The 121,568-nt window shown below is 45.1% G+C and overlaps 2 protein-coding genes and 1 long non-coding RNA gene across 6 annotated transcripts; 2 read left to right on the plus strand and 1 right to left on the minus strand.

Moving 5' to 3' along the window:
- The first annotated feature begins 20,294 nt into the window (after positions 1 to 20,294).
- Positions 20,295 to 50,652, plus strand: B3GAT1 (beta-1,3-glucuronyltransferase 1). 2 transcript variants are annotated; one of them, XM_019421472.2, is made up of 7 exons: positions 20,295 to 20,435; positions 41,442 to 41,554; positions 41,703 to 41,849; positions 45,231 to 45,739; positions 46,381 to 46,677; positions 47,417 to 47,517; positions 48,709 to 50,652. In XM_019421472.2, exons 3-6 carry the CDS (start codon positions 41,738 to 41,740, stop codon positions 47,501 to 47,503), a joined length of 1,005 nt encoding a protein of 334 aa, XP_019277017.1. In that variant the 5' UTR covers positions 20,295 to 20,435; positions 41,442 to 41,554; positions 41,703 to 41,737; the 3' UTR covers positions 47,504 to 47,517; positions 48,709 to 50,652. The 2 variants fall into 2 exon arrangements, with proteins under 2 accessions (XP_019277017.1, XP_019277016.1); XM_019421471.2 differs by lacking the exon at positions 20,295 to 20,435 and having other exon boundaries at positions 41,442 to 41,537.
- Positions 50,653 to 52,951: 2,299 nt separating this feature from the next.
- Positions 52,952 to 104,171, minus strand: LOC109250411 (beta-galactosidase-1-like protein 2). 3 transcript variants are annotated; one of them, XM_019421470.2, is made up of 21 exons: positions 104,010 to 104,123; positions 97,104 to 97,290; positions 84,292 to 84,339; positions 83,681 to 83,878; positions 81,938 to 82,006; positions 81,256 to 81,351; positions 79,367 to 79,475; positions 74,579 to 74,671; positions 71,670 to 71,751; positions 65,253 to 65,323; positions 62,084 to 62,168; positions 60,126 to 60,263; positions 59,484 to 59,564; positions 58,977 to 59,083; positions 58,182 to 58,322; positions 57,815 to 57,886; positions 57,473 to 57,551; positions 55,204 to 55,291; positions 54,811 to 54,922; positions 54,256 to 54,372; positions 52,952 to 53,980 (listed from the first exon to the last, which is right to left on the minus strand). In XM_019421470.2, the coding sequence occupies exons 4-21, from the start codon at positions 83,800 to 83,802 to the stop codon at positions 53,894 to 53,896; spliced, it is 1,749 nt and encodes a 582-aa protein (XP_019277015.2). In that variant the 5' UTR covers positions 83,803 to 83,878; positions 84,292 to 84,339; positions 97,104 to 97,290; positions 104,010 to 104,123; the 3' UTR covers positions 52,952 to 53,893. The 3 variants fall into 3 exon arrangements, with proteins under 3 accessions (XP_019277015.2, XP_019277013.2, XP_019277014.2); XM_019421468.2 differs by lacking the exon at positions 97,104 to 97,290 and having other exon boundaries at positions 104,010 to 104,171; XM_019421469.2 differs by lacking the exons at positions 84,292 to 84,339; positions 97,104 to 97,290 and having other exon boundaries at positions 104,010 to 104,171.
- LOC109250415 (uncharacterized) lies at positions 68,904 to 86,035 on the plus strand. Its single transcript, XR_002073025.2, has 3 exons — positions 68,904 to 69,483; positions 79,323 to 79,432; positions 84,568 to 86,035. It is a non-coding gene; the product is annotated as an uncharacterized LOC109250415 (long non-coding RNA).
- Positions 104,172 to 121,568: the final 17,397 nt, after the last annotated feature.

The following is a 121,568-nucleotide window of genomic DNA, read 5'->3' on the forward strand; positions in this document are numbered from 1 at the left end:
TAGTGCCCAAATCACACACAGGTGCAATGAATAAGGAAGGGCCAGAAGAATCTGGGAACATCATAGGAAGAGGAAAGACACAGTGAAGTTGGATCTGAAGCCAATTCCCAGCTAACCTCTTAGCAACAGTGCAGCACTGGGTACATTGTTTAGTTTCTTTGAGCCTCTGTCTCTTCACCTATAAAATGGGTATTGTTCATAAATGAGTTAGCATTGGTAAAGTGCCTCACACATGAAAGGTAATCAATAAATGTTACTCTCTTCCTTTCCTCATCCCCAACCCAGAAGCACAGATTAATTAGAAAGAAATATGGTGAAAACTATGTCAATTCACATCTCCCGCTTATTAACAATGTAAATTGGACCCTCCCTTCAACCTTTCCTTCCTCACCAGTTACATGATAATGACGGCGCACACAGCAGACAGGAAATCAGTAGACAGGTGTGAAAGTTCGTTATCCACCAATAAGTGCCACGAAAAGGTAAGGTAAGACTCTGGTTTTTAAAGAATGGAGAAGGGCACCTCTCTGACGACCCCATGGAGTGTGCAGTCACTGTGTGACTGCATGCAGGGTGGCTTCATGGTAATTAGTGCCCAATTCCCATCATTAGATCCAGCAGGCAGCCGGCATCTCAGAAAGGAGCCTTCTAACTGCTGAAGCTAATGATGATGTTGCCGTGTTAACCTTCCCCGGGGGTGTTCTCCATTGCTGGGCAGCCAGAAGATGAGCTATTTTCTGGCTTGGCTTTGCTCTCACAGCTGGACAGCTGCCTCTGGGCTGGAACCACAGGACTCTCCTACAGTGGTTTTCCTTCACTGCAATGTTATTTTCCAAGTGACTTCTAGTGGCTTCTAAGGGAAGGACCCATTCTCTCTTATCCTGCTTTAGGATAAGAGTATTCAGGTACACTCCCTGACTTTCTGAGAAAAATTAATGTAGATGACATGTCCCTCAGGTCTCTGGGCAACAGCAGCTCTCCATGTGTGAGATACCTACTCCTGGTCCCTCTCCCATATGGCCCCTTGTCCCCCTTCAAGGCTCAGTGTGAACCTCCCACACCATACTGTTTACCTGTTCTCATTCCCAAGAGTGTAAGCTTCTCCAGGGCAGACTGTATCTTATTCATGTTTGTGTCTCCAGTGCCTGGCTCATAATAGGCACTCAACAAAAGACAAATTTAAATAGTCTTGAACTGCACCAAAGACCCATGTACTGAGGACCTAGAGCTGCCCAAGGGTTAACTTCAGGGGTATGGGGAGCTGTGGGCAGGAGTGGAGCTCATGGATGCTAAGAAGGAGATGGACAGGCAGGAAAGTGGGTGCTTTGGAAGTGAGACATCCCCCTGACCTGGGAATACCATCCTGCAGTGGAAGCAGAGGGCCTGCTTTTTCCAGGAGACTCCTAAATTTTGAGTTCTACCCATAGTGACCATATTTTCTAAACCAAAATCTAGAAAATTAAGATAAAAATTAAATATTATATGGTGACCCACTTAAGTTGTCCATTTAATGAAATGAATACAATCATTAGAAGTCAACAGTTATAAAGCCCAGTACCCAGAACTACCAGTGGAAAACTTCCTAGGGGAGGGGTGAATTAACTTCATTATACTTTAGGTTGTATTGTGAAGAACCAATCCTAAGTAAAGCTGATAAAGTACTTGGCAGGTTAATGCACTGACAGCTGGTTCTGGCTCCCAGGCAACCCTGCCACATGTAACTCATGGAGAGTTACAGACTCACCTTCCAAACACCCAAGAAGCAATTTCCCTGCAGAAAGAAGAAATTTCTTCAGATCCCATCTCAGTTGGCCAGACATATTAGTTTGACCCCACTGAAGGACAGATAAACCTGGGTTTTATTCAGAGCTCTCAAGATATTCTGTGATCTTGAGCAAATCACCTGGAGCCTCAGTTTCCAAATCTGCAAAAGGGTGCATTGGGCCAATCGATGCTTTCCAACATCTTCTCGAGCTCCCCTGAGGTACTTGGATCACCATGTGGAGGTTGTCCAAGCCCTGCACCCACCCCACCCCACCTCACTGCCCCAGCTCCCATGGCAGCACTCCCAAGAACAGAAACAACAACTCTTTTACCTGTTTTAAATACTGGAGCATATTATACAGTTTTGTTTGGAAAAATCAAGTATGCAAACCACTGGACTGGATGATCTCTAACAATCTTTCTGGCTCTTGTTCCAGGTATGGTCTTCTCAGTGGAACTGCAGAACAGAGCAAAGCCTGACTAAAGTCAATATCCTGGGCAGCCCCATGAGGGGACATCTTTGTAGCAGGAGGTGGAACGAAAGGACAAGGATGTGAGGTAATGTTTTCCCCATCAACCCAGATAGCTTGGGCCAGAAAGACATGGACCCCATCACCCTCCTAATATACCTGTGTGCCCTAGAGCAAATGCTTTAGCTTCTCTGATATTTGGTTTCTTCATCTGTTAAATAATAAGAAAATGTCTCCCTGAACAGTCAACCTGACACATGGAAACACAGGAGAGAGCCTTTCTGGGTGCAGATCTCTTTCCTTTCCTGCTAGAAGGAAAGAACACTGACTTGCTGCTTCTAAAAAATAGCATTCCTTTTTTCAGAATTGTTTTTGGTGTCTTTCTTTATAGAGGCTTAATTGGGAAGAAAAAATATATAATCTTCTCACATTATTATTAAAAGCATCAGTTAATCCTGCTGTGAAGAGCCGCAATTTACTTGGGAGTGGCTGAGGAACAGTGAGTCCTCCGGAACAGAGCCATCACTGGTTTACAAGCCCTCCAGGCAACTGGCTTCTTGCTGGACACTCCACTGTCCCTACTGATATGTGAGGTATAGGGGAGGGCAGGGAGTAATATGACCCCATCCTGCTTCACCCAGCAGGACTGACAGACATCCAGGGAAGGGAAGGTGAGCTTGGTCTGACCCTCACTTGGAGTGTGTGAGGTCCTGCAGCTAAAGACACTTATACCCCATGAGCCAGCTTAGGTGGGGGTATGTTAGTACCTGTGGGCCCTGTGCCTTGTATGCTCAGTTCAAGCCTCAGTCTCCTGTGTCCCTGTCTGTTCCCTGATCAGCACTTGCTTTTCTCTAGAGCTGATACCCCAACCCTTGCACCAACTAGAAACTTCAGTATATCCAGAAAGTCCCCTTCTATAGCCACTAGACTTTTCTGCATCAGCACTTATTAGTCTGACCTTCTCCTGGGCTCCTCCTTGCCAAGCTCCCCTACCTGCCAGACTTTTAGCCTACCTCAACTTTGCATGACCTCTGTGATCCATCTGGCTGGCTTCCCTGCTGCTAAAACCTGTTATATGGGCTGCCCTAGACTGCCTTGTGCTGCACCGTCTCTTGACCTCACCATCCCCAGATGTACTTGCTGCCAAGTAAAAGCCTCAGGTCCAGGACACCTCAGTTCCAGAATCTGTCCCATTCCTTTTGAACATTGCCAAGCCTATCACCATGCCTAATTTACCTGAGAATCAAGTTTTTTGTTATTGTGATGCTAAACTGACTATGCTAGACTAATTTGCTCCAGCATTACTAAGAAGTAACTAAGTTTAGATATAGCCATACATGCAAATCAAAGACATTTAGAATTAACAAGAATCTTAGACCCAGCTCATCTGGCCCAATCACCTCATTTCAGGGTTAAAAAGACTCAAGCTCCAAAAGGGGAAGTGACTGCAGAAGTCACACAGCAAGCCAATCACTTATAAAGGTAATTCCTCTGGACACAGCAGCCTGATGGAGACAGGTTGGGTGTCTCCTGCTTGGAGACAGGAGCAAGACTAAATGGCAGGGGTGGAAGCCAGGGCTCAACAGCAGGAAAACAGAAGTGACATTTGCCTAATGGTAAGCTTCTCCCACCCCTTCAAGGTCAGTGTTGATAGAACATGGGTCCCAAGTGATAAAAGGAAGGTTTTGAAAAACATTTGGTCCAATGACACTGCCTCCAGCCATCTCTGTGTACTCACAGGCTCTCTTGCAAGCAAATTTGTTTCCATTCTCTTTCCCTTGCACTCAACTCAGCTAACATGGGCCAACTAATTGTACCCAATGGACCCATAAACAAAGGTAAATCAGCTCTGGGTTCCTGCATTCCTGAATAGTCACAGAATGTGGGCAGGACAAATGTGGGAGAGAGAATATACTCCTCTGGGTGACCTCAGCTTTCCACCTGGTCCTTTCATCTACAGCTGCACTCCCAAGGAGGTAAGATGAGGGAGAACATCTGGCTTGACCAAAGGAACTGCTTGTTCTTCTGTGTGTGTGTGTGTGTGTGTGTGTGTGTGTGTGTGTGTGCATGTGTGTGTGCGTGTGTGTGTGTGTGTGTGTGTGTGTGTGTGAGGGGCCTCAGAGCCTGAGTCCCTGATGGCTGTGTTAGTCTAATTGGGTTGTAAGACAGACTAGGAATTTGAAGCCCCACACGCAGAAGGATCCAGCTCACTTTGCAGCTTGCACTCAAGAGCTAAATGACACGTAATTCAGTTAAAGGAGAAGGAAGCAAACCTCATCACAACAGTTGAAAACATGAAAACAACAAATAAACAGCTGCTTTGAGCCTGCTACAAGGAGGCCAATTTGATCTTTGCAGAAAGAAAAGTGCCATCTTGCGTGTGCGTGCCTGTGTGTGCTTGTGTGTGTAGGGAGGGGCAGCTCTCTTCAAGAAGCTGCAGCTGTGAGCAGTTCAGAGCACAGCATTAACCAAGTTCCTGGAACAATTTGCTAGATTAGAACTACAGCATTCACAGCACACAGAGTAGGGTCCCAGATGGCAGTACTAGTGGGGTACACTCACATATGTGCCCCCACCACACATGCACACACATAATCCCCTGCTATAGTTGGGCTAAAAGGGGCAATATCTGGAGTCTGAGAACTGGTAGTCCTGGTCCTGAAAATGCATTCCAACACTCCTATCCCCAGCCACTGGTGAACTCAGACAAATAGCATCACTTTACCCAGTGTGTATGAGACAAACAGCCTGTCACAGAACCACAAGAACCCAACTTAAAAGGCAGATTCCTGGGCCCCCTCCTAAATTAGTAAATCAGAATTTCCTAGTAAATCAGAATCCCCTAGGAGAACCTCAGTGGGGGCACAGGAACCTCAGTGATTCTTTTGTGCACAAAAGTTGAAGCTGTACTAAGTGACATATTGTCTCTACGAGTATCAGTTAGCTATTGCTATAATAATTCTGCATAGTGAAAACAGGGGCACCTGGGTGGCTCAGTCAGTTAAGCCTCTGACTTCAGCTCAGGTCGTGATCTCATGGTTTGTGGATTCAAGCACTGCATCAGGCCCTGTGCTGACAGCTCAGAGCCTGGAGCCTACTTCAGATTCTGTGTCTCTCTCACTCTGTCCCTCCCCCCGCCTCAAAGCCTGTCTCCCTCTCTCTCTCAAAAATGAATAAACAATAAATAATAATAATAATAATAATTCTGCCTAGTCTAAACAAAACCACAAAACCTCAGTGGCTTAAAACAAGAGTCATTTGTCCTTACAGATTAGCAGGCCAACAGAGGCAATTTAGCTTCAAGCTATAGGTTTGCAAGTGCTGGGGTCTAGACATACAGTCATTCTGGAGTGAGGCTGAGGGGGAAGCAACTCCTCTCATAGCTATGGCAAAGGTGGAAAAAAGGCAAAGATCTGCAAGACCTCTTGAGGCCTGGTCTCAGAATGGCTTGCTGCCACTTCCACCCTGTTCCAATGTTTGGATTTAGTTATATGGACAGACCCAGAGTCAAATAGGAAACTACACGCTGCCAACAATAAGTCTATAACAATGGTATAGATTCAGGGATGGGTGAAGAATTGGGGCCAACTGATTCTCACAGTTTCTTATTTTCTTCATCTACAAAAGAACTTTAATTCTCAATTATCCTGTCTGTAAAATGTGTACATGATAATCCCTGCTCCTACCCTATCCCATGGAAGCATCACAAGGATATAACATAATCATGCTAAGGAGGTAACATGTCTGACAATGATTTGTACTGCGTGAGATGATATGTACATTAGCTAACATGACTGTTATGGCTAACCATGAGTCCAGGAAGGGGGAGGAGAGTGGCACACGAGACAACCTCCATGTCCTCCAGATTCTCCAAATCTATATGCCATGAGACTGGTTGTACAGCACTACCTGTGCTCATTCATCTATTCCCCCCTGCCTGCTGTCATGCTCTCTGCATAGTAAGGAACACAACAAGAAATCATTGTTTGGGAGACTCAGGCCACAAAGCATAGGCTTGAACCCAGACACTAGTTCCTAGCCCACCTTCTTCATTGTGCATCTAGGATTTGGCTCCTTATATGTTTTTCCATGGGTTCATGACTATCACAGCAGGAATGTGGCGGAAAGCCACTCCCTTTCCCCTCATCCCTTCAATGAAATGTTGTAATGTGGGACCTGTTGAATCTCTCCCAAAGCTCCTCTCAGGGTAATTGTTAAGGGCATCAACATCCTTAGAGATACTCGTCTCCCTAGAACTGAGGGAGATATAGTGAAGATGAAGACACACATTTTACACTTTTCCCAGTAGGTACCCGGGTGGGAGATTTTTGTCAGTCACACCTAGAACTCAGTAAGTTTTCAATCTCCAGGCTCAAGTGTTTTGACAAACCAAGAAAATTTTTTTGTATTATTTCTTTATTTATTGCTTCTCCATCTGTTCCTTTTTCTCCTTATGGAACTCCTGCTATTTACATGTGAAGTCTCCAGAATCTGTCCTCCAAATATCTTCTTTATTGTCTCCTCATATTTTCCAACTCTTTATTTTTTGCTTCATATGTGAAATATTTCTTCCACTTGATCTTCTAAACCACTAATTTACCTCTTAGGAGTTTCCATCTTCTTCTTTAATTTAGCTACTGAATTTTTCAACTTGGAAAACCTGAGTTTTAGTTTTGGAAAGTGTCCATTATGCTACGATTTAATATCACTCATTACTCTGGTTTTATAGTGTTGCTAGATTTCCTCTGTGTTCTCTAGTAGAGCCACCTACTCTGGACATTTCTGATTGTTCTGTCCCAGGCTGAAGGGTCCCACTCAGTGTGCTTCAATTTTCCATTGCTACCCCATATTTACTTTGTGGGCCCTTCCCAGCCAGCTGAGCTTCCCTGAGCTGCTGCAAACCAGGATTCCTGTGAGTCCCCATGGCAAGCTGTCAGTCTTCCATCGATGATCCAGAAGGAAAGCTCTCTGCTTCTACCCCCATGGCAGCTGGAGTAGCACTCTCACACCTTCATGGCTGGGGAGGGACTCAGACCACCCCTAGACCTTCGGCAGTTTCTCTGAATCCAGGGATACTAGCGGTATCTAAAGGACTATTCAGAATCCTCCTTAAAGTATCTAATATTCATCTCATGGGGCACCTGGGTGGCTCAGTTGGTTGAGCATCTGATTTCGGCTCAGGTCATGATTTCGCAGTTCACAAGTTCAAGCCCCGGGTCGGGCTTTGTGCTGACAGCTCAGAGCCTGGAGCCTGCTTCAGATTTGGTGTCTCCCTCTCTCTCTGCCCCTTCCCTGCCCATGCTCTTTCCCTCTCTGTCTCAAAAACAATTAAACATTAAAAAAAAAAATCTTAAAGTATCTAATATTCATCTCAAACTTAATGGCCAAAACAGAGTTCTTGGTTTTTCCTAAGAAATCTGATTCCTGCTTTTTGATTCACAAACCTAGGAGTTATCTTTAATTTCTCCATTTCCTTCATCGTGCATTTCCAAAACCTATCAAGTCTTATTGGTTATCCTAGGTCTAATTACCAAACTGACCTATCAAGATATTTTTCATGTGTCTACAGTAATCAGATTTTCTTATTAGGACATACAGTCCTAGATTTTGACCTCCTGCTTCCAGTTTGTTATTCTAGCACTATGCATTCAAAACAAAAATATATTAGGCTCACATGTGCTATCTTGCTATCTCTCAAAATAAATAAATAAACTTTTAAAAAATATATACATATTTAATACATACTGTATGCCAGGCCCTAGGTTAGGTGCTGAAAAGTAATGGTGAACCAATCATGGTTCTCACCTCCAAGATGCTTATTGTATATAGGTAGGGAAATGTATCTGTGAACAGGAAATACTGCACAAAGGGCTAAGTTCCATATAGGGGTAAGGGAGAAGTACTATAGGAATGAGAAGGATGAGTACCCATTTTTTGATATATGTTAAGGAATCCAAGCCTTTAATTCTTCCTTTGCCTTCAATATTTCTTCCTATTTAATAGGAGTCCCTAAGAGCCATGCATTCTTTCTGTTTCTACTCTCCATGGTGTTTTCCCCCACCTCTCTTGACCATTGCCTTCTTCCTCCCACATATCTCTCCTGCTACATCCTCTTTCCCCTGGAAGGAGCACCTAAATCCAACTATTCTTACCCCAATAGAACGTCACTGAGAAGACCACCTCTTCTGTGCTTTTGCCTCCCACATCAGCTCAGGGAACAAAGTTTATCAACCTCTTTTATCTGTTATTCTTACTTGTACTATCTGAAGGCAGTGCAAATTAAGAGAAAAATATGTTGGCTCAGAAAAATTTAACTCTAGTACTCTTGGCTCTGCCAAGCCTTATGATTTTAGGCAAATCGCTGAACCTTATGGGCCTCAGTTTCCTCATTTATAAAATGCAAAAATTAAATAAGATATTTTATGGAGGACAAGGCCTCTTCTAGACTTGGCATTCTATGAGTTTATAAAACTTGTTTACTGTGATTTTAATGGAATGTAGGACTTTTATCTTGGTGAAAAGAAATCAAAATATGAACATTATCACTGCCTTCACACTTTTATCCTGTCTTGTATCCATGAGCCTTCAATACTCAAAGTGAGCTTAGTGGAACCATGGTAACAGTATCAGTATCTGAATCAGAATCCATATTCCAATCAGATTCCAATCCGAATCAGGAGATTCCTATGTATTTTAAAGTCTGAGAGACACTGCCCTAAGGACATGGCCCAAAGAGTAAAAAAAAGGGAGATTTCAGTTTGAGTAGGAATAATTTTCTAATTTAGGAAGCAGACTAAAGATGGACTGAGATGCCTTAAAAGGCAGTGGGGCCTCTGGCATTGGGTTAAAGCAGAAATAAGAAAGGCACCTATCTGGAGTGTTGTACAGGGGAATGGAGTATCCTATAGAGGTTTGGATGGATGGCCTGTGATTTCTTCTGAGGTATAAGGTTTTTAAATTCGACCTTTGCCCACTGCCTTGATTCTATCCAGAAGGCCAGTTGAGCCTGAATTCAAGCTCACTATTCTACTTAACTGGTTTTGAAATACAATTACTAAATACAGATGTAATGGTAGAAGACAGCAGAATGTGGCATAGGAAAGTGACAAGGGCCCATCCTGATTGTACATCATTTCCTTCCCTCCAAGAAACCCTTTCTTGGGATGCTGCTGGGTCTATTGCAGGCCTAAAAACATTATTAGTGCCTGAACTGTGTAAGACCCTTTTCTCCCTTCCTGGTCAAGGGCTTAGATTCCCAATTTAGAAGCTAATTCTTGTTCAAATTAGTCCATCTCATAGATAGAATTAGAAGCTGGGTGATGATTTGGAAAATACAATCAATTTAGTCCAATTGTTCTTGTATGTCAGCTTCATCCAATAATGAAGAATTTGCTTCTCAGGCTCTAAGGCTGATAGTGAGCCATTATCCATAGAAGTGAAGTTAGTCAGTCTGATAGAACACAGGAGACAAATGGGTTAAGGGCTGCCTTCTTTCCCCAACATAGGCTCTCAGCCAGGGCCAGAAGGGAAGCTGGCATAGGGAGGCTAGTGATCATATTCTACCCAAGGAAGAAAACTTGAGCAAAGCAGGACAATTACCTCTAAGAGGTCAGATCTCAAGATAGGGCCAGGTCAAGGCAAGGCACCCATCTGTGCCTCAGTTTCCTTATATCTAATTTGAGGGTAATGAGACTTACCCTATCTACCTCATGGTATTATATTTAGGAACAAACAACATAATTTATATGAAACCTCATTTATTCATTCATTTATTTTTAATAAACATTTATAACATCTGATATTTCTTAGGCCTCTAGCATGTACCAAAAACTTTTAGGTAAAAGAGATGATTTAATGAATAAGTCACAGTTCCAACTTCTGTGGAACTCATGTGAAATTATACACTTACCTAATAAATAGTAGGGATGGTGGTGATGATAATGGTGGTGGTGATGATGGTGGTGATGATGATGATGATGATGATGACAATGATGATTAGGAATTCACTCCAGAAGATACTGCTAACCAGTGTCTGATTTTAATACACAGTGAAAGATTGTTCCTTCCATTGCTCATCTTGGCTATGAGCTAAGAGAGATTAAAATGCTTTTATACAAAGCAAACAATATGCATATTTTATGAAATACATTTCTCGCCTGTTTAATTGTGGGATCTTCAAGAGAGCAGAAAGATTCACCATTCACCACTGAGATGAATGGATTGGGTTTTAGCTTTCAGTCTTAGGAGGGCCCCTGTCCATTGTAATTTCTTAGTTCTGCAGGCCTGCTGGGACTCTGAGAACACAGAAGGATTGGTGGCCATGCAATGTGGCCTGGGCAGCTTTCTTTCATTCCTAGGCCTCAGTGTGCCCAGTTGTAAAGCCACAATGTCCACTTTCCCTTTGCTTATGTTTTCTTAACCCTGATTGATCACAAATAAATCTGCTGAAACTCACAAAGATGATAATAGTTTACCAGAGGACAAAGAGAAAGTTCATTATAAATGGCCTGTCTTAGCATCTCTGGTAGTCTTCCCAATTCCTTTCAATGACAAGACACTACTATCCTTCCCCTTAATCCTTAATAAATACATTCCAGTATCTCCCTCCCCTCTAAAATTTAGGAGCTTTAAATGTGGTTTCAAATTGGGGATATGCTGAGCCTTCTTGTATAGCAACTGTGGAGTTCTACTAGGTAGTCTGTGGCTGAACATAGCTAGGTTAGGCCTATGAGAGGACTCTCTGATTGCCCTAGCTACATCAATAGGCAAATGTCACTTAACAAGGGTGGGTCTACCGACAAACTGATGACCCAGAGTTTGGGACCTCTTTTCTCAACCTCAGAGCTAAGTAACAGGAAGCCTGCTTTCAAGTTCTGCCAGTTGGGCCACCAATGTGCTGAGAGTTGTAATTTGAATTTGGGGACCCATTGTGCTGGAACTTCATCCTACCTTCACTACACCAAAATCATGTCATCAATTCCATAGAACACTGTCTTTTCCCACTGTGCTGCATCTCCTTGGTTGTTTTTTCTCTGTTAGACTACAAGCTTACTGAGGGTAAGTAAAATGTTACAAGCACCTAGCAGGCCCTCAACCAAAGTTAAATGGGTGAATAAATGGGTGGGATTTTTTTTAAGGAAGAACTAAAAGAAGAGAACATATAGAAACTGATTTTTTAAAACATATAATACTATAAGTTAAAAGGATTTTAGACATCACCTAATTAGCAGAAATGGCCATCCTTATCCTACCACCCACTCAATGCAAAATTACTAATAGGTCATGGCACTCTGTCCTGCTTACCACAGATGTAGCTTCAGACAACACTTCACACAACACTTCACACATCTACAATGAATTCACTGAAATTGGCATGCAAAATAAAATTGATTTGCCATCATGATCTAGGTCAGCCCCCTCATTTGGAAAATGGGCCCTCTTGACCTTTTCCAATCCTTTCCTGAATACGTTGTTTCTATTCTATGTCTTATCTAGTTGTCATTTTAAAGAAGACTCTATCTTGGGGTGCCCGGGTGGCTCAGTAGGTCAAACGGCCAACTTCAGCTCAGGTCATGATCTCACAGTTCATGATTTCAAGCCCCACGTTAGGCTCTGTGCTGACGGCTCAGATCCTGGAGCCTGCTTTGGATTCTGCGTCTCCCTCTCTCTCTGACCCTCCCCACTCGCACTCTGTCTCTCTCTCTCAAAAATAAATAAACATTAAAAAAAATTTTTTTAAAGATTCTGTCTTTTCAAAGAAACACAGCTACAGGGCCTAGAAACAGGGTTCTATGTGGATATCAGCCTGGCTTCCACAATGTGATGCCCTCCTGCCAAGCCCAAGTTGGGCTTCCAGAGTCCTAATATTGCTTATGTCCAGATGCAAGAACATATGCTGCTCATGAGTGGTGCTGGCCTCGGTGCTGAAACAGATATATATATATATATATATATATATATATATATATATATATGAGACAGTAAAACCTACATTATTGAGGATTTAGGGTGTTTGCTTTGCTGAATGAGGGATTAGAGACCAGAAAGCCCAAGATGACCATCTATTTGCAGAAAATGGAGCTGGAGAATTAGAACTATCAGATGTGTGCTCTAACCCAGAGGGCTATTAGAGCTCTCCCTAACTCCTTAGCCCCTTTATCCATCAGTAGTCTATCTGAGGACAGATCACCAGCTCCCCTACACAGACCCTGAATGCATGCAGTGAGGAAGTAGCAATCAGGTGAAGGGGAGTTTTCCCAGTTATAGGCCTGGCTGCAGTCATTTGTGTGTGGGCTACCTGGTGAGCAGCCACAGTGGCCTGAGGGCTAATTGTCTGAGCTGGAAGTTCAAGACTTCAATCTTTGGGATCTCACTGAACAGTCGACTGCTGAATAGTTTCCAGGCTTTCAACTGGCCTTGCCTCCATCATTTCTTCCCAGTCTGAGGAAAAGTTTGATTCTCGATATTCAGCACCCTTTCCATTCATATGTCCTCGCTGCCCAGAAATCCTGACAGACTCTTGCTTGTTTCACAAAGCCAGAAAGAACATGTTCCTCAGTCCCCTAAGCTTCCCATTATCAATGAGGCTGTCAGAGAGCATTTAGTGTGAGTTCTCTCTTTTTCTGTCTTCCATAACACATAGATCAGGCCACATGCAGGTTTGGCAAAGAGCATCAATGCTCACTGATTCTGAGTATCCCCTCCTCACTTCTGCCATTCTCATGTCTCCAGGAGAAAAAAAAAAGAAGAGAAAAATGGAAGGAAGGAAGGAAGGAAGGAAGGAAGGAAGGAAGGAAGAATGGAAATTCACAGGTCTAAGGAATCTTGAGAGGGAGGAGAGAGGTCTGCTTCTGATACACTGAGCACAAAAAAAAAAATTCTCAAATTTTTTAATATCAAATTTTCTTCCAGAATATGCTTGATCAAAAATTAATACTTTAAGGGGCATCTAGGTGGCTCAGTCAGTTAAGCATCCAACTTGGGCTCAGGTCATGATCTTGCAGTTCATGAGTTCAAGCCCTGCATCTGACTCTGTGCTGATAGTTTGGAGCCTGATTCAGATTCTGTCTCTCTCTCTCTTTCTCTCTCTCTCTCTCTCTCTCAAAAAATGAATAAACATTAAAAATTTTTAAATAAATAAAATTTTTAAAAATCACTAATTTAAGTCTAAAATTTGCCTGCAACTGTTATAGACTCCTTTTCTTCCTTTCCTATCCAAAAGAAGTCATGACACCCAGCATCTTGGGCAATAAGGAAAAAGTTGGAGGTCATTGCCCAATGCTTCCTCTCTCTTCCCCTCCTACATTTTGCCCTCTACAGAAGCCTCACCCCAGTCTCTACCTGCCTCCCAGATGACTCATCCCTCTTCTTGCCTTCAGAAGAATCCAGTGGTAGGGCACATGGGGAAAAGCAGATGGCAAATGGAAACACAGAAACCTCAGGCTTGAGAGGACTGCCAGACTGAAAGCAGGAGCCATATCTTTCATTTCTCTATTTTCAGCACCTAGTATAAGTCCTGGCACAGAGCAGGCTCCCAGAAATTGGGTGGAATAAATAAATGAATTAATGAATGAATGAATGAGAGAAATCAAAGCACCCATAAGGAAAGACTCTTAGTCCTTCTTTATGTCTTCCAAATTCAAAAAGGAAGGTGAGAGAGGCTCAGGAGAAAGGAGTCACTTCTGCAGAAGCTCTGCTCACACTGGAGGTCTAAGATGTCTGCCCATCACCCTGGAGTCTAGGCAGGAAATTAAGCAACTACATCCATCATATTTATTGAACAGCTCTTCTCTAGAAGACACTTGTGCAGGAGGTCGGTCATGCACATGAATTCTCAAACTCTGAAAGAGAATGTTCTTCTCACTTCACAGCACTTTGTCCTTGCTCTCCACACTCCAGCCTCACTTGCCTTGTTTTTGTTTCTCAAACACACTGAGCCTTTTCTTGCCTCCCAACTTTGTCTATTGCTGTTCTCTAGGGCTGGGACTCTTTTCCCCAGCTCTTCATGCAACTGGCCCTACCATTCTGCAGGATGCAGCTCAACTGTGAACTCTTGATGGAGACTTTCCCTGATCTTCTCATGTAAAAAGCCCCTCTCAGGATTTTCCCTAGTTCTTGATCCTGTGATTTCCTTCTTATATCTCATTCAATATTTGTATTTATTCAGCGTGTTTGCTTGTCTATTATACCCCTAGCATATAAGCTCCTGAGGTATACTGGGATGATGAAGAGCATGAGTTCTAGAATTAGACTGCCTGCATGAAATGCCAACTTTCTCACTTACTAAACATGTGACCTTGATTATATTACCTAAATACTATGCCCTGGATTCCTGACCTATAAAATGGAATTTATAATAGAACCTTGTCATAAACAGTGCCTCATAAACAAACATCATGAAATTTGTTAATGCATGTGAAGACTTAGAACATTACCTGGTACATATAAAGGGACTCATGAAAATTAACTTTGCTCATTGTTGTTATTTACTGCTACATCTGTTATTACTGCTCTATCCTGATGCTTAGCACAGAGTCTGGCATAAGAGTATCTTATAATAGGCACAGAATATCAGCTAAACAAATGAAAGCATGCATGCATCAATAAGAGCCTTCAGAAAAGCCCAGAGAAGATGTGATGGCACTGAGAGGAAGGCAGTTTACTTCCTGAGGTGCCTCAGTCAGGAGAGGTTGCAGGGGGAGAGCAGCAGGGCCAGAGAAGGCTCTTGAAGGAACTGAGGGAGTCCCTAGGGCTCACACTGTGACTGACCCAGACCTGGGCCATAAGGAGTTCCAGAGGGACTTGGGAGGAATGGGTTCTGGGGAATAGTTAGGGAGTAGTTGAAGAGGTCAAGGGGCAACCTCGGGTTGTTTTCACCGCCCCAAGAGGACAGAGACTGGTCCCAAGTTTGCCTCAGAGGGATGCACCTCCAACTCACAGGGCTCTCCTCCCATAGCCTCTCACGCCTCCCTCAGCCACAAGAAAAAGAAAGCAAAACAAAAATGAGATCATTTTATGTTGGCGAGGATGTAGAGAAAAAGGAACCCTTGTGCACTGTTGTGGGAATGCAAGCTGGTGCAGCCACTCTGGAAAACAGTATGGAGGTTCCTCAAAAAGTTAAAATTTGAAGTACCCTACAATCCAGTAACTGTACTACTTGGTATTTACCCAAAGAACACGAAAACACCAATTCAAAAAGACATATGCACCTCTGTGTTTATTGCAACATTATTTACAATAGTCAAACTCCATAGTTTGGCACACTGAGCAGCCCAAGTGTTCATCTATTGAGGAATGGATAAAGAAGATGTGGTATACATATAGCGGAATATTACTTGCCAATAAAAAGAATGAAATCTTGCCATTTGCAGCAACATGGATGGATCTACAGTCTCTAATGGTAAGTGAAATAAGTCAATCAGAGAGAGATGAATTCCATGATTTAATTCATGTGTGAAAATTAAGAAAACAAACAAAGAAAAAAAGAGACAAACCAAGTAACAGACTCTTAAGTACAGAGAACAAACTGATGCTTACCAGAGGGGAGGTGAGTGGGCAGGTGGCTGAAATAGGTGAAGGGGATTAAGAGTACATTTATCACGATAAACACTGAGTAATGTATAGAATTGTTGAATCACTGTATTGTACACCTGAAACTAATATAACACTGTATGTTAACTATACTGGAATTTTAGAAACTGAGATAATTTGGGGGGTCTAAAGCCATGCAACTGCACCCTCCCCATGGATGCAGGGATTTGAGAAGGGCAAGTTCAGCCTCCTTGCTGTAGTTCAGGAAGGATCCTGGACCTGCTAAAGAGAGAAAGAGGGAGACAGTGGGAGGTCTGAGAGTCCTGAGAACCCAAGGACCATTTCTAATTTGTTATGGGGAAGCAATAATGTTCAAAATCCAAAGCTCTGACCAGAGAACTGCTGATGAAAGAGAACAGCTAAAAGGTTTCCTCTCCATTCTCTCTCTGGGCCATGAGCTCAACCACCCAAAACAACACATACATACACATCCAGCGAGAGCCACTGAGGAGCAGGTCATGCATGCCTGCCAGATGCTGTGAGGTGTGCCAGGGCCCTGGGGAACTCACCCTGACTGCCCTGCCCAGCCTGAGTGCAGCTGTCCTTCCTCTCAACTCCCACCACTCTGGTGAGGTAGGGGCTACAATAATGGGTGAGCACATGCAGCATGTGGGGGCCCGGGGGAGTCTTCGTGGACCAGTACATTCACATCAGCAAAATCACTGCTGTAGATTCCAGGGTGGGGGGTGGCTCCCTAGAAATGGGGGCCCCAACAGAGAGCAAAGACTAGCACTGGATCCCAGATAGGCAGAGAGCAGCTCAGCTGTTTTCTGTTATCTCTCTGGACTTTTTGGTTAGCTGAGGAGGAAGGGTGGTCAGAAAAGGAAGTTTCATTACAAATCAGGAGAAGGCCAAAGCTCCTGCTGAAAGAGAGGCCAGCAGAGTCAGAGGGAACTTACAAGGGGAACAATTAACTGATAAGAGTAAACTGTTATTTATATTAAATTAGGGGACAGGTGATTTGGAGAAAACCTACAGACCTCCCAGATGGTTTTTGGGGTTTTGCACTGCAGATGATGGTTTTATGGAACCCTTCTGGGAGTCAGATTGTAGGAGCTGTGCCAGGACCCGAGCAGGGACAGGACTCCCTTCCTATTTAACTACACAATAAACACATAATAGCTTGTCCCAGAGGACAGACCCAGGCTTTGCATACTAAACATTTTGGTGGCAGGCTTTGGGGGCCTCTGAGAAGAGGGGCTCACTCTTGGCAGGGAAGAGGGGGAATGGGAAGATCAATCATTCAAGGAGATTCAGGAACTGCTCCAGGTGTTTGGAGCAAGGGCTAAATTATAGGGGAAGCACTAAATCCAGATGTGGAAGAGAAGGGTTTCCAGAGACCTGAAGAGGCAAGCAGGAAAACAGAAAAAGGAGTAGAAGGCAATCATTATGGCCCAACCACCTTATGGGGACTGGTGTGTATATGTGTGTGCACATATACATCTACATGTGTGGGCGGGTTCAGGTATGCATAGGTGTATGCATGCATGCATGAGCGCACTGGAGGAATACAAGAGTTGTGTGTGTTTGTATGTGTATCTGCCTCTGTGTGCACATTTTGTGTCTATATAGCTGTTTGTGTATTTATATGTGTTCACGCACTTGGGGTGTTGCCAAAACTTCCCACCGAAACTAATGGCAGGCTGTTCTCTCTTCACTGAGGCTTATCATGCTAATTTTAATCCCACATTATTGTTTTAAGTTGGCTCTAAAAATTAATATTAAAAAATTCTATAAACAGAGCCTGGGGCTAAACTGCAAGAAAGGTCCCTAGAAAGGAGTTTTATTATCACTATTGTTCTCATAAGAATGTTGAGGGTAAAGCTTGTCACCCTTCCTGTTCCATCTGGCTAGCCTCCCATTAGTGCAAGGCACAGCACCAGAGAACACCTGCAGAAGGTATCCAACTGGCCACAGCCTGTCAGGACCAGAGAGGACTGGTGACTGTTTAGTCAGACCCCTGGTTTTCTTACTGAAAACACTGTCTGTGAAAAGACTAACTACCTAGTCACTCAGGTAGTATCTTCAGAATCAGCCTGAAGCTCTCCATTGCCTGAGCTTACCATATGAAGGTTATGTCCTGTCCTGGGACAATGGATGGAAAATGAGTGTAATCTCTGGCACACCCTCACGCACATAGTTCACACATTGCTGATGATGACATCCTTTGTGGCTCCAGTTCCCTTGTTCATAAAATCAGGGGTTAGAACTAACAACTCTTGTAAGCCATTTCTATTCTACCATTTGGTGAGTGTGTGAACAGGACCAGCTGGTTTAGTTGGGGAGAGAGGCAGTTTGTATTCCATGCAAACCCATGGCCTGGCCCCTCCACTGTGCTCTCCTGATCTGCCCTCTCTTGTTCCAGCATCTGCCCTTCCCCTGCTCCAGTTGGTGTGGAGCAGGGAGCAGAATGTAGAGACAAGGAAAACATAGTCTCCGGAAAGATTCTCTTAGCAGAGTAAAAGGAACAAGGGTTATTCAATAGGGAAGGAAAAAGTAGAGTATAGGGATTGCTGTAATTCATGCTTCATTAAGAGAATGAGGAAATGATCCTGTGCTGCAGCAGAAGGTACTCAGGTTAGATTTGGAAGAACTTCCTTGCTGGTGAAGAGGGCTGTTAAATACAGTAAAGGAAGAGGGAATGAGAGGGAGGGACAGCTGTCACCAGAAGCAGTAATTAATTATATTTTCAAATATCTGTGAGATGGTATGGACGATGAGGCCCCTTCCACATCTCAAGATCTTGATCAAAGTAGCTGATTCTGAAGCCCCTGACCCTGCCCCTACCCCATCCTCCACCTACCACACATATTCAGGGAAGGAGCAGGGCAGAGCCTGGCTGGGTACTGACCAGGAGAGGGAAGGTGGTGGGGAAAGAGGTCCCTTGCTTCTCACCATCAGTCCATGGTACATAGAAACACATTGACTGGTGGTACAACTTTAATTCAGCAATGCCTGACAGTGGGTCTAGAGTTGGTGGAGGTAAGAAGACATCAGACCTTGAGCAAGAATTTGAGCTTCTAAAAAACACTGACATTCTCTGGCCCTGCTATGGCCAGAACCCCAGCGATAGGAGCTGGCCTCTCCCGGGGCTGTGAAGAGGACACACGGTGGCCTTGACTACAGGTGTCCGGGAGGAAGACCAGCCTGTGGGTGCAAACCCTTAAAACAGGTATAAGGATAGCTTCTAAGTCTCTGGCAACCTGACACAAGAGCATTTGGAAGTATCTCCATAGATAGCTACATGCCATGGCTATATCTACACCCCATATATACATGTACACACATATGCATACACAAGGACTCCCTGGTCATACACTCCCCTGGCCCTCCTGGCACACACAGGCAGGAAATATACTGGGGTTTCTTTGCCCAAGGAACCCTGGGAAATTACTAGATAGCCTGCTGGCCCCCTTCTCTCCATCTCTGCTCCTCCTTGTTCCTTCCCAGTCCATCTCTACCCCACGCATTGCCCCCCTGCTTTCTCTTTGGAATGTCCAGGGCACTGTGGGAGAGGGAGTTGAAGATGACACTCGGCAGCTGGACATGCCCTTCGACAAGGCAGCAGTACCCACAGGTGGGGCCGCTCTGTTGGCCGGCGCCCAGGGACCCCCGTCTTCACCCTACATAGGTAGCTCCGTATCCCAGCAGGTAACCCTGCCCCCACCAGCTATCTCCCACTCCGGGGTGCCTGAAACCGAGGAGGGAGCCGCACCCTCCCCGCTCCCCAGCTCTGCCTCCCAGTCCCAGAGAACCGCCCCCCAACTGCCCAGCCCGGAAACAATCACCCTTTGAGAAAGGCTGCCAAGCTGGGCGCCAGGAACAGCCAGGATGGAGGCGGGGTGGGATGGGGGTGCAGGCAGCGGGTCTGGCGAGCTTTAACTCTAGAGAGCCGAGGTCGGGCTTGTCTCGGCCCCCGCCCGCAGCCCCTGCTCCAGCTCCTCAAGCTGGTGCTGTTGGGGCTGGGAAGGGCGAGTGTGTAGGGGGGCGAGGGGTGATACCAATCCCGGGAGGGGGGGTCGCCTCCTCCTCCTCGCGCCCCCCGCCTCAGCTGGCGAGGTTGGTACCGCCCATTAGCGGCGCGGGTCCCGCCAGCAGCTTGCGCGCTCTCGGGGGCGGGGGCGGGGGGAGTGGGGGTGGGGAACGAAGGGGTGGGGGCGGGGCGGCAGGCGCTGTCAGAGCCGCGGCTGCACCGGCGCATCCGCTGCCGCCGAGGGGACTCCGCGCTGGCCCTGTCGGCTCGGCTCCGGCCGCTCCGCGCCTCCCCCTCGCTGTCCCCAGGGCCTGGCTCCCTCGCCTCACCCCCTCTCCGGTACCCCGTGCCTCCCCCTCCCCGGCTCCCCCGCCCCTGTCTCCCTGCCTGCGCCCTCCCGCGCGCTCCCAGGCTCCGGCCGCCGCCTCGTTGAGCCCAGAAGGAGCCGGGCCGGGGCGGCGGGTGGGTGCGCGGACCTCGCGGCTATGAAGTGGCCCCCGGGGGCCCGGAGCCCGAGAGCCCCCGGGGAGGGAGGTGCGCGCGGCCCAGGGCAGCAGCCAAGGGGCGCCGGAGTCGGCGCGTAGGGGCCGCCGCCCGCCATGGACCGCGCCGGGGACGATCCGGACTCGCCGCCGCAGGTCAGTGCCCCCGCGCCCGCGAGAGCCACCGCCGCGCACAGAGCCCTTTAATGCGTCCCCATCAGTACCCATGCCATGTCCTCCTTGGGTGCGAGTGTGTCTGTGTGGGGTGTGTGTGTGTGTGTGTGTGTGTGTGTGTGTCTGTGTGTGCGCGCGTGTGTGTGCGTGCGCGAGCGCGCGCAGCGGGGGCAGCTGGAAAGCGGCCGGGAACGGGCCGGGGCTGGGAGGCACTGCTACCGAGGGGGCTGCGAAACAAAACCCGGGCGATGCCTGCACTCCTCCGGTCGGCCTTAAGGGGAGAGTTGGTTCTCGTCAGCTTCTCACAACTGGCGCAGGCTTTTAGCTCTTGGGTCCCTTTCCACCTCAGCAGGTGGTTCCTGGTGGCCCGGAGGAGTCAGGGGCCCGCACACCTGTCGCACCCCTGCTCCCCAAAGCCATCCCCAGTCGCTCTGAGGCTGCAGGCGCTGTCAAGTTAACTCTCTTCAGGGGACCCAGGCTCTGCAACTCTGCTGGGGAGACTGAAAGGTTGTGAGGTGGCAAGGATGACAAAGGGTCCTTGGGACCCTCAGCGTAGCCAGGAGGAAGGAGGCATGACCAGCTTCACCACCCAGCCTCCTGCATCTGGGCTTAGGCCTGAGGTCCTGATCCCTCCAAAGGGAGGGATACAACTTCTGAAAAGGAGGCTGAGAGGTGAGGCAGGAAAGAATAGAGGAAGCCACAGGATCTAACAGTGCCAGGGAAAGGAGGTGACAGCCTGGTACCAAGCAACTAAGGTCAAGAGACACCCCCTCCCCCCCCACACATATAATACATCAATCAACAAACAGTCCTGACTACCTCCCCTTCCCCTGCCTCCACCCAGCCAGGCCTAGTGTCACCCATGCACTATTTTTAAAAAGTTTTTTTTAATGTTTATATTTATTTTTGAAACAGAGAGACAGAGCATCAGTGGGGGAGGGGCAGAGAGAGAGGGAAACACAGAATCCCAAGCAGGCTCCAGGCTCTGAGCTGTCAGCACAGAGCCTGATGCTGGGCTCTAACTCATCAACCTCAAGATCATGATCTGAGTTGAAGTCGGAAGCTCAACCAGCTGAGCCACCCAGACTCCCCAGCCATGTACTATTTAGATGAATTCTAGTAGAAGCTGGAGCTAAGGGATTCCAGGGATTTCCAATTCACAGGACTCCAAAGGGGACCTCTGCTGACAGTTGCTAGCCCTATGCTGGTGGGGCAGCTCTGCCTGCATGGTTACCAGTCTGGATGGAGGACCCGTTGGGACCTGGTTGGGTTCTGTGGCATGCTCTGTAAAAGGATCAGGTGTGAGTGTCCTGTGCATAGCACTGTGAAGTTATTATGTTTGTGTAGAAACAGGAGGCACATAGCTTCTTAAGTTACTGGGGTTATGGGGGCAGGTGGCTTCACAAGACTGATGCTGTAGGGTTTTCTAAGATTTGTCTTTCTGTGCCTCATGTCTCCCTACCTCTGCCAATAGCCACCACAGAGATTGAGACATTTGCTCCCAGAACCTGCTTAACTGGTGACCATTATTGCCCTTACTGGACCAAATGACAAGACCCCCCTTCTTTCATATGGAATGAAGACCCTTCCCATGAGACCCTCAAAGAGACTGTCTACTCTGCCAAGTCCATCCCCAGCACCCCCAAAGGTTCTAGAGTTGCGCGCCATTTACCGCTTCCCCTTTTGGTGCGAGCAAGATGGCTTGCCAGCATTAATGGAAGAAGGAGGGTTAATGAATGTGTGCCCCATTCAGCACAGGAGCCAAGTGGTTTGCTGTGCCCATTTCTCTACCTGTTCCTACATACTTGGAAATTACTCTATTTTTAGGCATGTTGGAAGCTTACATGTGCTGGATTGAATATGTGCATATAGGTTTCTGGATGAGCAGACACTAACTGGTCCACCTGAAGGATGGGGCAGGTAAATCACTGAGGTGGGACAGCTCCAGTGACAGGATTGGAGCCTGCAGTAGAGACCAGGGGTTGTAGAGGAAGATGCCAGTGGGGCTAGCCCAGTCCCCTGCCCCAGGCCTCTGGATAGACCTGGATTTTCCCATAGTAGTTTTTGAGCGGTGAGGGAAGCAAGTCGGCTTTACTTCTTGTTGTGAAGCATAGGGTGAGGAGACAAGGCAGGAGCTTTGCAAGTGTGAGAAATGCAGTAGGGTGAGCTGCCTGGGAGTCAGGCTTAAGGGTAGGGGAACATGCTGGTTAAGTCTGGCTAGAAAAGAGGAATAGAAATGCCTGAGAGCTCCCATCTGCTGACACTGAAGGAGAAGCAAAGGCAGGGCTCAGGAAGAGAAGGAATCTGAGAGTCTGAGGCAGGCAGAGGAGTTAGCCTGAGACAACAGACAAAGACACAGAAGCACGCTCACAGAACAACAGGGCAGGGGGCCCAGAGGCAGAGGTCTGGCTTGCCTGGCAGTGCAGTTGGGGTTTGTCCAGTGCTCTTCCAAGCTCCAATGTATCAGCACTCATTTGCCTGGGCAGGGGACTCCTTAGGGAATCAGGAGGACAGTCTCCTGAGGAATGCTCTTTCCATGGCTCTGATGAATGCAGGGGTGGTTCAGAGGGAGACCCAAAGGCAGAAAGGGGACTGGCTATTGGATCAAGAGTCTTCTGGAAGACCTTCTTGCTCAGGCCCATCCCCCAGTGCTGAGGGTTTCTCCCATCTTCTGGACCCTGCCCCTCCGCCCCTCCTGGTCCTGGGATGAAGTGGGGTAGGGAAGGGTGTCGACTCTGGGGAGACTGGCTCTGGGGAGAAGGAAAAAGAAAAACCTCTTTCATGACCCCCCAGGCTGCCAGACAAGAACTTTGGAGACCCTGCTGAAGAGCATTATGGGGAAAGGAATTAGTACAATGCAGAGCACAGGCTCTCAGCCAGGCCTGGGGGGCCCAGCTCTGTTCCCTCTATGACTAGTTGAGTGGACTTTGGGAAAAACTGAGCCCTCTAAGCCCTGGTTTCCTAAAAATCTGTAAATTGAGGAAGCCTCATCTCACCAGGCTGTCTTTAAGTGAAGTGCTAGATGGATATTAATTTATGTACTTATTTTATATAACCTCCCCCCCCTATTCTTCCAGGATCTGGATGGCTCTAGGATTTGGAGTAGCAGTTCTCTGGCCAGTTCTGAAACCAGTCACATTGGGATGGTTGTAGTCTCTCCACCCCCCATGCTGTTCCACCCCATCTGCTTTGCCACACCTCCAGACTCTGGGCCTTCCCCTGGCCCACCTGGGGCATGCCTGTGTTGCAAGGACACTCTAGGTGTCTCCTTGAAACAGCATCAACAATGTTTCAATGTCTCATTAGTAGTCAGTGTAATTGTTCCAATTTATCAGCCAATGCTCCCCTAAAACAATTTGTGTAACTTAGAAGAACTCTGGCTCTGTGACCTCCTATTATCCATGATGAAAGATGACAAGGTGGACAGAGATCACTCAAAATTCCATTCACTTCCACACACATTGACTGAGCACCTACTGTGTTCCAGGCTCTGGGCCAGTGCTGAGAACATAAGGCATCAAATAATCCAAAATCAGGGGTTTTTATTTAGCTTTTGGAAGGGTTATGTGGGTTGCTTTTTTTTTTTTTTTTTTTTTTTTTTTTTTTGCAGCTACAGCAAATTTACTTTTCTAATGAGGTTCAGCCCCAGCCAATATTAAAATGAGTCTGTGCTCCCTGTGCGTACCAGCTGACAGCAGGGCAGGCAGCCTCCCAGCAAAGTGCCTGGCAGGGATTAGGGCTTTGCCACCGATAAGCCCAAAAGTGGAGAGTCTCAGTCTGGATCACCAAGAGTTGACTGGATTTAGGGATAAGCCTTGCCCACAGGGCTGCGGGTCTCACAGCTAAGTATTAGAGCCATGGGCAGGGCTTCTTTCTTCTTGTATGTGGGAAGTGTGAGCTCTTATTATCTCTTTATGAAGGGAAGAAGCATGGAGGGAGCAGAGACAAGAAAGCAATATTGTGTATTAGGAGTGGAACTATAGTACCAGACCTGAGGTTGGGTACCTGGTTCTGCCAGTCCTCTCTGGCTGGGCTCATGCCTTCTCCTCTCTCCTTCACTTCTGTCTTGCTTCCTTCCTTATGAGGCAGGTGGCCAATCTGGCCTCTGAGGCCACACGTCTCTTTAGGCTCAAGACTCTGTACTATTCATTTGACCGTTATTCAGAAACCTGCATAGCCCAACACTAGATGTAGGATGGGCTGCTTTCCTTCCCATAGTGGGCAGTTCCTCATTCATAGCAGCCACATTTCAAGAGTTCAGTAGCCACATGTGGCTAGTGGCTACCATACTGGACAGCACAGATACAGAACATTCCCAGCATCACAGAAAGTTCTACTGAAAGTGCCATTCTAGACTTGACATAGATGGTTTAGTGTGATGGCTAAGAGCATGGACTCTGGAGCCTGACTGGCTAAATTCAAATATTGCTCTGCTACTTAATAACTGTGTTTCCTTGGGATGTTACTTAACCTCTCTGTGCCTCAGATTTATCATCTCAAAAATGGGAATAATACTAGGAGATTTATGAGGACAGAGCAAGTCATTACAGTTAATCATGGTGATCACCCAGAACATGCAATAGTAAGTGCTTTGCCTAGCAATTTCTATTATTCATTTATTTAACAATTCACTTAATAAACACTGAACAGCTTACTTTATGCCTGGCATGATGCCAGGTGCTGGGTCTGTCAGTCGTCAGCATGTGACCTTGCTTCCTAAGCCTCAGTCTCCTCACCTGTGATGGGAATGTAGCCCAATAATAGCCCCTGCACCACGCCCCTGATGAGATACAATGAGATGAGGAATATGTCTTCCTTTGTCCGTGACACTTCCAGATAAACAGGAGCTAACATTTTTGGAAGTGGATGCACCTGAAATTCTCTTTTTATTGGAACCACTCTCACCAAAAAGCATTTCCTAAGCCCCCAGAGGTTCAAAATGAGCAAATGAGGCCCCAGCTGCCTCCAGCATCATGCTGAGTGAGGATGGAGCAGGAGACTTAAGGGGCTCTTGCCTGGGCTCAACCCCACCCTCATCCTGAGGGAAAGAAAGCTAGGAGGCCACTGTCCTGAGCTCAACAGAGGGAAGCAGCAAGGAGGGAGAAGGGCCCTTGGCCTGACAGGATGAGGTGATCAGCTGGCTAACCCAGGGACACAGCTATGTCAGCAGCTCACTATGTAATAGAATCTCATGGAACCTCATCTTCCTCATCTAAAATATGAGGAGTGGGAGCCATATGAACGTTGCCCTACCTGAATTATACCATTTACCTTGGTAGAGGAAATGGGTCTGAGAATCAAGAATTTGCCATCCATAGCCACAAAGTATCAGATAAACACTGAAAACTATCTAGCCTGCAGGGCAAAGCCCAGAATTTGGATTCTGTGATTCTTGGTTGCTTCCTTCTTTTTATAGATAAGGAAACTAATGCCCAGAGAGGTTCCTGGCTTATCTCAGGTCACACAGCATGGTAGTGCCTTATCCTAGACCATGACCTAAGTCTCCCAGCTCCCTGCTTCTCCCTCTCTGTCAGCCGCCTGCCCTCTTATCAAGACAGAGATGCACATCAGGGCAGCAGGAACTGCCTCACTCAGGCTGGGGCTAAAAGGCCAGCACTTGAGACACCAAGGCCCCTTTCACACAGGCTGGGATGAGTCTTCTCTCTCCTCCTCTGACACATGGCCCGGGAAGACTAACCAAACTATCTCTGACAGACCCCAGGGAAGGTCAGATCTTTCAGACCACAGGCAACACATTAAAAATACATACAAAACTTTAATTAAATCACTGAACCATTATCCTGGTATTGTGTCCATGCACACTCTAACCAAAGGAATAAGGTCAGCCTGGAAATCATCAGGCTGAGTGAGCCACCAGGGGCCCTTGATATCTTGAGACTGAGGTTGTCTCAGCCCAGACCTAAAGCACTCAGTGTCCCCAGTGGTTGATTGAGGATTTCCTCAGGGATGTCTTCTGAAGCCTGAGGAGATCTGGGCATGCTCCTCAGCCCACCTCCCCCATCACCAGCATCCTGATGCCCTTGGAAATAGGTACGTGCAGACTCCCAGAGATGTTAGTGACCTGTCCCCTGGGAGGCAAAGTTAATGGAATAATGCATCCAGGCCAAATAGGCTTCATGATGGACTTCAAGGAGGTGCCTCTTCCCTTTGGCCATCCTGGGCATATGTTTCTTTCCCCCACTCAGTACCCTGTACTCTCTTCTCTACCCTCTTAGTGCATGGAGCACAGACCAAGGACAATCCCTTGTTCCAAAAGAGTGACTGGCCAGAACTCACACCAGGATCCAGGAGCCTCATTTCTGGGCAGCAGGTTGTCCATGCCACCAGCCTGTTTAGGTTGACGTACAGCCTCTGGACATGTTATTTTCTTTTTCCACCAGAGTTTCTGAACTTAAGCTGAAGTATTACTAGCCTAACTCATCACTTGTTGATACTAACTTCTTCTCCCACTCATAAATCTCTCTCTGGAAACAAATGCCCCAACTGCTCCATCTCTGTCCCTTCCCAAGCCCCATGACTGGGTGACACAGCAAGCTTCCATGAGTGTGCATGTATGAGGATGTGTGTGTGTGTGTGTGCATGCATGTATGAGCATGTGTGTGCATTCGTGTGTGTCCGTGTATGTGTGCACACACTCTTCCACCACATCTTTCTCACTCCTAGCAGCACATCTGGAACTCTGGGGGGTGCCCTGTGTATGTGTACACACAGCAGTGCTCCCCAGTGACAGCCAGCAGGAAGGTGTACCCAGAAGCCCCACTTGGTACTACACACAGGTGCCCACTCCAGCCCTGATGCCATGAAAGCCCCCAGCCCCGTCATTCCCTCACCCTGCCTAGTGTGCAGGCCCTAAGGGACGTGTCATTGTTGACAGATCTAACCAGACCTCTGGATAACCAGTTCTTTTTTGTGTGTGTACTACACACACACACACACACACACACACACACACACACACACCATCTACCATCTTAACCATTTCTCAGAGTTCAGTGGTATTAAGTACATTCACATTGTCATGCAACCATCTATCTCCAGAACTTTTTCATCTTGAAAATTGGAAACTATATTCATTAAACAATATCTTTCCACTTCTCCTTCCCTTGGCCCAGGTAACCACTGCTCTGCCTTCTGTTTCTGAGTCCGACTACTCTAGATACCTAATGTAAGTGGTGTCATCCAGTATTTGTCCTTCTGTGCCTGGCATCTTTCACTTAGCATGATGTCCTCAAGGTTCATCCATATTGCAGCATGGGTCAGGATTTCCTTCCTTTCTTAGGATGAATAATATTCCATTGTATATGTCAACTGCATTTTATTCAGTCATCCAGTTGACAGGTTCTTTGATGCCAGGCCATGGAGCAAAAAGTTCTCAGTAATGGTGGTTCTCCCCACTTGACCTTCTCATTTAGGGGGTGTCTCAGTATAAGGGTCCAGCAGAGACCTCTATGCTCTGAGTTAACCTACATGCCAGGTAGCATAGGAGCACAGAAAAGAAGCCTCATTTTATTTGAAGAGAATGGTATCTTTTTGGGATCTCTGGTTGCTCCCTTCACTGCCCAGTGACAACTGAGCATCCTTGATGCCTACCCCTGTGTGGCATTCCCCAGGAGAAGTGCACCTGGCCCAGTCCTTGAAGGTTAAACAGGAGCTCAGTGCACTGAGGAATAATGAGGAGAAAAACATTCTAGGCAGAGGTACCTGCCAGTGAAGGGATGCCAAAATCCTGTCCCAAACCCCTCCCTACATGCCACCTTCTCAGGACCCTGAGAGAGAAATCTTCCCTGTACTCCCAGAGCTCTTCCCTGGGGGCAGGAGCCCTTGGTGACCTCAGAGAGCTCCTGTGTATGTGGCAAGCCTACCTTAGCACATGGCTTTGCGCTGTTAAGGCTCCATCTTTATGATCCATAGCCACCCTGCTGCTAGCTATATAATACACAGTCGGTAAAACATATAGATACTGTCAGCATAATCTACCATCTGGGGGACTGAGATTTAGGGATCCTCCATTCATCACATTCACGCCTGCGTGCTCACGGGGGGAGCACACACTGTCCACTCTGGACTCCCAGGCCTTCTGAGGCTGGGCTCCCCGTACCCAACCACCTTCAACACCTTTCCTTAACTATTCCTCATCCAGTCAACAGGGTTAGCTGATACCAGGAGGGATCTAAAGGATAAGGTACAAGTAAGAGAGAAAGTTGGGCAGCCTCCGAGGTGGAAGATGAAGCTTTCCAGGCACCCGGCCTGCTTCCAGGGGAGAAAAGCCAGGGAATGAGGGGGCCCATAGGTGCATGGCCCTAGACCCCTGCTGATGGCCAACTGTCAGCCCCAATGCTGTGAGAGTCTCCATGCTCTGAGAGCTCTGGAAGCAGGAAAAGAGAAGAGGGGGCACCTGACCTTCCAACATCCCCAGTCCTTGCCTAAGTGTGTGTCTCAGGGGATTGGGCAGAAACATGGAACTGATGTTGGGAGGCAGCACCAGGAGGTGTCCCAACACCAGGACAGGCCCTGGCCATCTACCCATAGCACAGCCTCTCAGTTCTGAGCTTAGCTTCCAAATCTGTGAAAGAGGAGCAAGGAAAGAAGTGCCTTCCCAAGGGAGCTGTGCAGAAAGGCAGCCATGGGCAACTGTATGTGAAAGAGCTTATAAACTCTGTAGTGGGCTGGAGGTGACCTGGAGGTCAGCACAGGGCTAGAGGGGCCAGGGCCAGGGCACCAGGTTTCCAGGATATGGCCTCCCTGTGTGTGTGGCAAGTCTGCCTTCTCCAGGCCACTGCACACGTGCACCTTTGTTTATCACACTGCTGCATGCCAATGTGCCTGCTTATTGTGGAGTCCAGTCTCAGCACAGCCTTGTCCATGGAGGGAGGAATCTGCTAGAAAAGCTGCCCCAGAGGCTGGTCAGTGCTCACCTCTCTCTTCCCCTTCTTTTTCAGGCTCTTGAATTCAGCTGAATCTTAAAACAAGGTGGTGGTGGTGGTTATAATTACTATTTTACTTTACATTATCTGACATTTTTAGTGTTAATTGTATGTAGGCCCCATGCTAGATTTTTCCATGGATTCCTTCATCTGATCCCAAAAATAGCCCAGTAAGAGTTACAGATAAGAAAACTGAGTCACAGGGGTATTGGTGCAGCTTCTGCTTTGTGTCAGGGCCTGGATTCTGTGGTGGGATCCAGAGGTACTTAAGTAAGACCTGGTGCCCCAGGGGAACCCATGGCCTAGAAGCTGGAGACAAACATGAAAAACAACAAGTGCACAGAAGGTTACAAGGCTGAACCTTCACTGCATGGACACTGAGTGCTCAGGCCTGGAGAAGAGCATGGCTGGGGAAGGCTTCAAAGAAGGAAGGGCAGCCTGAGGGCATAGAGCTCAGGATGGTCTCACCTAGTCAGCACCCTCACCCAGAACTACGTAGACATCAGCTCCAAGAGAAACTGAGACAGACAGCAGCCTGAACGACATGAGGGTGGGAAAGATGGTGCTATGGGGACAGACTAGCATTGGCTGCTTACACCCTCCCTGGAAGGTGTCTGAATGCCAGCATCACCCACAGTCTGAGAGGCTCTGCATGGCTATCCCAGTCCACCCTCACCATCAACCCTCAGGTTACCTGGCCTGCTTGGTTCCAGTCCCCAGGCCCTGGTCACATGCCCTGCCTGCTGGTCTGCAGGGATCTAATGGATGCCAAGTCAGTCACCATGTCCTGTGCCAGGCTCCATAATGTGGACCCTCATTGCAACAAGTGCTTGGCATCCACTGAGGCCAGCATTGGGCTTGTTTCATCCTCCCTGGGCCACCTCTGTAATTGAGGGCCAATGAGATGAGAGCTGTGCCCTCCCAGCTCCCAAAGCCCAGGATGCTAGGGTACCATGGTCTTTCTGGGTTCCAGACTGTTCTCTAACCTCAGCCTCAGCAGGGAGCAGACCATCCCCACTGCTGCTGCTAGGCTGGCAGAAAAGGAGGGTCATACCTGTGTGGTTCTTGACCGCTGTTCCACTAGCAACTGATGATTTGCTTGTCTTGTCCCACTAGCCCCTACTGTTCATCTTGTATTGGAATCTGCTGAGCCCTCCACTCCTATTCCCCTCATCCCCACTCAGGCAGGTACCTGTGGTGGCCTGACCCTATGAGTGTGTGCCACTTGGAGGCAAGGCCCCACCACACGTCCTGAGCTTCTCTGCACCTCTCACAGAGCTCACTAAGTATTGCGGCAAGCTGGGCAGGAAAGGCTCACCAGCATTTTTCTGTAACCATACGTGGAATCCAAGGCCGGACAGTATCCTGGTGCAACCTCGACCTGTACCAGGGTGATATGCATTGCCAGTTCTGCATCCCTGTCTCCAAGAGGGTGAGGTGAGGCCAGGGCAGGCAGAGGATATGGGGAGGTGTCCTAGCAACCGTGAGTGAGAACTCCAGTGCTCCCACAGCTCATGATGCAGAGGACAGAGGAGCTGTTCTGGATTTGCTCACAGCACAAACCAAGTATGTTGATTTGTGCTTCATGCAGGAGCAAAGATCCAATTCTGGGAGTTGGCAGAATCGGGAGAAGCACTGGGTCCAAACTTGGCACTCATATGCATAGCTGGGCACCACATACTGAGTGTCAGCAGGCTCCAGTTAAGGGGACCACTGCCCACTGTGCCCAGAACAGTCCCTGAGCATGTCTATTCCTGATGCATTGACTCCTGTTGTTTTATCACTTCAGCATGGTCTGGAGGGCCCTGTTTTTGGTAATAAAATACATGGTCACACCTACTCTTATGGACAGGGTCAAGGGAGGTGACTTAAGCACAGATGCCCAGTATAGGCATGCAGGCCAGGAGGAGGAGCCCTAGTTTCCACTGAGCCCAGTGAAGAGGTGGGAGCATGTCCCTGGAAGGCAGCCAGCAGTGAGCTTGGACCAGGAGAGGTGTCACAGCTGCGCTGCCTGGCCCCTGTGAGGGTCATTTCCACCTAGGGAGCAGGTCTCAGACAGACATGAGGCTGAGCTGCTGTCTCACTGGACCCAGGATGCCTGGACACTCAATGCCCTGTGCCTCAGTTTTCTTCATCTGTAAAACATCAATAAAACTTTGGAATTACAAGGGTTTATTGATTAAATGAGATCACCAGTATGAAATCATTTGGGAAGTTACAGATCCCTATCGGGATGAGTCATTTTATCAGTAGTTTTTAGGGGAGGCTGCCCCCTACCCACAGCACCACAGAGAAGGTAAATTGGCCTGTCCACCTCTATGTTCTAGGATCTGGGGCCATTGGATGCCAAGGGCACACAAGGTAATCCTTCCTTTGAACAGAGACCCAATCATGGGATTCTCCAGAAGGACTCAGAAGCAATAACCAAACCCAGCCAAGGGTGTGTGTACATGTGCCCATGAACACATGTGCATTCATTCAGATGGTGTGCTGGCCATGAGCACAGATCTGCATTCAGGTGTGTGTGTGTGAAATAACTTGCTGCCCTGTTAAATCACTCTGAAGGGGTGCTGTATAGTTAGCTGACACAGCCTTGGTGACTTGTCAGAATGGAAGACTCAGTCCGGCCATTCTCCTGAGTGAAATTACAAATTCAGGAGGATGGGGAGCAGGGTATCTCAGTCACCTTTACCAGGCTGACATCTTCCCCAGTCAGTTTACAGAGGGTGGTAAGAGGTGAGAGGCCACAAACACCAAATTGATACTCAGACTATCACAGGATAAGGAGCTGTGACAGCCAGCAGGGTCAGGTACACACGTACCATGCTGGGTGATGGCAGAGGTCTGGCAAAGAGGGACAGCAGGGGTCAGAGGCCAAGGTGAAGAAGCAAGGCTGCAGGTGGAAGGAAAAATAAGGGAGATGCTAGCTTGTGAGAGCCAGGCCTTGCTTGCTCTTTGGGCATCTTGACTCTAAATTGAGACCTCTTCTCTTGGGGCTGGCTCAGACACTGGCCCTAGATGGGAATGGGCAATTACCATCTGAATGAACCAAGTAGGTCTTCTAGCTACCAGAACTTCCCCAAGTAGTGCAGGGAGAGGAGAAGGCTCTGGATGGTGGAGGTCAGAGACTGCTGTGGACAGAAAGTGGATAGGAAACAGAAGAGGGTGCAGCTTGAACAGTGGGCTGGGCCACATGGCAAAGAGCCTTGAATGCCAAGCTAAGTAAGTTACAGTCAGCAGGAGATACAAAAGGTTTTGAGTGTGAGCAAGTCAGTATGGGGGTGAGGGTCAGGCAGTGGGCTGGAATCTGAAGAAAGATCACAATGGGTGGCTGTGGGAGCAAAGATATGACCCAGACCTGTATTGGAGGGATGCAGCTCAAGGCCTAGGGGCAGGCCAGGCCAAAGGAGCTGAGGCCCACCTTACGTGAAGAGGGGGAGGGATCCAGGGCATTTCTGGGATTTTTATATTGGCTGAAGATGGATGACAGAAAGAAGGAAGGGATGGGGAGCTGCTCTAGGAAGAAAGATGATACTTGAATCTTAGTCATGTTGTATTTAAGGTCACAGTGGAATATGCTGGACAATAAAAGAGGCATAACAACTCCACACTGGAGATGGGGAAACTGAGGCTAAGAGAAATCAAAGGTAGTTATCAATGTCCTCACACTGTGTAAGGCCAATGTTAGCACTTGAGGAAGGGAGGTGTCCGTTCTGACTATCCCAGCCACCTTCCTCACTGCCTCCTCCTTCAGGGGTGATATGGGGCTTTCAGGATCTGTGGCTCCCACCCTGCCTTCCAGCAGCCAGTTCAGCTGGAGGGAGTTGGAGAGAAGCAAGGCCAAGCAGATCCATCTCATGCCCCCTTCTGGGCTGTAAGTAAGTTTGGCAGTTGCAAATAGCTGCTTTTATTGGCACCAATCATGGGTCAGATAGTTTAAACTTATTTTGCCTAATTACCCTAACAACCCTAGTGAGGGATGCACTATTTTTATTCCCATTTTACAGATGGAAAACCAAGGCCCAGAGAGATTACCTTGCCCAAGTCACACAGCAGAGGATGAAAGCCTCTAGTATTGTGCCCAGGGCTGTTGGCTCCAGGGCACAGGCTCTTAACTATTTGTCCAATTGTGTGCCACTCTTCTGGGCAGAAAAGAGCAAAGAAAGATGGGAGGGAGGCAACAGAAGGCTGTGACTATGGTTAGAACCTGCTGTTACCCTCGGGAGCTACAGGGGCCAAACAGGAGCTGAGGGTCCAGAGTGGAGACCAGGCCTCCTTGTTTTGGTGGACAGACTCTAAGGTGTCCTCCCTCCACTACATCTCCTGACTGCTACTGTTTGTCCTTTGTGTAACTTCTTCCCCTTTGGTGTGGATGGCACCTGTGACCACCCTCTAACCAGTAGTATGTGGCAGAAGTGATGGGATGTCACTCCCATATTTTGTTATGTAGGACTCTGTCCCATTGGCAGACTTGCTCTAGATCCCACCCCCCTCCCTTGCTGGCCTGATGGAGTAAGTATTTATATTGGAGAAACCTATATGGCAAGGAACTTTGGGCAGCCTCTAGGCATTGAGGGCAGTCCCAGACAACAGCCAGCAGGGAGAGTGGCCCTGAGTCCTATGCCCGAAAGGCAGAGGATTCTGCCAATAGCTTGAGCCTAGAAGCAGGTTCCTCCCCAGTGAGCCCCCCAAGGAGAGTACAGCCCAGACAGTACACTGCAACCTTGTGAGCCCCTGAGCCATGTCTGTGCTCCTGAGCCACAGAAACTGAAGAGAATAGACGTGTGTCATTTTAAGCAGCTAAGTGTATGAAGACTTGCTAGGCAGCAGTTGACCTTCCCTTCAAAATGCTGGCATGGCTGCCAGAACAGGCCTGGGGCGAGGATGGAAAGATGACATGGAAGGGAAGGTAAAGGAGGTGAGGGTGGTGGCACTTTGCAGACCCAGAGCCCTCCCTGGGCCCCAAGGCCCCAGCCAAATGCAGAATGCTGTGCTGGAAGCTGGGCCACAGGGCTCTTCGGACTGCTCCCCAAAGTCCCACACTCCAAAGTGTGACCCTTACTGCAGGGCTCTGTGGCCATGTGCAGCAGTTTGCCTGACTTGTACTCTCCATTGCCCTGCCAGTGATTAGCACACACCTGCGGAATGCCTTGCCCACCAGCCCCCTACAGTCAGCACTCACAACTTGCCACATGCTAGCTCTTCAGGGGGGTGCCCATGGGCCTGGCCGGCCACTACCCAACTCTCCACAACCCTCCGTCAGGCATATGTCCTCCAACTAGCTGTCTCCCTGGCCACTGCACCCTCCCTGCTGTCCCCACTCTTGAAGGACCAAGCTGGGGTCATCTGTGTGTTTGGGCCCCAGCCTAGGCCAGCACCAACTGATAGTAGCAACTAATGTCCCCACAAAATGAAGCATTTGATTTTTTTCTCTAAGAGCCTCCTGCCTGGAGGCTCTGGGATGAGTGGATGCCTCTCTGCCTGAAGCCCACAAGCTACATGATTCAGGGAACTTCAATGAAACCAGCTGGGGCCAATCTCTTGTTCTGTTTAACTTCCTGCAGTGAACCAGAATGGACTTTACCTTGCAGAATACCACACACAAAACCAAACCCCAATTTTCATTTCTTACGGATTCATAATCCAAATTGAGTTGAAAGGCTGTTTCAGAAAAAACAAAAAAAGAAACAAAGGAGCTACCTAAAACAAACAAACCATGAGTTGCATTTTCTGACACTGTTGGGCTGGAAGAAAACCAAAGCATAAAAGTGTGCTTTACGCCAAGCCTGAACTGAACTAATACTTCCTCTGCCCAAGCCCTTGGCTTGGTTTTCCTAGCTAGAAAGGAACAAGATGGTGCAAGATCTGGAATCTATGCCACTCTTCCTATTGGAAGTATCCAGGAGTGAGAGCCAGCAGTGGCCAGGCCCTGAGGCAGGACACACCTCCCCAGAGCCTGGGTCTTCCTCTCCTCAGCACCACACCATGAAAGCAGGGTGAGGGAGCACCTTCCTGGGACACTCAACCTGACCACGAGGAGGGCAGGCCAGGACTGGGCCCCCACAAGCTCAGGAAGCTCTGTCCCTGGGGCAGAAGTGCCAGATGGGTAAGCCAGGAGGCAGCACCAGGCCTGCAGGAAGGGAGGCAGCGTGGGCATGCGGGGCACACTGATTGAGAGTCCAAAGGCTTGAGCATGAACTCTGCCAGAGGCTGACTCTGGCGGCGACCTTTGGCCAATCACACAGCCTTGGTTTCCTCATATGTAAAGTGAGTTTTCCTGCCTGCTTCATAGAGCTATTGTGAAGATCAAAGGAAAATGAATCCTGTTGGCCCAGCATAGGGCTGTTACTGGGAAGGCTTGCAGTTCCAACCAGGTGTCCCACAGTACCTTCACTTCTTCTGAGTGGAATGAGTGGTGGAACTCCCATCCCTCCCTCCAAGTCATGGGGGAAAGGGAGGAGGAAAAGGATCAGGAGGCCTGGACAAAGACGCTACTTGGATACCTCCACCATGAGTGTTCTGGGGGATGGTGGGTGGAGAGAGGCCAGTGCCTGTGTCCTGTTCCCCAGCAGGAGCTGGTGGCTGGAAGCCAGGGCCAGGTTTGGGGATGGAACATGGGGGTGGCCAGGGGTGGCAGAAGACTGAGGCTGGGTTAATGAAGTATGGATTGACTGACCCAGGCAATGATTAGCTCTGGCATTGGGCTTTTCCTGAGCAATGGCAGCAGAATCAATACTAATCCCTTGATCCCATTAGGGGCTCTTGCAGGTCTCTGGGACAAAGTCTGTGCCCCTCTAAGAGAGGCACTGTCTGGGGCTAGAGGGTAAAGCTGGAGCCTTGACCAGCATCCTTCCCACTATCTTCTTGTAAAACTTCCCCACTTTCTGCCTCCTATTACCACATCCCTGCTCCCATGCTCAAAGGTCTGGTGCCTTCCCTAGCCATCCTAGCTTCCCCATCCCCCTCTGACTACCCCAACCTCCTTCTGGGCCCCCAACCAGTGGAGCTGGTTATGCTTCTGCATGGGGAGGCTTCAGCATCTGCCTCATCAGCCCCAGGGGGACTCAGGCTTCCAGATGACAGAGGATGGCTTCACACATACAGCAGAAGCTCTCCTAACCAAGCCTTTCCTCAATTGGCTTAGCATACTACTGATGCTAACATCCATTTGTAAAGCACACTAACAGATGCGTGTGCAAGCATAATGCTGGACCTCCCCTCTGGTGTCCCCCCTCCCTGTGCTTATACTAGCCAAGCTGCATACTTGCTGAGAGTCCATAGTGTTCCCAAACAGTTTACAATGGGCATGCTTGTTGTCACCATCGTGGGATATTATACAAACCATGAAACATGAACTGGAAAGAAATAAATATGCTGTTTCTATGAAAACTTAAGTTGAATGCTCTCAAAGGACTCCATAAGATGCATCTAGGGAAAAATTCTCAAAATTAGGTGAGGATTGGTTGGAAAAGTCATAAAAACTTGAAAGCATACTGCACTTGAATTGTTCACCAAGTGTCCTTCAGGTCTCAGACTACTTCAAAGAAACACACACTGGAGGTCACAGGTAGGGCACTATGGTGTGGATGACGTCAGAAAGGCAACATGGGACTCACCTCAACTGTCCCTTGGCCCAAGAAAGAGCCTCGGCCCTGTGTCAAAAAAGCAGAAGTGCTGCAAGCTACCCAGTGGTGGGTGGTTTGGGTTTGTGAAAAATGACCACATTATTGTGTAGTAGTGGGAAAACATCATTTATTGAGCTCTTAGCTATTTAAAAGTTGCTTAAGTTGAAATGTGTATTCTATGTGTGCATTTTGAAGGACTCTTCACTTTAATGGATTCCTTTGACCAACTGACAAATGATGTCAGTCTTGGATGGTTTCTGAGTTTGTTTGTGACTAGTCTCCATCACACACACACACACACACACACACACTCTGCAACATTAGAACTCATCACACATCACCCTGAGTGATGTTGTGGGAGCCTCACAGACACCTGTGTAAAGTTCCTCCTCCCTTCTGGGCTGCGAGATGCTGGAAGGAAACCCTTGCCTCCCTCCCCCATGCTGCTGCATTGCCCATAGAACCTAACACAGTACTTGCCTACTACAGATGCCAAGTTAATATTTGTTGAATCTGATTAAATAAGCCTCCTCTTCAGCAACTAGGGGCATTGATGAGGTTTTCATCTGAACACCTGTAGGCTCAGAAGGAAACTTTCCTTGCATTTAGAATCATCCAGCCTTGAAGCCAACATGGATCTAGCTCTGCCACCCCAGACCCAGCATCTCCTGTCCAGCCTGACTGGCTCTGTCCCCAGTCTTGGGCAGTTCCATCTGAGTTCCCATACCCAGGGAACCTAGTTCTCACACACAACCTATGACACCCTAAAACCCATAGACAAATTCCTATGTCTTTCCAGACATGGCCAATCATCATAGCTAATTGGTCCTTAAATCATGACTACGTTCCATGAAAAGTTGCTAGGTTGACTTCCAGCCTTGAATGCCTACATGACCCCCACTATTCTCATATAGAACACTTCTTCATCTTCATGGAGGCCTGTTTCAACCTCACATTGCTAAAATGGCAAAACTAAAAATTCATTAGAACTGTCCCAATCCAGCCTCCGTATTTTAAGATGAAGGTGGAGGCCAAGGAGGGCGAGCAATGGAACCCAGTCCCCCAGTGAAGGGGGACACTGTCCACTACCCAGAGCACTGTCCAGGCCATTGCTGCCCCATCTCCCTACCACTGCCTCCAAGTGCTCTGCTTTTGTCGCCAAATGACCATCCCCCACTCGACCTTATATCCTCCACCCACATCACAGCCTTTGTGTCCAGTGAAGGCTTCTGAGGGCACCAGGAGGGTTGAAGGGCCTCTACATATCTGCACTTACTGGGGGACAAATGACAATTGAGGTTGCTCACAGATATGAGTGACAAGTATCAGGTGGGGAATCATAGCCCCACCAGGTCCCTGCAGTTTCCTGTCAGCCACCCCTCGCAGCCTCCGCCCAACACTTCCTCAAATATCCCATTCTCCCTGCTCTTGCCACCTCCTCTCTGCTGGCCTCTGGGGTGTGGCCAAGCCCCTGCTCCATCTTCATGTTGATTCTTCTGCCCTAGCCAGCAAGGGCCCAGAGCAATTCTGGGGTCTGAACCTGTGACCACAGTCTAGCTACTGCCTTTCCACCAAGGCACAGGCAGAAGCAGCAGGCTGTGGTGAGGAGGCCACCCTTGCAGTCCCGTCTACAGATCTGCAATAGGGGTAAGTGCAGCCCCCAGCTGCCTCCCCTGCCCCCAGCCCCATTTCCCATAAACCTGCCCCCTGCTGGCTAGCTGGCTTTCTCTAAGGCTGGGGGCTCTCTCTGTGCTGCTTAACAACTGCCTGGTAATTAGCTCCACGATTTTGCTACTATGCTTATAATAGCCTCCATTAAAGTTATGGGGTTTTCAAGCCATAATGGCTTCCAGAGTAATTAATGCACAACTGGGGTTTATTGCTAAGTTTATTTTTAGAGCTTTTCTCCCTCATCCCATCCTCCCTTTCCTTTCATAGATGTTTTGACCAAAAAGACTGGATGGGATCAGAACGGTCTCTCCAGAGCCCTCATGTACACTTGACTGCATCCTTCCTCACCCCAAACCTGCTTCCTGCTCCCACCTCCAAGGAGCTGCTGGGACCCCGCAGAGCAGACAACTTTCATGGAGGAGTGTGGCTGTGAAGCAGTTCTTGGCCAGGGCCTGTGTGTGGACCTGTGGTTACCCTGCACCTGAGCTGGATTCTAGGCTCTTGAGCCTGGAACCTCTCTTCCCACACTCCTGCCAACAGCATAGAGCCAAAGGGCCTGGACTTATGTCTGGGTCAACCATGACCTTATTGATTGCAACTTCAGACAAGTCACTGATCCTCACTGGGCATCAATGATTTCCTTGTGAAATGGGGTTACAACAGCACCTATGGCCAGTGGTCCATGAGGATCGAACATGAAGTATTGAGTGTCATTTCTGGACACCACCAAGTGCTACATAACAGCTTGTTATTACTAATGACAGCCCAAGCAGACAAGTAGGAGCTTGAGCAGGTGCAAGAGGAAAGAGACTTGGGATAAAGAGGCTGCCCATTAAAAAAAAGGTATAGATGCAGGCACCTGCACCATGAGCAGGCTGGATATGCACGCAACAAATTGGCATGGAGCTTGCCTCTCTGTTACTTTCTCCATCCTGGAATTAGGACCCTCCCCAAGATGAAGGACATTTGGAAAAGCTCCTTTTTGAGTCACTAAGAACCCAAAGGAAATCTCCCAGCTAGACCTCTTAGAAGCTCCCTTGTCTTCCATCAAATGTGGCCTAAGATGGCCCAGCCAAACCAAGCCCCTGACTCAGCCCTTTGCAGCCTAGTCAGTGACCTTGGAGTGGGGAAATTGGGTTGGGGCTGAGGGTGACATGAGGTCACTCCATTTCATCATACTTAGTACATGAGATCCAGACAGGCCTCCTGGGGTGGACACTGGGCTCTGTCACCTGGAGGGGCCATGGAAGAGGAGTTTGTAGGAGACACAGCACGTACCCCAGAATTATTCTCCCTGGTCTGTGTCCACATCATTTGTCCCTGCCAGTAACATTTAACCTCAGTGGATCTTCCATTTCCCTGAGAAGTTGGGGTAGCCTGTTTACCTCCTGCCTACGAGGAGACAGTGGAGGCAGAGCAGGCCCCTGGTGGTAAGTGGTTGGCTGCAACATGCTGACTGACCCTGGAAACCACAGTGCTCTTTACTGGAAGACATAACTGGTTCCTCCACAAGGTGACAAAACTATTTGGAGAGAGGACTAGACAAGGACAGAGAAACACACTGTTTCCAAATCTGGGATTGGGAGGTGGGGGGCAAAATTCTCCTTAGCCATGGCTCCTGATGCTGCCAGAGATGGAAAGCATGTGCTACCTGGGGCTGGATTGGGCAGGTGGCCTCTCTAAGGGATGTCACTGCACAGTGCTGGACACTAGAAGTGGTGAGCATGCCAGGACCAGCCATGGACTTCCCAGGACTGACATTTCCCCACCCCCTTTGCAGATCCCATCTGCATCTTACACAGGGTTCAGCAGAGAAGGGACAAGGAAGGCAGAGAATAGGATCTGACAGTTTCCATGGTGGTTGTGAGGGCTCTGTGTGTGCTCTCTTTGTCACACAAGACAACAAGCCCCAGAGAAGGATGCTGCTGACGGACCCTCTGCAGAACTGAGAAGAAATTCAAGCAGGCTTACCCTATTCACCGAAGGGGTGTCTCTCCCAGGGCTCCTGTTGCTGCTATTTTGAGTTCCGTCTCCTCAGGGTATGGCAGCCCCCACAGGGACCATCTCTTCACCTTGCTGATACCCAAGCTATGCAGAATTCATGAGAATTTCCTATTGACATGGACAAAGAGAAGGCACTTGCTACATGTACTCCCAGGGCCTGTCCCCAAAACATCTCCTGTTGGCCCTCACCCCAACGCCTACCCCTTTATCTAGGCTATGAAGAAACCATCTGGACACAAACGTGGACACCAGAGTAGCCAATGCATCTTGAGCACTCAGTATATATATATATATATATATATATATATATATATATATATATATACACACCAGGCACCATTCTGTGGCTTTTGTGAGGTTAACATTTGATTCTGAGCCTTGTGACATAGGTAGTGATAGTACCCTATTTCATAGATGAGAAAATAGAGGCAGAAACAGTTGCCATAACTTGGTAAAGGGCATATGGCTTGTTGGTGGCAGAGTTGGGGTTTAAACCAAGACTTGTGTGTCTGAAAGCCGTGCCCTTAACCTCTGTGCCCTGCTGACTCATGTAACTGGGCAGCACCTTGTCCCCATGCCTGTGGGGGACAGAGGCTGGCCGAAGCAGTCCTCAGGGAGAAGGCAGTGCAGGCTCCACTATGAAAACGCCAATGCTGTGAGCCCTGCAGCCAGGCCCTGCCCTTCTGGGCATCTCTCCCCCCACCCCCAGGTCTCTGGCCATCCTGTTCTGCTCTCTCTTGCAGGTGTCCACTTCACAGGGTTCCTGATTGTGCCCCTGGACAGCCACCCCTTTGCAGTCTCCGGTCTGGCTGGACTCTGCAAACCTGCTTCCGCAATGGGTGGGTTGTGAGCACTGGTAAGACCTGCTAGCCAACATTCGGCTTCTCTGCTCTCCCTGTGCCTGGCCTGAGCAGCCCATTCCTGTTCTTTTCTCCCCTGTGCTTGCCACTGTCTGCTGCCGTCACCCCTGGGGCCACCCTTCTCCTGACCTTGCCGCCACTCAGGTAACGAGGAGCTGTGGGCCCAGCCAGCCTTGGAGATGCCGAAAAGACGGGACATCCTTGCGATCGTCCTCATCGTACTGCCCTGGACACTGCTTGTCACCGTGTGGCACCAGAGCACCATCGCGCCTCTGCTCACCGCACACAAGGGTGAGCCCCTCAACCTCTTGCCCTGGCCCCAGCCAGGCTTCTGGAATAAGAATGACCACAGCTGACGCTGATGGAGTTCGTATTTTCATTTACTAGGCAGTTGGGAAGAGCCATAGGATGATCAAGGCCAATGACCTTACCTTTTGGGGGGTCTTGGTCCCTTTCAGAATCTGATGAGTGCCAACACACGCATGCATGCACAGATACACATACACGTGCACAGAGACACACGTGCAGAGAAACACACAAAGGCACATATGCACAACTCTGCATCCAGTCTCAGGACATGTAAGGACTGGTTGCTTTCAGCTGTGAATGGGGAGGGATGGATGGACAGGGTTTTTGGCCTGTGTTTTAAAACCATTCAGGGAGAGCATATTATTTGCTTCTCTTTTCCTGCTTGGGCAACCCTGATCCTACCTAGTGAAAATAGACCTGGAAAGAGAAAAAGTCCCACAAAGCACTCGTGGATGAACAGACTAGAACCAGTTTCTCCTGGCTCTGAGTCCAAGGCTTTCCCTCCCACCAGGTTGCCTTTCCTTCTCACACTGGGCTCCCTTTACTCTTCTCGCTTCTATCTGCCCCATATCTGGCCTGCCTCCTCATTCCTCAGTCTTTCATCTCATGCTCTTCTTTCCCACCCAACCCATGCATGTACAGACTCAATACTGTAGGGCAGCAATTCTCCTATTGAAATGCACATCATATTACATGGGGGACATGATAACATACACAAGTACCCAGGCCCATCCCAGAGAAAGAGAGTATGGCTCTGTGTTAGGGCCTATAAATCCATGTATGGCTCATAACCCTGGGTGATTTGGATGCAAGCAGTAGCCAAGAATCATAGTCTGAAGCCAGGCTGTTTCACAGTTACACAGTGGGGCCTGCTCAGCCCCAGCAGTTCCTGAAGCTTCCATGAGGAATATTTTCCAGGCTGGAGATTGCAGAATTCCCACTGCCCCATGCTGGGCACTTAGAGCCTCTCCTGACATTTATACTCCAACATCTCTCTTTAATGCTCATCATTTGGAATTGTTATCCTACAACTACATCATTCCAGAAGGTTTAAAGCTACAATACACCAAGTGACATAATATCATGTAAATTCCATTCTTGGCAAAGCTCTAGAGTCAGAGGTGTCAGAATGTTTTGCTAAGCACTGATGCTGCTGCCTGAGGATAGGGAGCTGGCTTTCTGTGTCCTCAGAGTATGTCAAATGGGCTTAAAGAAAGCTGCAATGAAATAATGTCAGGGGCACCAGGAGGCCTTTGTGACTCAAAGGTTGCAGAAGCCCTGAAGCCAGCACTGTGGCCCAGTCAGAATGCATGGAGAACTTTCCCAGGGCCCAGACCAGTCTGTTTGGTGTGATTTGAATGGAAGAAAGATGGGGAAAATGGCTCTAAATCTTCCTTCCCAGTATTCAGTTTCTAAAACTTCACTGACTGCAGGATGAATTAACCCTTATATCAATTTTGGTCAGAATCCCCATCACCTATCTCTCTTTCCTCCACCTTGGTCTGTTTTCCAAGTTTGACCTAAAACCCCTCCAAAAAGTCACCTTTGATCAACAGAGGCTGAGCTAGTCTTGTACACCTGCATTCACACACCAGGAGGCATGGTATTCCCCACTGCATGTCTTGTGCCCTTGGCCTGTGTGAACACCCTAAGAGCCTGGAGCTGGTCATCTTCTGGGTGCATCTGTACCTCCTCCCGGAGCCCAGTGTCAGATCTAATACATGAACTGCACACACTCCATGTGCTAATGTCAGTGATGGGAAGTAGGGGAGGTGACAGAATGGCTGATTCCCAGCATCCTCCCTGGAACCATACTTCAACCCAATCACGAAAATGCTTATTGCATCCTTTCTCTAGGTACAGGAAGCTATGCAGAAGTAGGGCTGGCAACTGTCCTCCTTTTAAACACGAGGAAATGATAACAACTGCCTGGCAGTGTTCTGAGTCCTTTACATATATTGACTCATTAATCCACATAGTAACTCGATAAAATAGATGCTATTATTACCTCCATATTGCAGTTGCTAAAATTGAGGCACGAGAAGTAACCTGCTCAAAGGCATAGTTAGTGCCAGAACTGGACAGGGTATGAGCCCAGTGTTTGGATTCCTAGGTATGTCCTCTGACCATTCCCATCTCCTAGGTATGTCCTCTGACCATTGCCACCTCCTGCTGAGATCGTGTAAGAGCAGTGAGGGCCACACAAGTTTTTCACACAGAAAGACTTGGAGAGCAGGGGCTCAGTAAAATCAATACCAATGACCCTGATTTGTCCTCTTGACAGGACTGCTAGCCTTACTAATGAGAAAAATGTCCAGGATGTAAGAAAAAGCTTGGTAATAAGAGCTGCCCCAACTGAAACAGGTTGCCTTCAGGAAGGAATGGGTTCCCCATGCCTGTGAGTGTTTTACCAGAGGCCAGACCTCTTCAAAATTCCACTGCCCCTGATGGTGTCCTTGGGGAGATATGTATAAACACTAGCTGGATGCTAGCACAGTTAGGGTCAGTGGTACAGTTAGTCTCCCAGATGTTTGAATGAGTGTCTAGAAAGTGCAGATCAGGAGTTTGACATCAAGCAGAAGAAAAGCTAAAGCAAGTGTCCACTCTGTCTTTTTGTGTAGGTCAAAATTTAAGAACATCTAAAACCACAAACAACAGGTTCAGGATTCAAAATTATCTTGGCAACTATAGGCATAACCCTGGAAGAAAACGTGGTAGTTAAGCATGAAATTCTGCACCAAGATTCATAAACAGGAAGGGAGAGAGAGGCCCCACTTGAGTAGAGGGTTTATGAAAAATTGGGCTGAGCTAACCTCACACTTTGTGAGATCCACAGTGCGCTGCAGCTAGGAAAGCACTAACACTGGGGCATTGTGGCATTTACACCACTGCGGGTGGCAGTGCTGCCCTGCTATGCAATCCCAAGGAGGTGGGGGGGGGGGGGGGAGCGGGGGCGGCAAGTGCAGTTAGCTCTGGCCAGATGGGGAGAGCACTAGGGTGGGAAGCGTCAGGACACTTTGTCATATAAAACCCAACACATTTAGGAAGTGAGAAAGCAGTCTTGGAATTTGGCCAGCCACACTCAAATAGCCACAGAGCTGTCAAATATGAGAAGGAGGAAGAGGTTATTTCTGTGTCATTTCGGGAGTCAGAACTGGGAAAAGGCCTGAGAGAATTCCAGGGATGCAGCTTTCTCGGTTACCTGTAAAAGCTAGAGCCCAGGCAGGTTTCTGATGGCATTCCTGCAGAAGGAGCAGTGGGGAGGTGTGTCTTAGCAGGGTGGGTGACATCCTGCCCCTTACCTGAGGCCAGAGCCAGGCCTGCACGGCCCAGCCACACACCGTGTGTCTCCCAACCCTACAGATGACGGTAGTGACCCCCGGCGCGACGTGCCTCAGGGCGCCGACCCCAGGGAATACTGTATGTCCGACCGCGACATCGTGGAGGTGGTGCGCACCGAGTATGTGTACACGCGGCCCCCGCCGTGGTCCGACACGCTGCCCACCATCCACGTGGTGACGCCCACCTACAGCCGCCCGGTGCAGAAGGCCGAGCTGACACGCTTGGCCAACACGCTGCTGCACGTGCCCAACCTGCACTGGCTGGTGGTGGAGGATGCGCCGCGCCGGACGCCGCTGACCGCGCGCCTGCTACGCGACACCGGCCTCAACTACACCCATCTGCACGTGGAGACGCCCCGTAACTACAAGCTGCGCGGCGACGCCCGTGACCCGCGCATCCCGCGGGGCACAATGCAGCGCAACCTGGCCCTGCGCTGGCTGCGGGAGACCTTCCCGCGCAACACCAGCCAACCGGGTGTGGTGTACTTCGCTGACGACGACAACACCTACAGTCTGGAGCTCTTTGAGGAGGTGTGGGACAGGGCAGAAGGCTGGGAAGGGGTGGGAGGATGCTGGTGAGGGGCCTCTGGTGTGGGGGCCCTTTGGTATGGGCACAGAGGGAAACAGTGGGGTGGGGTGAGCAATGCCTGCTGGGGTGTCAGTGTAGACTGCAGGCAACCCGAGAAGGGATGGAAAAAACTCATTGCAGACTTCTGCAGTCACCCCTGCCTCAAGGGAAGAAAGCAGAGGATGTAGCTCATAGAACAAAGTCTTGGCCTTAGAGGCATGCCCTCAAGTGGTATAATTTTATGTGCAATAATTTATCTTTGGGACTTGGGAGTCATTGGAGTCTGGGCAGGGGAAGGAGTCATTTCAGACTCTACATTGGGAAGACAGAGGTTTTTGCAGGAGGAGAGAAAGCTAGACTCCAAGTCTTGTGGAGAAGAAGCATTTTAGCTGGGGTGAGCGTCAGGCCTTGCTTTTGGCAAGGCAGTTTCCTCTGTAGATGCCTACCATGGAGGATGCATCTGGAGATGGGGCTGGGCCGGATCCCCTGGTATGGCTTCAGATGGCCTGTGTGTGTAGAGTTAATTGATTTCCCCTTCTCTGGGGACAGGCACCACTCCCTATCAGCAGTCCCATGTGTCCTGACTCTGGATTCCCTCTTGTAGATGCGCAGCACCAGGAGGGTGTCTGTGTGGCCCGTTGCCTTCGTTGGTGGCCTTCGGTACGAGGCCCCACGGGTCAACGGGGCTGGGAAGGTGGTCGGCTGGAAGACAGTGTTTGACCCGCACCGACCATTTGCAATAGACATGGCTGGATTTGCAGTCAACCTGAGGCTCATTCTACAGCGTAGCCAGGCCTACTTCAAGCTGCGTGGTGTGAAGGGAGGCTACCAGGAAAGCAGCCTCCTCCGAGAACTTGTTACCCTCAATGACCTGGAGCCCAAGGCAGCCAACTGCACCAAGGTAAACCCTCAGCAGAACTGGCAGGTATAACACAAGCTTTTCCCAGCCCATCCAAACACTCCCGACAGGTCAGAAGGAAGGAAATAAAGACCTCAAAACTGCACTGCAAAGGACCACCCTAGAGCCATGCCTTCCTAGAACACCCTCCCAAGAAGGTAGCTTATACCCAGTCAGGCCATCATGCTAATATCAAGCACAGAAATGGAGAGGGTGGCAGTCAGTAAGGAAGACCAAGGGTTGCATCCCCTCCCAAACCTCAAAACAGCTAGGCTCCAGACATGTGTGAACACATATGCATGAACATGTTCATGCCAAGGTGCATGCACACACATGACTGCATGCACGTGTGTGCACACGCACACACATACACACTGCTTCTAGTTTGGACTGCTCCAGCGAGGGCCAGGACTATACACTTGGCTGAGCCGAAGTCTCTTGAAGAAATGTCTCCCTCTCTAGAGAGACCCATCAAAAAACACAGGGGAAGATGAGAAGTAAGAGGAAATCTTGGGACTTATTTGTCTATTTTCTGTAGCTGCACACTTTGTATTTCCAACAGATATTTTGAATGCATTATATGTACAAACAGCAAGAATCAGGAAGCAGGTAGAAATAAAGAACAAGGACAGAACGGAGGGGCAGCAGAAGTACTTGTAGAGTGTGGGAGGGACCTGGGAGGGGGTAAGGTGAGGTTAGGGGGGGACCTGCTCCATGTTGTTTTGTGTCTCTGGACACACAGATCCTGGTCTGGCACACACGGACAGAGAAGCCGGTGCTGGTGAACGAGGGGAAAAAAGGCTTCACTGACCCCACTGTGGAGATCTGAGCCCCAGGCTACAGGTATGGCAGTGACAAGGGTAGACAACACACTGGGCAGGGGCACCCCAAGTGTGGATGTGGAACAAATCTGCCAAGGCTTTTCCTCTTGGTTTTTAATTGTGGGAGGGCAGGGCAAATACTTCAAGAGTGGAAGAGACATAGCTGAAGTCCCCTTCTCATTGTGCTGCCTAGAAGTTCACGGGAGCCAATTTCCCCTGCACAGCTGGGTCCTTCTGCCACCAACTCCTTTGAAGGTCTCACCTTCTAGACACAGCCTCATGACAACTTCCTGTCATTACTGCTGTTATTGTGGCCATGACACCAGTCCCATTGCAAGGCATTACTATGTGGACTCTTTCTCCAGGCTTTGTCTTCCCCTGTGAGTTTCTCTTCAGCCATGCTGCTGTGGCAGGGACCCCTCACTCTCCTGCTTCCACCTCATCAAGCACCTCCGGGTGTCTCTTAATAGCAACAGTGTAGCACATTGATGAAAGCATGGACCCCAGAGCCTAGTTCAGGCTCCAGGCCTACCACTTTTCATCCTTTGACCTTACTTTCTTTCTCTAGGCCCCAGTTTATTGACCTGTAAAATGGGTTGTTAGGGGCACCAAGAACAATCTTTGGTACATAATGAGTGTTATGTAAGTGTTGCTACTTTTATTTAATTCTTTAAAACTTTCTATTGAAGTAGGCCACAGGATCTATCTACATTTTAGAGGTAAAGAAAGGGTGTTCAGAAAAGCTAAATGAAGTGAATTGTGCCAGCTGTTTGTCCAAGTCAGGAAATTTATGGGCTTTTCTATAATATCATCCCAGAGGTGGGAGCTCAGACGGTGGGATACACATCTGTCCTCTGGCCTCAGAGTTAAGCTTCAACTTCTATATCATGTTGGCAGCTACCCTGCCCACAGGAGACCATGGGGTGTCAGTCTGCCTGTTTTGTGCCTTGAACCAAAATATCAGCTTGAACAGTGCCACTGAAAATGCATCTGTACAGAGCCCCATCACCTACCTCCTCACCTGGTCAATGGAAGGACCTGCCCCCACCTGCCTCTCAATAAGGGATTCACAGAGGACCCTAGGGGTTGGGCTCTGTGGAGCTCCTGGGTGAACCCTGATGGGGGCTCATGATTGAGAAGTTTGGCCAGACTGGCTGCCCCTCACCTGCCTCCCTGCTTAAACGCCTCACCCATATTCTTCTCCCCTTCACAGGAGCCTCCTTCTCAAACCCTGTTCCTGGCCTTCCATCCTCTCCCCATGGCTGATGGTCCCTCCGAGGCAAACTCCTAAGGAATCACCATCACCCTCCTTTCTATACTGGGGGCTTCAGAGAGAGCCCAGCCTGATGCCGGGACAAAGGACGGAGAATCAAAGCACAGAAATCCCAGACCTGTTGTTATCTTCCATCCAGTATGACCAGGGGCCTAGCTGCTAGCCAAGTCACGCCAACCAGCGAACCGGTGCCCCAGCACGCCTCCCCAGAGCTTCCTGCACTGACAGGGCCTGACGGAGCAGATGCAGTGGGCACCTAAGCCCTGGAGTGATGCCAGGCTGGGAGAGAGGTGAAAAGACCCCAGCTGTCAAGTGCAGTGTGGCCTTGCCCGGCTCCCTGCTCCTGGGGCCCAGCATGACTGCACAGGCCACCTGGCCAGGGAATTCTGAAGACCAGAGAACAGCCCCCTGCCCAGGCATCAGGAACACTGCCCCACCCTGTCCTTGGAGAGCTGCTCTCAAGTAGACATACCTCTGTGGCTTTCCTCTGGTTCCTATTTCCAGAGCATAAGGCTGTCTTTGATCCCAACAGGCAACCACCCTGCATGAGGGGAGCCTGGGCCTGCCATCAGGCTCCCCCATACCTCAGGCTTGTGGTGGGAGTGGAGTCCCTTACTCCGGGCCCACATCCCTCAAGCCTGCTCCTTCCAGCACAGGGAAGGAGGTGGGCCCTCGAGCCAGCACAGGTCATGGACTGACCTGGACTAAGATCATGCGGGCCCCTGTCTAGACACTGTCTCCCCACTGCCCACTGGGCTCCACGGCCTCTTGGGCTGGGACTGGGGAGGGCAGGAGCCCTCTTTCTGGAGCTCTTGAGAACCACAGACCTCAGGGGCTGAAGTGAGCCAGGGGTGGGCAAGGCAGAAAGAGGCGGGAGGCAGGGGCCATCCAGTACTCCTTCTTGCCCCTGTTTAAGGGAGGAAGGGGCTTTGGGTTAGCAGAGGGACTTGTGGAAAAGGGGCAGAGATCATTTGGATCCTGAGGGGAAAGGAGACCTGAGCACACATTACTTTGGAAATCATTCTATTGTAAACACAAAATGGGAACAAAACTCTCCCTTCTCCCTGAGTTGGGAGCATGAGAACAAGCCTGCTGCTTGTTCCCTCTCCCCCCACCCCCACCCCTGAGGAAGAACAGTGTGCATGTGTTACTTCCCTGTACCTGGAGGCTACTGACAGGGACAGCCCTCTGCTGGCTATCACTCATGCTCCTGAAAGTTGGAAGCACAATTTTCCTCCCAACTGGAGGAAAAGGAAAGGCCTGAGCCTACTGAAGAGGTGTTTATTTTTTAACGCTAACAGTCCCCACTCCATTTAAACTCACAGGACCGGTCTGAGGACCGCTAAGAACCCACTCCTGGATGGGTGGGTAGGATTCAGTCCAGCAACCTAACATTCAAAAAATAGCATTGGCTGCCTATTTTGAAATGGATTTAACTTCCCACAGCATTCGTGAAACCATCCGATGGGATCATATCCCTGAGAACCCTGAGCCACCTTGCAGGATATTCCCAGCCTCTTACACTTTCTATGGTGGCTCTGGAAATCAACCCCTCAGAATCAAGTGGGGTGTCATGGGAGGGGAGGGAGGAGGTGTGCACAGGGCACCCACCAAATGAGTGAATTCATGCCCAGGCACAGCACTGCCTCACTCACTGAAACCAGCCCTGAATGCTCAGGTCAGCCTGGCTGGTCTTAGGCCACCTTCTTAGCCAAAAACCCAGGGCTTATTTTTCAGGAAATTGATAATGAACAACAAAATGGGATATTCTGTTTTTATTTTTGTTTTTTTTTTTTTGGCAGATGCTATTTCTGTTGATTTCACCTAATAGCCTCTCTTAGCCGCATGTGTATTTATTTATAATTATAACCCTGGTGGACTGCAGCTTTCATCTTTGTTGGGAATGAGTTTGTTATCAGAGTTGGGCCCATGACTACAATTTGTTTCTCAAACCCAGTGTGTTCCTGCTCCCCACCACAAGAGTGAGGCCGGGGTCTAGGAGCCACCAGAACAGAGCCTGGGGTGAGGGTGGAGCCTGTGCAGCTGCACCATCTGGTCTGTTTTAATTTAACTGTATTTAATTTGTTTCCAAAATTAAAAGTCAAACATGGTTTTTAATAGCCCTAATCCTCTGCAGCCCTGCCTTACTTTATTCTCATTTACTGCTTTAACCATCCAACAAGTATTTACTTGGCAGGTGCCTACTATGAGCAGGCATTATTCTAGGAACTAGCACAGAGCACTTGTCTTCATGGAGCTTCCCTCCTTAGGGACAAGACAGATGAACACCAGGCATATACGGTATTTTAGATGTGATCTGGTCTAACGAGAAGTATGAGGCCAGATAGGGGTGTCAGAGTGTAGCTGAGGAGGAGTTGATCCCCTCTCTAGGGTGGTCAGGAAGGCCTCCCTGATGAGAGGACCCAGCAGAGCAGTAGAGTACAGATACACAGTTACCTGGATCAGACCATTCCAGAAACGGGAACTCACTTCCAGGCAGAGAGTACTTAGCATGTTTAAAGATCAGCAAAAAGGCCAGTGTGCCTACAACTGACTGGCAAGACAGGAGGGGTTGGGTGGGAAGTAAAATGGATGCAGTTGGTGGGGTGCACAGAATATACTGGCCCTGGGAACTGGGCAAAGCTTTTGGCTTCTGCAAGTAAAAAGGGAAGTGGAGCCGTTGGAGGGTTTGGAGCAAAGGGCCAAACTCAAACTGGCCTATAAAGAAATCACTCCCCTTTCTGTGCTGACCATAAACAGAGGGCAGGGCAGGCTAGCGGAGGTGGCTCCTGCCATGATCCAGGCAGGAGATGATGGTGAGTCAGAAGAGCAAGCCTTGGGACAGAGAGAAGTGATCAGGTTCTGGATATGCCTGAGATACAGCCAGGAGAATGAAGTGGTGGAGTGGTTGTGCACTTCTCCATAAAATGGAGAAGCTAAAACCAATCTGAGACACAGAATAACCATTTCCTGCTATGGGACAGAGTGCAGCAGGGATCATGGGGGAGTAATCGGACTTTGTCATCACATGCAGGAGCAAAGGTGAGTGTACAGCCAGTAGATCTGGAGCTCAGATGGAGATAAACATTGGAGAGCATGAATTTCCAGGCTGTTTACAAACCCTGGTTAGTGATGCACCCACAGTGAGTGTGGACAGAGGGAAGAAGAGGCCCAAGGAGCAGGTCTAGAGATGTGGGGGTGACGAAGAGTCTTCTAAAGATTCTGTGATGAAGCCATCCAGTAGGGAAGGTCTGGACAAACATGAATAAACTCTGTAGGATGAGCTCTGCCAAAGGGCTTTGACAGAGAGAAGCTGCAGGGTTAGCTGGCAGATAAGAAGGTCAAGAACAGTAAGTTGGGGCAAGAGGACCAATGCATCCCTGAGCAGATTTTGATAAAACCAATTCAAGGGGATTCTTCACTTTATAAAAGGATTTGCTGTAAGATTCATTTAAATACCAGTTCCCTATCACATCTTCCAACAAAGCCAACTTTTACACACACCTTTGTAAGAACACGGTCAGGTATAAAGTAAGGTACAGTGACACTGCTCCCAGTGTTGGCCATCCCCAGATAGTAGGACCCTTGGGCCCAGCCCCTTGTTACTGTATGTCCTTGACCCAGGCTCAGCTCTTGGGCCCAGTGGCTACACACCACAAATGCCCTACTGCAGAGTCCTTTCCTTAGCCAAGCCCAAGATGTAAGCAATGGGGTGGCTGGGAGCCCCATGGCCTGCTATTCCCCACAGGCCTTTATGGATTCCTGGCATAGGCATCGTCTTGGAGAGGTATTGGCTATTTACGTTTGATTATTACTGGCAATAATTAGTTTCTGGCAGTACAATCCAGATGTTATTCGTGAGGAAAACTCACCCTCTGTAGCTAACTCACATGTCGAGTTCTTGGCTATCTAGCAGATTCTTGCAACTGCCCACCAGCACCAGAGTGAATCTGTACTTGACTTCTCCTCTCCAATGGCACTACCAATCCACAATGACATGTCAGGCAGAATGAAGGTCAGGAGGGAGGTGGTAAGGAGCCAGGGGATAGATCATCCACTAACTAGGTAAAGTCAGGGTCTAGATTCTCAGTGCCAGATAGACTAAATGGGTGCCTGACACCACAATGCTTTTGCCTGTGGTAAACAGGGGCACAGATGGGATCAGAAATATCACTAAAAAGGGTTTGATTCAACTCTTGCTTTATTGCAATTCAGGACAGTGAACCTAAGCCAAACCAGTGGACTTGATCCCTAGAACAAGCACCTCAAATTTGGACAGACAGTTGCAAAGGAAGACTGGCTCTCCTCCCTCCTGCTTAGTTACAAGGATTGAAGGAGAGACTGAGCCGGAAGCAAGGTCTGGTCTAGGCTTGCAGGCCCCGTGGTTACACCAACATAGCAGGGAGGCTCCCTGCCCAAGCCACTGGAGCTGGGCCCTCATATTGGGGTGTGGTTTCTTCTAGGGCCTGCATTCCCTCCTCAGCTGATGTTCCTTCTCATCAAGTAAAACCAGAAATATTGTCTAATTCAGGCTGAGTATTTCTGTTTCTCCTAAGCTTGGCTTGTCATCCTGTCAGATGCAGTTAAAGTGGAAAGGAAAAGAAGAAGATGTGTGTGTCTCTCAAATGGAGCTTCTTCCAGAATCCCAGAGAGAGGTGAGACATCCACCCCCTTCCCCATCCTCTACAAATGGTGACAAACCTTCTATTTCAGAAATGAAAAGGGGCCATGAGGGCCATGCTGAGTGCAGGTGAGAACATCATAGAAGCAAACCTCATCACGTGGAGATATGATGAGACATTCCCACCCCCCAGAGAGACATCCCTCTGTCCTCTCCCAAAGAGCAGGAAAGTAGAAAGGTGCCATCAACAAAGCCCAGTCAAGAAGCCACTTAGGTAAGAAGAGGGTCCCTCCCTCCTATTCCACTTCTCTTCTTCAGTTCTTCCAAGTTTAGGGCTTTGAATTAAAGTAGGGGGCAGAGCTGTAGCCCCCATGGCTGCCTGAGAATGTTACTTAAGGAAACTCTCCCACATGGGAGAGTGTCAGGGAGCAGAGCACCAGGCCTTGCTCAGCTGGGAGGACAGTGGTGCTCTCCTGCTTCCAGGGGGCGCAGGAGCGGTGCTGTTCAATCAAGGTACTGGTTCCTGCCTAGGTGGGGTGTTTCAGTGAACTGTATCACAGGGCCTGCCATCTTCTCCTCGAAAACAATGACCTGGGAGAGAGAAGGGCTGGTGTATGACAGTAGCCGAGGTTTGTCTTGGAGCCAGATGAGGGTGCCTTAGGGGAAGGGATTGAGAAGCAGGCTGGAAGGAATGGGGACCCACAACTCATCAGCACCAAGGAGGAATACAGAAGGAGCTGGCTAAACCTTCTGCACCCCCTCTCCTGCCCTAACCAACCTTAATAGACTGTCACCCGCAGCCCCCAGGGAAACACTGTGATACTGGGGAGGGCTGGGACAAGGGAAGGACTTGCAAGTGTTCCCACCTGGTTGATGCCTTGATCCAACCAGGCACCTGGGAGGTAGAGGGTCTCCTGGGGTCCGATGTTCCAGTAGCGTCCAAGGTTTTGGCCATTGATGAATACAACCCCCTTCTCCCAGCCCTTTAAGCAGAGTGGGAAAGGGGTTAGTTTACCATGAAAGGCACTGAATATAAAGTCACATGAGAAGACAGAGACGGACACATGCCTTGCATTCTTCTCTCAGCTTCCAAGATATCAGTATGAATGGATATTTTAACAGTCATGAGGTTAACACATGGGGTATTCTATTTCCTGTGTCCACTAGCTCTGAGCCTCCCCAGCAAGGCACCCAAGCTCAGACCTGGACCCTAAGAAGTATCACCAGGTGGTTCTTCTGCTTTGAGTCCACTCCCCCTCTCCAGGGAGGCCCCAGAGACCCTTCAGAGAGGGCAACACAAAGACAGAGACTCTCTGGGTGCAGGTGATATAGAAGGCTCCAGCAAGGACAAGTACAGGGGCTTGGGCTCAGAGCCCTCGGAGGGAAGACTGGAGAACCCAGGCAGTAAGGGGACTACAAACCTCCAGCTTCATGAAGGTGTCAAAAGGGGAAAGGGAAATTGACAAGACACCCAAAAAGAAAGCAGGGAACGTAGGTACTGCAGGGATAGGGCTCCATTTGTCGACGCTGAACCTATGAACAGAAGACAAGAAAGAAGAAGGGCACATTCTCAGATCTGGACCCTATCCCACACTCAATCACAAAGGCATCCCAAATTTTCACCACGTGTTAACCAGCGTATCATGGAAATTCCCCCAGTCTTTAGCGTTGGTACTGCCCCTACCCTGAGCAAGCTGCTCTGGGCTCTGGGTCTGTTTACACGTGATTGGGAGGAGCTAGGCCAGAGCAGGACCTTCCTGGCTCTTATTACATGTTATCCATGGGTACACACACTTCATGGGGTCAGGACTCACCTCTGAAAGAAGCTCTTTTTCATATCCAAGCTGTAGATTCTGAATTTTTTCAAGGGAGAATCATTCAGATAGATATTTCCAATTAAGCCTGTTGGAAGAAGACAAGGAAACATGAATAAGGCCAAAGGAAGGGGCACAGCTGACCCAGCTAAGGCCCAGCACATACATGGAGAGTTTCTGGAAAGTTCAAGTGAAAATTCCTCCAGAAGTATATACTCCCTACAGTATATACTACAGAGCTCTTCGTGTGGTATAAAACCTCCTCTAGAAATCCCAAAGGAGAGAAGAGTGAGTAATAGCAATATTTGCCAGGCCTTCTCTGGGACTTGCATGGAAGAGTACATCTAAGGGCAATGACAGAGCTGAGAATGTCATAGGGTGAGAACAGTCTCTGGTCTCTCTCTGAAGGGGAAACTCTCTTTTGGGTATGAGAATTCCAACACAATAAAATGAAGCCCAGTGGGCAAATGATCAAGAGGTCACAACAGTTCTAACTTAGCTTCAAGGTCAGATTCAGTGGTGTCCCAAACTAAACAGACCTAATAACTCAGCCAGAAATCTTCTATATGGCCTAGGATTAAGGATATATTGTTTAAGTATTTGAATTGTGAACAGATGGCAATATGATTTGGGCATCTGAGTCTGAGGGCCCATGCACACTTTTGCATAGTGATTAACTAGTGCCTGGGGGGAGACGCCATTGATGTTGGTCCTGGAGCAGCTTCCAAGGTCCTCATAATCATGGAGCTGCTGAGTTTCTGAAGAGGGATTGTGAATAGGCTAGGGACTGTAAACAGGTTCCATGGAGCCTGTGGACTCTTAAATTGCAGGTACAGGTGTATGTGGGGGTAGGTCTATGACTTAAAAACACTGAACTGCTCCAGGGGTAAGAACTCCACAGTGAGAGTCCAAGGCACATCTTAATCAGGGACCTGGGAGGCAAAGACTGGGAACAGGGTCATGCTGGCAATCCCTTCCTGCCCCCAGGAGAGCAAAGGAAGTGAAGATGGGCCTGGAGATGGAGCTCCTTGGAGGAAGAAGCTGAGATCCAGAGAGTAACACCGGGGGGATTGCTTAGGGGAAAAGGAAGGTAAGCCTGGACAATGCTAGAAGCATTGTCCTATCCAGAGGCCTATCCAGAGAGGGCCAATCCCCAGGACCCAAGAAGCCCCCAATGGCTGGGCCACAGTGCTTCCCTGGCAGGCAAGGAAGGGATGCACAAACTTCCTCATTACAAAGGCAAACACCCATGAGAGTTGGGAGGTCACCAGTGTCCCTTACAGTAGTAGGATTTATTTGTCTGAATTCTTATGTCACAACTTACATGAAACCACCCACATTTTGACAGATGAAAAGGAAGAGGCACATTTAAGCATAGAAGGTTTAGAATACCAGGAAGAATAGAGGCATCTGGGTGGCTCAGTTTGCTGAGAATCTGACTCTTGATTTCGGCTCAGGTCATGATCTGACAGTCATGAGATCAAGCCCACGTCAGGTTCCATGCCAGGCATGGAGCCTGCTTGGGATTCTCTCTCTCCCTCTGCCCCTCCCCCACCTCTCTCAGCCTCTTTCAAAAAACAAACAAACAAACAAATAACCCAGGAAAAATAACATGAATTGGTAAAATATTCCTAGGGGAGCATACCATCAAGAGCATTTGTTTACTGTATGTACTAACTCCTCCTCCCCACCACAAATGAGATCATCAATGGATTTCCAAGGTGGATCAAGAAAAGAAATTGAGTGTGAAGATCCAAGAAGGCAAGGGTCCTGTGCCATTTTTCGATTTCTGGGGATCCCCTTCCTTAAGTCTCACCACCCCCACCCCACCCCAAGCAGATTATCCCCTGATAAAGCAGACTGCAGCCCAGAGAGATGTGGAAAGGCTGGCTCAGTGTTTCCTGTGTGTTCACCATGGACATGTGGACAACATGCATAGGAAAGAGGTCAGAACCCAGGTGGGACTTTCAGGCCCACATCCACCTCCCTCCAGTGGGCCTCCATGACTCAGCTCCCTCCAATGGCCCTCTGCAACCCACCTGTCTCCAATAGGCCTCTACAAACCTCTTCCTTCCAATGGGCCTCCATGACCCACCTGCCTTCAATGGGTTTCCACAATGGGCTCCCTCCAATGGGCTACAATGGGCTACAATGACTCTACCTCATGAGAGTCAGCCTCCATGAACTGCTGGCATGCTGGTATGAAGAAAATATAGCCAGGCACTGCTAAGCACTAGAAGCTCTTCTCTTAGCACATGCTATGACCCACCTTTGCGCTGGTCATCAATATTATCCCCGTAGTTGACTCGCCCACGATTCTCCACCAAGATCCTCAGCCTGGTGTAACCCTGCCAGGAACATAGTGGTTGATGATGACTGCCTGATTACCCAGCCATAAGATTTCTTTGTGGAACCCCAATTATTCCCTGAACTCTGAGGATGGGGGTGAAAAAGTACCCACTGATCAGATACCAATGCTCTTCCCTTCTTCCATCAGCAGCTCTGTGATTAAGAAGGCTCCCATCTTCTAGGTCTTCCTCTTTGACTCCCACCAAACCTATTCAGGAAGCAGCTGGTGCTAGCCATTACCCAGCTCCCCAGAATAACAAACCTGGATCAAGGGAATAACGATCTTCTTCTTTTCATAGTCCAAGAATCCTATAGACACTGTGTTCACAAATACCTGCCAAAGGAACAGACAGAAAGCATCCATGGGTCCACAGGAGAGTGGCATAAGAGGAATTTCTGCTAAGCAAAGAAAGGGGTAATATTATGTGTGTGTGGTGAATATGGGTGTTAGCCAGGCATAGGAGGAAAAATGGGCATTAGCCCATGATTGTAGTTGAAAAAGACAATGATGGGCCATTTCTACACACTGGTACCAGGCAGATACATGAGGACTCAGGAGAGAGAGTCAGATGTATATGGTAGGGCTGGATGACTACAAGGTCACAGGAATTAAGAGAAGACATTCCTACCTGTCCCCGGTCACGCACAAGACCACTAAGGACACCTGATGAAGCAATGGTAGTCTCATACAGAGTGTACCCAAATGACTGTCCATTTCCATTGTTTATTGGCAGGTTCTCCATATTGACTGGTTTTTCAGAATTGACTGGCTGTAGAGAGAAGAGTCGGGAAAAATGCAGACTAGGCAGAGGAGAAAAGAGGCACAAATTTCATCCTGAGTCTTCTCGGGGAGTGTGGAGTAGCAGACAGATCCTACCTGGGGCTGGCAGTGGGGCAAGGGGCCCTCTAGCCTTTTCTACTAGTTTGACTTCTCATTACACAAACATGGGGAGCCAGTCCTGCCAACTGGTTCTCCAACCTCCAAAGTTCTGATTTTGACTTATCACATTAACCCATGGCTATCCAGGGTCATGGGTGTGTGTGTGAAGGCAATGGAATGAAGCCCAGCAATGTATCAGACCTGTGGCCTTTCAAACCGCCACCATTTCTGCATCACAGCACCCCCCTGAGTCAGCTCCAGGGTGCACCCTATTCTCAGAGAGGGATAGAGCCCACTCACAGGCCTCCTCACCTCCTCTCTGTCCACCCAGGCTGGAGAAAAAGACTTCCTACTGTGTTACCCAGTTTTTCTTCAAGTTCTTTTTGTTCCTTCCCACTTCATACCCTAGCAAAAGTCTGTTCTCTTAACTCTGAGCTCTAACGTCATAAAACAGACCTCAAAGCTATCAAGCATTTTTTACCCCTCCACAGCCCTGCTTGCCCACTTAGCAACTGCCCTGGCTTCTCTACCCTGCCGCACTCACCTCCTCCATGTACTGCAGGGCGTCCCACAGTGACAGGTAAAAATTCAGGCTCAAGGGCTCATAGGCAATCTTGGGAAGAAGGTCAGGCTGGGGAGGGAGAGGAACACCTACAACACAGACAAGAGGGCCATCCCAAAAAGTCATTGCCTCCTCCAGCCTCCCTAGCCACTGGCTCTTGTCCACAGCCCAGTGTGATCCTTTATTCTGGAGCCAAGATGTAAACAGTCTTAGACTGCCTGATTCCCACTGGGAAGGTAATGTGGGGGCGGGGGTGCAGGGGACTTTCTCATACCCTCAGGAGTCTTACCGCCCAGAGAAAAGATGAAGCTGCAAGCACACAAACTATGATGAAAACAGTTTCTCAAACTTGCCTGTCCTTGTCTAGGGACATTCTTGCACATAGGTCAACTGGGGTTTAGGTGGGATAGTGAAGAAGTAACTCTTTAGGGGTCTCAGAGCACAAGTAAGGGCCCAAATTGGTGCTCAAGTCTGCTGACTGCCAGGTACCTGAGATGGAGCCAAAGAAACTTCGGAGCTTGAAGTATTTAGCTGTGTAATCCCCCGCCTCTGTCAGCACAGCATCGTAGTCTGCAAGACACCAGGACACTGTCACTTGTCACCTGTATCACAGGACAGCGTCCACAGCAGAAAAAAAGAGAAAGGAGAAGCTGGAGTATAGAGGCAGGGTCTTTTTCTCAGTAATCTGGGAGGCAAAACACTTTTGGTGTGAGCCATCAGTCAGAATACAATAAATACTAAATACTATAAAGTGACACCAAAAGTGCCATGGCCATAGCATGACCCTCAATTTCCTGCATCTTGCCTACCTTCTGTGGACTCTCAACCTAAAGGGAATCAGAGGTCACACATCTCAAGGGCCTAAAGAGGCTGCCCTCATTGAAGAATCTGCCTTCACCCTGCCTGTGCCTCTCATTTCCAAAGGCTCACAGGCATGTCCATGGGCTTCCATCTCCTACTGCTCTAGAAATTTAAAAGTGACAATCCAGACAAAACTATCCCTTCCCCAGGCACTCTAGAGCCGAATGCATTAAAGGTGCCAGATGCTGCCCCTAAATGATTCTCCATAAAAAGCCCCAGACATGCAAATGTGGCATGTTCCAGGGAAGGCCAGTGTTGGGGATTACTTACCATAGCTGGTGACATCAGACTTATAGTCATGAAAATGCATGGCTCCATTTATGAAGCCAAAGTTGGTGCCTCCATGGAACATGTAGAGGTTGATGGAGGAGCCAGCATCGAGAATGGCAGACACTGTTTTTAAAACCTCTGCAGCAGGAGGGGAGAGAAGGGATGTGCAGAGCAAGTCAGAGATTGGGACAAGCCTCTCAGCTTTTCTGATCCCCCAACCCCATCAAATTCAACTCCATAGCTCTGCCCTTCAGCTTCCACTAGAACTGCAATCACAGAACATGAAGGGCATGAAGAGAAATGGGCCAGCACCACAGCCCCCGAGCTGCAGCCTTCCAGCTGTCGGTTCCACCATGTCCCTGATGACTACGATCAGAACAGTGTGCTGCTTGGGCTACCTCCACCCTTCTCAACCATTACTCACACTTGGAAAGATGCAAAAGACTGGACTCATAATTGGAGATGTTTAATTCTGATCACCTCCCCAATCCCACCTCTATGAGAAAATAAGTGTGAAAACAACATCAAAGGAGAAATATCAAGTACTTTTATACACACACACACACACACACACACACACGTATTGGCAATCATATTGGAAAATATTAATTTTTTTTTAAAACTCAGTATTGATGAATCTGTGGGAAATAAGTATTCTTGCTTAATAATAGTAAGAATTGCTAACATCTTGCCAGAGTACATGTATACCGAAATGTATACTGAAACTTCATTCATGTAGCAATTCTATTGCTAGGAACTTAAGCTAGGAAAAATAATATGCCAGGTATGCAAAACTGGATGTTCAAGAATGTTCGCTGCAATGGTGTTCAATTAACAAAAACCACTGGGGGGTGCCTGGGTGACTTAGGCGTTGAGCTCAGGAGTTGAGCATCCAACTCTTGAATTTGGCTGAGGTCATGCTCCTGGGGTCATGAGATCAAGTCCTTCATCAGGGGCCCTGCGCAGAGCATTGGAACCTGCTTAAGATTCTCTCACTCTCCCTCTCTCTCTCTCTCTCTCCCTGATCTCTAAAAAAAAATAAATTAATTAAAAATAAATTTAAAAAAACGAAAACCACTGGAAGCAACCTAAGTGTTCATCAATAAGAGAATGGCTAAATAAATCGTGTTTTAATCACCAACACCACAGGGTTCTTTTCATCCTTTAAAACAGTGATGGACTCTCTAATAGTGTGGAAGGCTCTCCATTTGTGTCAGTCACTGGCACAAGCAGGTAACACAGAGCAGATGTGACTATATGTGTCCATATCTCTGTGTGTGTGTACACGGCTGCAGACAGAGATAGCAAACCGCTAGCACACTCTACAGCTGACCCTTGAACAACATGGGTTTGAGCTGTGCAGCTCCACTTATGTACACTTTTTTTATAGTGCAGTGCTGTATTCTCTCTTCCATATGATTTTCTTAATAGCATTGTGTTCCCTCTAGCTTGCTTTGTTGTAATAATACAGTATATGATACATACCATGTACAAAATATGTGTTAATCAATTGTTCATGGTATCAGTAGGTTTTTGGTCAATAGCAGGCTATTAGTTATATTTGGGGTGAGTCAAAAGTTATACCCAGATTTCAACTGTGCAGGGGGTCAGCACCCTTAACCTGCACATTGTTCAACAGTCAACTGCATGTGTTTTCTCTGGGCTCTGGGATTTTTATTTCTTCTTTCTACATTTTCTGTATTTGCAGGATGCTTGCAATAGGCACACGTTATTTATCTAATACATAAACATGATAAAGTACTGTTAAAAGTCCTACCATTCTCTTTAAATGTCAAGACAAATGACTCTGGACTATCAAGATCTGACTATTACATGCAGATAATCCCAGGAGCCTTGCACCCTACAGCTTATTTACATCAATTAGCAGGTTATTTGGAACTGATTTTTACTTTGTAGGTCAATACACATGGTGGATATAGGTACCATAAAGCACTCACCAGAAGAATCCAGGATGTTGTGTGGGCCTCCCCACGAGTCAAACCACCCTGTCCAGTACTCCATCACCATCTTGGGCTGAACCCTCTGGACACCACAAAATGAGAAGTTAGCTGGCCAAAAGAGGCAGAGGAGAGCTCTTCCTTCAGGGAAATCCCAGCCCCTCGACCCTCCCAACTCATCCCTGGCCACACACTCCTTGACTTAAGGTCTATCAAAAGCAGAGCACAGGTGAGGACCAAATGCACGAGCACCAGCTGAATCTCCACATGGGGCCTCCACACTTCAGGTGGAAACTGGAACGAACTAACACAGTTGATGCAGGAGACCCTGCTGCCTTAATGTGGTTTTAATGTTGCATATGGTGCTAGTGAGAAAACACAGAAATGTGTGTTCAATGTTAGTCTGCATTAGAATTCAGCATGTGCTCCGAGAGTCTTTTCCTACATTGGTTTGCTTTCCGGGCCAAACCAACCTTTGCCTATCCTCTCTTGGGGAAGGAGAATGTTATATCAGGATAATTCCATTTCTGAAGGGCACGCCGAGGATGCAGACCCCTCAGGTGCTGGAAGAGTCAGAGGGCTATAGAGTGGGTCCTTTCTTGAGATCTAGCTTAAACAAAAGTGCAAAACTGGACAAGAAAATCAGAGCACTATATAGCACACTTATTCACAGTTCAGGCGCTGCAGCCACAATAATTGGCTTCACACCTTGGCTAGGATGTTCAATAACAATTAAGTCTTTAATATTACCTCAGAGTACGACTTTCGCATGGGATTGTCCCCAGGAAGCAGAAATCATTCCCAGAGCCATGCTTTATTCTGCCATGTTTTCAGAAGAACCAGAGCATCTGAGGGAGGTGTAAGGACTAATTTGCTGCTGTTTCAGGTTTCCTACTAGAGATCCTTTCTCATTCATCCTCATTTATCAAGTACTTTCTCTGTTAGTGATGGCCTTACATTTAGAGGACAACACATACAGAGCAACAAAATCTGGTCCAGAGTGATCGGGTAGATTTATTATCTTATGAGTAGAAGATATCAACCCCACCAGAGTAAAGGTCAAAGTAGTCACAACAATTTTTTTTAGCAAGACTGGTGGTTTGGTTGTCTTTACAGCTGTCTCCCTCCCAAGAAGGGGATACACTATACCATGTTTAAGTCACTAAGGGAGAAGTAGATTCCAAGTGTCATATGTCAATAGTCTCCAGTACCAGGAAGGGATTTCCCAACTTGAGGGTGCCAGGGCCAAGATATGGGGGTATCTACCAATGGCCCAGGTCACTGCCCCACACATGTGGTGAAGAGCTAGAACTCTGCCTCAGTCAACTGTGCTATACTCCCTCACCAGTCACTTACTGGGTGCTCTATTTGTTCTATAAATCTGTGCCCTTAACTGTAAAATGAGGAGACAGCTCACCTGGTTACTGGGAGAATTAAATGAGATATTACATGTACAGCCTTCAGCACATGATGCCTAGCACTTGGGAAGAGCTCAAGAAACCATCACTGGACATGGACATGAGGACCCAGCAAGGTTTTGACATCCCAAAGTAAGCAGAGCTGGAACTATCCTCTTTGAGTATTCAAAGCAGACTTTGATCTAAGTCCTCTTCCTTGAGTAAAACAGACATCCCTGAACTGCAGACAGAAAGGCCATTGGCAGTACCAGTCTGTCAGCAGGATGACTTGGCCTGGGTGCACAGGTGTGGGGCCCCTCTCTAAGGATGACTATAAAGGAGCCAACATGAAGCCTTGCTATCCCAGGTGCTTTCCAAATATTACCTCATTTGCTCCTCAACCCTATGAGAAGATACTACCATCATTCACACTTCACAGAAGAGGAAAGAGAAGCACAGAGGGATCACACTACAGAGTGGGCAGAGGGGAAGCTCACAAAATGCTATACCTGCCTTGGACAGCACTCAAGCACAATCCTACTCAGTTTCTGGGGAACTGTTTATTGGACACATATTTCCACAGGTAGGTCACAAACCCCATGAGGACACAGACCCTACTATCTTAGTTACTTCAGGGCAAGAGGGCCTAGCCACACTCTACATGCAGAGCAACACTCAGTGAACACTGGAGGAAGGAAGGAAAGGAGAAAGGGTCTGGACCCAGGCCCACCCAGACCTACTGTCTCTCCCCTGATCAGCCTAACAAAATCTCCCTGGGGTCAGTTCCCATCCTGCCCCATCTCTTCTCATTCCTTTTGTCCCTCTAAACTCAAGTAGTAGCCACATCATACACATGGGCAGCCCTCATCTTCCACGGCTTCACACTTCCATGGTGACTTCAGATGGATGTGCCTTCGAATGCTACTTCTGCTCTACCAAACAAACAGGTGAGATGGAGAACAGCCCTACCATCTCTGTGGGCACCTATTCACGAGTGATATGAACACTCCAACAGCTCCACACTAGGCCTGGGATCAATGCCTACATCTAATAGGTGGTGACAATTTGGAGCATTCACACCCTTCATTAAGACATGGTGAGAGATGGGGCCTCAGCTCTATGAATGGGCCATGGCCAGATTCCATCTGCCTCCTTAGGAAAGACAGGCACATGAATTCTAGAGAAGAGAAATCAATCAGAATAGGATTTAACTGTAAATTCCCATCAACTTAAGAGATGTGGACTTATAGTTAGAAACTCTTTTCTTCTCTGACCTGGAATGGCTCAGGCCTCCCATCCTGCTGATGAAATAATCTTTCTAGGCCTAGAAACCTACAGGTTAAGGTCAGACACACAGTACAGGACAGGAAAGCATTTTTGTGGAGTCCACAAAATTCTAGTCCAGAGCTTCTATGAGCAAACTGAGCCTAGAGCTCCAAAAAGGGCCCCTTTCTCAAGAGGCAGGAAACCACATTCATGCATCAGTCTATACAGCAACAATTCAGAGAAACTTCTCCACTTCTACACTGCTATTCTGACTGGTGGTGTGGCAACATGGGGACAACAGGGGTTAGGAGCCACAGTGCAACAGAATGTCTGTGAGATGAAAGGCTGAGAGAGTCCTGAGTCCTTCTTCCCCTGTCCCAGAGCCCTGGGCATAGCTGCAGGTACCCCAAAACACCGCACACTTCCTGACAGAGGTTCTACTTGACTCTAAGACTTCCTACACTCATGCCAAGCAGAGCAGGCAGCTGCTCCTGGGCCAGACTTACCTGGACACTTAAGAGAAAGTTGGTTAATAACTGCAACTCATGCTGTGACTGCAAGTTGATGGTGGCCAGCACTGTGAACGGCAAGCAGAAAAGAGAAAGGATTGTCTTAAAGCCAGGGAGACATTCTGAATTAACCAAGACCTTTCCCAATTCATCAGCAAAATAAATTAACTAATCTTGACATTGTTTCCCACCTCCAATTAGAGTTAAGTTCCTGTGATGTCAGGAGATTTATCTTATTCATCTTGGAAACTCTACCGCTCAGCACAGAGCTTACAGGGCAGTCACTCACGAGGCATCTGTTCTTGATTAATGTAATTTTTACAATGAGAGTGTGCATTTCTGTTAGTTATTCTTTTGGAGAAGCCGAGAGTCTCATGTTTATTTTGCACCTCAAGTATCTAGTGCAAGGTGATGACCTAAATGAAAACTCCTCTTTTATTCCTTAGATGAGGACTAATTTTGTATTCCATTCCATAATGTGTCCATTCTATAATTTAAAATTATATTTTAAATGGCACCAGCGAGGGATGCTTGGGTGACTTCGTTGGTTAAGCGTCCAACTCTTGATTTTGGCTCAGGTCATGATCTCATGGTTCACGTGTTCGAGCCCTGCATCGGGCTCTGCACTGACAGCTCAGAGCCTGCTTGGCATTCTCTCTACAAACAAATAAACATTTAAAAATAATAATAAATGGCACCAGTGAAAGGTATGCTGGAGAAAGATGTGCTACATTTGGCTTGTGGCCATGGACCCTTTGGCCTACGCCAGCTGCAGAACTTGGCTCTGAGGCTCCTTGCCTGCCTGTTGTCCACCTAGACAGTAGGACTCAGAGGCACTGGGCTTGGTCTTAGCTCCAGTGGGTCTGGGAATACATGACAGAGACTGGGCCAGCCTGCCAAGCTGGCCACCCTGACACTGTCCTGTTGGACATAAGCCACTGATTACCAGCGATTAAAAATAAACAATAGCTGAGGCTCTAAGAGATTAAAACATTTGCTTCAAGGTCACACAATTGGTGAGCAGCAGACTAGGGCTACAATCCCAGACCCATCTGACACTGACCCATTGTCCTTGGATGTCACCATCCTCCAGCAATCTACTGGATAAAAGACTCTATATCGAGACCCCTCCTCACGTAAAGGAGAAACCTTGAAGACAAGAAGCCCGTCTGAAACTGAGCAGGCAAAAACCTCAGAAGTGAACAGGATTAGCATGGCTAATTGAACACAACAACTATTGCTAGCCTTCCTCACACTCCACTAAAATAAAAATGAAGGAATGCAAAAGTGGAAGTTTGTAAAAAACAAGACCTGAAGAGAAGACAAAGCCGAGAGGAAGTTTCAAGAAAATCTCAGAAGACTGCAAAGGGCAGCGGGTCAGTAAATGGCCTAGGAGAGTGGAAGAAGTTTCGACCACTCCCAACTTCCAGCCTAAGGACTTACCTGACGTCCCAGACACCATGCAGCCGGAGGACATCTCTGTCCCCTGCCTTACACACCCCTCAAGCCTCTTCCCCAGCCTCTTCCCCACTGGTGCCCAACCCCAGGGGACCACACTCTCTGGAAAAGCTGAGCCCGAGTGTCTCCAGGCTTGGAGGGATCTGTGCAGCAGAGTGTGGAGAGGTTTGCAGTGGGGCATAAGGGCCATCTCAGTCAGGGGATTCCTGCCCATTCCTCCTGCCTGACTCCAGCAACAGATCAAAGGATTCTTCTCTGGAAACACTTAAAAGCACTAAAGAGATTATCTCCAAACACTGACATTTAAAGGCTTCCATCCTTTAAATAGCACACCCCAACCCAACCCCTGCCCCAGCCTCTCCTGGCACTCATTGCCATGTGGCTGTTCAGTGCCTCCTCCTTCAACTGCTCAGACAAGAGCCAAACAATTGAGAAAAATCCCCTCGTGGAAGATTGAGCAGAACTGTTAAGTATTAAAAAAAAAAAAAAAAAGTAGCACATCCTCAAAGCAAGGTAAGAAAGATACTGTCCATTTAAAAAGTATGTCCTTGGGGGCATCTGGGTGGCTCGGTTGAGCAACCCACTTTGGCTCAAGTCATGATCTCACAGTTTGTGAGTTCGAGCCCCGCGTCGGGCTCTGTGCTGACAGCTCAGAGCCTGGAGCCTACTTCAGATTCTGTGTCTCCGCCTCTCTCTACCCCTCCCCTGCTCATGCTTGTGTCTCTCTGTCTCTCGATAATAAATAAATGTTAAAAAAAAAAAAAAAAGTATGCCCTGAGAAAAGAAATATATTCAAGAAAATAAAATCCAGGAAATAAGAGAAAGATTACAGGACAGAAATTGAGGAAGTCATCCAGAACATGGAACTAAAGGGCAGAGATCAATCAAAAAGACAAGCAACTTAGATCATCGATATAAAAGCCCAATCTACAAATAACAGGAGTGACCAAAAGATCAGAAAAAAGAGGGAAAACATATCAAAAAAAAAAAAAAAGAAAGAAAGAAAGCACTGACTAGATGTCCCACTGACAACAACCACAACTGTTTCAATTCAAATGACTCACAAAAGTGCCACAAAAGGAAAAGAATCTCACACCAAAGAACATCATTGTGAAATACCAGAATACCAAGGATAAAGGAAAATCCTGTAGTTTTGTAGAAATGGGAAGGAAAAAATACACACAGAGAATATATAAAAGGATCAGGAAACAGAATGTGCTTGTACCTCAGCAGTGACAGCGGGCGCTAGAATATCAGGGAACAGTGCCTTCACAGTTCCAGAGAGAACCAGAGGTCGGCCTCAGGTAGAGCTCCATCAGGTCAGGGGCAGTGGGGTCTCAGACCCATCGGACTTGACACAGAATCTGATATATACAGATGTTTGAAACACAGTGTGACAGAAATTTGGAAGATCTTTGGTAAAGGTTTGTTTAAAAGAGAAAGGGGGGGGGGGACACCTAAAACTAATGTAATATTGTGTGTCAACTATGTGTGCATCAACTTAAATTTAAAAAAAAACAAAAAACAATAAATAAAAGTGAAAGGGGGGAGATTTAAAAAATTGAAAGGAAAAGAGAATAAACAGGATAATTACACCGAAAGTGAAAACCAAGCAACCGAAAGTCAGCCAGTTCACAAATACTGCCCAGAATATGGCTCGCACCCTAGCGGGTGGGAAGGGCATTTCCACGTGGTAATGCAGGCACCAAGAAACCAACCAGAATTATGACGTAGCCACACCGCCAGGAACGCTGCGGGCCCAGGTCTCGTATGGGGAGTGGAGGAGGAAGCCGCACTTCTGTGGCTTTATTTTTACACCTTGTGAATGTCTTACTTTAATTACATTTTTAACTAACTGAAAAAAGTCTTTCTGGGCAGCAAGCACGGCTCTGGAGGTCAGGGAGTTAGAAGGCACCAGGAGGGGCTTGGCGGGGGCGGAGCCGGGGTTGGGGCAGGAAAGGCACGCCGAGGGCGGGGCCGAGGCACAGAGCGGCACGGCGGGGGCGGGGCCAAGGGGGTGGGGCCGGGAGGGGCACGGCGGGGGCGGAGCCGGGGTGAGGCAGAGAAAGGCACCGCGGGGGCGGCACCCGAGTTGGCAGGGAGAGGCAAGGAGGGGCCGAAGCGGGGCGTGGGGAGGAGCATGGAGGGGGCATAGCCTGGAGAAGGGGCCTGGCGGGCGGGCGAGGGGAGGAGCGCGCCGTAGAGAGGGTATGGTGTCCAGCAACCTGCCTCGGAGACTCCCTAATGCACCAGAGGCCTTGCTCAGCACACTGCCGACACGCTAAAAATATACACCAGCCTTCAAAGGGCCTTGCCTTCCCAGCACTGGCCACAGCTCCTCCTAGGCCCCACCGAATGGCACGGGCCAGCGGAGGCCTTGGAAGTAGTCACAGGAGACAGTGCCACCGCGTGGAAATGGCGGGAATCGCTGCTGGTCCTTGAGGAACTCAATAGTCTAGGGAAAGGGCCTTCTGTTCATTCATCCAGCAGTCACGCCCTGGGGGCCCCCTGCTGGCCGGCGCTGGCCTAGGGCTGCGAAGATGAAAGGCCCTATCTGTTCAGTCTAGTGGAGGGGAGGGCGACGAAGAAGGAACTGGAAAGGGACATGCACTGCAACAGGAGCAAGCCGATTGTGGGAGCCCGCAGGAAGCACCAGGCAGCTCATAAGAGGCCCTTCAACCACCATCATCTATGCAGAGCATGAACCGAACCGTGTCCAGGCACAGGAGTACAGCCTAACAAGACTGAACTTAGCACTGCAGTGAGACACGTAAATAAAACAAACTACCCAGAATGTTAGAAGGCCAAATACAGCAGGCCCAAAGAGCCGGGGGAGCTCCAGGAGGAGCTTGGGTGTTTGGAGGAAACCTCACTTGGAGGTGATCTCCGAGAAAAACGGGAGGAAATGGAATAGCTATGCAGGTATCTGCATGAAGGCTGGAGGTGTCCAGTATGTTCCAAGAACAGGTAGGAGGCCAGGAGGGTGGAGCAGGAGACACCTGGCCAGGTCACAGAGGTCACAGGTCAAAGGATGCCCCTGAAGGTTTTTCTCATAGCTTGTGCTTCACTGTCAGCAAGGCAGAATGTACCTGAAGTTCAGGTGAGGCATGAGGTGATCCAAATGACATTTTCAAATACTATGTTCAGAAAAAGTTGTGCAGGAGTCAACAATAAAAAGGAACATCAGTTCAGTGCTGTGGCAATAATGCATATGAGAACAATGGTAACAGTTCAGATGCTAAAACTTGAATCTGGATAAATTTGAAGATAAAGATAAAAAGAATTTGCTGATGGCTGTATGTCAGGCACACAGAAGAAGAGGTCTGAGAGTGCCTACAAAGTTTAGGGCCAGGGCAACTAGGGGAAATGGAGATGCAATTTACTGAGAATAAGAAGACTAAAAAGTGGGGCCGACTCTGGGAGGGAAACAGACAAGTTCAGTTCTCTGCTGGTTCCACTGAGACCTGCAGCCTTCCTGGGCGCTGTGCCCAGTATGCAGATGCACACGTGAGGCAGGAGTTCAGGGAAGGTTGCTGACAGAGACGAGCATCTCACAGTTATCAACACACAGATCAGATTTAAAGTCACCTGGATGACACCACCAGGACACTGAGTGTATGGAGAAGAGAATTCATTCCAAAGGGTGAGAAGCAAAGAATTTAAACATCAGAATTTGGAGACAGACATGTGACCAGCAGGAGATACCAAGAAGGAGCAGCCTGTGAGTTCAGAGAAAAAAGTAGGAAATTGGGTCTCAGACACCAAGGGTGGAAAACATTTCAAGGGGAAGAGATTGATGGCTGCTGATAAGTAAAATCAGAGAAGTCAGAGGCAATGAGGATGAACGCTTAAATTTATAACATGAGGTCACTGGCGATCTCAAAAAGAGCAGCGGCAGTGGAATGGTGAGGGTAGTAATGTGGTTCCCATGGTTTAAGAGAGAGGAGGGGAAAGGGCCTGGGGGGCCAGTGAGCATGGACATGGGGAGAGCTCTTGAAAGGGGAGCAGAGAAACAGAACAGGCTTTGGATGGGAAAATGAGTCAAGAGATTTCTTTTAGAAGAGAGAAATAGGGGTGCCTAGGTGACTCTGTTGGTTAAGCATCTGACTCTTGCTTTTGGCTCAGGTCATGATCTGGGGTTCATGAGTTTGAGCCCCGCATCAGGCTCCCTGCTGAGAGCATGGAGCCTGCTTGGGATTCTCCCTCTCCTTTCTGCCCGTCCCATGGGCAAAGGTGCTCTCTCTCTCTCTCTCTTTCTCGCTCTCTCTCTCTTCAAAATAAATACATAAATTTTAAAAAATAAAGAAGAGAGAAAGAACATGCTGATATGCAGATGGGAATAATCAAACAGAAAGAGAAAATCTGATGACTGAGGGCAGAAGCAGAGAGCTGCTGGAGCAATGCCCTTGAGTAGCTGAGGGAGAAAGGGCTTGGTGCACAAGGGTGGAGCTGGGCCAGCACATCTACAGTAACAGGAAGAGAGGTTAGAGTCAGGGAGATGGATGCTGCTGGATGGAGAGCCACCATGGTCATCTACACTTGCTGCTCAGCCAGTTGCTGTCACAGCAGGGGCTACATACCCCCTGGGCAGTGGTCAGCCATCTCCACGATTTTGGCAGGGTTTGAGTAAGCCATCCTGGCAGGACACCCTCTCTGCAGACATGCAGAGACTTTCCAGTATGACCAACTCACCATTTCCAGCTTGTAGTCTGCAGAACACTGTTAGTGTCCTGAGTAAGTGCTCAGCAGAAGTGGGAGACCAGAGAGATCCATGTGACATGGATCCTCCAACCCTCTGAGGCCCAGAGCTTCGGGCCCAGTGCCATGCAAACAGGAGAAGCACAGATAGCAGAGAAACTCCACTTGTGGCTCAGGCCATTTGGGGAGGGGGGCGTGCACAGTGAGGCCAGGGTGCTGATCCCCCACCCTATCCCTGCACAGCCTCCAGGTAGGCACCTCCATCCATGACTCCCTTTTGCAGGCCGTCCTTGTTGTCTGAAGTCAAGAGCAATTCCACAATACCCCGGTCTTCCAAGGCCTATGGGGGGGAAGAAGACAAGTCAATATTCACTCCTCAGAGCTCCTGCCATGTCACACAGCTGGGAAGGTGGCAGCCAGAAAAGAAAGAGGGAAAGATTCAAAATAAAGCATTTACCTCTCCACAGAAAATGGACAGAAACCCTCCTGTCTGTGCCCACCATGTTCAACAAACCTCCTATCAGCTGAAGTCCAGCTGAGGCAGGGGCAGGGCTGTCAGACTCTGACATCTCTTGGCTACCCCAGATCTGGCAAGGTGTCAGGTCTGGCTGGTGTCCTGTTCCCATCTAGGAACAGAGAGCAGCTCGGCAGGGCCAGATGCTATGCTGTCACCTAGCAGCTGACTACAGGGCTCTACAAGTGGGTCAGGCCTTCCTGATACCAGAAGCAAGCAGCCCATCACTTCCTCACACTGGGCCAGGGTGGGCTCTGTTCAACCGCCATGCCCCAGCCACATGCCTATGACATGCTGCACATGCCCAGTAGAACAGGAGGCACTCCTTGCAGTTTGTAAATCAAATGAAGAACTGGAAGGAACACACACTGTGTTGAGATGCAATAACCATTTTACCACTCCAAATAACTGCTAACACTTACATTCACGCCAGGCCTTCTGCTAACTACTTTACATAGACTAGCCTATTCAATCCTCACATTTAATAACTGCACAGATGAAGACTCTCAGAGAGGTTGGATAAAGTGTTAAGGGATACAGAGCAAGTGAGCCAGTATGGACTTGAATCTAGAGTCTGCCCACCTTGAAAGGCTCTGCTTTGGGCCTATGGGCTCTTTTGGATTAGAAACCCCAGCAAGGGGGACTTTCCTATAATTTAACATGCAGATATTTTTATCAGATTGCTTATTTCAACCAAATTCTTTTGGGAAGCAGGTGAGGCAGAGAGATAATCCATGGGGTGCATAATGTTCATATCTAAACCTGATGCAAGTAAGGAAAGAGCAGAGTGGGCCCTAATTCTCAGGGACAACAGAAGCCACAGAAGTTCAATCCATTAGGTAAGATAAGATGTTTATTAAAAGCCCTGGACCTACCACCTCACAACTGTCTAGCCAGTCATTTGCTGATATGTAACAGGCTTTGCCTTTGTTCGTACCTTATACATATAGCATCATGTGGGTTGAGAGGGTGTAACCATCTTTTACAGCTGTACTAGTTGCACTTGACTTTTCATGGCCATTAATCTATTGACTGCACACTGTAAGGGGTAATTACTATTACTGTTTCCTGATGACCAGTGATCTGCCAAGCAGAGTTCGGGGTCTTGTGTCTATAATCTCACTTCATTCCCAGAACAGCCTTAGAGAAAGCATTCTTGTCTCCATTGAACACATGATGAGGCTAAGGCTCAGAAAGGTGAGGTGACTTACCCAAGGTCATCCTATGCTGATGGTGTCCACATGTCCATTACACCCAGAAGAAGCTGCATGGCAGCTCAGGAGGGGAGCTGGGAGCTCTTGCTTGAGAGCAAGAGATCAGGATGACAGGGGTGTGTGCTGCAGCTTCTTTTTGTCCATCTGTCTCACATATGGTACCTTCCCCAGACACCAGGGAGGTGTTGACTGAGCAGGAGAAGCCCCTTAACAACTGCATTCTCCTCTCCACACCATTAGCAGAGCTCTTCTCTGCAGCTCAGGACTCAGTAAACACCTGCTGGAAAAGCTCCAGCATTCAAGAGATAGTCCAAGGGAAAGAGTTATAATGCAAGAAGCTCTCCTGTCCTGCACCCTTGTTGGGATCTTTCTAGCTAATTCAAAGGCAAAGAGGAAGCTGGAGGTGTGGTCTAATCAAGTCTGCAGTTGGGTTTGACTATCAGGGTGGAACTCTCCCCTTCCTGATTTTGGGAATGCCTCTTTCTGGAGACAGCCTTGCTCCCTACATGGGGCTTTCTGCAAGAGACAAAAAGGGAGCAAGAGTAGATGAAATCCTATAAGCAGGAGTGCTTGAGCTCATTCTGCCTACATGCAGGGACTGAAGTAATTTCCAGACAGAAAATGAATCTGCCTATGACAGTAGAAGAGATGCTGACGTCATGGGCCAAAGCTAAAGCAGCTTTAATTAGGTGGATTCCCTGAGGCCACTTAACATTTCCTCAATGTTTCCTCTAAAACCACTGCCAATGATCTATCAAAGTCTTATTTATTGACTACTTACTGAGAACAGTCCTAGAACAGTCCTGAGCCAAGTGATCTCACACACATGCACAATTCAGAAAGGCAAATTCTCTCATTATCCCCACTTAAAAGAAGAGAAAATGGAGGTTTAGAAAAATAAAGGCCTTTTCTCAAGGTCTCAGCTACTAAGTAACAGAAACCAGATAGGCCTGTTCTTTAAAGTATCATCTAGCCCAGCCCTTCTCTGATCTCCCATACATTAAATCAATGGTTCTCAAACTCACACACACGTTGGAATCAGATGTCTAAGGACCACCCCAGAGATTCTTATTTAATTGATATGCTATATGGTTTGGGCATAGGGATTTTTAAATTGAATGTACAGACGAAGCTGGGAACCCTTGCTTTAGATGCTGGAATGAGGGCAGCCTTTACAGGGAGACTTCACTAATCCTCACACTCAATTAAGTCCATCCCTTTATTCTCAGCCACTGCAACCCCATGTGTGTACTGCAACCCCCAATTAGACTCAATAAAAAGTAAATAAGTGATGACCTCACTGAAATAAAAGTATGGTGAAAGGATTCACTAATAAATGTGGTATTAATATGAGAAAAGTACTAGACCAACATGTCACATCACAGCCCATACTACATTCCAGAGGAAGGAATATGAAGAAATAAAGAGCTGATATTTACCTTCTTGATGTAAGGCATATAGGCGGGGTCTCTGTTATAGGAACCATATTCATTCTCCACCTGCACAGCAATGATGGGGCCTCCATGCTTGTACTGGAGAAAGAGATAAACAATCAGAAGCTGAATTTGTAGTGGAAGCTGTACTATCTAATTTCATCATACTTCTCACCCATTAGCAGCAAAATATTCCATTTGGAAGCGAAAGTCTCAAAAGATTTGATTATATAATTGAGAGTGATGTCAGTAAGACACAGAGAAAGTAGGGAGTTCCAGGCCCTGGTTCCCTATGGAAACATCAAACAATTACAGACTAAATAAAATAACTTTATTTTATTAACTGGTCTGGAAACTAGTTAAATGTTTAAGCAAATGAATAAAAACACGTTTGATAGGAAATATTTTGGTGTTTTTGCTCATCCTTGCCCAACCTCCTCCCTGGCACAGTGTGGCATAATCCCAAAAGATCAATCTAATTCCCAGTTCCTTCCCTCAGGACAAAAGGAGCAAAATGGAACTTGTTTGTAGCCCACTTGTCTGTGGGCTGCCCAGTAGACTAGTTTCTGTCTCATCTGATTTGGAGCTCAGACAGCAAATGTTGGCATAGTTTGGACCTCAGGCTAAAAGCAACACAAGGCAGTGGAGGTCACAGCATGTGAAAATTTCAGAGGTTCTACAGACTCATGTATGCCTGTGCAAGGGATTATAGGCAGAGGAATATGATAGAACATCTAAGGCCACAAAGGAAGGTGGGGTGAGACTCTTTGGAAAATTAAGACATGTAAAAGCAGCCAGGGAAAATTGGAGGCAGGGGAGTTGGTGAAAGGCACACACACACAGGCCAGACTAGACACATACCCAGGAAACATCTGAGAAGATCTGGAGCCATAACCCCATGCTTATCTTAATGTGTAGGAGCCCACCAAATAGTGAAGATGTTCCCCACAAGTCTGCAAAGACTATGAGAGGTGACTGTTGTTTCAAATGTCCAATTTTCAACAACAACAAAAACACAAGGCAAAGAAACAGGATAATACAGCTCATTCAAAGGAATAAAGTAAATCTCTAAAGAAATGCACACACTTAATAGACAAAGATTTTAAAACAATCGCCATAAATATGCTCAATGAGCTAAAGAAAAACATGGACAAAGAAATCAGGAAAATGCTATATCAGCAAAGTGAGAATATCAATACAGATAGAGAAACTATAAAATATAATAAACAAGATTTCTGGAGCTGAAAAATATATCTGACTAGAAAAAATTCACCATAGAAGTTCAACAGCAGATTCAAACAGGAAGAAGAAAGAATGGGCTAACTTGAAAACAAGTCATTTGAAATTATTCAGTCTACAGAACAAAAAGAGAGAATGAAGAAAAGGGAACAAAACCTGAGGGACTTATGCAACATCAGAAAGCAGACAAAAATACTCATTGTGGAAATTCCAAAAAGAAGAAAGAAAAGGGGCAGAGAGATTATTTGAAAAATCAATGGCTGGAAACCTCTCAAATTTGAGAGGACATGGGTATACAAATCCAAGAAGCTTCGGTGAACTCCAAGTAGCATTAACCAAAAGACGACACTAAGGCACATTACAATCAAACCGTCAAAGCCAAAGACAAAAAGAGATTCTTGAAAGGAGCAAGAGAAAAGCAACTTGACACATACAAAGGATCCCCAATAAGACTATCAGTGGATATATCACCAGAAATCTGGCAGGGCAGTGACAGAAGGATGACATATTCAAAGTGCTGAAAGGGGGAAAAAAAACTATCAACTGAGAATTCTGTATCCAGCAAAACTGTCCTTAAACAATGAGGAAGAAGTTAAGACATACTCAGACAAATAAAAGTTGAGGGAATCTGATACCACTAGACTTGAGTTATGAGAAATGCTACACAGAGTCCCTCAAATTGAAATGAAAAGATGCCACACAGTGACTTGAAGTCCCTTGAAAATACAAGGTTCTCCTGTAAAGGTAAATATATTTTAAAAATGTAAAAACCAGTATTATTCTAATTTTAGTTTATAAATCTACTTCTTATTTTTTAACAGGATTTAAAAGACAAATGCATGAAAATAATTATTAATCTATATTAATGAGTACACAATATATAAATATGTGACTTGTGACATCAATAACATACAGCAAGGTTGAGCTGTAAAGGAGTAGTTGTGATTGTATGTGTGATTAAAGTTTAGTTGACATCAATATAAAATAGAACATCATATCTTTAGGACAGTATTTGTAATCTTCATGGTAACCACAATGAAAATATCTATAGAATATACACAAAAATGAATGAAAAAGGAATCAAAACTTGTCACTATGAAAAATCAAGTAAATACAAAGGAAGGTAGTAATAGAGGAAATAAGGGAGAAAAAAAGCTACAAAACATACAGAAAACAAATAACAAAATGGCCAAAATAAATGCTTCCCTAATAGTAACTTCCTTAAATGTAAATGTTTAAACTCCCCAATAAAAAGACATAGATTTGGACTTGAACAACACTATAGACCAAATGTACCATATCCACATATATAAACACTGTATCCAATGACACAATACACATTTTTCTCAAGTACACATGGAACATTCTTCTCCAGGAGAGATAATATTTTAGGCCACAACAGAAGCTTTAATACTTTTAAAAGATTGAAACCATTCAAAGCATATTTTCCAATCACAGTAGAATGAAACTAGAAACCAACAGCAGAAAGAACACTGAAAAATTCAAATTTCAAATTCCACGAATATGTGGAAATTAAACAACACACTCTTAAAAAACAACCAGTAACCCAAAGAAGAAATAATGGGAAAATCAGGATATATCTTGAGTCAAATGAAAATAAAAATTCAACATAAAGTTATGGGATGAAGCAAAAGCAGTGCTAAGAGGGAAATTTATATCTATAAACACATTAAAAAGGAAGAAAGGTGTTCAGTCAACACCTAACTTTTCACCTTAATGAACTAGGAAAGAGAAAAATAAGCTAAACTTAAAGGTTTAAGGAGGAAGGAAATAACAAAGGTTAGAACAGAGATAAAAAGAGATTTAAAAATAGAGAAAAATAAAAAAGCCCAAGAGTTCGTTCTTTGAAAAGATTAACAAAATTGACAAAGCTTTAGTGAGATTAACTAGCATAGCCACATTATTCACAATAGACAAAAGTAACCTAGGTGTCCACTGATGAATGAATGGATGAGCAAAATGTGGTCCAGAGATACAATAGATTATTATCAGGTCTTAAAAAGTAAGGAAATTCTGACACCCACTACAACACAAATGAACATTGAAGACATTATGACAAATGAAAGAAGCCAGACATAACAGGACAAGTATTACAAGATTCTACTTATATGAGGTACCTAGAGTGGTCAATTTCATAGAAACAGAAAGTAGAATGGTGGTTGGCAGGGGTTATGGAGAGGGGAGATAGGAAGTTAATATTTAATGGATGCAGAGTTTCAGTTTGGAAAGCTGAAAAAGTTCAGGAAATGGATGGTGGTAAAGTTTGCACAACAATGTTAATTACTTAATACCAGTGAACTTAAAACCACTTAAAAATGGTTAGAATGGTAATTTTTATGTTAGGTAAAATTTATATTATGGCAAAATTACCATAATAAAAATAAAATAATTATGAGTTACGAATTATGAGTTATGAATATTTCTGAGTTATACTCAGAAAATGCTTTTTTAAAGAAAGGTCTAGTACATCATTTCCATATTTAAGAATGCTTCTAAGCCATACTCCTGGCATGACCTTCCCTAAAACCACCTTCCCTAAAACCTCTACCTCCACCAATCTACTACAACCTGCTGAATCATCTCAGTAATTCCATCTTCCTTATAAAAATGTAGGCCAAAAACTTCCTGGCTTGTTGCTTCTTTCATTATTAGGGCTTCCAGATTTAAGAAATAAAAATACAAGATAGCCAGTTATACGTGAATTTATAATGAATAAGTTTTTATATAAATTATGAATATTTTTAATGTAAGTATGTCCCATGTAACATTTAGGATATATTTATACTAAAACATATTCCTTGTTTATCTGAAATTCAAATTTAACTTAGTACCCAGTGTTTTATTTGTCTGCCCTACAGATGATCAAGTAGTTCCTTTGATCTATGTGTGCTGTGAACATTACAAACCATTGACTAAAGAGCAATTTTTATTGATGTACTAATTTTTTATTAATGTGCTAATTTCTCAGCATGACTCTTATTTTTACATAAACTATTAATTATTCCCATTCCTGCTTTTTTATTGCTTCCAAATATTACATGCAGTAATAAGATAATTTCTTCCCAAAATTGATTTTTATCACTTATTGAATGAAATATGCACCATACAGCACCTTTTTGATAGTAGAAAGATGTACCTTGAAAAGTCATCAATTGTAATTTTATAACTACAAAAAGTCCCATGTATTACAGGTAAGGGCCTATCCATTTATGCTCTTTTTCACAAAGAACTGAGCCACTATTGGGATGCCAATCAGTGGGTTTTTCAGAGTAAGACATCACATCTGACATTGTGTGGAATAATGTAAGCCCTTGTGCCTATCTCTTCAGCACTGAACCACCTAAAACAATATTGAAATACATCTTTTAAAAGACAATTATTGCAAACCCCTCCAATTATAGATCTCAGGCAGTGGGGAAGAATGTGTTCTGTATTGAAAGGAACTGGGAGCCCTTTGTCTGAGAGCTAACCTAGGACTGTTTACTTCCAGTAGGAAAATAGCTGAACTTCCAAGAAGAGTCTCCTTGCTTTTACCTGGAGTGGCACCACCCTGGACATCAGGTGATCAAAATAAAGGTCCACTGCTTCGGTGAAGCCCTTGTAAGTTGTTCTCAGCCTCATGCCAGAGTCTTGGAGTAACCAGCTTGAATAAAAGGGGGGTGCGAATTAGTTGCACTGTTTGTGGGTTTCTCTTGGCAGGAGATGGTGGGGAGAAAAGCAGTGGCTTCAGAGTGCTGGGGGTAAGCAAGACAATTCCCACCCCACCACCTCCACTCAGCCAGGAAGGCAGGAGATTGTGCAAACAGATTCAGGGGCAAACACTGCCAGAACTCAAGACCTGCACTCTGCACTTGTTTCCCTACCAAAAGACACCAGCGCTGCTAGGGATTTTATTTCCAGCTTTATGGCTACGGTCTGGCTGCCAGTCAGAGTGAGAAAAGCTTCTCACTGAACTCAAGGCCCAGCATGGAAGCATTTACTCTAAAATCTCATTACAAAGGGGTAAAGCCAAAAGGGTTAAAGAATCACTGGGACCAGATGCAACTTTCTGGTGTCTCCCAGAAAACTAAGCCTGACATGAAGGTCATGAGAGGCTAATCCACTTCTCATTCCTGTCCATCCGTCCATCTGCTGCTCTCCATGCTGACCCTGTGACTCAATAGCATCAGCCTCCATAGCTCTTCAGAGCTTAGTTCAGAGGAGGAGCTGCAGAGCAAGATTAGTTCTTCCCATAGCCTGTCCCTTGTGATCACATTTCCCAGATGAACCCAGATCATTTGTTCCAGAGTTAGGAACTCTTCCTTCTCACTTGAAATTCTAAGTAAAACACTTATATTTTCTTAAAAAGGGTCTAATGCTTCACATCCTAAGTTGGAAGTCCTGAACAAGGTCAGAAAATTATCAATTTATGTTAGGTAAAAATGGAGGAGGAGAGAGCAGCTTCCTTTAGACTGACACCTCCACCCTCCATCTCACCTAAACCAGGTCTAGCTTCTCATCACCACTGGGTCTTTGCCTGTTTGGGCCTCCCTGGGGTGTGCCCACATGCCCATCCTCGATGCCAGGACCTGAGTGGACAATGCTGCCCAGGAGAAGGGCTGAGTGCTGGAGCTCCTGCTGTTCTAACACTTAAATCCTGTCCTCCTGGAAGCTCTGGCTGGGCCTGAAGACATCACTGACACACAGATTTCTAATCCCTAGGTGCAGGGGGAGGGCACTCTGGCTGTGTGCATGGCCTTGTCAAGGGCACTCTTGCCAAGCTGAACAGCACAGAGACAGAGAAGTGATCCTGGAGAGCAAAGGAGATGGAGACAGAGCCTGCCTGGGATCCCTAGGGAAGGGCTGGGTGGAACTGGAGAAAAGACAGAAAACAAAGCCTGGGCTAATAGCTGTGTTACAGGGAGAGGCCATTCCCAAAGGAGACCACAAGGCAAACAGGACCAGCCTTCTTCCCTCTTGAGGTGGCATGGTATAGGAGAGAGTTGATCTAACCACCTGGAACACTGTGAGGATAGGAGAGATTACCCCTATTAACAAGAAAGTCTTTTTGCTGAAAATTAATCACAATGATGAGGACAAGGAATGAATGTGGTACCAGGTGATTACTGCCCAGATTTCTACTCCAGCCACAGAGCACTCTACTGACCTCAGTGGAGACTACACATTCTAACATAACTCATTAAAGCCTTAAATTTTAATATAAAACATAAAACAAAAACAATAATTTGTTTCTCTAATACTTTATTAAGATAAAGTAACATCATTTAAAATGGCTCCCTTTAGGTCCCACTTATTCTTGAATGGTGTTTCAGTACACAATGAAAAATATACTTCAATAGCAAAATTAAACCTACCTTTGTGATTAGCATTTTGCACAAGCACACAGGACAGCTCAAGCCACAGCCCCTCACAGCCCCGCTTACCTGGGCAAGCCCCCGAGGTCGATCTCACTGCAGATGTAGGGGCCTGGACGCAGAATCACCCACAACCCGATCTCTGCAGCCAACAGCACAAAGGCCCTAGGGAGGTCAGTGTCAGCAGCTCTCAAGACATCAGGGGGGGAGGGTGGGGATGAGCCTGGCACACATCACAAGGTGGTGGATCTACCTGGCTCCTCCCTTCCCTGCTTTCAGACACCCTGCGAGCTGGGTTCTCCCCTGCCCCCAGCCCAGTACCTTCTGCATAGTTCTACTGGGGGCATGAGGACCAAGGACATCAGACAAGATACGGTGTGTGTGGGGGGGTGGGGGGTGGGGGGTGTTCCTAACAGTGAACCTGACCCCAACAGTCTTGCTACCCTACGTGGGTAAGCCCTGTCCCAGCCCAGGTGCTGGACCACACTACAGAACAGGGCAGACACTGAAGATTGATACCTCTGAGCTGCAATGAAAAGGTCTGAGCTCAGAGGAGGCAAACTCAGACCCTGAGAGTAACAGGTTCATGTCTGGAGAGCATTTGGGTCCTGAGAACAAGGCTCCAGACCCCAGGCTGTCTCTGGTTCTCAATGCAGAATGGAGATGGCCCTTTGATTCCTGACCAACCCAAGGGGCCACCTCTTTGCCTCCCAGCCTTAGGCCATGCCACAGAAGCAGTGACAGCACTTACTCCAGGTCCAGGTTCCCAGAGAAGTCAAATTTGCCTCTTTCTGGCTCGTGGAGATTCCATGGAACATAGCTATAATAGAAGATAATTACAGGAATGAGCTTTTCATTTATTCCACTTCATCTTCCAGATTACCTTCTTTATCCCTAAAACCCATTATGATGGTTGAAGATGTATTTCTTAGGCACATTGTTTTAATGGTATCAGGACTGGAACCAAGAACTAACTGAGGAGATCTAGGGACCTTAGAGTATCCAGGGCCAGTCCCTGGGTGGCTCACAACTCATCTCCTTAGGAGAAGGGAGAGAAGGCCAATAAGATTTGGGTGAAGCATAAGATGTGATCACAGGTCAGCTTGAGCATGCACTCCCCCACGTTCCTCCTTCCCTCCCCATGTCTCCTGTTCTCTCTTTATCAGCTGGTGGAGAAAAGGTAACTTTCTAAGAGAGTAAGTTAAAAGTAAGGTAAGAGGAAACCTCTGATCAGTCCTGTTTTTACTGAAGCAACCAGAATTTCAAATAACTCTTTCCTTATCTTCTAAAGAGAAGATAAGGAAATAAAGTAAGTTCTTCAAGGGGCCCAACTCAAGGGATGTATGATAGTAACACAGCTGCTCCTCTCCTGGACTCCCACCCACCCCTGACTTCCAGTGGAGCCCCTTCCAATTGAGACTCAGGAGCTCCACATTTAAGGAAATACACATTACTCAGATTTTATAATGCAAAATGCTTAGCCTACAATATTCTCACCAGCTTCAGGAGTCCTGTGATGTGTGAATGTACCCTCAGGATCAGAACTTACATACACAAATAAATGGATCCTTTTAAGTAATCCTTCTGGAAAATTATATACATGTGTTTCAACTGTGCTGTTATAGCCCAGAACATTCCTGTAATTCTTCTTAGAAATTATCTTCAGAGCTGCTTCAACAAACCACCCAAGAAAATCCACATCCTTGATCTGTAATCACATATTTTTTCCTGAAAATAGAATAGCCCAGCCTGATATAACCCACTTTATTTCATAGACTTGGATCCAACTATCTTTTGGCAGTTTTGAGAAATAAATCCACATAACGATAAGATTCTTCACAACTGAGCATATTTTTAACTGATTCACATATTCAGCATTTTACTGAGTGCCTATCATGTGCCTGTCACTGTGGTCAGTGCTAGACTGGAAGCCATAGTGCTCTGAAGATAATTCTAAACAGGAATGCTGAAAGGTGATGAGAACTTCCTTAGGAAGCTATTTTGAAAAAGATCACACTCATGTGCTAAATAAATTGGGGGGTGGAGTGCTTGTTTAAAATATACATATATACATATATATATATATATATATATATATATATATATATAATTTAATCACTTCCACCCCTACACTCCCCTCCTTCACTATATTCCTTCATGTATACACCATTGTTCTTTCTATGCCTCTAAACCTTACGTCCATCCTGTCTCCTCATCTGCACTAGTGGGGAGTGCTGTGCAGATGAGGAAAAGGAAGGTGTCATAGCTGGCAAACCTAAGCAGGAGTGTGGGTGACCTGATCCTCCTATATTTTTCCTCACAAAGCTTAGCACAAAGATTCTCTTCAGGGACTGCTCAGGTCCAGGATCTGGCAGCGCTCCCCCATCCTGACACGATGGAGTCCTACAGGCTAGGCTGCCTAGAAGAAGCCCAGGACACAGATGCCACAGATGCCAAAGCTCCGGGGGGGGGGGGGGGCGGTGGCAGCACTCACGTGGTGAGGGTATTCAAGCCACAGGCTTTCATCTTCAGCAAGCGGTCCCTCCAGTATTCCTTGGGCACCCGGAAATAGTGCACAGAGCCCCCAAAGATCCAGAAGGTGGAGTCCTCCAGCATGAAGTGTTGGCCGTTGGCCTGCAGCCCTGATTGCCGGTGTCTCAGCCATGCAGGGACCAGATTATACCAGTCCAACCTGCAAAGAGAAAAGGCAGCTGGCAAGGCTGGCTTATCTTCAGCAATGAGCAGCACAGAGTGTTAGGAGACAGGGTTCTTCTCCACAGGCCTGCTTCTGAGGCCTTCAGAAAAGGCTCCCCACCCTCTGACTTAGCCAAACCTTGAAAGGCATCTTTCTTCAGCACACTCATATGCACCCCACTGTAGGAGAAGAGCAAGCTGAGACTATAGTCAGGAACAAGACAAACACAATGGTCAACATGGAGACTGTACTATGGGGACAGAGGGCGAGGTGGGGGCACACGGCACGGAATGGATATTCTCAGGGGGTGCAGGGTGCCCAGGGCAGGTGTGGCACGCAGGTTCCTACAATGGCCAGCTCTTCTAGGCCATTTGACTAAACATCAAAGAAGCAGCTACTTCAAATAGTACCTCTGAGCCACATTGTGGTCACAGCTGCCCGGCTTGAGGTGCAAATACCTGGAAGGAGGTATCTGGGTTAGAAACAGCATTTATTCATTGACCAAATTTCCAAGTCTTAATTATTATCTAAAGATCAAGTTGAAGTGATGATCTAGCACAACAGAGAGCCCCACCTGGGAGGGCTGTTGGAAAGTGTTAGTCCCTGGAAAAGCAACTCTTGACCAAGCGGAGCCCACTCAAATTGATCCCCATGACTAGAATTCCCTCCCTCTCTTTTCTCCCCAGTCTCCAAAGGCCATGAGAGAAACCCAGCAAGAGACGCTGGAGGAGCCAAGACATTCAAGAGAGTTGGAGAGAAAGAACCTCAGCTAGGCCAACATGGCGGAGAAGTAGGGGGACCCATACTTCCTGCCACTCTCAAACAAAGAAGTGCAGAAGCCAAAGGACTTTGAACACCAGAGCCTGGGAGGAAAAGAGACTGAATCTACTAGGAAGAAAATGGGGAAGCTGGAAAGAAGATAGGTGGGTAACTGCAAACTGGGGGAGATAAAAAACAGCCACATGGGCACGGAGTGGAGGCCCTCCCTTCAACGGAGAGACAAAGGGAAAAGAAAGAGCGGCTAGGGAAGTGCAGGACCGTATCTGGACAGGAGAAAGACCGGGGACTGAGACTGAGAGGGATCCGATCTCTAACTGCAGGGCTTTCTTTGGACTGGAGCTGGCTCTCTGTTGGTGCACCTGGAGAGGAGGGGAGCCTGGGTGTGGTGGTAGGTCAGGGGCTCAGTCCTCAGTTGGAGGAAGTGGTTCCCTCCCTGGAGGGCTATGTGATATTACAGAATCTGCCTGTGTCCGCCACTCCTGGGCACAGTGGCTGGGCCAAGGGTGCAGTCTGCAGGAGGAAAAGGCTGCCATCTCTCTGGAGTGCTGTGGGAAAAGACAAAGCCTGCCTGTGTCTGCCACCCCGGGGGCTCGTGGCGAAGGTGGTGGCTCTTGGTCCCCAGTAGGAGAAGGCTGTCCTCCCTGAAGTGTAGGGGCACAGACAAAGCTAGCCAGGACCACATATCCACCACACTGAGAGGCGCTTCCCCAGTGCCAGAGTGCACAGAGTGGGACTTTGAATCCTAGTCAAGCACAGGGTCACGGGAGTTGGTGGAGCGAGAAGGACCTCCCCACCTGTGCCCTCGGCACAATAAGGACGACTCAAACAGAGTCCATCGGGTCCAGCTCCGTGGAGAAGAGACTGGGGGATCACCATTCCACACACCCCCACCACCAAGGTGGGGCCTCAGGGATCAGTACTGGGGCCTAGAGTGGAGGTGGGTCCAGATTATGCCAAACCATGCCCCTTTGTGCTGGGTAACTGCGTATCCACCACAGCAGCACAGACCCTGCAGACAGCTACTCCCGACAAGGGACACAGCATTGCCTGGATTAACTCTAGGTCAATTCTGGATATATAGATATATTCTCCATTCCCCCCCCCCCATTTCTCCTCCTTATCTCTTCCATGCCCTAGGCTGGTTACTCTGGTTATTGTCTGTCTAAACAGACATATTTAATCCATTGTCTTGATACATGTTCTACACCTCCTTATTTACACTCCTTTCTCTCTCTCTGGAATAATCAAGCAATATAGTTTCTCTGTCTGGGTAACTTTATCTGTTTCCTTTTCCCTGCCTCCTTCTTTATTTTCCTTTCTCTCCATCTGGATTAAGGCTTTTACCTCTCTGTCTAATCAATGTTTGTCTTTTCTCCCCCCACCCCCGCCCCCACGCTCCCCACCACCACTCCTCCTGTCATTTCTCTCCTTGTATGTTCTCTTCCATTAGCACTGCCTCCACCCTCTTCTTTACTTTAGTCAGTGTTTTGGGTTTTTTTGTTTTTAGTCTTTGGGTTTTTGTTTTTGTTTGTTTGTGTTGTTTGTGTGTTTGTGTGTTCTTGTCTCCTGTTTGTCTATTTGTTTTCCTTTACAGGGCTACTCCAAGGAACAAATCAAAGCACACCTGGAGGAGGGTCCAAAATATCACTAAGAGTAGGGTAATAAAAAAACCAAACACAACAGAGAGCAAGTAACCATCTCTGAAAAAACACCTCCTGAAGGGCCAGGCCCTGGACACTGTATAACCCTCCTTTCATATAGCGGTGCTTGCAGGTGCAGAGCACACAACAAGCATTTAAAATGCATAAGGGACAAAAAACTAGCCAAAATGACAAAACAGAATAATTCTCCTCAAACGAAATTCCAAGAAGTAACAACAGCTAACAAATTGATCAAAACCAATTTAAGCAGTATAACTGAACAAGAATTTAGAATAATAGTCATAAAATTAATTCCTGGTCTTGAAAAAAACAGAGGACAGCAGAGAATCTATTGTTACAGAGATCAAGGGACTAAAAAACAGTGATGATGAATTAAAAAATGCTATAAATGAGGAGCAAAATAAAATGGAGCCAGCCACAGTGAGGATTGAAGAGGCAGAGGGGAGAATAGGTGAATTAGAAGATGAAATTTTGGAAAAACAGCAACCTGAGAAAAAGAGAGACAAAAAAATCCAGGAGTATGAGGGGAGAATTAGAGAACTAAGTGATGCAATCAAATGGAACAATATCCATATCATAGGAATTCCAGAACAAGAAGAAGAGAGAAAAATGGGCTGAAGGTGTACTTGAACAAATCATACCTGAGAACTTCCCCAATCTGGGGAAGGAAACAGGCATTGAAATCCAAGAGGCACAGAGAACTCCCTTTAGACGTAACTTGAATCGATCTTCTGCATGATATATCATAGTGAAACAGGCAAAATACAAGGATAAAGAGAGAATTCTGAAAGCAGGTATGGATAAATGGGCCATAACATACAAAGGTAGACACATAACGGTAGTAGCAGACCAATTTACTGAAACTTGGCAGGCCAGAAAGGAATGGCAGGAAAACTTCAATGTGATGAACGGAAAAAATATGCAGCCAATAATCCTTTACCCAGAAAGTCTGTGATTCAGAATACAAGGAGAGATAAAGGTTTTTGCAAACAAACAAAAACTGAAGGAATTCATCACCACTAAACCAGCCCTACAAGAGATCCTAAGGGGGACTCTGAGTGAAATGTTGCAAGGACCACAAAGTACCAGAGACACCACTACAAGCATGACCTACAGACATCACAATGACTCTAAACCTGTATCTTTCAGTAATAAAACTGAATATAAATGGACTAAATGCTCCAACCAAAAGACATAGGGTATGAGAAAGGATAAAAAAACAAAAACAAAAACAAAAAAAAAAAAAAAAACAAGACCCCTCTATTTGCTGTCTACAGGAGACTCATTTTAGACCTGAGGACACCTTCAGATTGAAAGTGAGGGGACAGAGACCCATCTATCATGCTACTGGAAGTCAAAATAAAGCTGGAGTAAACATACTTGTATCAGACAAATTAGACTTTAAATTAAAGGCTGTAACAACATTTGAAGAAGGGCATTATATAATAATTACAGGGTCTATCCATCAGGAAGAGCTAACTATTATAAATGTCTATGCACAGAATACGGGAGCCCCCAAATATATAAAACAATTAATCACAAACATAAGCAACCTTATTGATAAGAATGTGGTAATTGCAGGGGACTTTAACACTCCACTTACAGAAATGGATAGATCATCTAGACACACAGTCAATAAAGAAACAAGGTCCCTGAATGATACATTGGATCAGATGGACTTGACAGATATATTTAGAACTCTGCATCCCAAAGCAATAGAATATGCTTTCTTCTCGAGTGCACATGGAACATATCAAAGATAGATCACATACTGGGTCACAAAACAGCCCTTAATAAGTATAAACGAATCGAGACCATACCATGCACACTTTGAGACCACAATCCTATGAAACTTGAAATCAACCACAGGAAAAAGTCTGGAAAACCTCCAAATGCATGGAGGTTAAAAAACATCCTACTGAAGAATGAATGTGTCAACCAGGTAATTAGAGAAATTAGAAAATATATGGAAACAAATGAAAATGAAAATGAAAATACAACAATCCAAATACTTTGGGATGCAGCGAAGGCAGTCCTGAGAGGAAAATACATTGTAATCCAGGCCTATCTCAAAAAATAAAAAAATCCCCAATACAAAATCTAACAGCACACCTAAAGTAACTAGAAACAGAACAGCAAATACACCCCAAACCCAGGAGAAGAAGAGAAATAATAAATATCATAGCATAAATAAATAATATAGAACCTAAAAAAAACAGTAGGCAGATCAATGAAACCAAGAATTGGTTTTTTGAGAAAATAAACAAAATTGATACACCTCTAGCTAGGCTTCTCAAAAAGAAAAGGGAGATGACCCAAATAGATAAAATCATGAATGAAAATGGAATTATTACAACCAATCCCTCAGAAATACAAGCAATTATCAGGGAATACTAAGAAAAATTATATGCCAACAAAATGGACAACATGGAAGAAATGGAAAAATTCCTAAGCACCCACACACTTCCAAAACTCAAACAGGAAGAAATGGAAAACTTGAACAGACCCATAACCAGCGAAGAAATTGAATCAGTTATCCAAAATCTCCCAACAAATAAGAGTCCAGGACCAGATGGCATCGTGGGGAATTCTACCAGACATTTAAAGCAGAGATAATAACTATCCTTCTCAAGCTGTTCCAAAAAATAGAAAGGGAAGGAAAACTTCCAGACTCATTCTCTGAAGCCAGCATTACTCTGATTCCCAAACCAGACAAAAAAAGACAACTACATGCCAATATACCTGATGAATATGGATGCAAAATTTCTCAATAAGATACTAGCAAATCAAATTCAATGGCATATAAAAAGAATGATTCAGCATGATCAAGTGGGATTCATTCCTGGGATGCAGGGCTGGTTCAATATTTGCAAATCAATCAATGTGATATATCACATTAATAAAAGAAGAGATAAGAACCATATCATCCTGTCAATCTATGGAGAAAAAGCATTTGACAAAATTCATCATCCTTTCTTAATAAAGACCCTCGAGAGAGTCGGGATGGAAGGAACATACTTAAACATCATAAAAGCCATTTATGAAAAGCCCACAGCTAGTATCATCCTCAACGGGGATACACTGAGAGCTTTCCCCCTGAGATCAAGAACACGACAGGGATGTCCACTCTCACCGCTGTTATTTAACATAGTGTTGGAAGTTCTAGCATTAGCAATCAGACAACAAAAGGAAATCAAAGCCATCAAAATTGGCAAAGATGAAGTCAAGCTTTCACTTTTTTCAGATGACATGATACCCTACATGGAAAACCTGACAGACTCCACCAAAAGTCTGCTAGAACTGATACATGACTTCAGCAAAGTTGCAGGATACAAAATCAATGTACAGAAATCAGTTGCATTCTTATACACCAATAATGAAGCAACAGAAAGACAAATAAAGAAACTGATCCCATTCACAACTGCACCAAGAGTCATAAAATACCTAGGAATAAACCTAACCAAAGATGTAAAGGATCTGCATGCTGAAAACTATAGAAAGCTTATGAAGGAAATTGAAGAAGATACAAAGAAATGGAAAAGCCTTCCATGCTCATGGACTGGAAGAATAAATATTGTTAAAATGTCAATACTACCCAAAGCTATCTACACATTCAATGCAATCCCAATCAAAATTGCACCAGCATTCTTTTTGAAGCTAGAAAAAGCAATCCTAAAATTGTATGGGACCACAAAAGACCCCGAATAGCCAAAGTAATATTGAAGAAGGAAACCAAAGCGGGAGGCATCCCAATCCCAGACTTTAGCCTCTACTACAAAGCTGTAATCATCAAGACAGCATGGTATTGGCACACAAACAGACACATAGACCAACAGAATTGAATAGAGACTCCACAATTGGACCCACAAATGTATGGACAACTAATCTTTGACAAAGCAGGAAAGAATATCCAATGGAAAAAAGACAGTCTCTTTAACAAATGGTGCTGGGAGAACTGGACAGCAACATGCAGAAGAATGAAACTAGACCACTTTCTTACACATTCACAAATGCAAACTCAAAATGAATGAAGGACCTGAATGTGAAACAGGAAACAATCAAAAACATAGAAGAGAAAGCAGGAAAAAACCTCTCTGACCTCAGCTGCAGGAATTTCTTACTTGACACATCTCCAAAGGCAAGGGAATTAAAAGCAACAATGAACTTTTGGGACCTCATGAAGATAAAAAGCTTCTGCACTGCAAAGGAAACAATCAACAAAACTAAAAGGCAACCAACGGAATGGGAAAAGATATTTGCAAATGACATATCGGATAAAAGGCTAGTATCCAAAATCTATAAAGAACTCACCAAACTCCACACCCGAAAAACAAAGAATCCAGTGAAGAAATGGGCAGAAGACATGAATAGACACTTCTCTAAAGAAGACATCCAGATGGCCAACAGGCACATGAAGAGATGTTCAACGTCACTCCTCATCAGGGAAAGACAAATCAAAACCACACTGAGATACCACCTCATGCCAGTCAGAGTGGCTAAAATGAACAAATCAGGAGACTATAGATGCTGGAGAGGATGTGGAGAAATGGGAACCCTCTTGCACTGTTGGTGGGAATGCAAACTGGTGCAGCCGCTCTGGAAAACAGTGTGGAGGTTCCTCAAAAAATTAAAACTAGATCTACCCTATGACCCAGCAATAGCACTGCTAGGAATTTTCCCAAGAGATACAGGAGTGCTGATGCATAGGGGCATTTGCACCGAAATGTTTATAGCAGCACTTTCAACAATAGCCAAATTATGGAAAGAGCCTAAATGTCCATCAACTGACAAATGGATAAAGAAATTGTGATTTATATACACAATGGAATACTACTTGGCAATGAGAAAGAATGAAATCTGGCCATTTGTAGCAACATGGATGGAACTGGAGAGTATTATGCTAAGTGAAATAAGTCATACAGAGAAAGATACCATATGTTTTCACTCTTATGTGGATCCTGAGAAACTTAATAGAGGAGTATGGGGGAGGGGAAGGGGTAAAAAATACATTACATAGAGGGAAGGAGGCAAACCATAAGAGACTCTTGAATAATGAGAACAAACTGATGGTCGATGGTGGGGGGGGGAGGAGAGGGGAAATTGGAGATATATATATATATATATATATATATATATATATATATATACACACACACAAATTTATATATATATATACATATATATACATATACATATATATATACACAAATTTATATATATATACACATATATACACACATATATACACATATATACATATACATGTGTATATATGTGTATATATGTGTGTATATATATATATATATATATATGAGAGTTGGAGACAGAAAACAACAGCGTGAGTGAGTGAGTGAGTGAGTGAGTCGGGGGCAAAAGCAAATTTCCATTGGTGCCTCTTCTATGCCCACTTTTCATTACAGTTTCTGCCACTAGAAGTCATATTGCCTTGCAGGGCTCTTCTGCATAAAAGAGCTCCCTAAAGTGCTGCTGGTCTTTCCATTCCTTTTGTAACACTGGCTAAAACTGTGCCACTGCTTAAGGCCCAAATTGCTTCATTCAATTGATACTGATACACACTGGGGACTGTCATTGCTTAGAAGAAACAGAGATGCATGAACCAAAATGGGCTGAGATCTTCAGTCTTGATTCTGGGTTCAGCCATTCTCTGTGCACTTCAAATAGGCAACTCTTTCACAGAGCTCTGGCCAGCCACAGGGACCAATGGTGCAGGTCATGGGGGCAGAGAACACATGCATGTCGCACACCCCATCATTGACTCTCCCAATGTGCTTATTGGATGAGCCATCCCTCCTGCTCTCTCTCCATTTCTTCCACAGCCCTGTATTCCTGCTGGGTCCTTTTCCTACATGCCAGCCAGCTTCTCCTCCACCTACAATGCCAAGTGCTTCAGCTCTGAATATAAAGTTACATACCCTACACTGTAAAGCAGCTGGAGACCTGCTATTAATGGGAAAAATTCAATTGCACACACTCCTCAGGAAGTTAGCTCCCGTCCTACCAAAGTTCCTCCAAACCAGATGCTTCTGACATGTACAGTGTTCTCCACATCACTGTACACTCAGATAATTACAAATTATCGGCTGCTGTAAGCCAAGCGCAAAGATAAGGCCAGGGCTGGCCCTCCAGGGCATGTAAGGCCTGCAGTCCACACAGGGTCCCAAGCTGAGAAGGCTCCCTTGCAACAAGTAGTTAAATAAGCCACAGAGATCTAATCCACAGTGCAGTGAATATAGATAATATTGTACTATAATTATGTCATGTGATAAATACTGCTACAGTGGCAATCATATTACAACATATAAATGTATCAAAGCACACACTGTACACATAGTTTCAGACACACTACCTTCATCCTGAAATTCTTAATATTTTTTAAACAAGGGCCCCATATTTTCATTACGCACTGGGCCCCACCCGTTAGGGTAACCTGGCCTAGCAGTGGCAGAGGGCAGTAGCTGAAATATATATATAGCTAATTGTTGAATGAAGAAATTATCTAAATCATCCAGGAGGAGTCAGAAGGCTTTGTTTAGACGATAACTATTTCACAGGTCTTGAAGGCAGAGAATATAAGAAAACAGAGGAAACTAGGGGCAAAAGTATTAAAAAGTGAATGCAGATGTACTCCAAGAATAGCAAGCAGACTGGTGAGAAGACTGTATGAGCAGTATCCCAGCCTGGAGCCCCTCAACAGTGTATGCCTGGCACTGGCACTCACTGCTCACAACTGCTTGCTACAGTCTGGAATTGGTACAGAAATTGAGGTACCTTTACCGTAATGAAGGTAATTTTATGTCTGTTGAAGCTCATCATAAAAGCTGGGGCAGGGACTTTGTATATCTTTTCATTTCCTTTTTCTAGTAATAATTTTTGAATGTGTTTTATCAAGTAACAGACTAGAAAAAAAATTTTAAAGAAGGAAAAATGATTCTTCACCACAGACAGATTGAGAAGTATTGCTCTAGACCAGAAACAACAGTCTGTCCTTGGGCAGTTGTGATCAGAGCTGGGAGGACAAATATATTGACCAGTTCAGTTTACCAGGCTTAGCAACCAAATGGATGTAGGACGTATGAGACCAAAACAGTGTGAAACCACTTCAGCAGAAGCCTTCCTAGCACTTTGCTGAAGTCAGCTACAGCACAAAAAGAGAGGTTTGGGTTTAGACACAGTGGCTCTCAAAGCTGGTCCCATATCTGAATCACCTGGGAAACTTAAAACAATGAATGCCCAGGCCCCACTCCTGACCAGTTAATGACCTTGGAGGTGGGGCACAGGTATTGGTAGTTTTTAAAAGCTCCTCCACAGATCGGAGCAAGGCTGAGCCACTGGTCTAGGGCAAGTTTTACAGGAGGGTCTGGGGCAAATCAGGGACCCTGATGGCCAGAGTAGGGAGAACAGGAGGCCAAGAAGGCAGAGGTGACACAGACATCACTGACCACTTGGGAATATTGTAAATGGCCACTATGGGCAAAGAAAATTATGTTGATCTCCTCCTTCCTACTTCTCACAGCCACCAGGACCCAGAATTCATGATGCCACTGCAGGACTGAAGTTATGCTATATTATAGTTGAAACAGTCATTTGTGAATAACCTGGGAACCTAATCACTTTTTCCTTTCTCTAAACAGAAAAGTTCCATGTTCCAAGTGACTTGTAAGTGATATTTCAGAATATAGTTCTTCCAGAGGACCACCTGTATGGGAGAGTGAAAACAAGAACAATATTTGCACAAGGAGGATCTGGACATGATCCTGGCCCTACCCTTGTAGGACCATCACTTTGGGTCAGTGACACTAGCTCTGTGGCCATGAGTTTCTTCCTCTGTAAAATGGGTGAATGCCTAACTGTTCACAAAGACCCTTTGAAGGTCAGATATAAATTAAATACTCTGAAACATGCTATAAAGGAGTTTTGTGGATATTTGAAATGCTTATTTTTGTATGCTTTGTATATTAGAATAGCCTCAGTGTGGGGTTTTTTTTATGTCCTTAATAGGAAATAATCCCAATCTTTCCATTCTTAAGCATTTAATTTTCTGTCTAACCATGTTTTATGCACAAGATTTTGTGTCAAGTCATCTTATTACAGTTTATAAAATTTTACAACAAAAGGTCTGTCCAGTGGGATCCTGTCAAACCAACCCAGCCCCTTGACCAGCAGTCAGCAAACCCCAGGTGTGGGCCAAAGCCACTTCTGTCTTTGTGTAGTCAGCAAGCTATGAATGTCTTTCACATTTTTAAGTGGTTAGAAAAATAAAATCAAAAGAGCAAGATGTGGGAACACAAAAAAATTATATTAACTTCACATTTCAATGTTAATAAATAGTTTTATTGGCACCCTGCCATGCCCATTCGTTGACATACTGTCTGTGGCTGCTTTGGGGCATAGTGATGTTGACGTGAAAGATACCATGTAGTCTGCAAAGCTGAACACATTTGCTACCTGGCCCTTTACAGTAAACTTCCCTTTACAGGAATCCTGCCCTGAAGGATGAGGCCTTATATACTAAAAGGAGGCCTCAGGCCCTCTGTGGCCACTGTCTGGGCCTCCTAGCCATCTCCTTGCTTTGGCTCTTCCCCTTAGCTCTTCCCTTTGACTATAAGCTCCTGAGTGTTCTGACTGCATCTGAAGTTTCTCATACCGCATGCACAGGACAGGTTGTTTTCCTCATATCTGCTCCAAAGAACACACTCTGCCCTCATGCCTCATCTACTCACTAGGCTTTATGTACTCTCCCCACTGGACACTTCTAGGCATCCCTTAGGTCCTCCACCCTTCAGGCTCACCCCAGGCTAGAGTGAGGAAGAACTGATGGACAGATTCTCTTCTTAAACACAGAGATACATTGACCAGTGGTAATAATACGTATTTTTGCCGGTGGTAAAAATACACACATGCACGCACAAAATCTCATTACTTTTAAAGACAGTGAAAATACAATTCAGCAGTCATGCCACCAGGCAGCAATCCTTATCCACTGGCAAGAACTTCAAAAGAACAATCTCCAGCTCACCAAGCTCACATCACTGACCCCAACTTTTATTTAGGACTGTGTCTCCCAAATGATGCGAGAGCCTCCCTCTCTCCACCCACTCGGTGCAGAGGTGCTGATGGTGCTGGAAGCACTCTCTGTGATCCTCATTCCAAAATACTTCCTGCTAGTAAGAGAGTCTCCCTAATCTGTCCCCTCCTTCTGGATTTACATCTCCAGGTGTGCACTGCACCTGCAGGGTACCTTCATCTGGAGTTTGATAAAAATGCAGAAACTCAGGCTTTACCTGAGACCTGAATCAGAATCTGCATTTTGACCAGACCCCACAGTAAAGTTTGAGAAGCACTAATCTATATTTTGTCCTTTGATATACGTATATGCCATCTCTTCCTGGACAGAGCTTGTATTTGCTAGTGTCTTTATGTGCTATCACTTTCAAGATTTTTTAAAATAAATATTACCTCTCAGTGCTTGTTTAGAGGCATGAAACTAACACTGCAAATAAAAAAAGCTAGCTTGTAACTCCAAATTCTAGAGAATTCAACTGTTTCCTTTCTGAAATCTTTCTGGTAGGTTACTAGGTGAATTTTTAATACATTAATAAAAGGGATGAATTCACTGAGAAAATGAGGATGATAAATTTGGTATTTCTCCAAGGAATCCACTGTGAAAAATGAGATGATATATATTAGAGCTTCATAAACGAGAAAACACCGTGAAAATGGTTATTAATACTGATAATGATCATTAGTACTTGTTACCATAAGTTAATAATAACCTCAGTGCTTCCTGAATAATTAACTCAGTAATAACAAAATAAGGACAATGGAAACTATATTGGTTACATGAGGTTAGAAGACACTTTCCTTCTAAATTAGGCCTGTTACCACAGAGCAAACCAAACCTTTAGGAAACCCTGTTCCCTTGTTTGTGTTGTTTTTCCCAGTGAGCAACTCATTCATGTTGAAAGTTTTTGTTTCAGATTGTGGAAAGCTTTTCTGTGTGTCTGTTTGTTTTTTAGATTGTGGAAAGCTTCTTTTTTTTTTTTTTAAAGAAATCCCTGCACCCAACACGGGGCTCAAACTCAAAACCCCAAGATCAGGAGTTCCATGCACTACCAACTGAGCCAACCAGGTGTCCCTTGTTGAAACTTTTTTTTTTTTTTTTTTTTTTTTTTTTTGATACAGGGCATCTGCCTTCTTTTTAGCTGGAGCGTATTTTACTTTCTCCTGGAATTTTTGTTTGCCTTTGTATCTTAGCTTCATAGTAGGATAAGTAAATTTTCAGTCCTTGAATAAACTGAAGAGCAGGCCTTGGTCACTGACCTGACCTGTCCTCAGGTTTGCCCTGATCAGAGTCCTACTCTGTTCACAGTCTACAGTGAGGTTCCTGGAAAGTGGCACACATGTCAGATTTCTGACGGGGCCCCACACAATGTAACAATACCTCTACATTCTGGTTACTTCCATCCTTTTGGCAGGTGATATATGCTGTGTGAGCCATAGATGCAACAGGTTATAGCAGAAACATTAGGCAGAGGACTTGGGGCCTGAGTTTCCCAGGTGAGGAGTTGCCATCAGGCAGAGACTGGGAGTGTGGAGGGGTAGAGGGATGAATCCTTCTTATATTTTATCACAGTAGTGGATCATAAGGACAAGGGACACAGCACAGGCTCTACACAGGCCAGGCTTCACCAGACATGGTCAAAAGTGCTGAGTTAATGTGCTTGAATTAGAAAAGGCAGATGAGCAGGTGGCAAACTTACAATTTCTTTCATGTGAAATGGGTCCCTGAATTGATTCTCAGATCTCAGAAAGAGTCTTCAGGGTGGGGTAGGAGAAGAGCCAGATCCGGTCGCTTACTTGAATGATCTTGAATGAAGTATGCTCATTGAAGCAGGTCTGAAATGGTTCTTTCCATGCCAGAAGGCATCCCTATATCACCTGTAAATCCTGAAAATATATTGGTCAGTAACTGGGGCCATTGTAGAACTGGGAAGCTTCACCTGGGGTCACAGCCATCTCCTTCAGCTTTCTGTCATACCACACAGTCTGACCAGATTCAGACCAGTATCCATCGACCAGATGTGACAGAGACAGCATCATCAACTTCTGGAGCATGGTGGCCTCCAGCATAGACCAGGCAATGCCCATACAATTTTAGGCTCTCCAAGGGTATGGACAAGCTCAGGAGATGAAGTAGGAATCTGCAGAAATAGTCCTTCAAGTCACAGAACATAAGTCTTCGCTGGTCCTAAGGACTGGTTATTTTGGCACTATATGTAATGTATACTTGAGATATGACAACTTACAAATCCAATTTCCAGGTGCACTGTGAACCCATCAGGGCCACCTTGAGAAGAGGTTCAATCTGGGTCCAAAGCATCACATTAAAGATGATGACCAAGGAAACACTCACATCTTCATTAATCCAAGTATTCATGCTAGAAACCATTATTTAGATGGCAGTTATGTTAAACTGCCCAAAAGACATCATCATGCATAGAAATCTCCTCACTTGGATTTAAAATACAAATTTCTAGTCGTCACTCTCAAGATCCTAATGTGGTTACAGGCTCCCATGAGGCCCTATTTCCTTGGGCATTCTGTTCCCCTCAACTGTGCACTTGGGGATATTTTGGCCTTACCAGCCTTAAGGCTATACACTCCTCCCTCAGTGGGGAATCGTGAAGGCCTAAGGAAGGAGCTGCCCACTCTTTGACCCAGGCCAGTGCCTTTAATGCCTCTAATCCAGAATAATGGCTCTCGGATCAATCCTGGAACCCCAAGAACTTCAATCCCAGGGAAATGGAACTCTATCCTTGTAGCTGATCCAACTTCCTGGATGTGATCCTTGGCCTGTGCCCAAAGCTTTAGGCTCCTGCTCTGCTAGAACAGCATTAAATATTTCCAAAGGGGTTGAACCTTCCATTTCAAAAGCTAGTATAACCTCATTTTGCAGGTCATTTTGCAGCATTCTGCAGGTCGATGGCACTGCTACAATCTTAGTACCTCTGTCTTTCCCTCTGAAAAGGCTTCTTGGTGAGCCAGGAACGGGCCTAGCATGCAGACTCCAGCAAGTCAGGCCAAGTGTCTACCTACATGATCCAGGGACATGCTGTTGGTTTGGAGGGCAACATCTTCCAAATGCTGTAGGAAGTTTGTATTGAATAAGCACCTACTAGACCAAAACCTTGAGACCCAAAGGTGAAGCAACAAAACAGTTCAGGAGTAATCAACCACATATTAACAATAAAAAGTGTCCTGATGTTGGGGCGCCTGGGTGGCGCAGTCGGTTAAGCGTCCGACTTCAGCCAGGTCACGATCTCACGGTCCGTGAGTTCGAGCCCCGCGTCGGGCTCTGGGTTGATGGCTCAGAGCCTGGAGCCTGCTTCCGATTCTGTGTCTCCCTCTCTCTCTGCCCCTCCCCCGTTCATGCTCTGTCTCTCTCTGTCCCAAAAAAAATAAATAAAAAATGTTGGAAAAAAAAAAAATTAAAAAAAAAAAAAAAAGTGTCCTGATGTTATGTAACAGAAATTTTTCATTATGGGAAAATTTCCCACTGATAGCATCATAAATAGAAAAAAAGATTATATCTCAACTTAGAGAGGGGTGAAAATTCTGTTAGATGACCCAGAGGACTCTACTGATAGCAAGACTCCCCTCTTAGAGTACTTGTGGAATCAGAATAAAATGATTTAATGACACAGCGGCAATACAAATATGCTCAACATTTTTTTTAATCAGTCGCCACTGCATGAGACTTATCTACATAGATATACAAGAAATGTACTAGCTCTTAAAGACACAAAGAACCTGTGCACATACAAAGTAAACAGAATTTTCCCCTCGGACTTTAGAGCTCAGAATCTCCCTCACAATGATCCAACAGAAACAGAATGTGCTATTTTACTTACTTATTTTAACTTATTTTTACTTACTTATTTTAAATGTCTATCAATATTTAAAATGAATATCTTATATGGTCAGCAATCCTAGAGACAGAAATATACCAACAGATATTCATTGTAACTTTGTGGGTTTTCTTATTTGTTTTTACTTTATATTATTTTATTTTAATTCCAGTGTAGTTAACCTACGTTGCAACTTTGCTTGCAGTAGCTAAAATATTGGAGACAATCGATGTTCATCAATAGGAGATTGTTTGAATAAATTATGTCCCTAATGGACAAATGGGGTAATAATACATAGAGCTGTCTTGTCGTATATGTAATTCCCCTGAAGAAATCATTATTAGTAATCACCTCTGCTAGAGGTGAGAGGGGTACCTTAGGACCAGAAGTGGAGGCTTTATTTTCCTCTTTATATTATTTGAATATTTTATCCTTACAGATTACCTACTCACAAAGTAAACTTTGCAGGAAAAGCAGCATGCTCTTGAAAGGAACAATGCCACTGTCTTGCTGTGCACGGATGCATGAAATCAGTGAGGATCATCACCTAAGAGGGTCTACCCAGTAGACCCAGTCAAGAGTTATTTGCTTCATTACCATTAGCCTCTAAAAATACCCCTGCCCTTCTATTGCAGGAGAATCTCACACAACATGTGTGGCCTTTAATATCCAGAGCAATAGATTTAAGCAAGAAATAAACCTGAATGGGGAAGAAGCAGAAAATATCCCTATATGAAAAGAATTCTGCTAGATTATAGGGGAGGAACCAGAGAAAGGGGGCTGGCCTCCAGAATCCTTCTCAGGTGCTAAATATTCTGAAAATACTGACCTAAACTCCAGCATATCCTGAATCTTCATTAGAAGAGCATTCAAGTCAGTATAATGGAACTCTGAGTCATCGCATCAAAGATTAAGCACTTTTATTTCACTTGCTACTTCCTTGACCTGTGCATTCCTTGAATGCACAGAAAACTCTTTGGCTAACCTTCCAATACTTCTGCTGCTCAGGCTGTGCAGCTTTTGCCCCAAATTTAATCTCCATGTTCTTGCTTCAAGACACTCTGGTCCCTTCAGTTGGCTAGTACAGCACTGTAAGAATCCCAGTGCCAACTCTATCTTCCCAGCACAGGACGGCTCAGACATCCTACCTCTCTCTGACTGAGCCACTGCCCAGGTAGCCATGTGTCCCCACTTGTGTCAGAGAAATGACTACCTGCTGAAAGAGACACTTCCCACATGCTGAAAACTTCACTACTAGAAGATGAAAGGAACAGTGTTCAAAGAGTTCAAACATTCCAGGGAATATGACTCAGGCCTCAAGCAGGGTAAAGTCCTAAAACAGGCAAAGCTCATAAAATCGGTGACCTCACAGAAGGCCAGGAAGAGAGGCACAATTTGCCCACACACCCTTGGAAGACAGCACTTTCTGTAATATGGATGAAAGAAGGTGACCAGGTCATGTTGCTAAGTTATCCACCTCCTCTAAGGAGAAGACTGATAAGGTTCTCCTCTTCTTTCCTTCAAGAACTTTGGATCTGGAATCCAGGTAATGTCAGTGAAGGAGCACTAAATGAGGCAGAGCTGGGCAAAGAGATGAACTTACCTTTACAGAGGCATGATGCAGGGTGCCTACCTGGCCACTTTCCTCTCTCCTAACTTTTGCCAGCTAAAATATCAGGTATACGAGATACAGAGTTAATTGGATTATTGCTCACTGATGCATTTATATTAAGGAAAAAAGTCATGAGTAAGAACTATGCCTTGATCATATCAAGCAGGAATTCTTGCATTCATGGAGTGGGAGTAGGAAAGAGAAGGAGAGGGAGCTGGTTCAGACATGGTTCACATTGATAAGCACCAAAGATCTCCAAATGATATGCTGAGTAAAAGAAACCAGATAAAAACAGAGTACATACTTTAGGACTGCATTTCTAGAAAACTCTAGAAAATGCAAACAAATATATGGTGCCAGAAAACAACAGATCAGTGTGCCTGGGGCTGCGGAAGCAGAGAGGGGCAGGAGAGAGAGATGCAAAGGGGCATAAGGAAATCTCTGGGGCTGATGGATATTTTCACTGTCTTAATTGTGGTGGTATTTTCATGTTTGAAATTCTGAATTTTCATATTTTGAAAATTTTATATATATATATGTTGATCTATATATACATAAATTATATATATATTTATATATATATAACTATATAGATATATAAAATTATATATATATTTATATATAACTATATAGATATATAAAATTATATATATATATTTATATATATATATATCTATAAAATTTTCAAACTGTGCAAGCTAAACATGCAAGCTTATTGCTAACAATTATACTGCAGTAAAGGTAATTTGAGACCACTGTTCAATCTAAGGAAAAAAAAAAGAGGTCATCCTCAAAAGTCATCTTTGTCCTCCTATTTCTTGGATGTGATATAATCAAACAGTTATGATTGATTATGAACCAGCATAAGGTAAAGTTCATGGGAAAAAACAAAAGCTGGATCCCAGCAGCCCCTTCCCTTCCCCCACCCACTACCTGCCTTCTGAGGTACAAGAAAAGGGCTGATCCTAACAGCTCAGCTCCACAAAGCTGCCAGCTAAGTAGCCAATTCCCTTGTGACCTATATTCCACTGGCCACATCCACATTCCCAGCTACTGCTGGGAAAGGTCCCCACCTCCAACTCAGTTAATGATCCAGTCAAAGCTAGAGCAAGGCAAGAAGAGGAAGCAACAAAAAGTGTGTTTTCCTCTGGCCTCCAGAGATAATCCTTGGTGCCCAGCCCATGCAAGACAGGACGAATTGATCAGAAAGCCTATTACCATGATGGTGATACAATCAAAAAGATGCCCAAAAGACATATATTGTGAAGGACCCTAAGAGACGGCCCTGAATTTGGGTCAGAGCTTCTCTGTCTTACCTAGTATAAAAGAAGTAATAACAAGGATAACAATGACTTTACTAAGCATTTCAAACTATTTCCTCAGGCTTGAGTCACAGCTATTCCCAGGAACCTCCATAAGCCCCTGACTGATTCCTGCTGCAGCCACCCCAACCCAGGTATGGACATGGTTAACTCACCTGTGAGAAGCTCAGGCTTCTTCACAGCCAGTCAACTACCTGACACCTCATCTTCTTTCATGCCAGACATCAACAAATACCCAGCCTCCCTCCCACACCTTTTCCTGTGGACTATTAGGGTGCACTATCTGGCCCAACTCAAGCCCCTCAGAGCTGCTCCTCATAATGACCTGGCTGGGTCCCATGCATGGACTGCCATATCCTTGACCTGCATCAATAGACAAACAACATGCTACTTGCACACCTCTGGCCTTTCTCTCTGTGGTGTGGGCTCCTGATACCCTGCTGCATGTCAGAGGCTCCTGTTGCCTCTGCTTTGAGTAATCCTTCTGGGGTTTGCATCAGCCTTGCATCAGGAGGAAGGCTGAGCATCCTACAAGAGCCAGAGCCAGTCTTCAAAGAGGAATGGGTTAGAGATCACTGACAAGATGGAAAAAAAGTCTTAGGAACAACTGGGGAAACAAAATGCCTCTTTAATTTTCTGAGCCCCAGAGTAAGAAGAGTGCCATGTCTTTCTCTCAAACAATATCATGACATCCTTCCCAACACCAAAGTCAAGAACAGGTAAAACAAAGAAGACATGTAAGTCTTGAAAAGGTGGAAATAGAAAGAGTTTCTGAAGGTGTTCTTGTGGCAGCAAAATACATTCAGATATTCACTTCCATCAAAAACTTCCCTATCTCCTGGAGGAAACTCAGAGAAACTAACAAAGGGGATAGAGAAGAAGCAAAAGCTAAGTGGTGTTGTCTGCCCGGACTCAGCTTCAACATTAACTTTCAGTGCCAAAGCATTTGATACTGCTGGTCTGTGTTCCCAGCAACACTGGAGGTTTTGAATATGGAAAGTGCCAGCAATCTACCTGAAAGACATGGTCAGGGTTATAGAATACTATAAATAGATACAGTTAACAAAAAATCTGGGCTAGGGCACCCATGCAGGCTGTGGGTAAGTTATTCTATCATTAAACACAACCATTTGCCACAGACAACACTTTGCAAAAGGGGACTGGGAAGGAGTGAGCTGGTGACTGACAAATGGAGAGAGAAGCTGTATCAATCCTAGAGTGGGGCAAATAAATCCAGGGCTGAGGATCTTGGAGGACCCATGGGACAGCGTTCTGCTGACTGCTCTGGGAAGTCAAGATCTACCATAGCTGGGAGCCCCGGAGCTCCGGCCTCTGCGGAATAGACAAGCCTTCTAGCAGGATTGGTAGGAAAGTACGGACCCGGGAGAAAAACAGAAGCAGGTTCCCCAAGGAGGACTAGGGGCGGAGCAGTGATGGGGGACATTTGAAAGAGACCTGAAAGCTAGTTCTGTTGTCCTTCCCAGAGAGCTGGGAGTATCCACGAGGAAAGCAGAGCCCGGGCATCAGAAGCACAGAGAAAGAGTGGGGAAGCTCTAGGACACAGACGCCTGGAGACTGAGCGGGTAGCGCCTAGTGTGACCCAGGGGCCTGGATCTCGAGGCAAGGAGCAGAGTGCCTAGTGATGCAGGGGGACGCCAGACCCAAAGAAGAAGAGACTGAAGAGCCCTTCCCCGTGGGGGCTCGGAATTCGCGGGATGCAGACTCTTGGTGCCGCCTCCCTCAGGTGAGAGGGGAGGCGAGAACTACGGGTGTGTAAGGCTGAGATGTCTGGAGTCAGGCAGGTGCCGGGCGGGGCTCTCTCACCTGCGGAGCACCAGGTAACTCAAGATCACCAGCAGCAGGAGTCCGAGTGTGCGGCTGGGCTTTCGCCCGACGCTCCACTTGCTCATCGCGCGGCTTGGAGGGACCGCAGCTAGCATTCCAGCCAGCACTCAGCCGCGCGCGCGGGAGGCTAGACGCGGGGGGCGGGGCCGCACTCCGGTCGCCTGGGCTACCTGACAGCGGCCCGCCCGGCCCGCAGGCGCTCATTCGCTGAAGCCCTCGGCCCCGCCCCTCGCGCCGTCGGGCTAGCGTGGGCGGGAACGGGGCCTAGAACTGGCTGCAGCTCCGCGCTACCCGGCGGTTCTCGGGGTCTGCCACGCCCCAAGTCTCAAAGAGGCATTGGCTGTTTCTGCGGATATTTACCTGCACGTGATATGCAAACGAGTGCAAAATACCCGGCGCGTGTAGCCCAGTCCTTGCACACTCGTAGAGCACACCCCACCCCCCACCCCCACGCTACATTAGCAAGCAGCGATTAAAGGCACCTGCAAAGCCAACGCACTATCTTAAAGCAATTCAGATTTTGAAGAAAGAAAAATTTGTAGTGACATATGTGAAAAGTCAAAACGTTGTAGAATTTTCTTTAGACATAATTTATGGCTTAGTGTGGTTGACGTTTGCATCGCATGGGGATGGTGGGGTGCCGAGAAAGGAACACCAAAATATTTTTTGCCTTTAGTCTCCACAAGTCTTGTTCCGGTCCTGACTCCCAGAACATTCAATTTTTTATCTTTAAAAAGTCCAGATAAAATACTCACATGAAAAGGACGAATAAAATTCTTATTCTGGTACAGAATTATATCACAAAGGACATTGTGTAAGATTTGGGCAAACTTATGCTTTCTAACAATCACACACCTAACTTATGCCAAGAACAGAATTCAGATTTTATTGAAAGAAAATCTGAAACATTTTCTAGGAAGGCTAATGTTTTTTCAGAGCACCCGAGTTTCTAGAAAATACCCCGTTTCATGTTTCAAAACTACTTCTGTCACTTGTACATAGTTTTGAAATTGTAAAGTTGATAGGAACAAAATGAGATTTTACTTTTCAGAACAAAGACATGCAGAGTTTGGTGTGAAGAGTCCTTTTTGTAGCATTGGGAAAATATTTAGTCAGGTAGCAAAAAACCAAGAAGCAAAAACAAACAAGAGGGGAGGATAGCAGGGCCAGAAGCATTCCTGGAGACATTTAGAGAGAGAAGTAGCTACCCCTTAGCACACTCTACAAAATCAGTACCTTTTCTCCATTTTTAAAGGCATGTAATTGTTTGATACATACTAGGAGTATGATGAAAATATTTTGGTATAATTGTGATAAAAGATAGCCCATGAAACATGGAGAAAGTGTTAAAGTCTAGCCCCCTTTTTACCTTTGGAGGCCCATCCCTGGCACATACCCAACACTCACCCCTCACTCCTTGTGATATCGCTGGGGAGGAGTACAATCTATTACACATAAGGGTATTCTAAAGTTACTTAAACAATACCAGCAGCTCCATACTTTTTCAGATATTAGCAAAAACTAATGAGCTATAAAACCCCTGAAATTCTTAGCCCAACTCTATTACCCTTGTTTTTATTTATGGAAGAAAACATAAATAACTCAGTGCTTTAAAAATAATCATTACCCCTTAACCCTCTGGGAAGCACAGAACTATAGACACAACTACTCATACTTTAAGAGCAATTTTACTTTATCTTGATTTAATGATACCACGGAGAGTGTTACAAAGATAGCACTAATCTGAGAGGTGTTTTGCTGAGGAGCCAAGACTTTTGGGTTTTAAAATATTAGCAAGATACTCCTTCAAAATACTCTTTTCAAAATGTTTAATGAATTTAACCCAAGGAAGACAATGAAATACTCAAATCCCTGGGAATGTAAGCTACAGTTAAATGAACTGGCCTGGTAGAGATGAAAACAAAGTGTTCTGGCAAGGTGCATGAGGTGGAAACAAATCCCTGACGCTCAGGAATCATAATCTTCACAGGTCACCTTTCTGGGGTCAAGGGTTTTGCTTTAGAAAATATACAAAAAAAAAAAAAAATTAGTGAAGTCCTGTTGATATCCTCAGCCCACAGCTCAGCTATTAGAGCTCTGACAGACTCAGAGACCATGGTTCCTTCCTTGATAATTCACCTATCCCACATAGTCAGTGGGAAAGAAATGTACACCAAGAAGCATGATGGGAGTAAAAGCTACAATCAGAATCAGTACAGTGTAGGCTCTCAAGAAAAATAATCGTATCAAACTAACCTCATTGGCAGTTTTATTTTTATTTATAATAGGCATAACAAACAGGTATATAGATCAATTATTCATTTACTCACATCTTATTTTTGAGTACCTTGTGCTAATGCCTTAGATATAGAGTATCTGAATTTTAGAAAAACATTTCACAAAATCTTTCTTAAGGTCATGAGAACAAGATGCAAAATGTGGCTTCTGTGATAGTGCAGCTACTTGGGCCCCTGGAACATGATATAACAACCTCAATTCACCTTCCTCCTTAAAGACAGACACCCCAGACCAGTCCTTGACACCCACCCTCTCCAGTTCTTTTGCTTCAGGTTACATGACAAGACCAGCTATGCTGTCAAATTGACCAAGAGTCTTGAGCAAAGAAATTAAGAACATCTGGGAATTTCTGGGACTAGAGGAGGGCAATTTCAACCATAGACAAAAAGAAAATAGAAAGTCTCAGGAAGGTGATTTTGGCCTTGGAAAAAGAAAAAGAAAACAGATCCAAGTTAAGATGAGTTGTCAAGGCTTCTTACCTCAAGAGATGTGTCAGTGGGACTGGAAGAGACCTGTATACATTGGGAAGGGATGCACTGAACTTCATCCTTGGCCTTTGTAGTCTAAAAATATCACTTTTCAGCCTCAGCCTTTTGGAAGGCAGAAAAGCCAAAGACCTAATTCCACATTTCATCCATTAAGAAGTAAACAACATGTTTAATGACTACTATGTGCTGAACACTTAGATGCTTGCAGTACATCAGTGGACAATACAGATGAGGATTCTTCCATTTGAAATTTATATTCTAGCTGAGGACAAAAGACACCAAAAATTAACAAATGAATAAATAAATCATAGAGTCTGTTCAAAGGTAGTACATTTCATAGCAGAAAGAAAGTAGATAAAGGAAGGAGATTGTGAGCGTGGTGGGGTAGGGCATGCACAGAGGCCTTACTGAGACAATGATCTTGAAAGAGGTGATAGTTAACCATGCATGCAGATATCTGGAGGAAGGGCTATGCAAGCAGAAAGAACCCACAGTGCAAAGGCTTTCAGGCAGGCGCATGACAGGGTGTTCTGGGAACTGCAAGGTCCCTGTGGGAAGTGAAGTTGTGGGGGGAGGGGGTTGGGGGGTGGGGGTGGGGTGGAGAACTGCAGGCAGTGAGGCCAGAGAAGCACAGGGGCCTAACAACAGAAGGCCTTTCAGAGCAGAGTTCTGACTGAATGAAATGGGAGTCATTGCAGGCTTTGGACATGACATCAATTATGCTTTAAAAGACTCCTCTGGCTGCTGTGCTGAGACTCACCAGCAATGGGCAAGAGCAGAAGAAAGGAGACCAGCCAGGAGGCAGCAGTCCCAGTGAGAGATGATGCTGGCTCAGGATGATACGAATGGAGGTGGTGGGAAGTGTTGGATTTCTGGAAATAGTATGAAAGCAGAGACAGGAGAATTGTTGTGATTCCAGGGTCATTTGTGGGGTGCGAGAAGTAAAGGGGATTGAAGAATGACTTCAACATGTTGGGCCTAAGAAACTGGAAGAACTTGAGTTGCTCTTACCCGTGATGGAGAGGGCTGTGGGAATATCAGAAGCACAGCTTGGGCTGGCTGAGTTTGAGATATCTATGAGATGTGCTAGTGGAGATATCATGTAAGCTGTTGAATGTATAGGCTGAGGTTCAGCCGAGAGGTCTAGGATGGGGTTATAAATGTAGGCATTGGCAGAGAGTTGGTATTTAAAGGCATGAACCTGGGTGAGATCATCAAAGAAGTAAGTGCAGAGAAAGAGGACCAAGGATGAGCCTTGGGACACTTGACCCTGAGAAAAGAGGAGGAACAGCAAAGTTGAAGTAGAAGGAGCAGTCAGTGAGGTGGAAAGAAAACTCAGAAAAGATGGAATCCTGAACTCCAACAGAGAGACATTACCAAAGAGGAAGCAGTGATGACCTGTGTTACATGTTATAAGTCAAGTTAAGGAAAGACTGAAAATGAATCAAATCAATGTATTCAGTACATGGAGGGTTTTGGTGACTAGGATACAAGCAGTTTAGGTGGGTTGGGGGTAGGATTGGGGAAGCTGACTGGATAGGTTTAGAAAGGGTGAAGAGGAATCTAAGAATTAAAGGGGAATCAATAAATGGAGCCAGTGGTTCTTGACTCTGAGTCAGAGCTAGTGTTCTATTTTCATTTCTATTTTAGTTAGAAACTACCATATGCTTGTATGTGAATAGTGATCATGATCAAAAGGGAGTGAAAATCATGAAGTAGGAGAGCCTGGGAGAAATCTCTGGAGCAATACCCTTGAGTAGGTGAAACGGATGGGGGCTGGTGACCCCATGTAGGATCATTTAGGTGTGAACATATAAGATCATTTAAGGCATCACTGCATTCTCTGCAATAAAATGATCACCTAGGTTAATTTCAAATACCGACAGTGCAACACTGTCAGAAATAAGAACTGGGCTTGTCATTTGAATTTGTTGTTAATATTTGAATATTCACTTTCAGATGCAGGGATACATTTGAGATGTGACATGAAGTGAAACCTTAAAATTTTATTGATAAGTTAAAGCAAAATAAAACAGTGATTAATGATTATTGTGGAAATTATTACCCTTATGTACAGAAGTAGTTATTAAGAACTTACAAATCCTTAAGAACATAGAGAAATACATTGATAGCCAGTAAGAATATTAAGAGAGTACATTAGTTTTATAAGTTCTAAGGAAGAATATGATATCTTTTTTGAGCCAACAAATGTATGTAAATAGATGACCTTTAAAAATAAAAAAAAAGATAGACATTGTATATTTATACAGTATAAAAATTTAGAAATATAAATAATAATTAAGAGATATCAATATTATTATATCACAACTTTTATCATTTTAGAATTGTTTCATGTCTACCATTCATAGCATTAAACAACATACTTTTTATAAACTGAATTTAATTGTATAACAATTTCATTGCGGCCATGAGTCTTGGAAAAAAAGTTGTCTTTGGGAATTCTTGCCACCTTGAAATTTCATAAGGAGGAAACGCTACAACATGATGTGCAGCTACATCTATGATAAATCATGTTTGATCCAGATGGAATAAAGAATGAACAACACGTGAAGAAAAGATAAAAGCATTAAATAAAAATGAGGCACACTTTGTTCTCACTACCAAACTTCAAAAGGACAGACTTATAATAATAATTTAAAAAGACAATTTCTTATGGATTTGAGTCAATGGGGGTTAAAAAAAAAGTTCCTCAAAATAATTGCTCTATCTTGCCACTTTCAGTTGTTTTCAGCTGACAAAGGATTGTGTATGTGTCTCTGTATGTGTGTTTGTGTGCTAGTTGTTTTTGTTTTTGTTTTTTTTTTTTCTCAAGTAACATACATACAGTGTAGTCTTGGCTTCCAGAGTAGAACCCAGTGATTCATCGCTTACACATAACACCCAGTGTTTATCCTAACAAGTGCCCTCCTTAATGCTCATCACCCATTTACCCCACCCACATCAACCCTCAGTTTGTTCTCTGTATTTAAGAGTCTCTTATGGTTTGCCTCCCTCTCTGTTTTTATCATTTTTTTCCTTCCCTTCCCCTATGATCATCTTTTAAGTTTCTCAAATTCCACATATGAGTGAAATCATGTGATATGTTTTTCTCTTACTTATTTCGCTTAGCATAATACTCTCTAGTTCCATCCAAATTGTTGCAAATGGTAAGATTTCATTCTTTTCATCACCAGGAAGTATTCCATTGTTTATGTATAACACATATTCTTAATCCATTCATCAGTTGATAGACATTTGGGCTCTTTCCATAGTTTGGCTATCGTTGATAGCACTGCTATAAACACTAGGGTGCACGTGCCCCTTTGAATCAGCACTTTTGTATCTGGTAGGCTGCCAAAAGATTTTTAAAAATCTGTCCAACTTATGATTCCCAGGTGCAAAGTTCCTTCTACAAAATATGTTACTGAAAACATTTTCCACAAATTATATTTTGCTATGCACCAGTTAGTGATATGAAATACCCACATTTTGTATATCAGATATCTGGACATATAGAAACAAATAGAAATTTTGTTAAAACTTGACAGCATAATAAACTAACCATGAAGTTAGCTATGCTTCTCCTTTATTTTGTTACCATGATTTCTTAGTGTAGCACTGCAAACTAAGAAATATTTATAAAATGAAAAATTAGGAAATAAGAGTGTCATGTATTTGTCATTGGCAAAGGACAAACATGGGTAAGGCCATAAATGATTTAAAAATTACAAACATATGGTTTCATTCATGACCTTCAGATCCATATTTAGAAAGCAATTTTGGCATATTACAAAGTGAGCACTTTTTTCAGATTTTTTTTAGCTACTATTTTTAAAAATTTAAATCAAAGTTAGTTAACATATACTGTAACAATGATTTCAGGAATAGAATTTAGTGACTCTTCACTTACATATAACACCAGGGCTCATCCCAGCAAGTGTCCTCCTTAATGCCCCTTGCCTTTTCAGTCCTTCCCCTCACCCAACACCTCTCCAGCAACCCCTCAGTTTGTTCTCAGTATTTAAGAGTCTCTTATGGTTTGCTTCCCTCTTTTATTTTTTTTATCTTATTTTACCTTCCCTTTCCTTATGTTCATCTGTTTTGTGTCTTAAATGCCACAAATGAATGAAATCATATACTTGTCTTTCTCTGACTGACGTATTTTGCTTAGCATAATAATTACCTCTACTTCCATCCACATTTGTTGCAGATGGCAAGATTTCATTCTTTCTGATTGCCAAGATATTCCATTTTGTGTGTGTGTGTGTGTGTGTGTGTGTGTGTGTATACCACATCGTCGTTATCCATTAATTAGTTGATGAACATTTGCGCTCTTCCCATACTTTGGCTATTGTCGATAATGCAGCTTTAAACATTGGGGTGCATGTGCCCCTTTGAATCAGCATTCCTGCATTCTTTAGATAAATATCTAGTAGTACAATTGCTGGGTTGTAGGGTAGTCCTATTTTAAAATTTTTGAGGTACCTCCATACTGTTTTCCAGAGTTGCTGCACCAGTTTTCATTCCCACCAGCAGTGCAAAAGGGTTCTACTCCACATCCTCGTCAACATCTGTTGTTTCCCGAGTTGTTCATTTTAGCCACTCTGACAGGTGTGAGGTGGTATCTCATCGTGGTTTTAATTTGTATTTACCAGATAATAAGTGATGTTGAGCATCTTTTCATGTGTCTGTTAGCCATCTGGATGTCTTCTTTGGAAAAGTGTCTATTCATGTCTTCTGCCTGTTTCTTCACTGGATTATTTGTTTTTTGGGTGTTGAGTTTGATAAGTTCTTTATCGATTTTGGATACTAACCCTTTATTTTATATGTCACTTGTAAATATCTTCTCCCATTCTGTCAGTTGCATTTTAGTTTTTCTGATTGTTTCCCTCACTGTGCAGAGAGTTTTTATCTTGATGAGGTCCCAGTAGTTCATTTTTGCTTTTGTTTCCCATGTCAAGTAAGAAGTTGCTGCAGCCCAGGTCAAAGAGGTTGTTGCCTGTTTTCTCTTCTAGGATTTTGATGGTCTCACATTTATGTCTTTCATCCATTTTGAGTTTGTTTTTGTGTGTGGTTTAATAAAGTGGTCCAGATTCATTCTTCTGCATGTCACTATCCAGTTTTCCCAACACTGCTGAACAGACTTTTTTCCATTAGACATTCTTTCCTGCTTTGTCAAAGATTCATTAGCCATATGTTTGTGGGCCCATTTCTGGGTTTTCTATTCTGTTCCATTGACCTATGTGTCAGTATCATACTGTCGACGATTAAAGCTTTGTAATATAGCTTGAAGTCTCAAAGCATGGTGCCTCCAGCTTTGGTTTTCTTTTTCAGGATTGTTTTGGCTTTTCAGGGTCTTTTCTGGTTCCATACAAGTTTTAGGACTGTTTTTTCTAGCTCTGTGAAGAATGCTGATGTCATTTTGATAGTGATTGCATTGAATTTGTAGATTGCTTTGGGTAGGATTGACATTTTAACAACATTTGTTCTTCCAATCCATGAACATGGAATGTTTTTGTTGTTGTTGTTGTTGTTGTTGTTGTTGTTGTTGTGTTGTTGTTGTTGTTGTGTGTGTGTGTTTGGTGTCTTCTTCAATTTCTTTCATAATCTTTCTAGAGTTTTCAGGGTATATATTTTTCACCTCTTTGGTAAGATATTTTATGGGGTTTGGTTCTATTATAAATGGGATTGATTTCTTGATTTCTCTTTCTGCTGCTTCATTATTGGTATATAGAAATACAACCAATTTCTTTACATTGATTTTATACCTGTGACTTTACTGAATTAATTTGTCGGTTCTAGCAGGTTTTTTTTTTTTTGGTGGAGTCTTTTGGGTTTTCCATATAATCATGTCGTCTATGAAGAGTGAAAGTTTGACTTTCTCCTTGCCAATTTGAATACATTTTATTTCTTTTTATTGTCTGATTGCTGAAGCTAGGACTTCCAACACTCTGTTGAACAACAGTGGTGAGAGTGTACATCCTTGTCATGTTCCTGATCTTAGGGGGAAAGCTTTCTCAGTTTTCAGGATGATATTAACTTTGGGTCTTTCACATATGGCCTTTATGACCTTGAGGTATGATCCTCCTCTTCTTATTTTCTTGAGGGTTTTTATCAAGAAAGGATGTGGTATTTTGTCAAATGCTTTTTCTGCATCTATTGAGAAGTTCATGTGGTTCTTATCCTTTCTTTTATTAATGTGATGTATCACATTGATTGGTTTGTGGATATTGAACCAGCCCTGCATCACAGGAATAAATCCCACTGGATCGTGGTGAATAATTCTTTTAATGTTTTGCTGGATATGGTTGGCTAGTATTTATTGAGAATTTTTTCATCCATGTTCATCAGGGAAATTGGTCGGTAGTTCTCCTTTTTAGGGAGGTCTTTGTCTGGTTTTGGAATCAAGGTAATGCTGGCCTTGTAGAATGAGTTTGGAAGTTTTCTTTCCATTTCTATTTTTTTGGAACAGCTTCAAAAGAATAGATGTTAACTCTTCTTTAAATGTTTGGTAGAATTCCCCTGGAAAGCCATCCAGCCCTGGGCTCTTGTTTTTTGAGAGATTTTTGATTACTGATTCAATTCTTTATTGGTTAAGGTATGTTCAAATTTTCTATTTCTTCCTGTTTCAGTTTTGTTTATATGTTGTTAGGAATTTGTCCATGTCTTCCAGATTGCCCATTTTTTGGCATATAATTGCTCATAATATCCTCTTATTATTGTTTGTATTTCTGTGGTGTTGATTTTGGTCTCTCCTCTTTCATTCATGGTTTTATTTATTTATGTCCTTTCCTTTTGCTTTTTGATCAATATGGCTAGGGGGTTATCAATTTTGTTAATTCTTTAAAAGAACCAGCTCCTGGTTTCATAGATCTGTTCTACTGCTTTTTATTATTATTATTATTGATTTCTGTTCTAATCTTTTTTATTTCCCTTCTTCTGCTGGCTTTGGGCTTTATTTGCTATTCTTTTTCCAGCTCTTTTGGGTGTAAGTTTAGATTGTATATTTGAGAACTTTCTTCCTTCTTTAGGAAGGCCTGGATTGCTATATATGTCCCTCTTATGACCACCTTTGCTGCATCCCAGAGGTTTGGGGCTGTCATGTTTTAATTTTCATTGGCCTCCGTGTACTTTTTCATTTCTTCTTCAATTTCTTGGTTAACCCATTTATTCTTTAGTAGAATTATCTTTAATCTCCAAGTATTCATGGTCTTTCCAAATTTTTTCTTGTGGTTGATTTTGAGTGTCATTGCATTGTGCTCTGAAAATATGCAAGGTATACTCTCAATCTTTTTGTACTTGTTGAAGTCTGACTTGTGACCCAGTATGTGATCTATTCTGGAGAATGCTCCTGTGCACTCGAGAAGAATATGTATTCTTATGCTTTAGGATAAAATATTCTGAATATATCTGTCTGTTCCAGTGTGTCATTCATTGTTTCTTTGCTGATTTTCTGCTTAGATGATCTGTCCATCACTGTAAGTAGGGTGTTGAAGTCTCTTACTATTATGGTATTGTTATCAGTGAGTTTCTTTATGTTTCTGATTAATTGATTTTTGTATTTGTGTGTTCCACATTGGGGGCATAAATATTTACAATTGTTAGATCTTCTTGGTGGATAGACCTCTTAATTATAATATAATGCCCTTCTTCATCTCTTGTTACAGTCTTTATTTTAAACTCTAGTTTGTCTGATATAAGTATGGCTAGTCCAGCTTTCTTCTGATGACCATTAGCATGATAGATGGTTCTCCATCTTGTTACTTTCAATCTTCAGATATCTTTAGGTCTAAAATGAGTTTCTTGTAAGCAGCATATAGATGGGTCTTGTTTTCTTATCCATTCTGATATCCTATGTCTTTTGGGTGCATTTAGTCCATAAACATTTAGAATGAGTACTGAAAGATATGAATTTAGTGCCATTGTGTTGCCTGTAGAGTTGGTGTGTCTGGTGATGTTGTCTGGTCTTTTCTAGTCTTTGTTGCTTTTGGTTTTTTTTTTTTTTTTTTTTTTGCTTTGTTTTGTCATTTCTCCACTCAAAGAGTCCCCCTTAAAATTTCTTGCAGAGTTGGTTTAGGGGTCATGAACTCCTTTAAGTTTTATTTGTATGGGAACCTTTTTTTATGTTTATTATTTATTTTTGAGAAAGATAGACAGACTATGAGCAGGAGAGAGGCAGAGAGAGAGAGAGAGGGAGGCAGAGAATCTCATACAGGCTCCAGGCTCTGACCTGTCAGCACAGAACCTAATGTGAGGCTCAAACCCACAAACCATGAGATCATGGCTGAGCCGAGGTCCAATGCTTAGATGTTTAACCAACTGAGCCATCCAGGTGCCCCTGTCTGGCAAACTCTTTGTCCTTCTATTTTGAATGAGCCTTGCTGGATAAAGAATTCTTGGCTGCATATTTTTATAATTCAGCACGATTAATATATCCTGCCACTCCTTTTTTTGTCCTGCCAAGTTTCTGTAGATAGTTCTGCTGCAAACCTGATCTATCTTCCCATATAGGCTAAGGACTTTTTTCTCCTTGCTGCTTTCATAATTGTTTCCTTGTTTGTGCATATTGTGAATCTGACTATGATATGCTTTGGTTATGGTTGGTTTTTGTTGAATCTAATGGGAGTTGTTTTGTATTTCTTACATTTTGATGTCCGTGTCCTTCTGCAGATTAGGAAAATTTTCCACTATAATTCACTCACACAAACCTTCTGCCCTTTTTCTCTCCCTTCATCTTCTGGGACTCCTATGATTTGGATGTTATTCCATTTTAATAAGTCATGGAATTCTCTAATTCTTGTCTCATGCCTTTGCCTTTGTCTCAATCCTTTTTTCTGCTTCATTATTCTCCATAATTTTATCTTTTATATCGCTGATTCTGCTTCTTCCATTTTTGCTGTAGTGGTATCCATTCAATATTGTATCTTGGTTATAGCATTTTTAATTTCTTTCTGAGTAGATTTTGTTTCTTTTATCTCCACAGAAAGGGATTCTATGCTTTTTTTCAACCCCAGCTAGTATTCTTATTATCATGGTTCTAAATTCTAGTTCAAATATCTTGCTTATGTCTGTGTTGATTAAGTCCCTGGCTGTAATTTCTTCCTGTTCTTTCTTTTTTGGGGTGAATTCCATTGTTTAGTCATTGTGGAGGAAGAAAAAACTTAATTAAATAAAAAATTAAAAATTAAAAATTAAAAACAAAACAAAAAATGAAATAAAGGAACCTATATCTTAGGTGTGCTTTGATCTGTTTGTTGAAAGACGCTTGCAAGGGGTGCCAGTCTAAGTGTCTGACTCTTGATTTCAGCTCATGTCATGATCTCACAGTTCATGAGTTTGAGCCTTGCATCAGGCCCTGCACTGACAGTGCAGAGCTTGCTTGGGATTCTCTCTCTCCCTCTCTGTCGCCCCCTCTCCTGCTTGCACTCTCTATCAAAAATAAATAACAATTAAAAATAATTTTTAAAAGAAAGAAGCTTGCTAGAATAGAGAAAAAAAAGAGAAAGAAAAGAAAAAAGATAAGGAAAAATTAAATTATAAAAATTTATACAATAAAATAAAATAATAAAATAGAATTAATTTTTTTAATAAAAATAAAGTAAAAAAATGTAAAATAAAAATAAATTTTCCTCTTTCTGTATCCAAAGAGGAAGAAAAGAAAGGAAGGAAGAAGTACACAATTTAAGTGAAAAACAGAAGCAAAACAAACAAATAAATGAACCTAACAGAATGAATCTAACAGAAGCTAACAGAATGAAGCCCAAATGAATCCCAAATGAACCCCAAATAATGTTACATCCAGGTTCCCCTAGAACTGGTATTATGAAGCCCTGGATAATATGTACACTAAGCAGCTGGAGTAACTTGTTCTGGTCTTCTGTGGGACGCGCTTGGAGGGTGGGGTTGGGCAGGGCTTCGTGTAATGGCTCCATTCTCCAGTATGTGGCACTGCTTAGCTTACTAGGGTGGTTCAGTGTGGTGTGAATGTGCACACATGCACATGTGCAGTAGAAGTGGAAATGGCTTCACCCAGCTCCCTAGTCTCTGGCACAGGAACTTCATGCTCTCCCTGACCCATGATCAAGCACCCCTCCTTTGTCTCAGACCTCCATCCACTCCTCACTTCTACCCTATTGGTGTCCAAGCTGACTGCCAGGTGGCACCTCCCTCCAGAGTTTTATCTCAGATGGGGCTGTGTTTTAAAACCCCATGCTTCAGAGACTCTTGCAGCTTGGACCCACACTAGCTCTCTGGGGGAGGGTCCTGCTGAGCAATGGCCAGGTGCCAACTTGCCACAGAAAATGTTTGTGTGATCCCACAGCAGCAGTTTCAGAGAAACTGCTGTGTTCACAAAACACAGCTGGTTCCAGCTTTCACCACACTCTGGCATCTTTGCTGGTATTGGGATACCAGCAAACATGGCTGCTCTCTGAGGTCCCCTGGGACTTTTTGCCTGTGGGGAGGCCATATTGCCTCTACCAAATGCACTCCAAGCAGGGGAACTTCTCCCCATGTGACACATGTACCCCTCAGACCTGTCTGTTTCTGGGGATTCATGCTGCTTCCTTACCAGAGCACCACTAGGCACTGAGCTCAGAAACTTCAGACTCTGCACTCTACTGTTTATAGGATCTTGGTTGTATTGAAGCCCCCTCTTTTCTTCCTGTCAGTGGTTTTGGGGAACAGATTTGTTGTTCAGCCCCCTGCCAGTGTTTTCACTTCCTCTCTTTTTCTCTAGCTACTTTCGGGGGAGTGCTTTTCTTGAATGATCCCTATGTGGTGCACTCTCCTCCTTTCTCTTTCTCTCTTGTCTCTCTGCAAAAACAGCTGCCTATCCTGCATGTTTTTTATCTCCCCCAGTTCATCTCTCCACACCATGTACCTGTCGAGCTCTGTGGTTCAGGTTATGCAGATTGTTGTGTTAATCCTCAGATCAATTTCCTACATGTTCAAAATGATTTGGTGCTGATCTAGCTGCATTTCAGGGACAAGGCAAGCTCAGAGTCTCCATGCTGCTCCACCATCTTAATTCCTCTCTCAGATGTTCTAAAGTGAGCATTTTTCAACCAGAAACAAATTCCATGACATACAAGATATTTTGAAACTCTTGTCTCTTTATGCAAGATGTTCAGAAAGCTTGAATAGCAGCTAATACATGTTTTTTAAATATTTTTTAAGCTTTAGCAAAAGAAAGCCTTATTACCATACTTTATAGACAATAATAGCAACATAGGAGGGCATACAAACAGTGAATGATTTTTTTATTGCATGAACCTGCTGAAGAAGTAACATGTTGATTACCTTATGACAGAGTTACCCTACCATGACACTTGCTGAAGAATACTGGTGTCCTGTGGGAACGAAAGATGAGATGCCCAAGAAATTTCAGATTCTTTTTGTTTTCCTAAAGTACAATTGCATTACTCCTTTGCTACATTGTTACATTCAGCATTTAAGAGGATACATTTTTAAGGAGCTGAAAATCAAAGCCTTAATGAGATCCCATTTTGCACCTACTAGTATGGCTATAGTAATAAGAGAAAAAAAAGAGATTAAAACAAGTGTTAGTGAGGATGTGGACAAATTAGAACCCTCATACATTGTTGGTGGGAATGTAAAGTGGTGTAGCCACTTAGGAAAACAGTTTGGTGTTCCCTTAAAAAATTAAACATAGAGTTACCATGTGTTCCAGCAATTCCACCCCTAAGGGTATACCCAAGAGAACTGAAAAGATATGTTCACACACAAATTTGTGTGTGCATGTTCATAGCAGTATTACAATAGCCAAATAAGTGGAAATAACTCAAATATTCACCCACTGATGAATGGATAAACAAATGTGGTATCCATATAACAAAAATTTAATTAATCCCTAAGGAATGAAGTACTGACACATGCTATGACATGAATGATTTTTATAAGCCTTATGCCAAATGAAAGAAGCCAGTCACAGAGGGCCACATATTATATGATTCCATGTACGTGAAATGTTCAGAATAGGTGAGCACATAGAGATAGAAAGTAGATTAGTGTTGCTAGGAGCTGGGGATGAGCGCAGGGGAGTAACAATGGGTACATGTTCAGAATGATGAAATATTCTGGATTTAGATGATGGTTTCACAACACACTACACTATGAACTTACTACATACTACACTAAAAACTACTGAGCTGTAAATTTTAAAAGGGTAGATATTCTAGTATATGAACCATATCTCAATTTCAAAAATTTTCTCAAGTGTAAAGCACTTCTATTTGTCTTTTTTTATGTATAGAACTAAAAATATTTGCTTTATATATTCTGAGGCTAAATTTTTAGGAACATACAACTCTAGAAACATATCTTTCTCGTGAATTTAATCTTTTATTACTATTAGTAATCCTCTATACCTAGTAACACCTATTGCCATTCAGTCTGCTTGCCTGATATTAATATGGTTACTCTAGTTGTTTTTTTTTATAAGAATTTTCATGGTATGTATACATTTTTATTCCTAGTTGAAGTATAGTTGACATATTTTGTATTAGTTTCAGGTGGACAACACAGTAATTCAGCAATTATATACATTACGAAATGCTCACCACAATAAATATAGTTAACCATCCATCATAAGTTATTACAATACCATTGACTATATTCCCTATGCTGTGCTTTTCATCCCTATGTTTTATTTATTTTGTGACTAGAAGTTTGTGCCTCTTAATCCCTTTTACCTATTTTACCCTATACCTTCAGCCCCCTCTCCTCTAGCAACTACCAATTTGTTCTCTGTATTTATGAGTCTGTTTCTGTTTGTGCACTTATTTTGTTTTTTAGATTCCACATGTACATGAAATCATATGGCATTTGTCTTTCTTTGTCTTATTTCACTTAGCATAATACCCTCTAGGTCTATCTATGACATTGTGACTGGCAAGATTTCAACCTTTTATGGCTGCATAATACTCCATTGTATATTTACACCACTTCTTCTTTATACATTCATCTATCCATGGACATGTGTTGCTTCCATATCCTGGCTATTGTAAATAGTGTTGCAATAAACACAAAGGTGCACATATTTTTTCAAATTACTGTTTTTGTTTTCTTCAGGTAAATACCAAGTAGTGGAATTACTGGATCATATGGTATTTCTATTTTAATTTTTTTTTTGAGGAACCTCCATACTGTTTTCATAGTAGCTGCAAGAAATTTACCCTCCCACCAAAAATGCACGAAGGTTCCCTTTTCTCCACATCCTCACTGACCCTTGGTACTTCTTGTTTGTTTTTGATGCTAGCCATTCTGACTGTTGTAAAGTGATATCTCATCATGGTTTTGATTTGCATTTCCCTTGTGATTAGTGACATTGAGCATCTTTTCATGTGTCTGTTGGCCATCTGTATCTTTCTTTGGCAAAACACTTATTTATGGTCCTCTGCCCATTTTTAAATCAGATCATTTGGTTTCTTGGTGTTAAGTTGTGTGAGTTCTTTATATATTTTGAAATTAACTCCTTATCAGCTATATCATTTGCAAATATTTTCTCCCATTTAGTAGGTTGCCCTTTTTTTTTTTTTTTGTCGTTTCCTTTGTTGTGCAAAATTGTTTAGTTTGGTAAAGTCCTGGTTGTTTATGTTTGCTTTTGTTTCCCTCACCTGGGGAGACATATCTAGAAAATATTGCTAAGGCCGATTCCAAAAGTTTACAACCTATGTTTTCTTTTAGTTTTATGATTTCAGGTCTTACATTTACATCTTTAATCCATTTTGCGTTTACTTTTATATGTAGTGTAAGACAATGGTCCAGTTGCATTCTTTTGCAAGAAGCTGTCAAACTTTTCCAACATCATTTATAGAGAGACTGTCTTTTCCCCATTGCATATTTTTGTTACCTTTGTTGTAAATTACTTGGCCATACAAGCTTGAGTTTATCTCTGGGCTCTCTATTTTATTCTATTGGTCTGTGTGTTTATTTTTATGCCAGTTCCATTCAGATTACTATAGCTTTGTAATATAGTTTGAAATCTTGGATTGTGATATCTCCATCTTTGTTCTTCTTTCTCAAGATTGCTTTGGCTAGTTGGGGGTCTTTGTGGTTTCATAAAAATTTTGGGATTCTTGGTTCTAGTTTTGTGAAAAGTGCTATCAGTATTTTGATAGGGACTGCATTGAATTTGTAGATTGCTTTGGGTAGTAAGGACAGTTAATATTAATTCTTCCAATTCATGAGCATAGTATATTTTTCCATTTATTTGTGTTGTCTTCAATTTCTTTCATCAATATCTTACAGTTTTCAAAGTTCAGGTTTTTTGTTTCCATGGTTAAATATATTCTTGGTATTTTATTCTTTTCAATGTCATTGTAAATGGGATCATTTAATTTTTCTCTCTGCTAATTCATGCATGGTATATTTTTATCTTAACTTTCTATCATTTTGTGTACCAGGTTAAAGGTGTATCTCTTATAAATCTATTTATTTCATTTTTATCGTGTCTTACAACTTTTACCTTTTAGTTGGAAGATTTAGTACATTTACAAAATTTGCTATGGTTGCTAATATATTTGTATTTATTTCTACTATCTTAATATGTACTTTCTATTTGTACCTATTTTGTTAATTTTTGTTTATCTTTGGGAGAGGGGAGAGAGAGAGACAGAGGACAAGCAGGGGAGGGGCAGAGAGAGAGAGGGAGACAGAGAATCCTAAGTGGGCTCTGCACTGACAGCAGAGAGCCCTGTGTGGAGCTTACAAACCATGGGATCATGACCTG

This window comes from Panthera pardus, unplaced genomic scaffold, assembly GCF_024362965.1.
Source record: "Panthera pardus isolate Hobbes unplaced genomic scaffold, ASM2436296v1 HiC_scaffold_12, whole genome shotgun sequence".
Lineage (NCBI taxonomy): Eukaryota > Metazoa > Chordata > Mammalia > Carnivora > Felidae > Panthera > Panthera pardus.

Coding starts and splice junctions, on each gene's coding strand:
- B3GAT1 (XM_019421471.2), top strand. Junction 41,850..45,230: donor TCTGCTCACCGCACACAAGG/GTGAGCCCCTCA, acceptor CCAACCCTACAG/ATGACGGTAGTGACCCCCGG. Junction 45,740..46,380: donor GTCTGGAGCTCTTTGAGGAG/GTGTGGGACAGG, acceptor TCCCTCTTGTAG/ATGCGCAGCACCAGGAGGGT.
- LOC109250411 (XM_019421468.2), bottom strand. CDS start 104,125: ATGCTAGCTGCGGTCCCTCCAAGCCGCGCGATGAGCAAGTGGAGCGTC. Junction 74,672..79,366: donor CCAGGGTGGTGCCACTCCAG/GTAAAAGCAAGG, acceptor CTCTTTCTCCAG/TACAAGCATGGAGGCCCCAT. Junction 58,323..58,976: donor CCCTGCAGTACATGGAGGAG/GTGAGTGCGGCA, acceptor TTCTCTCTACAG/CCAGTCAATTCTGAAAAACC.